We start from the raw sequence: 144,179 nt of genomic DNA on the forward strand, positions 1-144,179 counted from the left end.
AGCCCGGCTTCTGGCTAACTATCAGGGGGCAGCTCCTGCATTGAGTGTCTGCCTCCTGGTGGTCAGTGTGAATCATAGTGATCAGTCATTCTGTTCATTCTGCTGTAACAGTCACTTAGGCTTTTATTTAATAGGCTAGAGGCCCAGTGCACAAATTCGTGCACCAGTGGGGTACCTCAGCCTGGCCTGCAGGATCAGGCTGAAAACGGCTCTCTGACATCTGGGGTCCCAGATTGCAAGAGGGTGCAGGCCAGGCTGAGGGACCCCACCAGTGCACGATCAGGGCCAGGGAGGGACACGGGAGTTTGGCCAGCTGGGGAGGGACCATGGAAGGGCTCTAGGGCATGTCCGGCCCATCTCGCTCAGTTCTGATGGGCTGGAGCATCTACTGGTCAGAGCATCTGTCTCCTGATGGTCAGTGCACATCATAGCAAGTGGTTGAGTGGCCTTAGCATATCATTAGCATATTGCACTTTGACTGGTTGAATGGCCAACAGGTCAACTGGACACTTAACATATTAGGCTTTTATTATATATTGATGTCAACATAAACTATTTGATTTAAATATGCACAATTTATTATATGCCAATTATACCTCAAGAAAGATGTTTAAAAAATGTCAAATGTCATCCCTTAAATCAATAGATATTTACTGAGAAGCTACTATGTGCTATAAATATTCAAGAACTGGCAACAGACTATTAAATCAAACAGAAGTGGTTCTGATTATCACGGAGGTTTAGATCATGTGGAGAATATGGATTCTATGAACTCACTACAGCAAAATATGATACATGTTGTGTTGTAAGTGCAAGTTGTTCTAAGAACAGAAAGACATGACCTTTCATATAGATGATGTGAATGCCATGTCCCAACTCTGTGGGTCAGCAAATGCTCTAGGTCCCCTGTGCATTCGTTAGACAGTTCCTGTACACCCAGGTGGGTTTCTAGGGTTTAGACCTCAAACACCTGCATTTTCTGCCTGAAGGTTTTCCTCTTAGGAGCATGCCAATTAGCACAGGGGTAAAGCCTGAAGTGCCAGTGGGTACTGGAGAGCAGCAAACAAGAAGCCATGACAATTGCTTAATATGTAAATGTTTCAGCTTCCTTGTTCTTATATGGAATAATTCCTAGTTGTGTTGGACATGACTCCTGAGGCTGGCCCAGGGATTGAGACCTAGTTACCTACCATGGTAAACTGTCCATTAATGCAACACTTACAGGTTTTCCTCCCCTCCTACTTTCACTTCCTTGTTTCCTCATCATGCTTTCTGATTTCACCTTTGCTGAGATCTACATGTACACAAATGCTTGTTTTGGGGTCTGGTAAAAACAATAACAGATTAAGGAATCTAGTGAGATTTGCATTTAAAAAAATACACCCCACTTGTTGGTTTGTAGGGAATGTGCCCAATTTCATGTAGACAATTAAGTGATAGGTGGAGACAAATATATATGTATTTTTCGTCTACACAGCTTCCCTGGGACAACACTACTAGACATGTGCTGACCAAATTCACAGAAATCAGTGGACTGTTAGGGAAGCAACACTTGAGCAGCAATAACTAAACTTATGTACATTTATCTTGCTTCTGCCACTAAATAGCTGGGACATCATAGCCAAGGTAATTGCTGTCTCTGGGCATCAGCTTCTCCATCTTTAAAATTAGGATGTTGGTCCAAATAGTCTCCAAATATTATTTACTAGAGGCTTGGCGCACGAATTCATGCACAGGCGAGGTCCCTCGGCCTGGCCAGCAATTGGGGCTGTTTGGGGCCAATCAGGCTGGCCGGCCAGGGGGAAGGACTGCAGGAGGTTGGCTAGTCACGGGAGGTTGGCTGTGGGAGTGCACTGACCACCAGGGGGCAGCTCCTGCATTGAGTGTTTGTCCCCTGGTGGTCAGTGCACATCATAGCTACTGGCTGGTCGTCCAGTTGTCCAATCATAACAGTCACTTAGGCTTTTATATATATATTAGAGGCCCAATGCATGAAATTCATACAAGAGTAGGCCTTCCCTCACCTAGTTGCCGGCACCGGCTTCCCTCTGGCACCTGGGATCTGGGCTGGCTTCCCTCCAGCCCCAGCTATGTCTGGAAGGATGTCCGGAAGGAAGTCCGGCCTAACTAGCATATTACCCTTTTATTATTATGGATATAGATAGATGTTCTAACAGCTTATAATCCTACAAGTCTACAATCCTATAAGAAATAATTTTTCAAAAATTCATAGGTAGGGACTTTTTGGAGATATTTGATTCAGAAAAGATATTAAACAATATTGATTGAACAGTGTGTTTACAACCAGACATGTATTACACACAATTCCCAAATTTAGGTTGTTGTTTATGTGTAGTAATGGGAGATAATTATGATTACAGAGAAATAGACTAGTATAAGTAAAATGAGATGTTTCTTTAGAAACAAAATAGTTTGATCAAACTTAAGCTCTGTCACTTTGTACCTGGGATATAACATGTGTCCTAATATTTTTGTGTATCATTTCCTAAAATTATTAATAGGAATAATAATATTTACCTTTCAGGATTGTGAGGATCAAAAAAATAACTGAAAACTTCTGGAGAATTTCATATACCTGAGTTTTTGTCAAAATGTGCATATAAATTACTTTGATACTTAGGTTATTAATTTTTATGTTATAGAAAAATTAGGAAAGATGAAATATAATGTGTAGTAAAATGATGAATAACTTTTGGCTTAGAAAACTAATACTGAGAACATGAATATTTTACTGTGGGAATTTTGCTGCCCCCATGTTTGAAAACACCAGACTCAAAGTCAAGGTGTCATGGGCATTTTGGAGAAAACAGAAAATTTTTTTAAAAAAATATATTTTATTGATTTTTTACAGAGAGGAAGGGAGAGGGATAGAGTTAGAAACATCGATGAGAGAGAAACATCGATCAGCTGCCTCCTGCACACCCCCTACTGGGGATGTGCCCGCAACCAAGGTACATGCCTTTGACCGAAATCGAACCTGGGACCCTTGAATCCGCAGGCTGACGCTATATCCACTGAGTCAAGCTGGTTAGGGTGAAAATTTTAGTCTTTACCATATTATCCTATATGGACCAAGGCTTGATTTTGAGTTTAGGTCTGGATCTCTCAATTATCTTTGTAAAGGTACGGGGAGAATGACATTGACAAATACTTGTGGTAGAGATGGGACTTACATTTTACTTAATTCTCATAAAGTCATTGTATCATAGATGATATTATGTATTTTGCAGGTGGGGAATCTGAGGATGAGAGAGGAAAAATATTTCATTCAGGATTGACAAAGACTGATTGGAAGTTGAATGGAACATAATCAGGAAAGTCTATCGGAAGAGCCAGAGCTTATGGAAGTTCTCACACTCTAGGTAACTGAGAGAACCCTATAAGAGGAACTTTATGTTTATCATAAAGCTCTTTGGTTCTGCCTTATCCTTCCCTTAACTTCCATTTCCCTTTCATAAATACCAATCCAAGATGGCCAGAGTGTGCATGTGTCTTGCCATGTCTACATGCAGTGGTGACCACCTTTCTTTTTCCCAAATAAATCTTTTTTGATGATAAAACATCTAGTCAATGTTATTTTTCAGTCGACAGAATCAGAGTCTTGCTGGTGGAGCCAAAATTCAAACACAGATCTACTTGATTTATCCTTGCCAATAATTCACCCACTTTCCGATTAAGTTGGAACATTGGATTTTACAATCTTCTCAATGTTAACCAGTCCTTTTACTCCTACAAGTGCTAGGAGGCTATTTTCCTTTTGAAGCCATTGCCCTTTGGGGTTATAAAAGAGGCATCTGCCTGAGGACATGTGAGTGGAAGAATATAGGATGCCCTTGGACAGTTCAATTATTTAGTCCCTTCTCCTGACAGCTGATCATCCCTGATGACCTTGTCCTTTTCTGTTGTTCTTGAGTCAGAATAGGATCAGGAAGAACCTGGGTTTGAAGCCTAGGATGATTTTTATGGAGACCTTAAAAACAAATTTTTTTAGATTCTCTCCACGTATAATGATGATGTCGCTACAGTTTTAGACACAGTATTATTAATCCAAAAAGTTGTTCAAACTTAATCAGAAATTGGGTAGGTCAAGTAAGTTGAGGAGAACTGACCATTGAGTTTAGCAAGGTGGAGGCCACTGGTGACACTGACAAGGGTCATTTTGTTGCTGTTGTTATGGAGTAATAAAAGCTAAATTCTGTTCGGGATGGTGGATTTAGGAGAGAAGAGGAGATGAGGAACTGGAGACAGCCAGTCCAGACTATTCCTTCAGGGAACTCTGCTCTAAAGAGACCAGAGAGTTGGGGCAATACAACGAGGGGAAAAGTAAAATCAGGAGAAGGTCCTTTGTAATAAAATGAGAGAAATAACAGTGTGCATGGTGACAGCATTAACTCAGGAGAGAGAAAAAACTGATACAAGAGAGAGAAAGTAATTAATAGAGCGGCACATGGAAGTAAAAGGGAATGGAATCTAGTTTACAGTGGAAGGGATTGGCCTTAACTAGGGGTATGGACAGCTCACTGATTGTAAAATGGGAGGAAGCAGAGTATGCAGACATTAATAATGCGAAGTGGATAAAAATGAGAGCAGGAGTTTATAGAAGTTTTATTCTAAATTATTCTTTGGGAGTCAGTGGTGTTTTATGGCTCCTTTTGCCCTACAAAGGCCGAATTAAATAGCTATAATAGAGTCCATATGGCCCACAAAGTCTAAAATATTTACTATATGGCCTTTTTTCATAAAAGATAAAAAAGCTTGCCAAAGAGATTGGAGCTTCTGTGTTCCAGCTTAGTCATGTATACAACAGATTTTTAATGTCTACTTTACACCATGTTCTTTGTCAGGAAATGGGACAGAAAGAGCTAGTGCAATTGATTTCATCTCCCATTCTTTCCCTTGCTCACAATGTCTGATTATCCGCAATGCACTGTCAATGCAGCTCCTGCCAAGGTCATCGATGATAACTTAGTGGCACATACATGGGGCAGCCTCTTTCTTACTTGTTCTCTTGGCCAATTTTGAACAAATTAACATATACATAGATTGGATGCACCCATATTCTCAAGACCCTAGAGTGGTCCTTACATTTTTTTCACATGAAAAATTTGAGCTGATCTTTCAAGAAACCGAGGATTATCACAGATGATTTACAAATTACTATCTTGGGAGTTTAGAAGGCATTCTCTAAAATGGAACAATGGAGGAAGTGTTGGATCCATAGGAAGAAGTTTGAAATAGTGATTTAGGCCAGAAAGAAATGCAATTTTTAGAATCATTAGCATATAGATGACAGCTGAACCCATGAGAGTAGAAAAAATAGTAATTTATGGGTTACTCAAGGAAATTAAAAATAATCAGCAGACAGCAGTGTAGTGCAAGTCATTTCAACTCAACTAACTGACCCCCCCACCCCTGCCCTGTGCTCACTATTTGCCAGGATGTAGACGTTGAACAAAATAATATAGTCAAAAATTAAAGAGGTGATAAGGTGAAAAACTCAACCTCAGTCTACATTACTTGGCAAAAAAAATAATTGTAACATGATAATTCATTGAATAAATTTACAAAATGTACTGCATTTAGTCATATTTTGAACCCATTCCTATGACCATAAATTACTTAATGCCTTATCCTTACATTTACACAGCCAAACAACCCAAACAGTATCTTTATATAAATATTATACAATGTATTCAGAACATCACATTTCTTATCTGAATCCACTGCATCGGGAGGTTCCTCAAAAGTGGCATCTCTGCTTCCTTCAGGCCACTGTTGGTATTTTGCCTCTGACTCAGAACATGTCAAGAATGGCTGTATTTGCTGAATGATGGCCTATTTTTTTTTAAAGATTGCTACTTTCCCACTTACTTTTTAGCCTTAAGATACTGTTTCCCATGATACCAGAATCAAAGCAATGTGGCCTGGTGATAATCTTTCCATCTTCTTGTTTCAATCTATAAGGAACAGTAAAACTGTCAACTTCTTAATTCTTCCTCTGCCCACCTCTCTCTTTATGACCCTGAAGTTCATTTATAATGGGGGAAGCTGTTAGGTGCACTGTTGGTGGGCTGGGTTCTCAGAAGTATACAATTTCACAGAGAAAGCAGACGTTGGCTGTTTCTCTCCTTTAATTTGTTAAAAGTTCTCCTTTTAACTAAAGACAAGAGAAGCAGCTAAACATGTGATGGATCTGATTAGAAAATTAGAAATCATGTGACACTGATTCAAAACAATTTTGTAAAATGATTTAAAGTAAAACATCAATGTTTATTTTGATTAATACATTTTTAAACAAGGCTTTTTTAAAAATACATATAAATAACTTTATAATTCATTATTTGAATCTTGGTTTCCCAGTTGCCACAGGGAAGAACAATTGCTGTTTTTACAAAACTGCCATCTCGCTCTAAAATGATATTAGTCTAGATCAGGGTTTCCCAGCCGTGGCACGATGGCCATTTATGGCCAGAGGTGTTTGCTTGCGAGAGACTGACCCGTGTACTAGAGGATGTTTAGCAGCGTCCCGGGCCTCGCCCCACTAAATGCTGGTAATGTACTCCGAACTGTGAGAGTTAAAAATATGTCCTGACTTTTGTGGGTGGCAGAGGAAGACAGATGAGATGGACTAAACTAAATTTAACCAAATGGATTCTATTCAAAAGTAATTATTGAAGGAAGAATTTAGTGAAGAGGTTTTAGAGTTTTGGCTTATTTTAGTTTCATTCTTCTGTTCCTCCCTCCCTCTTCCCTCTTCTCCTTCTCTTTACCCTTCCTTCCTCCTTCCTTCCCTTCCTCTTCCCTCGGTCCCAAACACATCAATCCTAAACTCCCTTCCCTGCCCTGCCTGGCATTGCCTGTGGAATCACCAGGACTGGCTGTGGCCTAGACTTTCCCCTCAATCCTGTCTCCTGCCACCTGACCCAGTCCTGGCACTTCCCCTGTGGCCTGCATGGCATGTTGTGACCCCTCTCTGGGACCTGTATAATGAACATCCCCCTTCCGAGCCTCATCATCATGTCTTCCTGTGGCCACACGGACTTTACCATAAGAGTAAATGTGCCAAATTTTACACGGAAAGCATTAATGTACGAAAGTCTCACAGATGAACTGCTCTCCTGGAAACAGTGTGGTCCTGAGACTTCCTGTAAGAATCTTGTGTTTTATTTCTGTATTTTATGATCTTTCTGAATTATAACCAATATTCCATTCCTAAAACACCCTCTCAGATCTGCCTTCTCCTCCAGTTACCCAGTCCTGTGACCACTGGACAGGTGCTGTCTATACCTTGGCTTCTTAAAGAAGGGATTATCATCCCCAAATTATAGAATTTCAGATATTAAAAGGTTGCCAAAATTTAATTATTTTTCCATTGCAATGTACTTTCTTACATTGAATTTTAAATAAGGGTGAGCCACTATAGTAGGCTTGTGCTATAAATGGTGTGTATGCCTATAGAAAAGATTAAATGTTGCCATCATTTGTTTTATGGATTAGTTTCAATCTCATCCATCTCACTTATCCTTGCTATTAGTTTACTTCCTCACAATTGATTGCATTCAAACTAAAATGCCAATATAAAAGTGCTGCTTTTGCTCAGAATTCCATGACTTTCCATCATTTATCATGCATGAGTTAAGCATCTTGAGGTAACATGTGAGGTCTCTATGACATAACCTCTGCCTACTTCTCCAAGTTTATGATTCTAATAGTATTCAACTGCTCATAACTTTCCCTGTGTCTACTCCCACCTTTACAATGATTGTTTCTGACATAAAGGCTTATGCATCTCTGCTTGGAAGAGACTCTTCCTATTAGCTAATTCCTTTTCATCATTCACAACTCAATTTATAGATTGTCAACCTTGGTAAAATCTTTCTTAACAACCCCACTCCTAACTCTGGGTTATGTGCCCTTTTATTCATAATAGCATTACAATAATCTGTTATCTTTCTATTATTACTCTTAGTACATAGCAATATAATTATTTGTTTTGATGCTTACCTCCTCTAATATCTGATATGTTTTTGAGAACAAGGTTGTGTAATAATTTGTATAATCAATGTCTTAAAAAGAGCTATGAATATAAGAATCATTATATAAATATTTGTTGGGTACGTGAATTAATTTCATCTCCATATCCTCAACTTACAACTAGGTTACATTTTTATAATGATATTTTTAAAATTATCTTTTGAAAATAAGGCAGCCTCCCTAATTTGCCTAAAAAGTTCTACCGAGTGCAAATCTCAAGATAAGAAGGTGTGAAGAGATCTTCAGAAATTCATCCTTTTTTGAAAAACAATTATGGCACATTTTTTCTTTTTGATTTATCATCTTTGAGGATAAAGGATGGCATGTGATATTTCAGAAAATTTTAATAATATTCAAAAATAGCACACGATTCATTGAGCCTTTAAGCGGAAGGAAACAGTTTTAGGTTGATTTCCCATTTAGATAAATATATATGCCACCTGGAAAGCATATGTTTTAAACTCTGACATTAAAGTCCAAGAGTAAAGGGAGGGGAGTCATGAGGGAGTTAATGGTTTGTAAAAAGTATAGATTTAGGTGATCTTGCTGAAGTTGTATTCTTATAAAACCTTAAATGATTAAGTTCACAGTATATAAAAGCTTAGGCAGTCCTTAAATGAAGTTAGTGGTTGAGGGGCGGGGTGGGGGCGGAGGGTTGTAATCAGGTAGGCACAGATTTCAAGGTGATGTTTGTTTGGTAATTTAAGATTGTCCTACTCCAGGTGTTTTGTCCTTTATGAGTCCTTCAGTGACTCCTCTCACCCACGCTTTCATCCCCTAAAACTCTTCTTATTGTGTCTTTCCTCCCCAATATAGTCAGAAGACTGCGCTGGAAGTTCAAAGGCAAATCATGCCTTACCTTAACCAGATAGACTTCTTCCTTCTTCTCTGGAAATGAAACCTAAGCTCTCATTGATTACACCTGTGAATTAAGGCTGACACATCATTCATCAGGGATCAAGGCTAATGATCTGTTCTCAGAAGACACATCTAGGCTAAGATCACTAAAGCCCTGCATGGACCCGACAGTGATGTAATGTGTGAACGATTATACATGAGTCACTATGATTCCCCACCTTTGCAAAAGCATTTCGTTTTGAAAACCGGTGTTTTAAGATTATCTTTGCTTCCTCTGCTCTGGAGCCTCCAGGGCTCTCAGCATTTTACTGCCAATCTTCCTTGAGCTCAAAGTAGATGCCTGAACTTTTCCAGCTGGTCATGTTTGTACTTAAAAGAAGGACACCTCTGCTACAACGGGAGAGTGGGAACTAGCATTTTTTAAATAAGTCCTTGCATCTTTATCATAATACTGTGAGGTAGGTTGATTATACCCATTTTACAAATGACAGGAGCAAGTATCACTACAGTACCATGACAGTCCTTACCTTCTTCTTAGAATATACAACTAGCTAGAAGAAAGGGACACTTCAGGGTTACAGGACAGTTAGGCCTTGTGATTTGGGATACCCAGCCAGGACTGGAAGGGATGCCCAGTGCTCTTGAGGGACTCCCAACATACTCATAAAATTCATTTCCAAGCTCATACAGAATTAATAAAAGAGCTCTTTAATTCCAGACCACTCTGACCATAAAATCTCTGCTTTCTCTGCTTCATCATATTGAATTTATTTCAGACTCTCCAAAGTTCACTCAGACTTGCTTCACTGGATCCCCACTGCAAAGATTTATGATTGATTGTGTATATTCTGTCTTCCTAAATCTGACTCAACAATTCCCATTTTCCTTGTGATTCTAATTACATTTTACATGCTGACTACATTTTTATTAAATGTCCCCCAATAACTGCTTTGCTAATTATATAAAAACTGGACAGATACATGCAAAAAAAAGAAAAGAAACTTGACCACTTTCTTACACCATATGAAAGAATAAACTCAAAATAAATCAAAGACTTAAATGTAGGACCTGAAATCATAAAACACTAGAAGAAAACATAGGCAGTAAACTCTCTGAATTGCTCTTAACAATATTTTTTTTCTGATATATCTCCTCATTTAAATGAAACAAAAGAAACTAATAAACAAATGGAACTACATCAAACTATAAAGTTTTTACACAACAAAATAAACCAACAAAACAAAGAGACAACCTCCTGATTGGGAGAAGATATTTGCCATTGATACATCTGATAAAAGGTTAATATCCAAAATGTATGAAGAACTCAGACAATTTAACACCAAAAAATCAGAGGACCTAAATAGACATTTCTCCAAAGGATATACAAATGGCCAATAGACATATGAAAAGATGCTCAATGTAATTAATCATCAGAGAAATACCAATTAAAAACACAATGAGATATCATGTCACACCTATCAGAATAGGTATCATCAATAAAATCAACAAACAGCAAGTATTGGTGAGGATGTGGAGAAGAGGAAACCTCGTACACTATTGGCGAGATTGCAAATTGGTACAGCCCCTATGGAAAGTTGTATGGAGGTTCCTCAAAAAATAAAAAAAAAACACAGAACTACCTTATGACCCAGCAATTCCACTTCTGGGTATTTATCTGAGGAAATCCAGAACACTAATTTGAAAAGATATATGCACTCCTATATTCTCTGCAGCATTACTTACAATAGCCAAGACAAGGAAGCAACCTATACCCACTGAGAGAAGATTGGATAAAGATATGGTACATATATACAATGGAATATTATTTAGCCATAAAAAGAAAAAAATCACACCATTAGTGACAGCATGGATGGACCTAGAAGATATTATGCTAAGTGAAAAAAGCCATACTGAGAAAGTTAGGTGGAAAGGGTGCTGGGTGGCTGGGTAAAAAACTTAAAGGAATCAAGTACAAATTGGTAGTTACAAAATAGTTAAGGGGATATAGAGTACAACGCAGAGAATATAGTCAGTAATATTGTAATAACTCTGTATGGTGCCTGGTGGGTGTTGGAAACCCAGGGACTATAACTTTGTAAATTATACAAGTGTCTAACCACTAAGCTATACACCTGAAACTAATATAAAATATTATGTCAACTGTAATCGAAAAATACAAAAATAATATAATTTTTAAAATCTTGATGCTTTGGTTTTTGCATTCATAAAACAGGGGTCTAATATGCACACAAGAGTAATTGTGGAGTAACTGAATTAAAATCGACAATTAGAAGAGTGCTTGTCACACAATAGACACTTACTAAGTATTAATGGCTTCGTCAGCATCATCACCACCATCATTATTATATCTATTCTCACCAATATATAAAAGCTGTATTATCAACAATAACTCTTAACTTTTAGAATCAATAAGTATTTATCAACCTTTGTTCCTTCTGATTCACACTTGTAAAATGTGGTCCTGTTGTTCCTTGCTTGCGTCAGTAAGTGTCCAGTGCAGAAGCAGAAACCACTCATATTTCAAGCAGCATGGAATCGAATACTGGGAATTAATTGTGTGATGGCCTGGGGGAGTGCAAGTGAGAAAGGAGAGCACTATACTATTGAATCCAAGAGTATGTCATCATTGATATGACTCAGAGGCCACGATGCTGCTCCTTCCCCTGCCACTTTCATCACTACACATACCACTCCCTCATTAAGCTAGGGTCTGGCTACCAGAAAACCAAACCAATGACTAACCTGTTTGTAAACTCACATTTCATACTGTTACTGTTAAGACAAAGTGCAGCAGGAAGGAGATCAATAGCATATCATCTTTTCAAACCTCAGGCAAAGGAGTTTTGGACATGTAGTTTTCAGCTATTTTTCCTTTTTCTTTTATCCTGAATGTTCTGTCCTGATAACTTCCAATGGTTATTCGAGTATAGCTAACTACCAAATCCCCATTCATAGCTCCGACCTTCTTTCTCTAATGTCAAAAACATCATTCCAGGAAATATTGGAAATTTTCATATGCATATTATATCACTGTCTCAAACTCAATGCATTTAGAGTATAACTAAACAAAACCAAACACAAAATTAAATGGTCTCTTTGTAGGTTAATGATACATTTACCTTTTAGTTAATGATACATTTTCTCTAAAATGTTCATGTACAAAATCAGTTTTTATCACAACCTCAAACCTCAAATTTCTCCTACTCTTGTTTGACAAATGGTTGAGAGTAGAAAATCTAAAGAAAGAAAGAAATAGAATGTACAGTCTCTAAATGATCTTTCATAATATCAAATCTCTTATTTTGGCTTTTCTTAAAAATGATCAGTAGCAGCTGAAATTTATATACCTTACCACAGAGCAAGATATTACAGTGAGTATATTTTAGCTCTGATTACAGTGAATTTTTATGTTTAACCATAAATAATTGGGAATGCTGACGTCCCACTATGGAAATTGAGAAGTCCTACAAAGAGACTCACTGGATGGAGAGATTGTTATAACATATGATATAAAATTACCAGCTAGATAGATAAAATCAGGACTTAAATTTTATCTTTGATATTTACTAGATGTGTGACCTTGGGAAAGTTACTCACAGCCATTAATCCTGGGTTATTTAACCGAAAAATAGAGGTAAAAGTGGAATCCACATCACAGGGAAGTCATTATGAAGATTAAATGTGATAATGCTATAATAAATTATTTAAATACAGTACTAGTCTTTTAGCTAAAAACAACCAATACATTTTGGTTAATATTAATATTATCATTGCTGACATTGATGCTATCACTCATTTCTTTTGAATATGTTTTAGGGCAATGCTGCAGTTGATATAATTCGATAGTGATTATTATGCCTTTTAGATTCACATCTATAAAACTGATTAGAAACCCCTAGGGACCTGGGTACAAGTCAGTGTAGAATCCTAAGGTTTCACATAGGTAACAGATGTACTATGTTGCATAGATTGTAAGATGATAAGAAATAAATAAGTCTGGCTCTAGTCCCCACAATCAATTTATAAATATTGGGAGTTAATGTGTGTATGTGTGTGTTTGGGGGCGGGGGGGACTTAAGTCTTTTTCAGAATTTGAAAACCATGAGGCTAAGTCATCAGTAAAAATGATCTCTTCTACTAAGTAAAATAGTAGATTCTGTTGATACTTACTAAAAAGATGTGCATGTTTTATTTTAAGTTCAGCTATACTCTACAAATATGTTAAACTGAACAACATATAAAGAATCTTACAATACTAGAGAAAATGTTAAACTCTCACTTAAATCTCTAGTTCTCTCTCTCTCTCTTGTAATTTTATTGAAAGTATTACATATGTGCCCCCCCACCCCATTGACCTCTTCTACACCTCTATTTCTCAGTTTGATAGTGTATTTGACTGAATGTTAAACAGGACTGAGAGAGCTCACTATAATAATTTATTATAAATCACCAGGAATTATACAGAGTTGTATTTTGGGTCAGGGATTGTCTTACGGAGATATTGTAAATGATAAGTAAAGGGGAGCAGAATATGCCACCCCAAAATAAGCCACTTTGGCATACAAGTTATTTTGATTTAAAGCTATTTAAGAAACAGCCATTGCAAGAAGCACACTCTGACCCTTTGTCCCAGTGAAAGCAGGGAATAAATCCCCCATGTGAAAGGTATGCTCCCTGAATCAGGAAGGTAGAAAGCATCTTTATCACCAGAGATAAGGAATTTAGGGCCCAGAAAGCTGTATAAATAAATCTTGTTTCTTCTTCACTAATTTACTTCTCTAAACCCAAACCCCTTTGTCTTGTCAAAATGTATTATTTCTTTGTCTAAAAGATGTAAAAGCTGCCTTCTTTGCTCACTTCTTTGACTCTTGTATTTTTGTGGGTTCCCATATGTATGAAATTAAATTTGTTTTTCTCCTGTTAATTTGTCTTATGTCAATTTAATTACTAGGCCAGCCAAAGAACCTAGAAGGAAAGATGGCAAAAGTTTTCCTCCCATACAGAAGATGAGTTCCCGTAACTCTATACATGGAGTTGGCTCAAAAAAACCTCCTTCAATAAGTGAACAAAATTTAATTAATTAGAACTCAATTATCTATTATACTTTTGACCTCCAATTCCAATTATGAAAAAAAATTTACATTTTACATTAAATTTCTAATAACTGAACTTTGTCCAATGTGGGCAAGTTTCCTCCCTGTCTAACTGACCAGCTTTTAGAAGCATTTTTCTTTCTCTCTCAGCAGCTCCTAAGGTCTATAATTCCACGCAAAGTTGGGAGGCAACAGAAGAACAGGGATGAAGTCATCAGAACATCTTATGGAGGAGGAAGTCCTCACCAAAGCATGAGCACATTGTTCCTCGCCAAACTGAGCGCACCCGTCCACAGAGCTCACTCCAGGACATCCCACTGGAGACATGTGTCTGGCTTCATCTGGGAGAAGCAACAGAACGACAGTCTGTTTCCTCATGCAGTGAGATACTTGCTGAAAGCCGATATCATTTGCAGGGCAGGGAGTTGTAGGGAGTTGGGGCTGGGGATGGGGGGAGCTCTGCCTGCTTGGCACAACCAGGTATTTAACGGGAAGGCAGCAAAGTTTTGCAAGGCAAGGGAGCTAGGGGAATGCGCTGAAAACCACACCTCTGCCTTTTGGCACTATAAATCAACTGGAAAACATTCTTTGGGGACTGATTTTGGAAAACATTTATGCTCATGATGAAAGCACACATTCTAACGGAAGGCCTGTAACAGACTAGAGCTTAGGAAGTAAACTGTAAGAGAACATTTTTAAAGAAAAGCCAGCGCTCTCAGGAGACAGCAGCCCACTGGGAACAGATGATGAAGGCTATGTTGGGAATATAAACATGCCATCATGGAGTTTGCAGTAGAGTAGGGAAGTAAAATGCACAGAAATATATATATGGTATATGAAAGCAAGGTATGGATAAATTGGATATGGGGTAAAGAATGAAAGAACATTGCTTACTTTACAGAAGCAATGCATCCTATAGACATTGTAAAACAAAGATGGGGTATTTAAAACACACACACACACACACACACACACACACACACACACACACACTGGAAGGATAAGTTTGAAGCCTTCCCATTTCAAGAAAAACAATTTCTGTGTCATGTTATTTTACCTTTATGAAATTAAAAGTAATTAGAATCTATTCAACTAAACAATTCTATTGGCATTTTCAAGGGGATTATATTACATTTATAAATTAACTTGGAGAGAATGGATATCTTACAAATATTTAGTCTTACTCTAAAGGCTTATCTCACTGAATGAACCCACGCTTTTCTCTATTTGACCAAGAGGAGTGTGCTGGGTTCTTGCTTTCTCATATAATATCCATTTCCATTGTTTCATCGTGTAGTTTGTTTTGTCTTGGTAAGTGTTTGGATTTCTTGTCATTAAAATTGATTGGGATTGGAGTATGGGATATAGTCATAGAATGATCCTGTCCAAAAACAATGTCTGCCTCAGGGGTAAGGGTAATAAAGACTATGTAGCCTCAAGACAGAAAATGTAGTTTCCAGTGAGATTCACTCTTGTTGTGTGTTTTCTTAACCTTTGCCACACACATCTTTCTATATATACTATGCCTTCTCAAGTCTAAAAACAAAAAGGCTAAGACTCCCTGAGTGAGAGTGGATTAAAGGGATAAATTTGTGTTGAGAAATATACTCTCCACTGAGAGAATATGTTTCTACCCACCTTCCGGGGGCCCAACCTTTGAGGCTGGCCATTCCTGTGAGAAATATCAACCACAATCCATTTTTAATTCTCAACAAAAATATGCTAAAGAGATAAGGTTATTTTTCTCTAAACTAATAAACTATGTCTGAATTTAGGCACCAGCACCAAATCGTCATAGTCTTTAGAAAACGAGTCAATGAGTCAACCTCATAGTGCTTAAGTAGTGGATTAATGTAAATATTTTCATAGAAGATTATTAACTGTTTCATAGACATATAAGGAAAATACACACACACACACACACACACACACACACACACACACACACACACGGTTTTTGAGTCAATTTGAGGCATTATACTGAGAGCTAGATGTCTGTTCTTGAACCAAGAATCAATGGATGCAGGTAAAAAAATCATGATCTATATTAAAATTATCTTTAAAGGTATTAGCAGCAGGTACACATGATGGACATATGCTCCAATGTGAGGTGATCATAGTAACTGATGAAACTTAGAGGGGGCCTGGACATAAATAGTACCTATTATAAAGGACTCAGGAGCCCTAGCTGCTTTGGCTTAGTGGATAGAGCATCGCCCTGTAGACTGAAGGGTCCCAAGTTCAATTCAGTGGCACATGCCTGGGTTGTGGGCTCCATCCCCAGTGGGGGCGTGCAGGAGGCAACTGATCAATGATTCTCATCATTGATGTTTCCATTTCTCTCTCTCTCCCTTCCTCTCTGAAATCAATAAAAATATATTTTAAAAAATAAAATAAAATAAAATAAAGGACTCAGAAGATAGTATTCACCCAAATTTCCCCCAAAAAGAAGATTTTTTTTTTATTGATTTCAGAGAGGAAGAGAGAGGGAGTGAGAAAGAGAAACATCAATGATGAGAGAGAATCATTGATCTGCTGCCTTTTGCACGCCCCTATCAGAAGGTGGAGCCCACAGCCTGGGCATGTGCTCTACCCAGGAATTGATCCATTACCTTCTGGTTCATAGGTCGATGCTCAACCACTGAACCACACTGTCCAGGCAAAGAAAGGCTTTTAAACAAGTTATATTCATATGATTTGAAAATAATCACATAAAACAATAACCTATTTTGTCAGACCAGCTATTTTATATCATGTGTTCAAAACCTGGACAGTCACAGACCAATGATAATTTTAACAGAAAATAAAGTTTTATTTTACAAATTCAACAATATTCTTCACTATAGTCATCATCATATCTTGATCAATAGAAGGAAGCTGGGCCCAATGTATAGATGCTTTAAAAGAAGATGATGTGAGTAATTAATTTTGATGACATATTTAAAAAATCCATCTATTTGATATTCAGAAATTTCAAATCACTTTCATCACTACTGTTATAATCAATATGGTATCTTTAAGTGAAAATGATGACATTCCCTAGTGATAAGTGATGGGGGGAATACTTGGACCAGAAAATAAAGCCTCCAAAAGCATACAGTATTAGAAGAGAGATCCAGATGAAAGCTATGGTTTCTTATATGGGGTAAGAGCAATGCTCAGAGAATCACTTTCCAGTCTTTCTCTCACACCCCGAAGGCTAGAGAAAAGTTATTGGGAGCATTTCTTTGGTGGACTGGCCAATTTGCTTCACATTCTACCATCGTGCTTTAGCATGGTGATGAGGTTAAAACAATTTAGGCTGAAAACCTAGCAATCTTGATAATGAAGAGCCCCAGTATTTCTGTCCTGAAAAATAATGAAACTCCTAGAGGAATAGTCATCTGATCCCAATGAAAGAAACTCAGCTTTCATCCAAAACTTTGATCAAATTACAGGAAAAATCAATGAAGTAAAATTAATGCTGGCTCTCACTGAAAGCCAGTGCCCAATTTGCACTGAGACAGGGCCAACATGTAAGAATCCAACACCATGAACAGCACCAAAGGCAGATCCAGGTTTTGTGGGATCTGAAACTTGTATAATCTGTGGATCCCTCTTTTAGAAAACTAATTTTAAGCTCCATACTTTCAAAAATTTACATACACAACCAAGCACACAGCGTTATGGCCACTGTAAGAATCTTGGAAAGAGCCCACATAAGTTACAGGTCTGAAACTTAAGAAGCTTTTTTTGCCTTTGAGACAGATGGGGAAAGAAATACACACATTCAATATCTACTTCGTGCAACTGTTATGGAGCTTGTATGAGATAATATATCCCCTAGAGCAGTGATGGCGAACCTTTTGAGCTCGGTGTGTCAGCATTTTGAAAAACCCTAACTTAACTCTGGTGCCGTGTCACATATGGAAATTTTTTGATATTTGCAACCACAGTAAAACAAAGACTTATATTTTTGATATTTATTTTATATATTTAAATGCCATTTAACAAAGAAAAATCAACCAAAAAAAAATGAGTTCACGTGACACCTCTGACACACATGTCATAGGTTTGCCATCACTGTCCTAGAGTATAATTAGCACACATTTCAATAAATTTTCATTTCTTCTCCTACCCTTCCTTTTCTATTTTACATAGATATCAATAATTGATGTTTCAGAGAGGAAAACTCTATAACATTTTCATATATTTTTTTGAAATAGATATTTTGATATGAGTATGTCAAACTGGGCATTCTCCAGCAGATGGGAGATTGTGACATATTTTTAAAAAGCACTTAAAGATTTATTTACTTATATGTTTGTTTACTTGATGGATGGATGGATGGATGGATGGATGGATGGATGGATGGATGGATGGCTATTATTGCAGACATGGTTCCTGGGGATACAGACTGAGATTAGCATGCAGGAATTTTATTAGAGTGCTCAATGATTAATTAAATCTTGGAAAAGGAAGGTAGCATACACTGGGCAGAGGGAGAGGCTGAGCAATGTTGCAGTCACACTGAAGACCTCAGCCAAGCCCCCAGAGAGCTCTGAAGATAGAATTTTTATTGCTAATCCCCCCAAGTTGGGGTGAGGGTGTTTAAATTCCTACATCCAGCCTTCATGACATGTGGGCTGCCTCTGGGAAGTAGATGGGACCTTGACGAGGTGGGTCTTTCAAGCCAAGGCAACTTCCAGAGAGTTAACAAATTAGGACTGTCAATCAGCTGCCCTCCCAGCATCTGGGGGACAGGTCCTTTCATCCTGCACGCTGGAGCTGGGAAATGTGGCACAGAGTCTGCTATATCCTACTCTTTGCACCATCTAGAGCCACAGTGTTCCTCCAGGATATTGGCAGGTCTCTTGATGGGGATAACGTATTAGGTTAGTAGGGTCAACTACAACTCATCTTTAATATCCTTGTCCACAGAGGCTGGTATCATGATGCTCATTATCTCTTTCCTCTTCCATCAATTATAGATTCATCTTCCCCTCAACTAGTACCTCCACAGGTCAGGGTGGCTTACCTAGTGATGTGACCCTGAAGGGTCACCATGTCATTCCCAGGCTGTAACTACTGGTCTCTTTCAGTTGTCATAAAAACTGGCCAGGGGTGTGACAAGAGACACTGAAGTGGATCACTTCTATGTCAAACATCCTTGCTAGGTGGTGACTTTTCTTGTGTACTATTCTTTTAGGCCAAAGAGCCCCCTAACAACCAGGCAGCAGCTATAGTTTAAATTAAAATAGGATTTTTGCTGTTTCGCTTAATAGACACATTCCTCCTTTAGGAACCAAGACCTCCAAACCCAGATAGCCACAGTGGTGGGTATGAAAATCCTAAATTATTCTTTAAGTATATCATCTGAAGAATGAAAAATGGGTCCATTTTTACATTCACACCTTAGTTTATAGGCTTATGCATTGTATATGTTGGGGACACAGTTACCATAGTTTATGGGATCCTATATTGGTGGTTCAAAGACTGTGCAAGCCTGAAATAATGTTAGTAAAAGCTCTGAGGGTATGACGGTAAACTAAAGGTAGTAAATGCAACTTGCTATCCAAAGTACGTACTTACTTCAGCCAATGAAATGAATCATTGCTCTTTCCATAGTGGAAGAGATCGAATGTAGTCATGTTGGCCTCAATGGGGAATTGGTGTCCTGAAGGCATGGTATATTATTGGAGAGTTTGCATAGGTCTCTGCTGCTGACAGATTGGACATTTGAAAGGAACAGCAGCTAGATCAACCTCTTGTAAGTGGGAGCTTATGCATAACATCCATCCCTGCCTAAATAGCTAGCTACTACTTTCATATTCCCATTATGCCAGCACTAGAGTGGCTGATGACAGAGGATGACAGGTTTAGTCAACAACAGATTCATTAATTATATCTACTTGGTCATTTCTGTTTAATAGTACTTGCTTTTTGGTGGCATTAAGTTGGGATACAAAGACCTCCACACAATGTTACTCCAAATACCTCTTCTGTAGACACCCTTGCTCCTGATCTTCCAATTCTTCTAGGCCGCTTGACAAACTGGCCAAGACATTTGCCATTGCCCATGAATGTATAGAAGCTCTCTTTCTATAAATCTAGTTTTCTCTTTTCCATGTGCTTTGCTGAACTTGGACACCCTGTAGCTCCTTAATTCATGTATTTCACCAAAGTCACATTACCATGGAGACTAATTAAAACTGGATGTCTAGATTTTAAACTCCTAGGGCAGAATTTAATTAATTTAATTCATCTGGAGAAAACTCTGAGCTAAAATCCTTTCAAGCCAGCTTTCCCAAGTTCACACCTAGCCATTAATGACTCTCCTGGTGGATGATCCTCTGACTACTGGCGAAATTAGTAGACAATGATTAGCATGCCCTATTAACAGTGTCATAGGTGAGAATTTTTAACATTCAGCATAATTAGGAGTATGAAACTTAGACTCTAGTGAGTGGTAATTGTTATGAACACAGCTATGCAAAGTTAGTCTCAGAAGAAAAGAGCACTACATGTATTCTCTGGGACCGCTCTCAGCAGCACAAGAAACACTTAGTCTTGCCATATTAATACTGTCGCGCGTGCTCAGTAGTGGTTTCTCTCTCCTAACTGGAAGATTAAAAATGTTCACCATGAGACCCATACCCCACTGAGGTAGCCTCTAACACTCTTCTCTCTGTTAGTTTCTATCAACTACTGAGAGAAGGGGAATTCTGGGATTACTCGCTGGCTAGTGAGTCCCCTTGATGTCCAAAGTATGACGTCGGAGTATAGACCTCTGGCCATCACAGATAATTTGCTTGGATTAACGTGTCCACACCTTGTCTGATTAGCAATAGCCAGAGGGGCAATGTCACTTACTCCAACAACCCTTCAGGATGGCTGTGTTTCTGTGAGAATCAGAGGAGTCACTTCCCAGAAAAGTAGGGCATGGATTAGGAAGACAACCAAAAAGTGTGTCTACTACACATGCAAATAAATCTGTTATTAAACCATAACTATTGAAAATAAATCCCCAGCAGAAATGTTAAGATGTTAAAGTCAACAGCATATAAAATATTGGATCCAAATGGTAGTTGACCTCTGCTAAACTGGACCTTTCTGCCAGAGAACTCCAAGAGCTGGCTTAGAAAAATGTAACTTTCTAGAGTATTGAAAATTTTGAGCAACTAAATTCATATTTTAAAGAAGTATTTATTTCAGATTGAAGTGCTTTACCTTTCAGTTGCATGTATTTTTTTATATACATTTATGAGCATCCAGTAAATTCTAGGCTCTGTGCTGGGGTGGAAGAGATGCAGCAGTAAAAAAATAAGGGTAAATATAATTTTCCTATATCCAAAGGGCAAAATTTAAGATGCTGGCTACCATCACATATTGGCAGGAATCTGGAAAGACAAGTAATCTCTTGCACTGCTGGTAAAATTTAGCAATTAAATCTGTAAGCAGCCTGGCAAAATTTTGTGTAAATCAATATCCATAACCCCTGAAGCCCAGTGATAACACTCCTGATTCCAAGACACAAGTCTTTAAAGGGAAATAGACAAATATGTTTACTGTGGTATTAGTTATATAGTGAGGCCTTGGAGGCAAACTGGGATTGCATTAGTAGGTAAATGTGCAGTGCCTGGAGATACCAGATGTACATACAGTGATAATCTGAAAATGCAAAACTGAGTGGGAAACAAGTGAGAAATGTATACCATAGTATTCTCCATGTGTCTTAAAATATATACATAGAAAATACCAAAAATTATTGTACATGTTTACTTACACACACACACATATATATATATATATACATATGCATGTATAATATACATAATCTATTATATTTACATAATCTATACACGTATATATAGGTATAGGTATAGGTATAGGTATAGGTATAGGTATAGGTATAGGTATAGGTATAGGTATAGGTATAGGTTTAGATATATGTATATGTATATAACATTTGAGTAGTTAGGTCTTATGAGGGAATGGTACTAGGATTGCAGACAAAATAGGAAAACCAAATTAAAACAAGAGTGTCCTGTCCAGGCCCAAAATACCAGAGGCATAGTTGACTTGCTGTACCTGTGCACCTGTATACCTTTCTCCCTTCCACACACACACCAAAGAAATATTTTTCAGTAAGAAAAATAACAATCATGATGTTCCTGGAATTCTCATTCTAGAGAAGTAAATTCAATGACTATTGGGACTGGACAAATAATGTTAACACTGCCAATAGAATGCTTACCATTTTATTTGGATTTTTTAGTTTTAGAAAATCCCAAACTAGAAGAATTAGCTATATTTGCCTGAGTCCTTTATTTTATTTTATTTTAAAAAAATATATTTTTATTGATTTCAGAGGGGAAGGGAGAGGGTGAGATAGAAACATCAATGATGACAGCGAATCATTGATTGGCTGCCTTCTGCACCCGCTACACTGGGCTTTGAGCTCACAATCTGGACATGTGCCCTGACTGGGAATCAGACCATGACCTCCTGGTTCATAGGTTGATGCTCAACCCCTGAGCCATGCCAGCTGGGAGCATTTGCACCTCTGTTGTTGTTGTGTAGGTTAAGAGATGCTGTGTTGCTTTTGCTTTTTTTTTTTTCCCCAAAGTTCTCATCAGTATTTTTTTTTCTTCTGTGGTCTTTCTTCAAACTGTGTGATGTCCTTATACAAGGACAGATAAGGATATTAGATAAACCTAGTTCTCCTTGCCCCAGGAGTACTTGAGTAGAAAGAATTGGAAGCAACTTGGTTTATTTGGTTTGATGACATTACATAGCATATTTTATTGAGAAAAAAGACGTGAACTAGAACTGTTTTGTGGATTGTTAATACATATAAGATGGGCAGGTCAGATGTGCCCCTGCGATAGGTGACAAAATTTTCTCAGCCACTATCCGTTTGCCCTCACACTCGGAGTATCTTCCAGGATATTTTATTGTGGTGACTTCCCAAGAGTCCTTCTAATGCTTGAATATCTGGTAAAAATAACCCAAACTTTAGTTTTAGGTTCTGAGGCAGCTAAGGGGTCTTCTCATGACTTCCACATTTCTTGATGCTTCTTTCAGCTTCAGTGTTCTTACTTCCTTGCTTTGTGTGCTGGTTGAGTCCCAGTTCAGCGATACAAAAACTTGGCTCCTTCACTTCCATCCATTAGAAAGCATACTTGACTTTTCACTAGTTAAGTAACTTTACTGAGAATTTCAGATTAACGGGGCAGGGTCCCAGTAAAAGCCTTTCAATATTTTGTTGACACTTAATTTACCCTTTTCCAGAATCCAAGCTCCTGAAATATCACTGTCACATTGTATGTTCAATTACCTGGAAACCTTATTCCTTTGCTCAAACTGCTTCTTACATATCACTGATAATATAGTCAACAAAATTATTTTTTATCTTATAATTACTCTATTTATTAACATGTTGATCCTCTGCAATGCTAGGGATACCCTGGGAGCAGATATCTTTGCATATTCATCTCTGTAACCTCAAACTAGAACAATAGGTGCCCATAAAAGTTTGTGAGATTAATAAATAAGTGAATCAATGAACAAAGAGTGCTCGCTAAAACAAAAAGGAAACCAAGAACAGTTAAATATCTACAACATGAAGTATTATAGCCACAGACTTGTGGAAAGTCTCTGAATTCAATTGAAAACATTATAAATGAAATGAAAGAAGAGGTGTTTTATCTGTAAGAAGTAGCTTAATAAAATCAAGTGCTATGGGCAGTGTAGTAGCTAGTCTCTGAAGATGTTCCCCCAGTGAAACCTCCCTGATGCATTTACCTCCATGTGTAACCTCCTTCCTTTGAATCTGGACTGGCCCTTTGATTCCCTTTTGACAAATAGAATATAGCGGAGTTGGTGAGGCATGATTTCTGAGACTAGGTCCTATGATGCTGTACATGATACATGTGGATCTCTTAGAACACATTCTCTCAGGGAAACTTCCATCATGTAAGAAGTCTGACTATGCTGAAACTACCATGCACTGAAGAAACCCAAGCTAGCCAAAGGAGAGGCCATGTGGAGAGAAAGGCATGACTTGGCTCCAGCTCACCCCAACTGAGGTGTCAGACATGAATGGAGGAGCTATCTTGGACATATATTCCAGGGCAGACTTCAAGGAACTCTGACTCAGTCCCTGATATTGGAAGATTCTTTGGATGACTGGAATTCTAAATTGAAACATCAGTCATCTTGAAGCAATATTACATTTGGGCAATGAAACTCCTCATAAATTTCCTAATTCTTAACTTGCCTTGTATGTGATTAAATTTATTTTTCTGCCATATACATTATTGTGTTCAGTTTTTCTTTTTCAGTGTAGATCATTAGGAGATTTTCATTTCTAAGGTTGTATTTTTTTGCCTTAATAGTTAAACTTATAATATCATGCTATCTTTATATTTTAAATTAAAATGCACCATAGAGTTCCATTTCAGTAGAATGCATTTTTAAATTCAGTTCTGTCCTCACCAAAGTCACCCTTTAAGTATTTTTTATAACAAATTATAAGTCCCTGTTCACTAAAAACATATTTATCGCATTCCCAGAGCCTGAGAAATAATCACATATATTGTTGGGGGGGAAATTCCTTAACATTAAAAAGATTTTAAATAATCAACATACATGGTAAATAGAATATTTGAAACAATGAAAATCATGGGAAATTACTGATAAACTTAAATTTTGAATACAGTGTTTGCCAGAATCTATTTTCTGTTTAAGCTCTTTGCTAATTTTTCCTGCCTTAGAGAATAATAAACAATTTCATCCATTCCCTAGTTTAGAATACTGAGGTGCTCATGGCTCAATTTTCTGATCAGTAACCTTAATGTGCAAGATTCTGGCTTCAGAATAAGGTGTTTTTTAATTTGGATTCACTAGGCTAGTTTTATTAAAATTAAAGAATTTCCTGACAGCCTACCTTATAACACACATGTACACTTATTTTTCTCTTCAAATAAAGTGCATGATTTAAAAAAATTTTTTTTTCTTGCTGATTCAGGACTTTGGTTATTTTGGCAAAAATTACTGCGATATGATAAGGCTTCCTGGCTAAATTTACTGCAATCAATTCTGAATAAAACAATAAAGAATATGCTGGCAATTGTACAACCCCTGCTTATAAAGCAATGGGAGTTTGACCTATATTGTATATTTCTATTTGTTAATCATTTCTAAAGGAACTAATTCTGCTAGATACATATGTGCTCTGTACTCTAATTCTGGCTCAAGCCCTAAAATTTGATATACTTGGATTTATTTTTCAGAGGCACCTTACCATAAGGGCATGTTGAAAATAATGTTCTTCCCATCTATATCTACCTATTTTATGCTTCCTTTGTATGACACTCAGTTTGGAAAGCAATACTAGTTTAATTTCTATAGTGTTTTAAAGAATATACTATTGATATCTGCTATCTCATTTTTATTTTTCTCACAGGCCTTCATGCTAGAGTTGAGCCTAAGTGATTTATCTAAGCTTTCAGGCCAGTCGACAGCATAATGGGAACGTTTGTTCTAAGTATCATGCTCGATCCAGTAGAATCCTCTTTCTAGCCAAAAATTCACAAAGTAAGATTGCCTACCATATCTCCATTAAGAACACTGCATTGCCTAGGCCTTTTAGAATGAAATGCTCAAGAGAGGTTTCTTCCTTTTGACCTCAATGATTTGTGTGTAATTAATGTATGTGCATAGTCCAAACTTTTCTTTCTCACAAGAACAATAAGATACATGTCCTTCTGCCCTTCACTACTGTCTTCTCTACTTCCCCATTTCTTTCTTTATTTTAGTGTCTGTGTTTCTCTTTTGATCCATTCATAGACTTTCCCCCATGCTTATCTGGAATCATGGCTCCTCTCTTATCGTTGAGGCAGCTTTTTCCAACCAGAAGGTGAGCTCATGCTGCTTCCTGGATACTGAAAATAGCCCCGTGGAACAGTAGGACCACGTCTACTCTGAAGGCGTTCCCAGCTCCTCCACTATGAGTCCTTGGGAAAGGGGGACACTTTGTAAAGACAGGATGATTGAATCCTAGAGTAAACGGAACACAAAGAAATACAAGCCTGCTCGGACTCTTCTATGCTAAGTTCATTTTCCTCCCCTGAGTTCAGGGAGCATGTTCTACCCACATTCATTACATTGTACTTATCACATTGTGACCAAATGCATCTTTTTATCTACTTATGGAACATATTTTTACTGTGTGTCTACCATGTGCCAGGATTAAAACAATAACAACAACAAATCCCAATTCTCAAAGAGCTTCTAATCTAACAAGAAGAAAGAAACAACAAAAAAGATAGAGCATGGAAGGGATCAAACATGCCACATGACATGTGTTTTTGATCAAGAACATTAAGAATCACGGTCCTTTCTGAAAGAGCATGCTTCAGGCCCATCTGGGGCTCAGGAGAAAATTCCCCAGGAATAAAGAATGAGAACTCTAGTGAAGTTATAATCAAGAGCTTCTGTAGAGGAGCTAACAAAGATTATTTCACTTATTTCTTAAAACAATCCTATTACAAGTTTTTAAATAATTCACGTAGCAGAAAATAAATAAGAGGCCTAGAAAGGTAAAGACATAAGGTGAGCTTAAAAATTATTTTGAAAATCAAATATCCAAACACTAGAATTAGTGAAGTGTTCATTCCAAAAAATATATTTAAAAATCAGCTCATTGGTCTATACCAGTGATGGCAAACCTATGACACGCGTGCCAGAGGTGACACGCGAACTCATTTTTTTGGTTGATGTTTCTTTGTTAAATGGCATTTAAATATATAAAATAAATATCAAAAATATAAATCTTTGTTTTACTATGGTTGCAAATATCAAAAAATTTCTATATGTGACACGGCACCAGAGTTAAGTTAGGGTTTTTCAAAATGCTGACACACTGAGCTCAAAAGGTTTGCCATCACTGGTCTATACTATTATCTTTGGATATAGATAGTGCAGTACTATGGGTGATTTCTATTTCATTTGGGATATATAGCCATATTCTTATTGTCTTCCCAAGGAATAGGAAAATCAACTTAAAGAGTTTTCTCTTTTCCTCATGCAAGCAGCCCATCTCATTCACCTTGACCCCCTAACTCTATAAATCCTGGGGAAGAGGCAGAGACAACATAAATGTTAGCATCTTCACTAGGGCAGGTGTCTTTTATACATATATTATTAAGTTTAATGGGATGACATGGGTTAAAATTATGTAGGTTTCCAATGGACAATTTTCCCTCTCCCTCTTTCTGACCCTCTTCTTTTCTCTCTCCACCTGTATATTGCATTGTATTTTTAAAAATATGTTTTTGTTTATTTTAAAGAGAGAGGAAGGGAGAGGGAGAAAGAGAAATATTTTCGAGAGAGAAACATAGATCAGCTGCCTCCAGCATGCCCCCACCCCCAATGGGTTTCCAAGCCCACAACATGTGCCCTGCCTGGGAATTGAACTGGTGATCTTTTGGTGTATGGGGTGATGCCCAACCAAATGAGCCATACTGACCAGGGCTGTATTATATTTTTTAAGTTGGAATAAAATAGAGCAGAAGGTTGTGACTGGGCCTAAGACTGGCTGCTTCTAAGTAACCTACTCTCCCCTCTTCCCCCCCCACCCCCCCCCACACACACACACCATTAATCCCTAGGAAGAAAGAAGGGGGTAGCATTAACCCAAACCAGCCAGGTGCTTGGGCTAAATGGAATGGGAACCTTTCCCTAGGGATGATCTAAGTAAATCATCCAGGTTGTCAGACTCAGGGCATCCTGGTGACACCAAGTAGATTGTGAAGTTTGGGCAAAATTATCTGTGCACATGGAAAGCTGGTAATATTTCTCCTCAGGCCTCAAATTTTCTGCAGCAAATCTCAGCTCAGACAAAAATTCTTGGCTATTTTCCTGCAATGCTGGTAGTTGGCAGAAGCATCCACTACACAAGGTCCAAATGATTATTTTTTGGATGCTGCAGGAGACCAAATATGCCCCACAGAAGGGATATCAGAACACTAGCCTGTGATAAAGATTTCACCAAGAAGCTTACTTTTTTAAAACTTGAAGAATATCATTTCCACCCTAAAATCCTAGCTCATGCACACATCTTGTTGATGCAACCACTTTAAACATACTGTCACCACCAATATAAGCAGGCTCATGCAGAGCCCACTATTCTGTCCCTGTTGCTGGCCTCACTCTTGATTGTCACTCAGAACACTGACTTCTCTCCTACATTGTTATTGGTTTTTGTTTTTGTTTTAATCTCAAAGCCTTAATCGGGAACATTACCCCAAAGAGAAAATTTAGGCAAAAAAACACAACAGAAAAAGAAAATGAGAATCAGCAATAATGAAATCACCCCTATTATCAATTAGAAATACCAGTTATAAATATATTGGTTGACAATGAGACTGTTACTGATGTCCACTGTGGAACCCTGGAGGAAGGTGTGTGTGGTAACCATTTGTCAGCTCTGAATATTGTTTTCTTTACCTTCTCTGAACCAGACTTACATAGGATACTGATGATGGTTTAAGTAATCTTTTCTGGAGGGTGCAGGAGGATAGGGGAAGGAAATAAGACAGTAAGCCTCTGATCTAATTATCTTATTACCTTATACCTAACAAAGTAAAAAGGATCACTGCCTAAACACTTAGAAGAGAAAGGTCCGCATGGGTGCTGCCTTGGCCTTTGTCTCCCTTCACTCATCGTGGCTAACAATCCTCTCATAATATTTCCTTTCTCATGCGGTATTTTTATATTACACTCTCTTCTAGGATGTTCCACATCTTCCACAAAATAGAAACTTCCAGTTCCCTATTTACTATCCATTTTTCAGGTGTTCAATTTCAAAAGCTGTAAGAATTCTCTGAAAGTCAATGCCTTCTGCTGCCCAGTTTCTGCTGGATTGTGAAGGGAATGGGGTCAGTCTGTGTCTAGTGTCCCATCTATTTGGGGAGAGTCAGTGGGGAGTTTCTACTCTAAGAAGGGTTTTGCATTTTCATAAGGTTTGGAAATTATATAACTTATACCATTAGAATTTATTACATTGTATAATGTACCTATCTCCTATGATGCAGTTCATTTCATCTATTGAACACAATCCAATCATATTTTTCTTGCAAAATAACTCTGATTCAGAAAACATTTTCCCCATCTCCCCCACCTACACACACACACACATACACACACACACACACACACACACATACATACACACACTGATATACACACTTCTAAAGGTAATTCATACAGCTCTCTCATTATAAGTAGAATCACTTTCTCATAATTCCTAGGTTTCCCCTTGATCATCCAAGAAGTTTCCAGTTCACCTGCTATTTTCTCCTTTACAAATATTTGTTACAATAATCATTACTGGCTGTTTTATATGCCACAGCATTACTTAACCAGTCTTAAAATTTCAACATTTTGATTGTCTTCTCTCTCTCTCTCTCTCTCTCTCTCTCTCTCTCTCTCTCTCTCTCTCTCTCTCTGTGTGTGTGTATTTTAAACAATCAGGAGGATAGAGGAATGAAATATGAGACATTAAGCCTCTGGTCTAATTATCTTATTACCTTATACCTAACAAAGTAAAAAGGTTCATTGCTATGATCACTCTCCTCAATGCTAAATCTTTTTAACTTCCTTCAGTTTTGGCTGTTGAATGATGTCCTAAAAGTAAAATTGCTACATCAAAGAATATAAACTCTGCAAGAATATTAATCCATATGACCAAATTTGCTTGCTGGCAGACTATGTCAGTATTTACTCCTAACAGCTATCATTTCAAAATACTGGTTTGTTTGTTTTTGACAACATTGGACATTTTGGCTTATTAAAATTTTTGTTTGTTTATAGCATCTAATTGTTACTATCACTCATGCATTTATAAGTAAAAGAAAATAATGAGAATAGCTTTGGGGAAAATAAAATTAAAGTAGGAATCAAGGAGTGATACATATTGTGTTCTTAATTGAAGTAGATGCATAACTTAAATTTTTTGAATTAAAAAAAAACTTCAGAGTCTGAGGCTTAATTTGTTCTCAAGCACGCTGGGGTTTTTTTGTTTGTTTGTTTGTTTGTTTATTTTCAAATCTGCTGGTTTAATCTATAGAAACATACTGTTGCTATCTTAGAAATTCTGGTAAGCAAAACTACACTGTGCATTTCTGTACTTTAGTACATTTCATAGATGTTTCCAGTTGTGCCAAATTTGTTCAGTGGGTGATTTTGCTCTCATTTAAAAACGATGAGGAGGACATTGGGCCCCCAAAGGTTCAGTGACTTCACCACTGTCACATATCTAGTGAGTGCCAGATCCCAGGCAGTATAGGAAAATAAAAGAGTCATTCCTTTTTTTCTTTTTTTTCCCACCTCCTGGGAAATTCCCAAATTAACACTGGCTCAGTGAGTAATGAATAGATCCTTTCAGAAATAGAGTTGTCACAGTCTGATCTAAGTTAGCAAGCTTTCATTTTGCGTAGACAAAGAAAACAAAACGTTAAGCTGGCTTCCCAGCCTGAGGGCCTCGGAGAGGAGGAAGCTGTCTGGAGCGGGCATCCTTTCAGCTACAGTGAGCATGAATTAGCCCACTAGAAAGTACACACTCTGCCTGAATACGGGCACATCCGCATTGTGATTTACCTTCCCTGGAGGGTAGGTAACCTGATGCGACCGCAGATTGCAGATTTTAACAGACAGAGAAGAATGTGGATTTGAAGCTTATAATTGTATAGCATCTTTCAGGCGAGAAGTTCCCAAAAGACTTTGGAGCCAATAGTCAAAATGATGATGAGGCTGTGAAACACTAACTGCCCATCAGTAAACATGCAGGTTATGGGAAACCGGGGGTCCCCTCTTCCCTTTGCAGCTGTAGAGGAAATGTCATGAAACAGGGCTCATAAATAACCACCCATACCTGACCTGGGAGGTAAAAGCTCCTGGAAATTATGCTTAAGGTCTGAGGGCTGTAGTCTAAAGTTTTCTGAAATCTATTTTAGAGGAGAAAAATCTCCGAGGTGGTTCAGTCAGAGTCAGAATCATTTTAGTGTTTTATACACACTAGAGGCCCGATGCACAAAATTTGTGCAAGAGTAGGCCTTCCTTCCCCCAGCTGCCAGAACCTGAGACCCGGGCTTCCCTCGCAGCCCCGGCTTCGTCCAGAAGGTCAGAATGTAGTCCAGTCTAATTAGCATATTATGCTTTTATTATTATAGATTAGAGGCCCACTGCATGAAATTTGTCCATGGGGGGGGAGGGAGTCCTTCAGCACAGCCTGCACCCTCTCACAATCTGGGACTGCTGGCTTCTAACTGCTGGCCCGCCTGCCTGCCTGATCGCCCCAACCCCTCTGCCTCGGACCCTGCTGCTGAGGCTTCATCCAGAAGGACGTCTGGAAGGTTGTTTGGCTGTCCAGTCTAATTAGCATATAATGCTTTTATTATTATAGATGATCACACCTGATGTATATCAAATACAAGCAGTACTTGTAAATACCATTGTCCCTATTTTACAGGTGAGTGATAGGCACATAGTACAATTGGAAAAAATCATTACTGTACTTTCTAAGGGAGATGGACCCTGAGAAAAAGGAGAGTTTTTTTTTCGTTGCCTCCTTGATGGTTTTGAATAAAAGAAGAAGAACACAATAGTGGTTTCCAAAGACTGGAGGTTGGGGAAATGGGGAGTTGTTATTCAATGGGAAGAGTTTCAGTTATACAAGATAAATACATCCTAGAGATCTGCTGTACAACATAGAGCTTATATAGTTAACAAAACAGTATTATGCATTCAATATTTGTTAAGAGATCTCATGTTAAGTGTTCTTGTCTCACACACATACATACACACACACACACACACATAAACAGACACAAAACATTGGAAAGTATTAGACTTGTCTAATACCTTGATTTTGGTGATGGTATTATGGGTGTTTTCACATGTCCATCCCCGTATACATTAAATATATGCAATTACTGTAAAACAATTATACTTCAACAAAACTGTTGAAAAGAGAAAAGAAAATTGGAAAGAATAAGCAGAAGAAAAAGAAGAAAGAAGATTAGGAAGAGGCTTCCACAAATAATCTTTGAAAATTTTTCTTTGGTTGAAGGTACATTGAAGAATAATGCGCAAGTAACATTTATTTGTGTTTTTGTGTTGCTGTGATGTTAAACTATCCTACTCTTTAGGGAACTTGGGAGTTTTTTGAGAGGTTGATTTAGCACTTGTAAATAGAAACCAGGTGATAACCAAGTTAACAATTTTTTTCCTCCATTAAATTCATAGGTACTTTGGGTGAGATTTAGGCTTCATAATATTTTGAACTGGTTGTTCCTAATACTATTATCTATATTTTTAAAGAAAAAAAGACCCAGGCAAACAACTGAGCTACACTAAAAGCTACACTAAAAGCAGTGTGCATGTACACATAAGATGTGTGATGAAAAAGAAAGAGTGAGCTGTGTCTCAGCTTTTCCCATGCCTCTAAATCTAAGGCGCTCATCTGAAGGGAAAATAAAGAATAAAATAAAATTATATATACACACACAAAGTGTGTGTGTGTGTGTGTGTGTTTAATTATATAAGGCTGAATTATCCTAATAAATATAATACAGTAATTAGCACAATGGTTCTGGATGGAATATCAATACTCAAAGATAAACTATAAACCCAATTGATCCTCCACTCACCCACTGCCTATCACCAAGTGACTAGGATTTTATATTTCAAGATTCTCTCTTGCTTAGTCCCAATATCTGAATTATGGTCTATTCCTATCTTTCGAAATTCCAAGTGTTAGAGGCTAAGGAAGGCAACAGAAATAACATTTAAGTTATTTAAGATATATCCTTGAGAAATTGACAATAAAAATTATTTTCAATTTAATTCCCCAAATTTTTTACAAATTTTCCAAGTTTAAAAGGATATGAAGAAGTCAAATGTAACTAAGAAAATTTGCCTCTGAAAGTAGAATAGGTACTAGAGAAGTACAAAAATGGTTTATTTAGTCATTTTTTCCAAAGATATTTATTAGAAACTGGTTATGTATTTGAGCTTTCCCTAGCTTCTGACAATATATGTCAGTAAGACTAAAAAAAAGAAGAATAGACAATATTTGTAAAAATATACTTAAATGCACTAGAAAAGTTTACATACTATCTATAATATGCTAAGAAGAATCCTTCAAGTATAAATAATATGCTATGAGGATCCAAAATAGAGTAAAATCAATAGTCCATATAAGGCTTGGCATTTGGGCAAAGAACATTTGATTTATTTCTTAAGAAATATTGAACTGAAGGGAAACAACTGGAGATGAGGCAATAGCATAGGCAGAAGTATCAAAAACAAGATTTCACCTTGTATCCTCCCGGCTCTACAATCTAATATTATTATTCCTAGTTATACCCATTTTCATGTCTACAAATATTTTTAAGTGCAGTTATATTTGGGGCATTATGCTATGGAACTTTCAATGCATTCAGTTCTTTTCATTTATAAAATATCTGCTCATTCAAATACTGATTGAGAAACTACTTTTTGTTTGAAATTATATTAGGGTGACATAGCGGTGATTAAAATATACATGATCTTTACCTTTATTAGTGGAATCCCCTAAAGGAGCATCTAGCAAGATTAGGTATTAGGGTTATGATAAAAGGCTTTAGGTAGAAACTTATATTTGAGCTGAGCTGTGCATAGTGAGGGAAGAGAAATTGATGAAAGTCATTTTTTGGTAGACCAGTCAGATACTTCGTGTCATACATAAAGCCTGACCTAGATCTGCATTCATATATTAAAGACAGTATAATGTGTCCTGCTGTTGGATTTAGAGTATGCATTTCCAAAAGATACAGTTTCACATCAGAATTTTGTCTGTGTGATGGAAGGGAAAAAGAGGAAGAGGAAGAAACTGAGGAGGAGAAGGAGAAGAAATCGTTGCATTTTATAATGTAGAATCTTGGCTTTTTAAGCCCTGATTTAAGATTACCATCTTTATTTTAATTCTCCCAACAATAAGATGTCACCAAAGAGAATTGGCTGTCAAATTACTTTGCAAATTAAACTGCAGCCTAACATATCTCTCTGGGAACTAAAGAAATGAGAGTCCTAATTTTTTATGACATTAGAGATCATTTCATCCAACTTTCTCATTTTACATATAATGAAACTAGGGCTGAGAGGGTTTAAATGTCAGTTGCCAAATTCCACAGTGGATTTGAAGCGAAGGCTTATTGAAAAATAATAATGGTATTCTGTGGAGATGTAGTGAAATACAATAAGAAATGAACTCTGAGAAACAGAAAATTTGCAAGTATGTCTGCTTCCATTCTCTAATATTTTTTTGTAAACCACAATATCTTTAAAAATTGTAAATGGTCATATGTTTTATAGTGTTTTTCTTTTCTCCCTTTTTATCTGTTGCCCAAAGTAACTTAGAATACCGCTTTCATTCTACACCCCTTCTACCTCTTTCCCATCTTTGATCAATGAACCTCAGTCACCCATAAAATTTAGGTAACTTGCCTTACAAACAATAATGGGGAAACTATTGGATCTTATAAATCACTGAATGTTAGTTGAGATAAAGGACATGAAAACCTCAGTGTATGTGTGTACTTTCTTGGATGTAGTGCCACAGTGACTAAAAAGGAGTAGTTAAAATACAGTAATATTTTAATGATAAAGTATTTCCAACATGTTTTCTCTCTTGAGTAGGTGACAGCATGGGATATTACCCAACTACCAAAAGTAATACCTCCCCCCCACCATACCCACATACACACAAAAACAACCTAAGATTTTTTCACACAAACTAAGTCAATTTTCTCTTTTAAGTTACCCTGGAATTATAAAAGACCATGTTTACTAAGGAAAACAATGAGATACTCATATTAAGGTTTTTAGGGGTTTTATGTTTTGAATGGCTCAGGATTATGCTAATATTTTTACATTGCCTTGTTTTATTTAAGCCTTATAATGACTTTGGGAAGTATTTCCATTTTAAATAAGTGGAAATTGAGGTGCAGAGACAGAACCATCTTACATTAGGTCACCCAGGTTCCTTTAACATGTAAAAATAAATGTCTTTAGGCCCTGGCCCAGTAGCTCAGTTGGTTAGAGAGTTGTCCATATATGCCAAGGTTGCAGGTTCAATCCCTGATCAGGGCACATACAAAAAAACAACCAATGAATGCACAAATAAGTGGAACAATGGATCGGTGTTTCTCTCCTCCCCACCCCCCCACTCTCTGTCATACACACACACATTCTCCCTCTCTGTCTGTCTCTCTCTCTCTCTCTCTCTCTCTCTCTCTCTCTTTCTCTTTCTCTCTCTCTCTCTCTCTCTCTCTCTCTCTCTCTCTCTCTCTCTCTCTCTGCCCTTCCTTCCCTCCCTTCAAAATCAATCAATAAAAAAATTAAAATAAATGAGTTTATCTTGGCTTCTGTGGCCTACACAATTCCAAATAAATCTGGTAGTAACCTCTGTTTCCCATCTCTCTCATATCAGTCTTTTTTTTGTTTGTTTAAATATATATTTTATTGATTTCAGAGAGGAAAGGAGAAAGAGAGAGAGATGGAAACATCAATGATGAAAGAATCATTGAACAGCTGCCTCCTGCATGCCCCCTACTGGGGATCGAGCCCGCAACCCAGGCAGGTTGCCCTTGACCGGAATCGAACCCAGGACCTTTCAGTCTGCAGGCTGATGCTCTATCCACTGAGCCAAACTGGCTAGGGCTCTCTCATACCAGTCTTTACTTCCTATATTTCAGTTGTACTGGCTTTCCAGGTATCAAAAATTTTCCATTTTATGGCCTTTGTGTCCGCTTTCTCCCTTGCCTCTTCTTATAGCAGACTTCTTTGCCTTACTCAGGTTATAGCTTTTGTGTCATCTTTTCAGAAGGCCTTTTCTGAACCTTTCATCTAAAATAGGTTGGAAGAGTTTTCACCACCCCAGCAACCTGATATTTAATACTTATCACAATATATAATTATATAAGTATTCTTTTATTTCACAACCTCTGGGATGTCAAGGGTCTTAAAATCATATCTGGAGCAAACTAGGGACACAGAAAATGTGAATATATAAACATATTAAATTTTTAAAAAATAATAAAAAGAATGGAAACAAGATGTTTCATAGTGCCTGCGTTTCCACCCATTACCCGCTAAGTTGCACCTGTATTTGGATTCCCCCGGATATCTCCTTTCTCTATACTCTATCCTTCTGGAATTTATTATGAATTAATTAGACTTAATCAGTTAATAATTCAAGGGTTTATAGCTTATCTTCCCACCTGGATTGTAACCTCTATAAGCCATAGTTTGTGTCCATCATAGTGTAGGTGATTTCTCACCAGTGATATCCTGATACTTCATTGGCCAGTCCTGGATGCAGGATCCAATGAGACTATCAGAGGGCCAGACTGTGAAACCCACCATCTGTTCAGAAAGGAGGAGAAGCAGAAGAATGTGTGGACACAATGACTCCATGGGAAGAATAAAGGAAAAGAGATAAGAAGAGAAGGAGGGAAGGAAAACAAAAGAAAAAGAAAAAAAGAGCTAGAAGAGAGTGAAATAGTAATTGAGAATTATAATTGTGACAGCTCTTTGGACGTGTCCACGTGGTTGAGCTAGAGTCCCCAGTTATTCAATCAAACGCTAATATAAGTATTGCTGGGAGGAGATTTTGCAGACATAATTAAAGCCCTTAATCAGTTGACTTTAAGGAAGGGAGATTATCCTGGATAATTGGATGGGTCTGACAATCAATTAGGCTTAAATGCAACTCTGAGGCTTCCCCTAATAAAGTCTTAGGAATATTGTGTCAGTTATAACATGGTGAATAAAATAAACTACCTGTCTTCCATGTGGGAGGCACTTTGGACATTTAAAATGAGTGGAAGTTCAAAAATTCAATTAAAACATGGAATATCAATGGGGGAAAAAGAAGACATATGCACTACTATTTGTAATACTTTAAAAAATAAAAATTAAAACAATAATTCTTAACTGCAAAAAGTTGGTGTTAATTGAATACTTGATCACAGTATTTTATAAAATTGGTCAAATACAGTACTAAAAAGAACAACAACTACAAATTAGAAAGAAAGATGTGAGAACCAATCAGGGAAGCTGAGAAAATATTTCTCCCCATTCTCTTAAAAAACAAAAGCAAAGCAAAGGGCAAAACAAACAAACAAAATGCAACATTTTCTCAGGGTGTTCAGTAAAGCACAGGAGGTAAATTACCAAAGTTCCCACCTCCCACCGCCTTTCTTGTAGAGATTTGGCTTTGGAGGACTTTAAACCAAGGAGCTGCCAAATTTTGATTCATTCACTTTGGCAAGTGTCACGGAGACGGGCTTCTAGGATGGCAAACTACTGTTTCAAATCTGAAGTAGACTGTTGTGTTTAAAGGAGACAGCGGGGCCCATTGGTGCATCTTTCCCCGGGGTGTTATAAGATGGGGTCTCAAATGTTCCATGCCTTCTGAAATTCCACTGAATTTCAGTGCCATTATATTACTGCATTTCACATTGCCATGAGAAGGACAAAAGAAATAAGTGCTTGGGGAGAGAGAAAGGATGAAGGGCCAAATTAAGAACAAGAAATGACATCAGAATGTAGGAAATTCTCCTTCCTATGAGCTCATTTGGGAAAGATGGCCAAATTAACTGCCCCAGAGTCCTCATGCTCCCTACTTTTGAGCAGAGAATTCTGAGATGTGCTTTTCTCAGTGACAGCATTTGAATATACATTCTGAACTCTTGTCACCCAGCTTATTTAGCACCAGTCCAAAAATCACATATTCCCTGGACCCTGAGTTGTATGTAGAAGGAAGCTGGGTCTATATGGGTCATATAAGTACAGAGGAAGGCAAAAGATATAGGCCTGGTTTAAAGAGGAAGTGTTTCTTTTTCTATCACCAACCCTTGTAAGAATGAGAGCCCTTAATCAGTTGACTTTAAGGAAGGGAGATTATCCTGGATAATTGGATGGGTCTGACTTAATCAATTAGGCTTAAATGCAACTCTGAGGCTTCTCCTAATAAAGACTTAGGAATATTGTGTTAGTTATAACATGTTGAATAAAATAAAGTACCTCTATAATAAAAGGCTAATATGCAAATTAACCAAAAGGCAGAATGACCGGTCACTATGACACGCACTGACCACTAGGGGGCAGATGCTTAATGCAGGAGTGCACTCCTGGTCAGTGTGCTCCCACAGGGGAAGCACCGCTCAGCCAGAAGCTGGGCTCACAGCTGGCAAGCACAGCAGCAGTGGTGGGAGACTCTCCCACCTCCACAGCAGCGCTAAGGACCCCTAAGCCGGCAGTTGGACATCCCCCAAGGGGTCCCAGACTATGAGAGGGTGCAAGCCGGACTGAGGGACGCCCCCCCCCTCCATCCAGTGCCACAAATGTTGTGCACCAGGCCTCAATTATATATATAATTTTATACAACTATTTTGCAGTTATTGGTGTATTCTCTGAAACACTTATAGTTCATTTAAATACCAATATTTAAAAATTACACTCATTTATTATTTTTCTTGGTTTATAGGAATCAATTTAATTTTTAATACTGCATTTAGCCAGTAATTAACCTCTATAGTTCCAATTATTTATGTAGATTAGTTACCTTTTGTAAGTAGAAAATCATCTCTTTATAAATAATAAGTGCTTTATTTCTTCATTTTTAATCTATTTTAAAATATTTTATTATATTTTATTGAAATTTGTTCATTTCTCTGGTCTGAGATGTTAGAATATTAAAGCAATGGAGAATTGATGTGGTAATAAGCATTTTGATTTTCTTTCTAATTGAAATGTTTTTATTTTTTAAATCTCCACATTTTAAAATTCTTCCAATTTTACATGTGAAAAATAACATATATTCATTCCTTCTGCATTATTTTGTCTAATTATTAACAACTTTGAGTAATTTTTCTATTGTTTATCAGCTCTTAGAATTATCTTCCATGAGGTGCCTATTTTATCCCCCTTGTTTTTTCTTTTTCTTTGCGATTATTTGGTTTAAGTCTACTTGATTTTTATTTTTTCATTTGTTTGCTTTCTGCCTACAAATGTTGCAAACTATGTGATATGATATATAATCAATATTGATGATATAATGACATACACTGTAATGCATAATTTTATGAAGTTTACAGTCTATTGGGGAAATTGCCAATGTCTGTATTTATTGTAAATCATTTCCTCAGTTTGTCTTTTGATATTTTGTATATCTTTTCCTTCATTTCTTCCTTCTACCTGTCCTGTCCTTCTCACTTGCCTTCCTGCCTTGTTTCCTTCCTTCCCTTTCCTTTCTTCTGTCATTATTTCTTTTCTCCCTCTCTTTCTCCATCCCTCCCTCCATCTATTTATTTCACTTATTCCCCCAGATCAGTGGTCAGCAAACTCATTAGTCAACAGAGCCAAATATCAACAGTACAATGATTGAAATTTCTTTTGAGAGCCAAATTTTTTAAACTTAAACTATATAGGTAGGTAAATTGTTATTAACTTAATTATGGTACTCCTAACGCTTAGGAAGAGCCACACTCAAGGGGCCAAAGAGCCGCATTTTGCCGACCACAGCCTCAGATAATAATGCCTGTATGACATGCATTCTTCCTAGAGAAATAAACTTTAAAGTCAGAATTTAAAGATAAAGTTTCAGTATTAAACTATTAACTCACAATAGATACACAGGGAACAAGCAAACAGGATCAAGACAAAGCTTTAATATTAAATCAGAGACAAAAGTACTGCTGATATTGAAAGCACTTCTGTGTGTATAATACAGAATACTATATAAAATAATTTATGTTAATATGTTCAAAAGTTTATACATAATATCTAACGATCCAGAGGCTATCAATAATTGCCTTTTTTTTAAATTAACAAAAAATCAAAGTTTTAAAACAAAAAGAATTAAAATTAGAAATTTAATAACTATATTAAACATCAATTTACACAAAGTCAAAAAGTGGGTAATTTGAAGATAGATTCAAGAAATAATGCAGCACAGAGAGACTAAATGACAGAAACCATGAAAGAAATACTAAGCCAGACAATAAAGTAATGGGTATTTTTGAAAACATCTGTTTCATTGGAATTCCAGAGGAGCCAGAATAATGAGAGCAAGCACATTTAAAATACAGTAAAACATTTTCACTCATGAACAAAGACAGGAATCATTATATTCAGGAAGCTCAATTATTACAAACATTAACAACTCAAACTATTAGAGTAAAACCAAATAAGGATGCCATTAAAGACAAACAAAAAGCAGTCAAAAATAAAAAAAAAAACAAATACCAATGAGACAGATGATTTTTGCAACAGTTAAAAGAAAAGCCTTAAAAAAGTGTCACATATGAGACAAGAAAACAACCCTCAATTATGAGACATTTCAAGAACAAATTAAGAATTCAGACACAAAAGTTAGAAAGGTTTACTATAAAATTATTCAAATATAATCAAGGAAGATAATATACTTTTAAAACTATTATTAAAAATATACTCAAGGAAAAATAATGTCAGAATAAAGATGAGATGAAAAAAGGAAGAATAATGAGAGAGAAAAAAGTAAACATATGGCTAAGTCAAGGAAAATTAAGTTATTAAACAAAACAATTGTAAATATCATAAGAATATCTAATTTTTGGATTTACAGTTTACAAGATGGATCATAACCACTCAATTACAATAGCATGCCATTCAGAAGAAAATATAACTAACACTATTCTAATATCCTTGTGTTGTTTGAAAAAATGATATAACTATTTTCTTAAACTATACACAAATTTTGTTAAGCTAAATATTAATTTAAGTATAACTAGTACCAAAAAGGATTAGGTGAACTTTCAAACGAAGAGAAAAATAATGAAATGAAAAAAAAATTCTACATCTAAAGAAATGTGTATTTGAGGACAATAGGACATCATTTTCTCAAATGTTTCTGTTGGGCTCCTTCCCTGGCTGATAGACTTCCTCTTGGTTTGCTCTGTTTCCTTTGACATTTTCAGCCTAAATTAGAGTCTACAGGCTGTAGCCTTCGAGACCCCACCCATGGAGCTGGTTTGCTCATAAGCTTGAGTTTTCTTCCAATTCTCTGTCCAGCTCTTGAGTGAAGCTTAAATCACTAACGTTTAAATCACTTGGCTTGGGTGTCACCACATACGAGATACCAGACAGGCCTGGAAATGTAAAACCCTTTTATCTCTCTCTTTGAAACACACAGTCTCAACCACAGAATGAGTCCTACTGTAAAACCTTTGAAAAACTTGCCCACGAGGAAATGACGCCTGGATCTTTGAGGTAACATTCCAAGAAAGTGACACTAGCACCACCCTGAGAAAAGTGACCCTTAGGTAGGACCGTTTGGCAAGTACCAACTGTGCCTGAATGTGTTGATGAGCCACGTCTTTGCAACAGAAGAAAGATCCCTGCAGGGTCGCATGGAGTTTTGCGTCTTCCACAAGCAAGAAGAAAAACAAACTCCATGGAAACTCACTAAAAGTCAAGCCCAGTTTCCCAAGTTTGTTTATTTTCTTGGCTCTGCTGACTTTTAATATAACACAGTCAGTCATCCAAGAATTCGTGCACCAAATTGTCTTTGCTTCCACTATTTTCCTATCTAGATTTCTGACCAAGTGACTTCTCTAAGAACAGGTTCTAAAATCTAAGCTTTATTTCTTTGACTGTCTACCTTGTTGTTTTAGCCCTCCTATTCAGCTCTGGCCTTTCCCAGCCCAGCAGTGGTATCAGTAAAGTGGGAATGAGTTCTGGAGACAGAGCCAAACTGCTTGGATTTAGACATGATCTTTGTAATAAACTAGCTGTGTGTATAATATTAGGGAAATCACTGAAGCTCTTAAATGTCTGTTTTCTCATCAGAACAACAGAGAAAAATAATCTGAACCAGAAAAACAATCAGAAATAGGAAAATGCTGTAAGCATGAAGTTCATAGAAGAAAAACTGCAAATGCTCAAATATATGTATAAATTAGAAAAAGATGAATTTTTTGAGAGATGTAATTTCCTCCTATAACATTGTTAGAAATGAGAGATATTGGTGTTACCTCATGTGAGGGAACAAGAACTTCAAAAAATACGTGGGAAGAATGAAAAATAATTCTGATTTTTTAAAATAATACTCTCCTGCCAAACCGGTTTGGCTCAGTGGATACAGCGTCGGCCTGCGGACTCAAGGGTCCGGGGTTCGATTCCGGTCAAGGGCATGTAGGTTGGTTGCGGGCACATCCCCAGTGGGGGGTGTGCAGGAGGCAGCTGATCAATCTCTCTCATCAATGTTTCTGACTTTCTATCCCTCTCCCTTCTTCTCTGTGAAAAATCAATAAAATATATTTTTAAAAAAATAAAAATAAATAAAAATAAAATAAAATCATATCTCCAAAGAGATATTTCTAAAATATACTTTATAGAAATATTTGTACATTTGCAATGCATATGTAATAGGATATTGATTGAAAACTTCAATATAGTAACAAAAATTTGAGAACATCCTAAATGTATTGATAGTGGAAGAATGAATATAATTATGATATAGTAATAACAAATGTAATCATACTATATATATTAAAATATGTTCATAATATACAATAAAGTAGAAAATCAGCTTACAGAACAATATATAACTTCCATACAGACATCATATAAGAACAATGTATGAACAAGCAGAACTCATATTTAGTCGTTCTCAGTGGTATGGTTAAGCTGCAGTGATTGGTAAATAGCCTCTCCCCTTGGCTATGGGGGTCAAAGAAGGGTGGGGTACTGGCTCACTTATTTAAGTCAAGCTTCAACTGATTAGAAATCTCACAAGATAAATGGAGATTGACAGAGTTGTCAAAATGTATTTTGCCAATAACTACGTACCTATCAATAATCACTTTAAATGTAAATGGTTTAAATGTTCCAATCAGCCCTAGCTGGTTTGGCTCAGTGGATAGAGCGTCAGCCTGCAGACTGGAGGGTCCCAGGTTCGATTCCTGTCAAGGGCATGTACCTTGGTTGGGGGCACATCCCCAGTAGGGGGTGTGCAGGAGGCAGCTGATCGATGTTTCTCATCGATGTTTCTAACTCTCTATCCCTCTCCCTTCCTCTCTGTAAAAAAATCAATAAATATTTTAAAAAAAAATGTTCCAATCAAAAGGCGTAGGGTAGCTGAATGGATAAAAAAACAAGAAATACTTCAGCTAAAAACACACACAGAGAGACTGAAAGTGAAGGAATGAAAAAACATATTTCATGCAAATGGAAAAGTTGGGGTGGCAATACTTATATCAGGCAAGACGGACTTTAAAACAAAGGCCACATAATAAGAGACCAAGAGGACATTACATAATGATAAAGGGATCAATCAATCCAACAAGAGAACATAATCCTTACAAACATTTATGCACCCAACATAGAAACCCCTAAATATATGAAGCAAATATTGGTGGGCATCAGGGAGGGATTGACAGTAATACAGTGCTTGTTAGGGGAGTGTAACATCCCATTGACATCACTGGGTAGACCTTCCGGAAACAGCAGCCTTAAAAAACACATCAGACCAGATGGATTTAAATGATGTTTTGAGAGAATTTCACCCCAAACCAGCAGAATATACATTCTTTTCAAGTGCACATGGGACATTTTCCAGGATAGACCACATGTTAGGACACAAAACAAGCTGGAAAAAACTAACAACTTTCAGGACAAATTAACCATTTTATCCTAGTTTTGTTTTGTTTTGTTTTGTTTTTTTGGGGGGGGGGTTGTTTTCTGTTCTACTAGCAGACTTTTGAAATTCTGTAACAGAGTTACAGCTTGTCATTTATGAAATACTGATTTAGATAGTTCTTTTCTATTTATGTATATTCCCAATAAATAGAAAGAAAAAAAGCATTTATGCACCTGACGCAAGGGTAAGCTGAAAACCACATCTCAACTAGGATAGAAATGTAAGCAAAGCTTAATGGAAAAGGTGAGTTTTAATCTTAGAACCCAAAATTGCATCTCCAATAATCCATGCCAGTAATTCTCCACTCAGGCTGTCCACGGGAATTACCTTGACAGTTTTAAAAGAAATCTGATACACTAATCCGATCCCTAGAGGTTCTGATACAATAGGTTTGGTGTGGGGCCCAAGCTTAGGCACTTTCTAAAGCACTTCTCATGTGACTTAAATAAACAGCTAGAGTTGAGAGTTGCTGGTCAAACTCTTTTTTAATAATAGGAAAGAGTCAATAGTAAAGTGAATTATAAGTATTTGTTTTGAGGAACATGTTTTTTTAAAAAAATAAATATTAAAAATTAAAACTCATGTTTTTCAGTAATAATATTCAAATACCTTATTTTGTCCTAGTATACTGGGGGTCAGATATTTTAAATGACTTACTCCAAGTCAAAGCTACATCAAAATACTGGTGTCAATGTAAAATATACACATAAAATTGCTCCTCGCCTTTTCTGATGGCTAGCATTTTTTTCCAAACATTATGACTATAACTATGATATAATTAAACATAAATATAAAGCTAATTATAAATATTGTGATTATAATTTCTTGATATTAATACGGTGATCTCACATACTAGTTGGTCTCACATGGAAAAAAATCAGTTTCCTTTTAAAAATACCAATTCCTCACGGAGGAGATACATTAATGGAGGTTAGGGGTATATTTTCTTAATGGTTAGAATTTGGGACAAGTCTAAGACTGTCTTGTGAACACAGAAAGCACAGGTGGGGGTTGAATCTCTCTTTGAACAAAACAATCCAATTAGTTCTAGAGCAACTATTTCTCAAAGCACGTTACTATAAATTATACTGTACTAGAGGCCCAGTGCATGAAATTCGTGTGTGTGGGGGGGAGGGGGGGTCCCCTCAGCCCAGCCTGCACCCTCTCCAATCCGGAACCCCTCGGGGGATGTCCGACTGCCGGTGTAGGCCCAATCCTGGGAATTGGGCCTACACCGGCAGTCGGACATCCCTCTCACAATCCTGAACTGCTGGCTCCTAATCACTCACCTGCCTGCCTGCCTGCCTGGTTGCCCCTAACTGCCCCCCCTCCAGTGGCCTGATTGCCCCTCACTGCCTCTGCGTGGCGGCCTGATCGCTCCTCACAACCCTCCCGCCGGCCTGGTCGCCCCACGCAGCCTGATGCTCAGTTGTTTGGCCGTCCCTCACTAACCCCCCTGCCAGCCTCGTCATAGGCAGCCATCTTGTGAGGGTGTGAGGGTTCATTTGCATATTACCACTTTATTACATAGGACTAGCACCATTGGATAGTAAAAAATGCAGACCCATTGTCTAGAGAAGGTCTAGAACAGTACCTATGTTAAAGACCCCTTTATGTTTCTTTTATTTTTCAATCAAAAAATTTATTGTGGTAAAACATACAACATGTAAAATTTACCATTAAGTATACAGTTCATTACTGCCATCCATCTTGAACTTTTTCATCTTCCCAAACAGAAACTCTGTACCCATTCCCCTCTCCCCCAGACCCTGGCAATCACCATTCTACTCTCTGTCTCTATAAATTTGACTACTCTAGGTATCTCATATAAGTGGACTCCTTCAGTATTTTGTCTTTTATAACAGCCTTATTTCACTTAGTATAATGCTCTCTGTACTGCGCATTTGAGACTAAATTTTAAAAATGTTAACTATCAACGGTAATTGAAAAATAAAATAAAATTTTTAAAAAGAATTCAACTGACTCAAACAGATATTTGCACACCCATGTTCCCAGCAGCATATACCCGAATGTCCATCAACAGCTGAATGGATAAACACACACACATACACACAATGGAATATTATTCAGCTGTAAAAAGGAAGGAAATTCTGACACATGCTACAACACGGATGAACCTTGAGGACATTATGCTAAGTGAAATAAGTTCCTTCACATTTCTTAGTCAAACAAAAATTTAAGAACCATTGTTCTAGGTGTGAATCAGGTAGTCTACATGAGGCTCTAAAGCACAGCTTTTTATGATACATTTTTTATTTTTGGTTTATTTGTTACAAATAATGTATTGTGTTCATATAGGAGTTTGATGAAATATTCAGCACATTTCTGAGCAGGGTTTTAGCTAAGCCCCTACAGTGTGATTCATATTCAGAAGCGATGCCTTAGAAATCTCAGTTCCACTACATAAGGTAGCTGGTGTTTTCTGAGTAGGGAGATTAATAGAAGAAAACACCATCTTTTAATCTTTTCTAGACATTCAGACTCCTACCACCCAGAACTCCGCCTCTCCTGCCAAAATAGAGATAAAGAAGCTTAATTGATGCACAGTTCTATTTCTAAATTTCCCATGGCTTTTAAAATTTGTATTAGCACTTGGTCCATGAGTTCTCTAATCTTGTGGCTGCAATATTTCTATGTGGATAGTAAGAAATTTATAAAGTTGCAAGATTCTTGCATAAACAGTTGTATAAAAAGTGGGACATTATTAATCTAAGAAGGCATAGTTATAATGGAATGAGCAAGATAAATTTGATTCTAATTTTGCTTAAAATTTGTAGAATAACTTTGTATCTGTAATCTGTGACAATTTGGATTCTGTTACCAATATCTGTGTCCAATATAACTTGTTATCAGGCTAATGGCAATTTTGCTTTTGCCAAAATTGGGCATTTGTCCTGATCCAACTTTTTAGTTGGAAGCAAAAAATTCCTGAAAAGAAAACATGTCTCTGATGAGGCTCAGAAATAAAATGTGTTGAATAATTTATGGTTTTAGCTAAGTTTCTACCATTTATTCTCCATTACAAAATGGCCGCATGCTTGTGCACCATAGTTAATTGCACCTGCCTTCACAAGTTTCGCACAGCAGAACCCTACATGGATCCCATCATTAGCCATACACAACATGAGTTCACAATATTGAATGTCCCCATGGAAAAAGCAGATGAAGATTAACAGTACATTTGAAGCATAATTTCTCTCTGAAGTTTGCAATGAGTCAACAGAAAAATCATCAGAGGAATGAGTATACTTTGAAATCACTGGTAGGATCACTTTTACCATTAAGTAAATTATTATAATAATTATCAATACATAGATCAAGCCCTGACTGGTTTGGCTCAGTGGATATAGCGTCAGCCTGCGGACTCAAGGGTCCTGGGTTCAATTCCAGCCAAGGGCATGTACGTTGGTTGCGGGAATATCCCCAGTTGGGGGTATGCAAGAGGCAGCTGATCGATGTTTCTCTCTCATCGATGTTTCTAACTCTCTATCCCTCTCCCTTCCTCTCTGTAAAAAATCAATAAAATATATTTTAAAAAAATACACAGATCAATACATAGATCATTTTGAATGTCTTCATTGAACAGAGTACTGAGAGAAAGGAGAAAAATACAGACATTCAAGACCAGTGTGAGAGGCAGTCTCTGACTCTATGGATATTTCAATCTATTGGTAACTCAGTACCTACAGTAACCCCCTCACTTCTCATTCATTCTTCAATATCTGCTATCCAGTGTTGGTCCCCATGTCATGGTAAACACTGCTACATCTGTTTTGCCCCTTTCCTCAATATTGCTAGAACTTTAAATTTTACCTGGCTTATCACCCTCCCTCCCCCTAAAAATAAGGTATATTCCTAGGATGACTGGGATAGGAACAATAAGAGATTCTTTAAAATTTGATAGATTTTCTTTTTTTAATATGTTTTTATTGACGAGAGAGAGAGAGAGAGAGAGAGAGAGAGAGAGAGAGAGAGAGAGAGAGAGAGAGAGAAATAGAAACATCAATTGGCTGCCTCCTGCACATCTCTGACTGGAAATCAATCCCATGACTTTTTGGTTCATGGGTCGACCCTCAACCACTGAACCACACTGGCCAGGCTAAGATTTTGTAGATTTTCTTTCAAGAGTAGATAGCTGAACTGTAGGCTAAAGTAGGTGGTGCACTTTGTCATTTGATATGAAGGACACCTCTGAAATGGCACCCTTACCCCAAATTCCTTTTGCGGTTTCCAGTCATTATGTCACACTCAGTAAAATGTTACTACTATTGATATATTCCATTGACTATACAATAAAATGTACACCCACTGTTCTAATTCAAATAAATACGGGTTTATTATTTTTCACTTTTATCAGCAATGACATACAGTGTCTTATTAATAGAATGGAAGAAATAAATCTTATAGTAGAATGAAAGAAAATTAGAGCTATTCTAAGCATTTCTAACCTCACTGGACAAATTAAGAAAATAAGATAAAAATATTTCATAACCTTCTTCCTGAATTGGAAATATAAGGTCTTGGTATGGTCATGAACTAAGAAAAATTCTAAAACTGGAATAAAATAATTCTTTTCAAAAATAAAATGCTTTTGTGTATATGCTTTGGGGACTAGAGATATTAAGAAGAGTGAACAGGAAGAATGGGGTCTTAAAAGGAACAATAAACAATATTTTAGCCTAAGAATCCAGAATCCAGGACAAGAATGCCTACTGAGGAACCTATTTGCAGTATAATCTTTTAGAATAGGAGGATGAGCACAATGGTAGAATGAAATCCTTTCTATTTTAGAGATAGGATTTCTTTTCATCACATTAAAGTGCCCCAGTGCACTGATTTGTGCACATTAAAAGGAAGTTGATTAGAAGGTATCTGGGGGGGTGGGGCTGGGCTAGATAGGCCAAACACGCCCTGGAGCCAACCTCCCACGGTCCCTCCCCAGCTGGCCACACCTGGGGTGGCGCAGTGGCTCAAAGGGCATCTGTGGAATAAGTGGGGTCCCTCCAGCAGGTGAAGTCCCTTGGCCTGGCCTGCGGGGATCGAGCCGAAACCGGCTCTCCGACATCCCCTGAGGGGTCCCAGATTGTGAGAGGGTGGTTCTTGAACCCTGAGAACTGCGCTAAGTCACTGCAGCTCAGCAGCTCCTGTGTTGAGCATCTGCCCCCTGGTGGTCAGTGCACATCATACCTACCAGACGGTCACTTAGCCTTTTATATATATAGATATTTAGAGAAAGAATTAATAAAGGTGTCTTATGCTAATAATTTTAGGGCCTAAAAAGAATAAAGTCATGAATTTACTGATTCCTATTGAAATAGGGATAAAACTTACACTTGAAAGAATGAGTGATCAGTAAAAGATGATGCCTATTATGAGCTAAGTGGGCCTCTTTTAGGCAAATACAAGATTAAATAAAGCCAGGCTCCTCTGTCCTCAAAGATTTTAGACTTGTTTAACTTGAGATAGATGTTTTGAGTATATTTTTTTCCATCTATCAATCTCTTTCATGATCTATCAGAATCTCCAATGGACATATCCAACCATCTAGTTGTTATTCATTAGTATGTACTTTACCCTCAATAATTCAATGTTCATATTTTTCTCTGGCAGAAAATGATCATCTAAGCCAGCCGTGGGCAAACTACGGCCTGCGGGCCAGATCCGGCCTGTTTGAAATGAATAAAACTGAAAAAAAAAAAAAAAAAAAGACCGTACCCTTTTATGTAATGATGTTTACTTTGAATTTATATTAGTTCACAGAAACACTCCATCCATGCTTTTGTTCCGGCCCTCTGGTCCAGTTTAAGAACCCATTGTGGCCCTTGAGTCAAAAAATTTGCCCACCCCTGATCTAAGCCCTGGCTGAGTAGCTCAGTTGGTTAGAGCATTGTCCCTGTACCCAAGGTTGCGGGTTCTACACCCATCAGAGCACATATAAGAATCAACCAATGAATGCATAACTAAGTAGACTACAAATCTCTTCCCCACACCTTCCTCTCTCTCTGTGTAAAAAAAATCAATAAATAAAAAATAAAATAAAATGTCATCTGAAAAAATCACAGATTCTGGAGTGGGAACAGACCTTTGATCACATTTGTGTTTCTGAGTTTGAAGTCTGTAAAAACAATGAAAATGATTTCCTTTGGAAGTCTGAAGAAACTATGGGCCCCTTGTTCTGATAAAAACATGCAGCTGTGTGCACACGCATATACCCATTACAACTACTTTGTTCACAAATTCCCTGAAAGTCTCCTACAAACTCCTTGGATTGCCTGTTTCTAAGAGCACAACTCTAATTTTAGGGATTTTCCATCCTTTCAATGCCTTCCATTATCATTTGATGTCTGGATAGTCTCAATCAAGCTGTTCTTTATTTCTGCAATTTGAATCTTACATTATAGAAATTTAAAATTGTCCCTTAGAAACTGAACTTAATTTTTCCCTGGCCTTTAAAAACAGTTTTTTCTTGTTGCTGTATTTTTTAATTTTATTTTTATTTGGCTGTTATGTCATAGTAATAACTACTGCAAGTGGTAATTTTTTATTTATTAATTTTAGAAAAAAACCTGTCAACCATATTAAATTAGAGAAAGAATAAAATTTAAAATAAGAACCAATTCACAAATTTTAGAGTTTGATAACTGAAGAAAATAATATAATACAAAGGAATGATCAGCGGTCAGAAAATCAAAATATTAATCTTAATTATACTGACAACACACTAGCCAAGTCTGTCTAGAAAACCTAAGAGTTGGAAATACCTCTCTCTCTCTCTCTCTCTCTCCCTTCTCTTTCCCTTTCTTTCCTTCCCTTCTCTCTCTATCTTCCTGCCTATCTTCTTTCTGTCTTGTTTCTTTTCCATTTTTTTCTTTCTACTTTTGTTCAGCCTGTGAGAGTAGCATTAAATATTATACAGAAACGCAAGATAAGATGACATTTTATTAGTATAACTTTATTCTGTATGTACTAAAACCATCACTATTTTAGAACAGTTTCTTTTTAATATAAATATTTGAACTATAGAATTATGGAAAGAGTTGTAGGTTTATTGAACCTTAGAAGTGATGCCATTTGAGTAGAAGGTTGGCAGATTTTCTGAAACAGGTGGTAGACTGAGAAAAAGAAATGTCCACTTTGTCAAATCTTTTACATTACAGTGAAAACGGGGCAGTTAAATCAAATTGAGCTAAATCCCAATGTGGCTTTGCCATTTGTGAGCCATATGATAGCCAAACTTCCTAATTTTTCATTTTGTGTCTTTCAAACTAAGAAAACAATGTTAACTTCTAGGACGACGTTAATGCTAAGCAAATGTTAAAAGTTATCAATTCAATATTTAACACATACAGAGGCAAAAAAAATAACACTTCCTTTTCTCTCTGAAACAGTCACTTATATTCTCTAGGTTTAAATTTCACAAAACGTGAAATGAATGTGTTGCACTACTAGACTAAGTCACCTAAACAAACTCAGAATTCTACAACTAGTTGACTCCACAGCTAATGTGGGCTTTTGTATCTGGCCTGCATTGCTCGCATATGTGTTACTTCCTTTAGCATACCAATATCACCAGAGACAGAGAAGAAGTCAAGTTCCCATGCATTTTATCAGAGTCTGTAAGTGGCAGGAAGAACTGCGGAAACTGATACTAAAAACTGGACAAAGCTTTGGTTTCTGTAACTATCTATGTAAAGGAAGAGGTCACTGCAGAATCAGGATTAAACACTTTCCATGAATTTCTCTCTCTCCATTATTTCAACAACATCCCAGGAACACACACAATCACTTCCTACCAGGACTCAGTTCCCTGAGGCTGGAATGTGTTCCTGGACTAATTTTTTTGTGCTGAAAGATACAATATTTTAAATGCTGAAAATTAGTTCTGATCTTTAATGGCGCCAACCATGATTCAGATATCAGTCTGTCCTTTAGAGAGTCTAGAAAGAATAGTTGCCCAATCCTGGAAACCAGAGAGGAGATCATTCCGCTCTGCCTAAGACATGGTGAGAAATCCTATGGTGAAACCTCTGCGGGCTGGAAACAGAGACTTTCATGAGTCTTACACTGCACTTTCCCTGCTGGTTCTTTTGGGAACTCTACATGACTCATGGCCCTGATACGGCATTTTAAGCACTTACCAAATAGTTGGTACATAATGATATAATGATAAAATAAACTTAAGCATTATTGCCTGATTTTAAGGTGAAGAAGATGTAATGGGGATATTGTATAGAATAGGAGAGGGGTAGTTTTGTATGACAACATCCAAAACTCCACTGGAATAGAGCATTTGTGGAATCCAGACCAATGTACCATTAGCAGAGTTGCTCTGGATTTTAGGTTACGTATGGAAGATGAGAAGGGATGTACCGAGAAAATATTGACATCCTAGATCAGTGGTTGGCAAACTCATTAGTCAACAGAGCCAAATATCAACAGTACAACGATTGAAATTTATTTTGAGAGCCACATTTTTTTAAACTTAAACTATATAGGTAGGTACATTGTTACTAACTTAATTAGGGTACTCTTAAGCTGGCCTTTGTTAAAAGCGTCCTCAATCTGATTGAGGTACGTTACCTGAGGTTGACCCCTTCCAACTTTCCCATCCACACTCTTCTTGTATACTTGTTTCGTCTATCTCCTTTTGTTCATCCTCTCTATATGTCCAAACCATCTCAATATACCTTTCTCAATCCTCGACACTACATCTTCTTTCACTACACAACGTTCCCTAAAATTAACTTAATAAACTTTACTTCAAGTTCGAAGTCCACTTAGCACTGCATGTGCGCGCCCGCACGTGGTATTTTGTGGAAAAGCCACTCAAGGGGCCAAAGAGCCGCATGTGGCTCGTGAGCCGCGGTTTGCCGACCACTGTCCTAGATGAAGAGACAGAGGATGAGAGGGAAATGGAGAAGAAATTAACAGTAGAAACTTAGTCTTGCCATGGCCTTGGGTAGGTCCGCCACCTTGAAATGCAATCGTTATTAATTTATTGCTAATCTATAGAGTAACTTTCATATATGCCCCATGAGTACTGTTTCTGTTTTCTCATTTTTCTCAATTTCACCTTATTTTCAAGCTCTATTTTTATTCCTTTCTTTTATCTGAAAATTAACTTCTTTTATACATGGTGGGGCAAAACTAGAGTTACAATTGTATGCAACACAGAGTTTATTCTTGTATTATTATTTATTAATTGTTGTTTGTCTGGAAAACAATACAACTGTTAACCTGTTGTTGCCCGACCCTGTACTTTGTGGCTTTGAGGAGCAACATGCTATAAAGAGTGGTAGATTGTAATTAGGAGACATTATTGTCTCTTCCTCGGGTTGGCCATCAGCACATACATCCTGTACCCAAGCGGGCTCTAGTTTTCAACACTCTAAAAACTAATTTATCAAAGCATCATTTTGTTGACTATCCAACAAGGAATCTACCAAGATCTTATTGATGATAATAAGTATTCTCATAGATGAAAAATCTCATTCTGAAAGGAATGTTATTAAATACATTTAATAAATATCCGCTTGTAAGCTCCACTTTAAAAAAGGATGTTCAATATATATCTAACCTGAAGATTACTTAGTTTTTCTCTCACATTTTGTCTTTATGACTACACATTTCATTTTATGGGATACAAATTTTATATTGATTTGTTTTTCATCTTTTTCACGCCCCCCCCCATTTTTCCTACATGTTAGTACTTTTCAAAATTCTTTTTAAATTCTGTTGATTGAAAAAATTTTCGTATTTTTACATTTACTTGCAAATATAAACTTGTCCGTTTTGACTGTTTAAGCATTTATAATGCTTAGTGTTAATCTAGATGTGTTTAACTGTGTCTGGAGATTTCGGCAGAGGGTCATTAGGCCAGTTTTTATTTTGCTATCATCACAGCTAATTAAGAAACATTCACTAGACTCTGCCTGCTCCCTGATACTAGATCTGGAAAGCTGGTGCAGAGCGAGGGGCCCCTCTGCTGGCAGAAAGACAGAGGAGATTGGATGCAAAACACTGTCTCTCTTGTCAATACCAGCAGTGCTTCGGTTCAGATCTGGCTGGGGAGAAGGAAGGGAGGCTAGTGAGAGGAGGATGTTTTGAAGATGTTCATGCCCTCAGATCAAAGCTCTATTATACCCCTCACCTTAGCTTTGCCAATCCATCCCACCTGAATGGCTGCAGACTTTAGAAGTAGATCAAAGTATAAGTTGGGGTAAACTTGATCAATTAAATGAACCTTGTTTGGCTAAATGACCCTCTGGGCCTCTCAGCAAATCAGTGTCAGCATTAATATTAGTCACAAAATGAAAAGCTCTCTAATATTTTTAATATATATATTTTATTGATTTTTTTTTACAGAGAGGAAGGGTGAGGGATAAAGAGTTAGAAACATCGATGAGAGAGAAACATCAATCAGCTGCCTCCTGCACACCCCCTATTGGAGATGTGCCCGCAAGCAAGGTCCATGCCCCCGACCGGAATCAAACCTGAGACCCTTCAGTCCGCTGGCCAACATTCTCTCCACTGAGGCCAACCAGTTAGGGCTCTAATATTTTTTTTTACATTTTATGACTCAAATCAGCATTCTTCTAATAACCCATTTCATATTTGCTAAAATAGTAATTTCATCACCTGTCCTAATTCACTCATTTATGCAGTGAGAAAATTCTTCCTGAGTACCCATCGTGCGCCAAGTATTATTTGGGGTGATGAAATGAATTTTGTTAAGATACTGACAAAGGCATTTCAATATTAGATGGAATAATGACAAATCTGCATAAAGTGCAGAAAGAGGAGAAAAGATGGTATTAGCTGATTCCACTGTAGCAGTAGAAGTGGAAATTAAAGAAGGTGGGATGGTGTTAAGGAAAAGGCACCTTTTGACATGATTCTTGCCAGTTGAACCTAGAAAAGTGGGTTTAAGAGGAAAGAGCATTAAGGATAAAGGAAGAGGCCAACATGCAATCAGTGTGATTAAAGGGCAGAGGGCAGGGTACATGTCCTGAGAAAATGGGCTGACTGAAGTCAGTAGCCCAATTAGGAAAAATCATGAGCAAGAATGCAAGAGCCTAGATGGAAGAGAACTAATAAGCGACCCTGATAACAGGGATGAAATATTTTTTAGAACTGTGGTAGATGCTTGGATTGGGCCGGAGTAAGATTCTAGGCAAAGACCAGTAGAAATACTACTGCAATAGTTCATCAGGGATGCATTCATGTGATAGTTTTCAGGTGGGCATAAAAATAGTTGTAATGTTGCCATTTGGTGAGAAATACATTTAGGAAGTATTCAAAGATGGTTTATAAGATGGTTTATGACACCACCAAGAAAGGAATATAACAACAAGAGTGAGTTTCATGGGGAAGGAAGTCTTTCTAATTTGGATATACTGATATGATATAGTGACAAAGCCCATGGTTAGTGACCTCACTAAAGGACTGTCTCAGACATTCAGGTAAGTATGTGCATTACATACTTACTCACTTGTATTGCTTATTTTTATTCCTGCCTCTTATCTGCCCTTGATAAGAAAAGGGAGCGGGAGAAGGAAGAGCCTCCTTGGAAGATAAATCCTTCCAATATTAGAAATTTGGAGGATGTTTCTTGAATTATGCTAACAGAGGGGAAGAATATTGGTAGCTAAACTCAGTGGTGTGAACCCCCTAGGTTTATCAGATGTATTATTTCTGGTCTAAAGAGAATCTTTACTTCCAGCAGATCCCAAGATATTACAATAGATCAAACCATTGGTTTGAGCAGAGCTCTCACCTTTTTCTCAAACTCTTTGTAGTCATGGTTTTTGTCAGTCACCACAAAGGGTATTTAGCTGGGTCTCTCTCCATCCCATTCTAAACACTCATTCCACACACATTTCTATGTCATCAACACCAATCATTTCACTATTTGAGAGTTCTACTAATTTAGTCAGTAGTCTGGTGACCTTTTACAGGGAGACTCATTAAAGTACTGAGAGAGAAGAATACCAGTTAGTGTACAGGGTATGGTGCTTTAAATAAAAAAGACACTAACATAATTACTCAAATAAAATGGAGGTTTTATTTATCTCTCATGTTGACAGTCCAAAATTGCCAGGGATCCACAGTGGGGAGGCAACTCTGCCCTACAAAGTTATCCAGGGTTCTGAGTTCATTCTATGTTGCTCCCTCTCTTATTATGTTTTTTGTCTTATCTGCACAATTATCAGTAGAATGTTAAATGTCCAGTGCTATGCTATGAAACTAAAAGAAAGCCCAAAGCCAGTAATGTAAAGAGGTGACCAGGAAGTTGTACACATCACTTTTGCTCACATCCTATGATTCAAACTTAGTCATGTGCCCCGCCTAGCTGCAATGGATCCTGGGATATGTTTTCATCTGACCTGTTATATATCCTGCTAAAATCAGAGAAATTATATTATTAAAAATAAGAGAGGAATGCCTGGCCGCCATGGCTCAGTAGTTAAGCATTGACCTATGAACCAGGTGGTCATGGTTCCATTTCTGGTCAGGGCATACTAGTATGCCCAGGTTCAGGCTCAGTGTGGGGCATGCAGGAGGCAGCAGATCAATGATTCTCTCTCATCACTGATGTTTCTTTCTCTCTCTCTCTCTCTCTCTCTCTCTCTCTCTCTCTCTCTCTCTCTCTCTCTTCCTTCCTCACTAAAATCAATAAAAATATATTTAAAAAACAAATAAATATAAAATAAAAAGAGGGGAAGAAAATATAAAATAAAAAGAGAGGAAGAGAGACATGGGATGAAGTGAAAAAGGATAATATTTATGAAACTGTATAAATAGAACTAGCTACTGGCCACTATCTCACAACAGTTTTTAAAAATTATATCTGATCTCTTCATGTAATATTACTTAAGTTTCAAAATAAACAAATTATTATAACCAGACAATGCCCAAAAAAATAGGAAAACATTTGCCTTATTTTCAAATGACTACCCTACTGTGAGATTGTGATAGATTTCTGTCCTGAATTGATCTAAACATTAACAAATTATGATATGTGTACAGGCTACACACAGTACCAGAAAAGAGATCTGGTCCAGAAATATATAATATGTTATATATATACACAAGTATGCATGTATTTCTGTGTGTATATATATGCACAAATATATGTCTATATAACCATACATAATATAAATAGAAACACACACACGCACACACAGTGTCCCCAAAACATGTATATACACTTTAACAGCTGATAGCTCAATTGATGTTTCTTTCTTTCAGCTAGACTAAGCTTTAATAAAAGAAAATCCATCCTAAAATGCTACTATAAGTTTGAAAACACAGTTGAAGTATAAATACTGACTTTATAATCATTCAAAGTATATATCTAGTACACATTTTGGGGGGACAAACCTTAACAATTGATAACTCAATTTTCACTTTTTTTTCAGGTTTAACTGATCGGAAATAATGGGTGAAGCCAGACTAAACTTTGAACAAAGAAAATTGATCCACTAAACTTTTTAAGGGGATACATAAAATATAGTTTATGGTACAAAATTGTCAACAGTTGATGAACTGATAGCGCAAAAATATGGAACAAAATGATTCCTGATGTTTGCGATTTCATTGCTTTGAGTTATTAGTAGTGCCTGGACCAGAATGGCGGTCATCAGTTTGAAAACAGGCATTGACAAAAAAATTATTCATTTCTGTAGATTATTTTAAATTTTGAAATTCAACTGCATGTTAATAAACACTGACTTTATAATGATTCAAGGTGTGTATACATTATGGGGGACACCCTATATATATAAAAGCATAAGTGAAACTGTATGACTAATTACAGTAATAAACTTTTCTATGGAGATTATATAGAGTGAAAAGTGAAGAATGTCTAGTACAGATTTAAAAGAGTTTAGCTCTCAGAAGAGTGAATCTAGAAGAAGGTGAGAAAAAAAAAAACAAATGGAAAACAAATTTTGGTTCATGGAAATAGAAAAAAGAAGTTATAAGAAGTTCTGGATGCCATGATGAAGCCAAATAAAATGACTGCAAGGGATCTGCCATATTGACCAGTTAAGTAATTATTAGATATCTTGGTAAAGGTTGAGTCAGTGGGATGTGGAACTGTAATTTAAAATTTTAAAGAGTGAATGTAATGTGCTTACATTGGACCAAGCCTGTGTAAGGAGAGCTAGGGATTAAATAAAATCAAAGGGATAAAGCTCAATTAAATATACCAAGATGTGGAGGCTGTATTTTTTATTTGTAGTGCATAGAACCGTGACTGATTTATCTTGCTTGCTAGTTTTACTACATTCTGGCATCAACTTATTCTGATGAATTTTAATTTTATATTTGAGAAAAGATTTGGAGAAGTTTTCTGGTGAACTTGGGCCTTTCGTCACACCTAACTGAGTTAGAAATGATTTTACAATATACAGATGATATAATATAAATTGAATACTTGAAACTTATATAATGTTATTAACCAATGTTACCCCAGGAAACTTAAAACATAGCCCATTCAGTCTGCCTTTCTGGATCCTGGCTATCCTGTGAAGACTGAGTTAACAGTTAATTGAGGGTAAACTTCATGGGCCTTGCTTAAAAGTCAAGGAAAGATATAATATAATAAAACAAGAAACATAAAGTGTCATGGGAGATTGTTTTTAATTATTATTACTTTAGAATAACAGCGTGTTTACTCCCCATGGGAAAAGAATCAGTAAAAGACATATTGAAATAAAGTGAAAGAGGAAAAGGGAGAGAGAACAAGGGAAGAATCAAGGTTCTGAAGGGAATTCTTGGAGTGTTGAGCTGAAAATTCTAGTAAAGTGGAAAGGCTTAACAGTTCTAAAAAAGGAAAGAAAATGTTCTCTCTCTATAATTATATGGATTTTCCACTCAAGACTATCCCACCATTCACCTCAGCTCCTTCCTTCCCAGGTGAGAAAGCTGATACTCAGATAGATGGAGCCACCAGTCAACATCTGAGAGAGACCCTTTTAGGCATTTTTTAGTAATTTGTATGTTTTTAATCATTTGGCCATTTTTTTGTCGAGTTCTATTCAGGTCTTCCTTGCCCTACTTAAATATTTGTGTCTTGAGTCAGTTATGAGTTTCTAATTGAACTAATTCATAAAATGCTAGGGGACTGAGGGAAAACGCTCCTTTTAACATATTTCTTGGTCACTTTTTTTTCTTTATTAATGATGTTCTCTCATAACCTACTAAATTTGTAAATCAGATAAGAACTATCTCTCAACCTCTAACTCTCTTCCTATTATCAAACAATAGTGTTTGGACACTGCCGAGGCTAAGAAGCTCTGTGTGTTGCCTACATACAGCAGCACCTAAGCTAAATACGTGTATTATCATTCTAATCAAAATAGTGGAAACAAATAAAACAATGTTGTCTGCATGATCAAATCAAATTTTGCTTTTAAGTACCATGAAAGGTTATTTTTTCCTTTTTCCAAAAAGGAAATTCTAGCCCATTTTATGAAGCTCCATTCCAGTGACTCAGTTTTTTTACGGGCTTGCTCATCAGTTCTCTGTTGTTCCCCATTCCCCAACATCTGATACAACATTTACTCTGCCCTGAGGGACATCTTGGGAAATATCAGGCAGCAGCATATGGGAGCTATTGGGATCCAACCCAGACTCTGCTTGTCTAGAACACTGCTCATAAAAGCTTGAGTGTCATGAAGACAGCAGAGGTCTCTTACATTTTTCTCAATGAATAAAGAGAAAACCACCAATATTCTTCTCAATTGAGAAGAGTATTGACCACAGAATATACCCCAGTAGCCAGGATTGATACACCATTTAAAGACACTAATGTGTTACCAGGATAAAATGTATAACCGCTTTCCATCAGCATCTAACATCTTTATAATGCTTGACTTTCATCTCTCAGCCAAGGGTTGGGTTTGGCTTCATGTGCAATCAGTTGGACTGTTATTCTTGGGGAATCTAGGCATGACTTCTACAGCATGCAATTTGTACCTGAAGGAGGCTCATATAAGAACGTCAATAAATGACCCAGAAAAATACACAATCTCTTCTACCATTTCTCAGCACTCCTGGCAGCACGTCAGTACAGATCACCTGTTATCCTTTCTGCCAGAGAAGAGCCCCAGATGGACTAGGGAGCTTAACTCTATGCTGGCAGCTCATCCAACCAAGGAACTCACACTATTATCAGGGGAAGGCAAGTAGCATCTGGAATTTTCTATACAAACACGTTCACTATATTTTCTTTGCCTGCCCTTGGAGTTTTAATGGTATTCTCCCTGGACTCTCTTTTGGAAGGCTTTTAGGAGACTCTATGTTTTATTTAACCGTAGGCTGCAGGATAATCAGGAGCTATATTTGATCTACCGGAGAGTTATGAAAATTGCCTCAAAATTCTTTACGTAGAGCTGAAGGCAGATATTAAATGTGATTCTAGATTGTCTTTTTAAGAGAGGGGAGAACAGTAATATGTCTCTGTGTGTAAATGATTGTATATATAATTGTTAATTTCATGTGCCAACTTTGGTTGGCTACAGTGTCCAGTTTTGTCAAAAACTAGTCCAGATATTGCTATAAAGATACTTTTGGATGTGATTAACATTTACAACCAGTAGATATGATTAACATTCACAATCAGTTGACTTTAAATAAAGGGGATTGACTTCCATATTATGTTGGGGCCTTATCCAATCCATTGAAGGACTTAAGAGCAAAGAACAAGGTTTCCTGAAGATGGAATTCTACCTCACAATTTCAATATAAAAACCCTGTCTCAGTTTTCAGGGTTCTGGCCTGTCCTACAGATCTCAGAGCTCAGGCTTGCCAGCCCCCACAAGAGCCATCTGCTTAAAATATTTCTCTCTCAACCTGTCTATACTGTCTATATAAAACTATTGTTTTACAAAGTATTTGTATAATATATATATATATCATATACTTTGTAAAACAATTTGGTAGTTTCCTCAATGACAATGTGCAGCTACCATATGATCCAGCCATTCCATTCTTGATATTTACTCAAGAGAAAGGAGAGAATGTGGATCCAAAGACTTGTGCATGAATATTTATAGTAGCTTAATCTGTACTATCCAAAAATTAGAGGGAGAAACTAAGATGGCGGCATAGGGAAACACTGAAATTGCTGCCTCCTACAACAACTTCAAAACAGAATAAACAGACAAAATGGACATCATCCAGAACTACAGGAAGGCTGGCGGAGTGGAAATTCTACAACTAGAAGGAAGGAGAAAAGCACATTGAGGGTCAGGAGCTGCGGAAGTAAAGTGCAAAGGTACGGAGGCTCCTGCACGGAAAGGGGCTGGTACCTGAGGACACAGCTGTCTTTTTGAATCTGGAGGGAGTCACAAGCTCCCAACTGCTCTGAACTCCGGTTCCGGGAAGTCTCTGGGGACCCAGGACTCATACGGGGAGAAACTGGACTGTCTGGCAGCGGGCAGAACTCGGAACTCAAGGGCGGCTTTCCCTCAGAGGTCCTTGCAGCAATTCGATTGTCAGGACACTGAGACGCGCGAGGCCCCTTAGGGCAGGGCTGAGAATCCGCCATAGTTCCTTGCTCTGCCCTTTGATTCCCTGAGACCCCGCCCCACCCAGGCTGCAGCAGAGGCTTTTGCATATGAATGCCCTGGCCCTTTGCAACCTGAAAATTACCTAACAAATTGCAGCTGGGCCACAGACCCAGAAACTCCAAGAGAAGGCCCAAGGCCCCACAGCAGCTTGCATTGCTTCACAGCTGGGCCTCATCAGGGTACCTCCAAACTCCAAAAAAGGAAGGGGAATCTGCAGTTCTCTTCATAGCTCCTGCTGGGTAACCACCAAGAGCCAGTGTACGCAGTGGTCAGAGGGGGACCATCCGGATTACAACTCCTCAGATCCATAAGGGGCACACCCAGGGGGCAGACTCAGTGAGCACCAAAGACCCACTGAAGCAAGTCTTGCCCCAGAAGGGTGTCTTCAGCACAGAAGTTCTCCCACTGCAGACACAGCCGATTATCACTGCCAATTGGCCTGGAGGTCAATTCCTCCCAGTGATCCTACAACAATCAAGGCTTAACTACAACAAGACTGTGCACAAAGCCCACAAGGGGGTGCACCAAGAGTGTCCACCTCAGGTAACTGGGGAGGCTGAGCCACTGGGCCCTACAGGACACCTAGCACACAAAACCACTCTACCAACACAGGGAAGCATAAAAAATGCGGAGACAAAGAAACAGGTCACAAATGACAGAAATGGAGGAAAGCAAACGACTGGATATAGAGTTCAAAACCACGTTTATAAGGTTTTTCAAGAATTTTATGGAAACCGCCAATAAATTTAGTGAGACCCTCAAGAAATCTAGTGAGACCCTCGAGGATATGAAAAAGGACCAACTAGAAATTAAGAATACACTGACTGAAATAAAGAATAATATAGAGATATATTCTCTAAGAATCAAGTCAAAGATTTGAAATACAAAGAAACAAAAAATACCCAACCGAAAAAGAAAAAAGAAAAAAGATTCCAAAAATATGAAGATAGTGTAAGGAGCCTCTGGGACAACTTCAAGCAAACCAACATCAGAATTATAGGGATACCAGAAGAAGAGAGAGGGCAAGATATTGAAAACCTATTTGAAGAAATAATGACAGAAAACTTCCCATACCTGGTGAAAGAAATAGACTTACAAGTCCAGGAAGCGCAGAGAACCCCAAACAAAAGGAACCCAAAGAGGACCACACCAAGACACATCATAATTAAAATGCCAAGAGCAAAAGACAAAGAGAGAATCTTAAAAGCAGCAAGAGAAAGAAAGTCAGTTACCTACAAGGGAGTACCCATACGACTGTCAGCTGATTTCTCAACAGAAACCATGCAGGCCAGAAGAGAGTGGCAAGAAATATTCAAAGTGATGAATACCAAGAACCTACAACCAAGATTACTTTATCCAGCAAAGCTATCATTCAGAATAGAAGGTCAGATAAAGAGCTTCACAGATAAGAAAAAGCTAAAGGAGTTCATTACCACCAAACCAGCATTATATGAAATGCTGAAAGGTATTCTTTAAGAAGAGGAAGTAGAAAAACGAACTCTTACCATTTGCCACAGCATGGATGGAACTGGAGAGCGGATAAATACCACAGGATCTCACTCATTTGTGGAATATAATGAACAACATAAACTGATGAACAAGGACTGATCCAGAGATGGAGAGGCATTGATTGGACTGTCGGGCCTTGGAGGGAAGGTAGGGGAGGGTGGGGGTAAGGGGGAAAGATCAACCAAAGGACTTATATGCAAGCATATAGGCCTAACCAATGGACATGGACAACGGGGGGGGGGGGGGTGAGGGCATGAGTGGGGGGGGGGGGGAAGTAGGGAGTAACATGGGGATAAGGACACATATGTAATATCTTAATCAATAAAAAATATATTTAAAAAAAAATTATAAACAACCTAAATGTCTTTCAACAGGTAAATGAATAAGCGAATTGTGGTAAAGATTATATAATGGAATATACTCAGCAACCAAAAATGAAAGGAACTATTGATACATGGAACTAATGGATTAATCTCAAAATAATTATCCTACATGAAAGATTCCACACTAAAGGGGTATACACTGTGCAATACACTTTTTATACAAGTCTAATATCTCTATATATGTGAGTTTGCATTTCCTAGACTTGTATATAAAGGGTACCACACAGCATATACTTTTCAAATTACAATAGTTGGTTCATAAATGTGCCTCTCCATGTCTTAATTTTGAATCACTTTGGGGAAGTGAAAAAGAAATCCATATTTCTATTCCTTGTTTATTTTATTTTACTGGATATGTAAATATTGGCTGCATTATTCATTTCCTATAAAAGGTAGTATATTCCAAATTTTTAAGAATAATTCACCTACTGCCTTTTTAAATAGAATACAAACTCTATTCCATTTAACTACTATTCTAATTAAGGCTAAAATTCAAGAAAATCACACACACTGTGCTACTAGGAAATGAGAGGCTCTTATGGGCAAATTGGGGATGGGAGTTGGTCTCACTGGAACATTTCCATTCATTCCTCAATTCATTCAAATATTGAATTCAAAACTTTTGTTTTTTTCCTCTCCCCTCATAGGAACAACCAGATGACAATGTTGGCTGTCTTCACTGGTGCCCATAGAGACGCTCCAAGATTCCCCGACACTACGCAATCCTCAACTCATGCAGGCTGCTGATGCAAATGCCAAGTATTGTTTGTGAGACAGGGGTAGGATTGTGGATGCCACAGACCCATCTGTGGCTTTAGAATGACTGTTGTTTTAAGAATTGGCCTTCACTGTGACCTGCCTGCTATTTAAAGAGTTGGTATGTCAGTCACCATCAAGCAAACTTGGCATTAACATAAAGATCAAACAGTGGAGTCAGGGGGAGCATTACTGGAAACTAGGAAGCACTGTGGTGAAGTGTTCCCCACTCCAGGGAAAAGGAGCTTTCAAAGTAGACTGTGCAATTTGCAAATCTTGGTCGAGAATGTGCCCTTTGAGATTCTTTTTGAGCTGAATTTTACGACATGCTGAAAACAGAACCCTGAATAATACTTGTGGTGATCTCAATAACTTTTTCCCTCTAATTGCATGAATCCAGTTCTTAACGCCATCAAATCCACTCATCTCCCAAGATGCCCTGGGTTTGTCATATTGAACATAGTCATGCCAGGTTGGTTCTTCTTCTATTTTTTGGTATTTGGGACACTTAAAAATAAAGTTAATAGTAACAAGATCAAGTTGGCAGCACTGTACTAATAAAAATTAATTTGTATTTTTACAGTGTCATCTCTTTAAGGAAACAGAAATTCAAATACTGAGGCCTTCATTCATACTGAAGATGAATATCTTAAAAAAGAAAGATATTGTGCAAGCCATCTTTCTGGGAAACATCCTAAATACATGTAATGACTTACAGCTTATAATCAACTATGTGCCAACTGAAATACAAACACGCTTAATATAGGAAGCTTTAACATAGCAAAGACAGATGGTCAGGTAAATACATGATTGCTATGGTACGTTCACAGTCCCATTATCTTGTAGAAATCCCTATATAGAGGTTCTCAACTCTTCTCTGTCTCTAACACACCTGAAGAATAAGATACAATTTCATCAATAAAAGTTGATCCTAAGGACAAAATGAGGAGAGACGGAAGTAAAGAGAACAATGTCCACAAACACAGCAAGATACACAGGAACAACTAAGTCTCACTCATGTGGCTGGAACACAGAAGATAGGACATGAAGAAGGGGGTGTTAACTGTGTGGAGAAGACGCAGTCAGACACAAATTCTGAAGCGCCTTGTATGCCACAGTAAAGTCTGTGCTTAACAAAAGTAAAGGAGAACCACAGAAGGATTTTACATGAAAGTAAGATGATATTATTTAGAAATTTCTACTGGGGAGAGGTGTAGAGAATATTTTTAAGAAGGGCAGCTGCAGCTGGGACATGAACAAAGCTAACTATAATTGCAAACGCATGACACCCATATAAATTTAATGCCGCCCTTGCTTCCTGTAGGCAATGGCCCTGAGAGCAATTGTGTTCCTAGTCACGACCAAACTCTTCTTTGCAGTTAAGCTGGGGAAAGATTGGGCCTTTTCCACCAGTTGTGTTTTTATAGAGAAAACCCTGAAAATTCCCTTTCTGTAGTTTCCAGCATGTCTAAAAATAATATTAGAGTCATTTATCCACTCCGTGTGTGACAGGGTTGGAGAATTCAGTTACTCCCATTTTGCTGAGAGGTGAAGGTAATAAGGAATCATCATCATTTATTCTAGAACTTTCAGAAGGACACTTTGCCTCCCAAGGTGTACAGAATGTGAACTCTATCAATAGAGATTCATAGTGTCTGGCAGTTCCTTGCCTGGAAAATGGGACAATAACTTATACTTTGTGAGACCATTATAAAAAGTATAAAAAAATTCATTCAAAGGACACAGGATAATGCCACTTTTACAGTGGGTGTAATAAATTATAAATCGTTATTTGTACAAACTAGTCTTTAAATTCTCTAAATTATTCTTCTAAGTGGCCACGAAGCGCAGGAACACCTGGGATAGAGATATATGGAAGTCTGAAGAGGAAAAGGATGTGAGCAAGGAGGATTCAATTATGTTACTCACAATATTTCATAACATTTGACAGAACTTCCTGACACTCTGAAACATATGGTTTTTGAAAACATTCAGTAGCAAAAGATAGGGCAGGAGGAGCTGGGGCAGATAAGAGTTTGTGTAGAGAGCTGTGATGTCTGTCAGGATGGTAGCTATCAGAAGAGATTAGTGGGCATCTCAGGAAGATAGCCAGGGCTGACAGCACCAACAGAGGGAAGACAAATGTCAATAAGCTTAGAAATGAAAGGTAAAATCCAATGTTATCTTATCACTAGAGTTGCTGAAAGACAGCCACAGTGTTCCTATAAAGAAGCTTCCGGAACTGAAGTAGCCAAAGGAGGTATGCAAGGAAGTCTGGGAAATCCTGTATAGTAGCAGAAGTTGAAGAAATCCACCTTAGGTATCCCCTTGGACAGATGAACTAAATGCAAGTCAGAACACAGGCTTGCAAGTTGCAGCCCACCACTAGTCATTCCCAAACTTCCAAGTTCGGCATAAGAAGCTTGAAGCTCTGCCGTGCTTATACGCAGATTTTCTCCCTTTTCATATCTGAGATTTCTCTACACAAAGTCAATCTTTTCACCACCGTGGGGTCAATATCTTTATATAGAAAATAAACATCTACTACTTCCTTGAAAACTCTGAATTTAAATTCAGGAAGAGCATTCACTCACTCATTCATCCATTCAGCCAGTGGGGTAGGCTCTGTGATGGTTTCTAGGGGTAACACAATGAAAAAGACAGTCATGGTATCTATCCTTATGGCTCACTGCATTCTATCAAAAGAGACTAATATTAAACAACTAATTACATAAATACTTAATGATCATTATTCAATGTGGGGATACTATGAGTCTATATTATCATGCTCACTATTACTTTTTATTTTATAATCAATGAAAAGCCATTGCATGATTGATTAAAGATAGGGCCTGCCACAATATTATAGAGGGAGGCAGAGGGAGAGAAAGAGAAACATTGATGAGAGAGAAACATTGATGAGAGGAAAACATCGGTCGACTGCCTCCTGCACACCCCCAACTGGGGACTGAGCCTGCAATCTGGCCATGTGTCCTGACCAGGAATCAAACTGGTGACCTCTTAGTGCATGGGATGATGCTCAACCAACTCAGCCACAATGGCTGGGCAATAATTGCTTTTCTAAAAAGATCACCTGGAAATCTACATAGTGAAATCCACATCTGAGTAAAATTTAAAGTGCTGGTACAGGAAGATCTCCAAAATACATTGTTAAATGAAAGAGTACAGAACAGTGTGGATACTATTATATAGGGAAAAAAAATGATGTAAAAATTAAAAAAAAGAATAAGCTTTCAGAACTGTTTTCATATTTACAGATTGAAACTCACTTTAATTGGCAGCTGCCAATGTCCTTTATTAGAATACCGTTCACCTGGGAGTCATAGGTGTTTCTGCTGCTTCCCTGGAACCATGACTCTCCACTATTGTCACCTCCCTTCCCCAACCCCATCTCCTTTGCTCCAACCATGTGTCTAGGGTTGGAGTGAAATGGAGAATGGCTTTTTCAGCAATCCTGTGACTCACTCACTTTGGCATATGCTTTGATCCCATAAACCCTCCTTTTTCTTTATGAACAAAACCTGACCAGAAGACAAGAGCAGGATAGATGGCTCATCATGCCTCCATTCTTTCTGATCTGTGTACCACAAACCCGTGAAAACACACACACACACACACACACACACACACACACACCCCATACTGTTGGTTTATAGTTAAAAAATATATATCTTTCATGCATATCTCACTTCCCTTCAACTATAAAAAATTTCTATTTACTCCTTTAGAAATCTATGGAACTATCCCCTCAATTTAAGAGTTGCATTTACTAATTCTATTCTAGGTAACGTAATGAATTTATAGTTTCTCTATGATAGGAACTTAATATACCAATGAATAAGAGGTTTTACAATGGAGGACAGAGCATCCTGCCTTATTTGAATTTAGAGCCTGCCACTATTCTTATATAAGCAACACATTAAAAGGTGCTTTCCTAAAGAAATATTATAGAATTAAGTATATTAGATAAGAGGTAAATATATAATTATTTTCCCCATATCACTTGCAGCTATCTGAAATGATACACACATATATTATCTATCTACCAATCCCCAGCTAGCATTTATTTATCATTTACCTATAGATTTATTTCATTTAGTGTTATTCTATAAATTGTAAATGTTACATATCAATCTTCCTTTATTTCAAAATATTTTTATATCTTTCTGTGATTAGCTATTTGGTCCATGGTTTATTTTTGCGTGTCAAGTGTAATTCTCAGGTATTTGGTCATTTCCATACATTTTTGTGTTTATGATCTAGTTCACTTTCACTCTGGTCACAGGACATACTTCAATCCTCTTTACTTTATACAGACTTTTTATGGCCTAGGACATGATATACTTTGTTGATTCTACCATAAACAGTCAAAAACAATGTGTGTGTATATATAAATGTATATATTTTATATACATTAGGTCAAATTGATTGATTGCGATATTTGTGTCTTTTAGACAGTGATTTTATATTTGTACTATTTTACAAAACTAGTGTTGTAATCTTCATGTATAATTGTGGATTGATTTATTTCTTTTAAAAAAGTACTAACAGTATTTACCTAGTATACTTTGAAATTCTTTTATTAGGTACATAGCTATGAACTGACCCTTTTATCATCATATTATGTCCTTATTTATCCCTCTTTATTGCTGATAATATCCCCTCCTCTGGCCTAATTTCTCTGAAACAACATCACTAGAAATATTTTTAAGTTTTTATTGTGTTTAACGTTCTTTTTCAATTATTTTACTTTTAACATCTTTATAATTTTGTATTTATAGTGGCTTTCCTCTAGGCAGCTTATAGTTAGTTCTTGCATTTTTATCCAAATTAATAATCTCTTGTTTTTCTCATTGATGTGCTTAGAACAGATGTGGGTAAGTTCTTTTCCAAAAGGCCAGATCATAAATATTTTCATGTCTTCGGGCTTTTAGGTCTCTGTCATAACTAATCAACTCTGTCAGGATAGTGTACAAGCAGCCATAATCAATACCCAAATAAATGGGCATGGCTGATAGAGGCCTTGGATGCAGTGTGTGGCCCTGGTTTAGATCATCAAGATTTAATGTGATTATTATGGGGTTGGATTCAAATCTTCCCAGCTGTTTTCTATTCATTTCATCTGTTCTATGTTTCTTTGATTTCTTTCTGCTTCTTTTGGAATGCATATTCTTTTATTGTTTCATTTTATATTTACAATTAGCTTATTCATCAGAACTTTTATAATTAATATGCCCCCCCAGCAGAGGTTTTGGGATTTACAATAAATGTACTTAATTGTGCCAAATAATATTATACCATTTTAGTTGTATTCTAAGGACCTCAAGCAATATATGTCAACAGCATCTGTCTTATCCACTGAACTAATTTTGTATTACATTTGATTTTCCATATGCTACATATAGACAAATGTTGTTATTTTCTAGAAAGCCGTATTTAAGAGCAATTAAATAGAGGGAAATTATTTTATCAACTTTTTATTTGTGCCATTTCCAACAAATTTTATTTCTTTGTGCAGATTTGTTAGTCAGGTATCGTGTTTTGTTTTTTGGTTTTTTTTTTTGTAAGAATAACTTGTTTTAACATTCATTATAGTATGGACCTGCTGGTAATAATTTCCATCAACTTTTTTTAAAATCTTGAAAATTATTGAAATTTCACATTTGAAAAATAGTTTTGCTTTTTCAAAAGTTTGGTTCAGCAGATGTGCTCATCGCCAGAATATTAAGAATCCAATCCATTTTCTTCTGACATGCATAGCTTCTAATGAAAAGTTTGCCCATTATTTTTATTAATTTTACATTTCAATTGAAGTTTACGTTCAATATTATTTTGCATTGGTTTCAGGTGTACAGCATAGTGGTTAGGCAATCCTATACTTTACAAAGTGTTTCCCCCCAATATTTCAAGTACCCGCCTGGTACCATACATCGTTATTACAATGTTATTGTTGTGTTTTAGAACATAGGTGGGTAAACTTTTGTCACTACCTAATTATTTGTACTTCATAATCCCTTCACCTTTTCTACCAAGTCCCCCAACTGTCCCCTCTGGCAACTCTCAGTATGTTCTCTGCATCTATAAGTCTGTTTTAATTTTGTTTATTTTGTTCTTTAGATTCCACAAACAAGTAAAATCATTCCACATACTTGTCTTTCTCTGACTTATTTCACTTAGCATAATACCCTCTAGTTCTATCCATTTTGTTACATATGGTACAATTTCATTTTTTTCTTTTTTTAATTTATCTTTATTGTTGAAAGTATTACAGGTGTCCCCCTTTTGATCCCCATTGACTTCCTCCACCCACCCCATTCCCTCCATGCCTTCACCACACTGTTGTCTGTGTTGATGGGCTGTGCATATATGCATATAAATTCTTTGATTAATCCCTCCCCACCCACCCACTACCACCTTTCCTATGAGATCCAAAGAAAGACAAGTGTCACATGATCTCACTCACATGTGGAATCTAATGAACAAAATAGATCCAGAGACATAGAAGTATGGAACAGACAGAAGATTTCATTCCTTTTTATGGTCGAGTAATGGAAAGTCTGACCATTCTTATCTTAGTTCATATCTCTGTATAAGTGTCTACCTTTTTTTTCTGTTTTCTAGGTTCTTCCCTTTGTCTTTTGTTTTTAGCAGTTAACACATAATTTATCCAGATAGTATTTTGTTTGAATTGAGGCATTTCTCCTGTTTGATGTTCCCTGAGCTTTTAGGTCTTGTTCATGGTCTTTCATTACTTTTGGAAAACTCTACAGTTCCCTTTTCCATTATATTTCCATTGATTGTTCTCTCTCACTTCTTCTTCTGGATATTGATTACATGTAGGTCAAAAAGTTTGATATTTTCTGGTACATTTAGATTCAATATTATATTTTGTTGCCATCTTAGTTCTATTTATAGTTCAGTTTGGGTAATTTCTATTCACCAGTCTTTAAATTTCCTGACTCTATCTTCAGTAGTCTAAAGTATACTGATTGCCTATTTTTATAAAGACACACACACACACACGGATAGCTGGGCCTGGTTGTATCTCATCTGTTGTACAAACTTTAGTGTGTAGACTGTGAGTCAGTCAAGACAGGAGTCTCAGTTTGAGAATTATAGTTCTGTTGTTACTATGGCTGTTCTCAATGCATCAACATTTTTGGATTTTTCTATTATGATTCTAATATTATTTTGTGTTTAGAATGAGACATGGTTTTTCTCAATGTTGGCTTTAACTTCAGTTTTAGTTCTTATCTTTGAGACTGTCTTACACAAGGTCTCCATTCACATTTTTCATACTTTCCCATGCATAGACTGCTGTTTTTGCTACTTGATACATGCTAGCTGAGATAGTGGGGCAGGGGGCCACTACAGTGGGGCCTTGACTTACGAGTTTAATTCGTTCCAAGACAGAGCTCGTTAAGGAGCTCGTTAAAGAGCTCGTTAACTCAAATTACTCTATCAACTCAATGCAAAAAATCAGCTGAGAGACAGCTGGTATCTCAAAAAACGCGTTAGTCGGGACACTCGTAAGTCAAGGCCCCACTGTATCTTGATTAGGCACTCTCTTTTTTTCCTGTATTAGTCAGATCCAGTCAGTACACGGAGACCTAAGAGTAATATGAAATAGGAATTTTTAATATAAAGAATGATTAACTATGGACAGGGAATTAAATATTACTAGGAGATGAAAGAGAACTCAAAAGAATATCCTCGTGTTGAGGGGGACTATAAAAGAGTGAAATAAATATTGAAGCATAGGCTCTTCCCAAGGCTGAAATTGATTCATCATTGGAGTGGTTGTGATTGCAGCTCACTAGATAGTGGAGAAATCTCCCGGATTATTCCCAGGCAAGAGATTTCCCACAATTGGTACCAGAGTGCTTGTAGGATGAGGTGGGTGGGCTAAAAAGTATGAACTGGGAATGGAATGTAGGAAATTCCTACTAGAATGCCAGAAAGCCACATTTAAAGGGCAGGAAACCACTTTCTAGGGTACTTAAGAAATGTGTTGTGAATCTGCCCTTGGGGGTGGTTTAGAACTTGCTAGAGAGGTAGATAGTGCACAAGTTGGATTCAATAGAAAGTCCCTGGGAAGCAGTGAGCTGAGGAGGAGAGGGATAGATTCATTTCTCTGGGAAGCTGGCTGGGGAGCTTGCAGAACCAGGAAACTGACCATGAGAGACACTACTATGCATGGAGGAGCCAGCTGGCCCACCCATGGAATTGCATGGGAATCTGTCCACATGGGTGGCTGCTCGACGTGCCAGGAAATTGGATGAGGAACTTGTACAACTCTCCCAGTCATTGCTCTTGGGGAGAACCACTGGACTTGCCTGAGGGGAGTCAGTGAGGCACCTGTGGAACTCTCCTTTGTATCTGGGAGAAAATGCTAAACAACAAGGAAGCCAGGCAGGGCTGCAGATGTTGAGAAACTGTACATGGTGCTGCTGAACTGTCCAGAGGACCAACTGGGCTATAACACCAACAGAGAGTGCTGGTGAAATAATTCATTGAGCTCTCCTGGTGTCATGCATACCTGCCCACCTTCACAGCAACAGGAGAATATAAAGCACTTCAGAACCAGGATGAAAAACCCCATTCTAGAGTGTCCCCCCAGTGCCCTCTACTGTCAACCCTTTTTTTTCTTTTCAGTATCACAGAGCAATTTGGTGAATTTGGAGCTGAAAGGTAAGAAATTAATAAATGCTTCATGTATGCATTGGCTCAATCCTAAGAGCGGGATCCAATCAATCCATCATGTATATCTATCTCCTGGGACACTTACAGAGTCAATTTAATATCATTCAAGGTCCAGTCAGGAGATGGAAAACACACCATAATCTGAAAGGATTATGAACTATGTCCAAATAATTGACTCCTAAGAGGGAAAAAAGATTTCATTGGAGTGTATGAGAGTCTAGCACATGTTTGCTGAATTGTATTTGGTCAGAGCTGATCTACAGTCACGGGGCTGAAGCAGGTGGGTTGAAATTAGAAGCTGGGGCTAGCAAGTTAAACACCTCCCCCTGGGGCACTAGTGATCTGAGAATGGTGGGCAGAGAATCACGGATCAGGAGAGGCAGCCAATGATTTTTCCCTCCAAAACCATTATCAGCAGACTGAGGTGAGTGAACAAGAATCACCAGGAAGTTGGCAGGCTATCAGCAGGGTGTGTTGTCGAACTTTCAGGGAACCTGGCTGGACACCAGCTGGACTCACCAAAAAATCATTGGGAAGATGCTAGCAGAGGGGAATGGACTGTGAAACTGGGAAGCTGTCTGGAGTCCCGCAGAAGAATCAAAAAAGGTGCCTTTGGGGCCACCTCTCAGTGAAGATACCTGCAGAATGCCACTGACACTCACTGTGGTGAATGCCATCAGGTGTCCTTGCACCAGCCCCTCCACTGGAGCAAGAAGAAGTAATGCATTCCCAAACCAGGCATCAATGTTCTTTTAAGGGAAAAAAGGTGTTTTCATATCACTCAGGATGGGGAAGAATGACTATGGAGTAGGGAAGCCATGGATCAATGACTGGAACGTTGGAGGTCTGTGTGAGGTCCCCTCAGTGATTTCTCCCAATAGTGACCCGGGCCCTCACTCTGCTCTAGGCATAGGTTTTCTCCTCCCTTCTGTTAGCTGTAGTGGGTCTTCATCTTTATCCTGAGGGTTAGAGGGGAGTAGCTGCTCATCCTCCAACTGCCTCAGGATGATAGAGGGTTTGTGCTTCCTACAGCAGCCCATCTTCCTGTCCAACAGGCCTGTCTCAACGGGAGGCTTTCTCAGCTCTCTGGCCTTGCCTCCAATTTTTCTTGCAGACACTCAGTGACATACATGCAAAATAGTCTGTGAATGGGCGGGGATCACCCCTGTGTCTGTTCAGCTCAGGCTTCCCATATTCTCACACTAGTCCCCAGTCAGTCATTAATATTCTCTTGACAATTTTAGCTCAGTTCTTCCTACTGTCTGGAATGTCCTCCAGAAGATAACAATTGTTCTAGGTGCACAAGTGCTGTTGTCCAACTCCATCTTTGGCACCTAGCTGCCCTTTGATTTGGGATTATAGATGGTTTCACTTTTACCTCAGCTCTCTGATGACTTCAAGAGAAATTGTGATGTTACAAATTTTCCGGTATAAGTTAAGTTAGAAGCCATGCTCTTTCTTGTTTTTTACATTGTAAGGGGAAGTAGAAAAACCTTCCCATAAATGTACAGACTTAGGCAAAAGGTTTATAGCTGTGAGTACACAAAACACAGAGTTTATTCTTGTATTATTTATTAATTATTGTATTATTTTCCATATGAACAACTGCAAACCTATTTTTGCATCACCCTGTGTGTTTGAAGACAACAGAAAGAATTAGCACAGATAATGCTTAAAACAAACAAAAAACTAAACAAAAACACTAAACCATTTCTTACTCCCCCAAACTGGAAGTTTTTTTGGATCACCATGATTTGCTTCATCTGAGCATGGACTAGTTATCTAATATCACCATTAAGATGTACTCTTTTAAGTTTAATGCAGTAGGTTCATGTTTAATACCAACAGGTTTGACTAAGCCAGAACCATGAGCCTCATATTTAAATCTCCCTTCAGGATACCTTGTTTGAATCAAGCATCTATATCGTAACATTGTATTTAATTTTTGTTTCATTTCTTTATTATTAATGACTTTGTTTATATATTTGCTTATTTATACATCCATGTGCCTTATACTGCATAATAACAATATTAAATATTGGACAAATAAGAACAAAAACACGAAATAAGCATATAAAAGTACCTATTCCATGTCACAACTTAGAAGCCTGAAGACCCTTAAAATATATTTTTTCATATGATCTTTCTCTTTTGTCTTGGTTCTCAAGCTATCTTCTGCTCAGTGCTGGGTTCTTTATATTCATCAAACACTTGGCAAGCAGTTTGTACTTTCAAAATGTAATAAACCTTGCTTTTCCTTTTTTTGTAACCCAATATGGTTTAAATTATTCTACAATTTACCATTGTAATAAATGGATAACCATAAATGTTTGATCTCCATTGTGTTAAATACAGTCAGATCTTCCAACATCCCTCACCTTAAATAATGTCATTTAACTGGTCCCCATCATCCATTGTTATCTCTCTAACCAATTTCTTCCACTGTGTTCTATCTGATCCTATATAATAAAAGCATAGTATGCAAATTGTCCCCTCGACCTGGAGGCAGACAGGGAGTTCAGCCAGGGGGCGGGGCCAGCCAGGGGAAGGGAGGGAGGCCCCAGCCAGCGGTGGCAGGAGGCCAGGGGAAGGGAGGGAGTACCTGGACGGCAGCAGCTCGGGACCCTACCAGTGCACAAATTTCATGGACTAGGCCTTTAGTCTATATATAAAAAGCCTAAGTGATCAGCCGGTAGCTATGACATGCACTGACCACCAGGGGGCAGACACTCCACACAGGAGCGGAAACCACAGGCATGAAAACATGGATCAGACTGATGAATCTCAGAGGGAAGGGGAGAGGGGGGGAGGCGGGAAGAGATCCAAAGATCTTATATGCATTCTAGAGGCCCAGTGCATGGATTCATGCACCAGTGGGGTCCCTCGGCCTGGCCTGTGCCCTCTCACAATCTGGGACCCCTTGGGGGATGTTGGACTGGCAGTTTTGGCTCGATCACCACAGGCCAGGCCGAGGGACCCCACTGGTGCATGAATTCATGCACCAGGCCTCTAGTAATTCTATAAAGGAAATGCAAACTTCAAAGTTTTGCATAGTAATTAACATAAAGTCCAAAGTCTAGAAGTAGTCTGTAATGATCTGGTTCTTACATTACACATTTATCCTTATTCTTCCCATACACTGACACTCTTCATATATATATATGGTTTTAAAGTGGTGTTAGTCTTCCTGCTTCAGATTTATGTGAAAGCTGCACTTTCTAGTAATAATGCTTTCTCCCAGCCAACAATCAATGCTTTCCCCAGTTTCCCCCTAATCATCTTTCTCTTCTAAATAACATGTTCTGCCTGACCCCAACTGGCATAGCTCAGTGGTTGAGCATTCACCTATGAATTGGGAGGTCATGGTTCAATTCCCAGTCAGGGCATATGCCAGGGCTGTGGGCTCCATTTCCAGTAGGGGATGTGCAGGAGGCATCCAATCAATGATTCTCTCTCATCAGTGATGTTTCTATCTCTCTCCCTCTCCCTTTCTCTCTAAAATTACTCCCAGAGTACTACACAATCATTCCTAGGGCTCTTCATACTAGTGAGTATTTGTGCATTACTGTCATCCTTACTAGATTCTAAGCAAAGTGAGTGCAGAGACGGTGTCTAGGTGTCTAGCTCTGGTACTGCCAAATCTTAAATTACTCCAATCTGGTATGGGGAAGGTGATCAAAATTTTAAAATATGTTATAATGTTTAAAATAATAAAACAAACTGTTATCCAAATATGTTTTTGCCCTTCCTTTTCTAATTGGCTGAGTTTTAAAATCTATTTTTAGTATTTTAGGTCTTTTGTAATCCTGTTGTTCCTTATTATTTCTTTATAGTGTGACTTAGCCTGTAATTCTCAGTTGTTCAAGTTATTGCCTCAGGCAACAATTATGTATGGTCCATTATGGACTATAATGGGCTATTTTTCTGACAGGTGAGTGTCACATTTGGAAATTAAATATACACAAATATATATTTAAGTAAAAATAACTATGTTGAAACATAGAAAGCACAAAAGAGATTTATTGAGAAAATAGAATGTTTCCATATCTGTCAACAAGTGAGAAAGTATTAAATTAATAGTGGTGTAGAAAAACAGTTTCCCCCCTTAGGAAGAAGGGTGTAGACTCCTGTGGCGAAGGTTTTCCAAAGAACATAAGGGAAAGAGAAGTCTAGAGTCTACTTAATCTCAGGCAGCAGGAAAAGTCTCCATAAAGGTGTATAAACCAGTGTGCCCCAGATAGAAAAAAAGAAAAAGTAATATAAGATCAGAACCAGAGGTGTTTATGAGTTTATGACCGAAGCTTAATTTTAATAGGCAAGATATTACCAAGTTTTGAATTTTAAGGTAAGGTGTTTGATTTTAATTCTATAGCAAAAATGCACAATAGAAAAGAACTCTTTCTGTGTGGCATAAAACAAATTGAGGTTGAATAATAATGCTAGATTCAAGCCACCAAGGAAAATGGGAGGTGCATGAAGTAATAGAGCTCAAATAGAACATGTAACATATAGAGGAGAGAGTTAGAAATCCTTGTGGACTATACTGAGCTTCAGGGTGACTATGGTGAGGGTAGAGAAAATAGAACAGAGGTAGGAGAAGTTTGAGTCTGAGGAGGAAGTAGATTATATTTGCCATCTGGGTGTGATGCAGGGTGATATTGGTAACATTTTGAAAGTGAGAAGGCATTGAACAGTTGCTCATTGATGAATTAAAACACAGAGTGAAGCCAAAAATAACGTGTTCAACAACATAAGACTAAAGATTTTTTCTTCAATAAAATGGTACAACAAATATTTTTCAATATCTTTGATATACACGACAGTAGGCTAGGTACTAAAAATACAAAGTAAAGTTTCCTGACTATAAGTAGATCACTTTAGTGAAGCAAAGGGACACTTATTAGGATATTTTCTTTTTATATAAGGCGATACATTTCATTACATTCCTGTGTGGACAACTCCTCTGGTCTGGATGTTTGTGGCCCCAAGCCCTCAAGGTGATGATATTAGGAGATAAGGCTTTTGGGGGGGTTATTAGGTCATAAGGATGAAGTCCTTATGAATGGGGTGAGTGCCATTCTTAAAAAATAAATAAATAAAATAAAAAGCTCCTAAGAGATCGCAGCCTTTTGAAGAAGCTATAGGAGAAGTCTGCGACCCAAAAGAGGGACCTTAGCCAACCATGCTGGCACCCGCTTATTTTCTCCCCATAATAAATCAAGAGTTGAGGAAAGTATCTCCGTACTTCCAATGAATTCCCCTACTAACATTGAATGACTGTGTTAACTAGTCTGGTTCAAAATGTTAAACTGTATGTTTATCTTTTAAAGCAAAGTGGAGACTTATTACTTGAGGTGTGGGGTAGCTGATAGATGAATAAGCCCATATAAAGAAATAGAAAAGTTGCATAAAAATACTACAGCAATATGCTTAGAGAAAGCACAGAATTGCTGAAAAGAAGAGAAAGGGACTAAAGAGACCAAAGGACATCAGATAGGAGAGTTAATTTCTACATCATCTAGAGCAGTGATGGCGAACCTTTTGAGCTCGGCGTGTCAGCATTTTGAAAAACCCTAACTTAACTCTGGTGCCGTGTCACATATAGAAATTTTTTTATATTTGCAACCATAGCAAAAAAAAAGATTTATATTTTTGATATTTATTTTATATACTTAATGCCATTTATCAAAGAAAAATCAACCAAAAAAAATGAGTTCACGTGTCACCTCTGACACATGTGTCATAGGTTCGCCATCACTGCTCTAGAGAAACTAGAGACCCTAGAAAATTATTTCACTTATAAGCTCTTTAGTTTCCAATTGAGTAAAAGTACCAGAGCATTCACCAGGCTAGGGAATATTCAAGCATCCGACAGTTTTTCACCCTCAGTATATTTGGCACATGACAGGAGAAGTTAAAAAGAAAGCATAAAACATTTGAAGAGAAAAGCATAATTATCTCCAGAAACCAAATTAGAAGTTAAGGACACAACAGGGAGAGATGTGATGCAGACTACATAAGGTCCTAGTTAATAACAATAAAGCACCAGGCATAAGCCTCAGGAAAATGGCATAGGGTGGCTGAGACACCATGGTTGCAATGCAGACGGAACTCACCGCGTCCTATTTGGATCAGACTGAACAGTCAGTCACCACTCTACCTGCCCTGCAGAGGGGGGAGAAGACCCTTTAAGAGGCTGATGAAGTTATACAGAGCCTGTTCAATTTTTATGCACAATGTCCAAATTTTGATTTTTAAAATGTACCAGGCATGTAGAAAAAATGGGCAAACATGACTGAAAATAAGAATAAATCTAAACATTAAACACTAAATCAGGTTTAATTTAGATATTGGAGTTAGCTCACTGGGACTAGAAAATCACTATGATAATATGATACATAATAAACAGAAAAAGGGGGGGGGATAAATAAATGAAAGGTTGGAGAAGTCACTAAATAATAAGAATATATAAAAATAATCAAACATTAAGAAACAAACAAAGTGTTATTTTACTTTATTTATATTTTATTTTTAACATTATTTTTATTATTTTTTAGAGAGAGTAGAAGGGAGGGGGAGAGACACACAGAAACATCAGTGTGAGAGAGACACATCAATTGCCTCCTGCACCTGCCCTGACCTGGGTCAGGGATCAAGCCTGCAGCCTGCAACCAAGGTACTTGCCCTTGACCAGGAAGCAAACTGGTGACCCTTCAGTCCATGGGCTGATGCTCTAACTGTTGAGTAAACTGGTGATGGTGTTAAAAGTGATATATATTTTGAACAATGTAGGGGATTTCAAAAATACAAATCACATTAAAGGGTAAAAGAGAAAAATCATTTGATGATAATGATAGATATAAAAAATGATAAATAAAAATCCTTTCACAATAAAAAAATCTTAATAATAGAAGGGAATTCCCTCATTTGCTAAAATATCTAAATATCTTTTTAAAAATTTTTTATAAAACGTATTTTTTATTGATTTCAGAGAGGAAGGGAGAGGGAGAGAGAGAAATAGAAACATCAATGATGAGAGAGAATCATTGATCAGCTGCCTCCTGCATGCCTCCTCCTGGGGATCAAGCCTGCAACCCAGGCTTATGCCCTTGACCGGAATTAAACCCACAACCCTTCAGTCCACAGGCCGATGCTCTATCCACTGAGCCAAGCCGGCCAGAGCTCTAAATATATTTTAAAATAAACCTACAGTAAATATCTTACCCAAAAGTAAACTAACTGTTGAATAGGGAAAAGATGCTAAAATATTATGACCAACATGAAAAAAAAAATTTTTTTAATCAAAAGAAAGAGGTATAAAGATCAGAAAGGAAGACATTAGTATCACATTGACAAATGAGTTTACTGTATACCTTAGAAATCACAAAGCTAATTTATCATCTTTTTTGTCTTTTTAATTCATAACTCATGCTGTGATCAAATAAAAAATTTTTTAAAAATATATTTTATTGATTTTTTACAGAGGGGAAGGGAGAGAGATAGTTAGAAACATCGATGAGAGAGAAACATTGATCAGCTGCCTCCTGCACATCTCCTACTAAGGATGTGCCCACAACCAAGGTACATGCCCTTGACCAGAATCGAACCTGGGACCTTTCAGTGCACAGGTCGACGCTCTATCCACTGAGCCAAACCAGTTTCGGCCAATCAAATAAAATTAATCTACCATAAGTTTGGAAATATTTTCTCCTGTAAGCTCTTCAATTTTTCCCCATTATTCAAATGGTTTCTTATTCCTTTCTTATTAATACTGTGTATGGCTTGAGATAAGAAGTTCCTTTTTTTTCCCCTCCAGGATATTCATTTCTTAGAGAACCAGTGGTTAAAATGAATATTTTTACGTTTGATGTTTTATGTAAAAAGGCTATTATATCTCTATTTTTCTATTTTCTAATTTTTTCTAAAATCAGTTTTCATGTATGTACAAAGATGTTTTGAATTCTATCCTGCTACATTGATTCATGTCTATCATTAATACTATCATACTCTATCAGTATAGCCCTATACATCTTCTAAATATTTTCTTTTACAAATTTTTTGTATTCTGAAAACTATATATTTCCATAAAAAGTTAGGATGAGCTTGTAAATTTCTATAAAAATCCTCCCGTCATACTGATTGAGTTATGTTGCATCTACACAGAAATTTGTGAATTAACATCTGAAGAATATTGTCCTTTAATAAATGAATAGAATATGAGCATATCCTTATACCTAGACCTCTTTAATTTCTCTCAGTATAGTTTTTGTGTGTATATACATATACACAGGCACACACATGCACATATATGTGTATAATTTTTGATGCTACTTTAGGTGGTAGTTTTATTTGAAATTTGGAAATTAAATTTTTAAATATATAAATACATATTCTAATATTATTTTTCCTCATCAGTTTTAATAGTTTTGTCTTTAGAAGACTATTTCATCTAAGTTTTAAAATTTATTGACATAGAGCTGTTCATAATGTTTTATCTCCTTGAACATGTTGATTTGCATGGGCCTTAAAAGTCAGTGACACACACAAAAAAAAGGTCTTTATAAATAGCAGGATATAAACTTAATATTTGATGGGTAAGATCAAATTTTACCTCAGTGCTGGTCTAGAGACATTAATTCAGTGTCCTCATAATGAAAATAAAAGAAATTATTCATGAAACTCATATGTAGAACTTGAGCAGCTGCCAAGGACAAACGTATGTTTTGTATGTCCATCTTTAAAACTCAAATAAAACCATTTATTTTAAGAGTCCTGGGTAAAGAACTAGCCAAGACATAGACCTCCAAGATGTCATAAAGCATGATGAAATCCTTAAAGGCTGCCGTGGTGTGCAGGAGGTCTGGCACCAATCACTTGCTCATTTGCTCTCAGACCCATTCTCCACTCTTGTTCAAAGGCTAGTTCCCCAGATGCCTTCACAGCTGGCTTCTGAATAGATCCCCCCAGTGTGAATAAAGCACCCAAGGGAGGTGCTAGCATCAAAGTAAAGAGAAGATTCTTTTTTTTCAATCTTTCTGTTTCTTTTGCGATTTTCCAGTAGGACTCTCTTCCCCTTTGTGGAGAAAATAAAATAGGCTGAGCTGTTGTTTTCTGATAACATCAACCCTTCCCTCTGTCCTTCTAATCCTATGGCCCAGCGGTTCTCAACCTGTGGGTCGCCAACCTATGGGTCGTGACCCCTTTGGGGGTCGAAAGACCCTTTCACAGGGGTCACCTAAGACCATTGGAAAACACATATATAATTACATATTGTTTTTGTGATTAATCACTATGCGTTAATTATGTTCAATTTGTAACAATGAAAATATATCCTGCGTATCAGATATTTACATTATGATTCATAACAGTAGCAACGAAAATAATTTTATGGTTGGGGGTCACCACAACATGAGGAACTGTATTAAAGGGTTGCGGCATTAAGACGGTTGAGAACCACTGTTTATATATGTGTTTTCCGACTGCTAGTATGGCCAGTAGTAGCTTTTCTCATTGTGAATCTCTGGGTTGTCTCAACAACCCATTTATTTTTTAGCACTTTCAACCCATTTGACTTCCCTATATAAAACTCTTTCTGAACTACTCTATGTGTGCTCTGTTCTCCTGACTGCAATCTAACTGATTGAAATAAAAAACGGCAGGTGAATGAAAATGGTAAAGAGATTAAGCTATAGTTCTGTGATGGCGAACCTATGACACGCGTGTCAGAGGTGACACGTGAACTCATTTTTTTGGTTGATTTTTCTTTGTTAAATGGCATTTAAATATATAAAATAAATACCAAAAATATAAGTCTTTGTTTTACTATGGTTGCAAATATCAAAAAATTTCTATACGTGACACAGCACCAGAGTTAAGTTAGGGTTTTTCAAAATGCTGACACGCCGAGCTTGGGAGGTTCGCCATCACTGCATAGTTCAAGCACTCCATGGGCATATGTTATTAGTGGGTACTATAATGGTCTCTATAGCTCTAACGTGTAAAGAGTCACAGAAGGCCCAAGAGTAATGTCAATATGCATTTAGAGAGAAAATCATAGTAGAGTTGGTCCTTAAATAGAGATGCGAAATGATGTAGAGAGATTAAAAAATGATCATAGTTAATTAACTCAGCATAGTCTCCCCCCCCCCTTTTTTAAAATCATTCTTGGCCCAAACCTAAATGTAGTATCATAAGTGTGCTTCTATTTCTTTTCTCTTTGAAGATGATGCAATCCATAATGAAGAAGAATTTACTTATCTTACGGTTCCAAGGAAATGGAGATCATTGCCAACGTTAACATGTGCAAGATAATCCATTGCCTGTGTTTTCTGAGGTTTGTTATCTCTCTTAATTCTTTAACTTTCAGAGAACTCTACCAACACTATGAACCTAGACTTTTGTTCTAAGATGAAGCAGATGTGCAATTAAAAATAATAATAAAATCAAGAGTTAGTATTTGAGAGGATATCTGTTTTGTAGACATTTGAGGAAGGTAGAGCTCAAAAATTATTAATAGAGACCAGGGAGTTTAATGGAAGATTTGGGAGCAATGTTTTAATAAAGTGAGAGCTGATGGTAGCACATTTCAGACAGGAAGTTTAACTCTAATTACATTAAGAAGTAATATTTTATTGTGGCTAGGAGTACCATGTTTCAAAGCACAAGACTATATTAGAATTTCAGCTAAGTTATTCCCTAATGCTGTGACATTGGGTGAGTTGCTTAGCCTCTCCAATTGTAGAAAATATGAAAATAATATATACCTCAAAAAAGTTGCTTTCAGCCTCCAATAAATTTTTAACACTTCTGTCCACTACTCTTCTAGGCAATATAAATCCCGAAGTGAACAACATAGATAAAGTCCCTCTTCCCAGGAGCATACCTTCTAGAAAGAGAAGGAAGATAATATTTCTATAACATTTCAGGGGGAAATGTCATGATAAAAAATAAAGACTACTAAGGAAGTAAAGAAAGAGAAAGAAGTCTGGAGTGACAATAGACAAGATGGTCAGGAAATGCCTCTCTGTAAAGACAGAAAGATTGAGGACAGGCCATTGTGATATGAGTGACAACTGGTATTAGTGCCTTGAATTTCATGTCCTGGAAAGACATTCCCTGCAGGTGAACATTGGTTCTACCACTTAATGGCTATGCAGACGGAGGGAGATTCTAACTTCTTCCTGTTTTCATTTCCTGTCTAAGAAATACAGATAATAATTTTGTCTCTCTTCTTATCTTGTTCTGAGGATTAAATGTTTGATTATGAGAAGATCACTCAGAAAAGATCTCTCAGAGTAATAGCTCACAAAGGATATTATATAAATGAAATCATACCATATGTAACCTTTGGAACTTGCCTCTTTTCTATTCAGCATAGTGTTCATGAGACCAATTCAAGTTGTCAAATATGTCAGTACTTTGTCCCTTTCAAGTCAGGGTAGTATTTCATTGTATGTATGTACACAATTTTTTTCTAGCTTTTTTGAGGTATAGTTGACAAATAAATACTGTACACATTTAAGGTATATGACATGATCTTTATAAAAATTGTGAAATGATTACCATAATCAAACTAATTCATGTATCCATTACCTCAGATAGTTTCTGTGTGTAAACATTGGAGATATTCTCTCAGCAAGTTTCAAGTAAAAAAAAAAAACACACAGTATGATCAGCTCTAGTTACCATGCTCTACGTGAGATTTCCAGAATAGACTCATCCCTCATAACTGAATCTTTGAACATTTTCACCAACATTTACCATTTCCTTCAGCCTCCAGCCACTGGTAACCACCAGTAGACTCTCTAGTTCTGTGAGTATGACATTTTTAGATTCCACATATAAATGAGATCATGCAGTGTGTGTCTTTTAGTGTCTGGCTTATTTCACTTAGCATAATGTCCTCCAGATTTATCCATGTTGTCACAAATGACAGGATTTCCTTTCTTTTAAAGGCAGAATACATTCCATTTTGTGTGTGTATCTAATATATACATAATATATGTTATATAAAATATCTTCTTTATCCATTCATCTTCAACAGACACTTGGATTATCTTGATATTTTGACTATTGTGAATAATGTTGCAATGAACACTGGAGTACAGATACCTCTGTGAACCACTGACTTCATTTTCTCTGGATATGTATCCAGGAACAGGATTCCTGGATCATATAGAAGTTGTTTGGTTTTTTGTTTTTGAGTAACCTCCATACTGTTTTCCATAGTAGCTGCACCAACAGTACACAAGGGTTGCCTTTCCCCACATCTTCACCAAATTTATCTTTTTGATAATCCTATATAATAAAAGGTTAATATGCAAATTGTCCCCATGGGTGGGAGTTCGGCCAACTGGGAGTTAGATGTGCACTGACCACCAGGGGGTGGCATGGAACATGGTGGGCATTGGCGATGCGGCGCTGGCAGTAGGCGGCAGTGGAGGCACTGCCGGCCCCAATGGGCCCCGAGGAGAGCGGGACCACGGTGGGATGGTGGAGCAGGTGAGTGGGCGGCACCAGGCCAAGGTGGGTGCAGCAGGGGTCCCAGTCACCCCCCAGTCCTCCACAGATGGCAACCAGCGGCAGGTGGTGGGGCTGGTGAGCAGGCGGCAGCCAGGCCTAGGGAACCTTACCCATGCATGGATTTCATGCACCAGGCCTCTAGTAGAGTAATAAGTATAAGGTGATATCTCACTGAGGTTCTGACTTGCATTTTCCTGTTGATTACTGTACAGAGTCTTTTTATCCATTCACCATTTGAAGGACATTTATATTGTTTCCAGGTTTTGACTATAAAAAACAAAGGTGCTATTAAGTACTCTTGTATGAGTATTGGTGTGAAGGAGTTTTCATTTCTCTAAAATAAATATCCAGGAAAATTTCTGAGCCAATAGTTAAGCCAGTGTTTAACTTTATAAAAAGTGCCAAACTGTTTCCAGATTGGTTGTAACTGTTTTGCATTCCCACCAGTAATGTATGAGAGACCCAGTTGCCCTGCATCCTTTTCACAACTTAGGATTGTCTATATATTTTTCATGTTTTCCATTAGGTTTGGGGAGGTATCTCCTGATGGCTTTATCTACATTTTCATAATGACTAATGATGTTAATCATTGTTATATGGGCTTTGTGCCATTCATTTATCTCCTTTGGTGAAGTGTCATCTTTGTTTGAATAATCAGCTGGTTTGTTCATGGGTTGAGAGTTTTCATCAGATACTCTGGATGCAAATCTTTTGAGAGATATACAATTGGAAAACAGTTTCTTCTAGCTGGGCTTGCATTTTAATCCTCTTCATAGAAACATTTACAGAGCAAGAGTTTTTTATTGTAATGAAATTTTGTTTATTGTGTATGTTTTTTGCTTTTTTTTGGCTATGCCTCTGTTATTTTGTTTAAAATGCTTTTGCCCGAGTCTAGATGAAAAATATTTTATACTAACGATGAAAAATATTTTATACTAACATTTATATGGACATGTTTCATTATATCCCAAAACAATTACAACAGTGACATCAAAGGTCACTGATCACAGATTATCATAACAAAGATAATAATAATTAAAATGTCTGAAATATTGTGAGAATTACCAAAATATGACATAGAGACATGAAGTGAGCAAATGCTCTTGGGACAATGATACTGGTGAACCTGCTTCATAGAGTTGCCACAAACCTTCAATTTGTTAGGGGGTAAAAAAAGCAATACCTCAAAAAGCAAAGCACACGGTAATTAGCCATAGGACATAAGGGAAAACAAAACAGAGTGACAGAGCAGTTTTTAAAGTTGAGAGAGAGACAAAAAGACAACCTGGAATGATGAAGCCAGTCTGTGCCAGTGACCCCGTGATTGCTCCTGAGCTACCAATGTACCCAGCATTGTACTCTGATGCTTGGTACCCCTCTTCCTTTCTAGCCTACAGGGTAAGTTCTGTTAGTAAAGAATGCTAGAGGGACACAAGAGGACGAAGGCGTGTCTTCCTCTGTGTCTGGCGTACTTTCCTTTCTTCATCTACCTCTTGCCTCCTTGTGCGACATCCAGTGGAGTTCACCCTCGAAGAGTTTCAGCAGCATTCACTCAGGTCGCTTGGCAGGAGGTTCCAATGTTTCTCCAAGTAAGGTGGTCCTCTGCATCCCCTGTGCGTGTTTTTCCAGGAAGTCACTGCCAACCAGAAGGATTCTTGAAAATGAATTCAGTGGCACACTCCATGAGTGAGTTTTCAGTAAGTTCCCTGGTAAACACTGCTAGTTTTCTGGGGAATTCACTAGCATGCTGTCACAGGCAATATTTTGAGGAGTCCTGCATGTTCAGTTATCTTCCTGGAAAGTTGAGCAGCACAAACTAAAGTTGGCTTCTTGGTGAATCTGGAGGTGGTTCATGCACCTTCCTATAAACTGTAACCACACAAGGCAAGGGTGGTTTTTTGTGTGTGTGTGTTTTTTTTTATTAAATGTGATTTTATTGATTTTTTACAGAGAGGAAGGGAGAGAGATAGAGAGCTAGAAACATCGATGAGAGAGAAACATCGATCAGCTGCCTCCTGCACATCTCCCACTGGGGATGTGCCCGCAACCCAGGTACATGCCCTTGACCGGAATCGAACCTGGGACCCTCAGTCCGCAGGCCGACGCTCTATCCACTGAGCCAAACCGGTTCCGGCAAGGGAGGTTTTTTGTCAGTACACCAGCACGTGGTCTCCTGCCAAGCTTTGAGAAAACCTTTAGCCTGTCAATCTGACTCAAGATTCTCTATCCACCAGCTTTGATCCACCAACTTTGGACGAGCAGTAGCCTAGGAAACTTCAAGCGAACTTCTCTGCCATCCATTGAGCCGAAAACACATCCTCTCCAATGAGGTCTGAATTCCAACTTAGCGGAATATCCCTATTTTAATATATTTTTTATTGATTTTTTCCAGAGAGGAAGGGAGAGGGATAGAGAGTTAGAAACATTGATAAGAGACAAACATCGATCAGCTGCCTCCTGCACACTCCCCATTGGGGATGCGCCCGCAACCAAGGTACATGCCCTTGACTGGAATTGAACCTGGGACCCTTCAGTCCGCAGGCCAATGCTCTATCCACTGAGCCAAACCAGTTAGGGCGGAATATCCCTATTTTAACTTGTTCTTCCTCCTTTTACAACTCTACTGAGCCCTATGATATGCCTTAGAGTTTCATTTATTCACTCTTAGTTTATAAATTTCTGTAGATAGTTAATAATTATTTATATCTTAGCTCCCCTGTTCAAATTATTGTGTCCTTTGTATATCTTGACTGGACCCTGACAATAGACAATAGGTAGAATCAATGGTTCTACAATAAATTCCTGAAAATAATTGTGTTGGAGATGGTTCAGTCATCTCTTTGGTTGGGTTTTTTGCCAACGAGAAATAAAAAGCTGATCATCTATGGCATGCAGCAGTATCAATTAATTAGGCTACCCCCCATTGTTGATTGTAATAAAGTGTCAACCAAAACAGGTGTCCTAACTATCTTAGTGGCTGCTTAATGTCATTGTTAGGGCAATAAGGCTGAGTACAAAGACTCCAGTGTAAGTTGGATTCTGATGAATACACTGTAGTACTTTCACAGAAAATGTAATCTCAAGCTCATTAACTCTTAATATGAGTCACAGCCTTTAAATCAGAAATTGACCATGACAACCCTAAAATAATATTTGGTTGCATATAGCCACAGAATTGATATTGTGGGGCGGGGGGATAGACATAAAATTTAATCATGTAGGTAGTTGAATACATCTCAATTAAACTGATGGTCTCACCAAAATTCACTGGTTGGGTCAGAATGGGATCCTGAAATTTGGAATGGGGACATCTGGTGAACACATATGAAACTGATAATTTCTTAACTTTCAGGTCACTTTTGTTATAAAAATCATATATATTTAATTTAAAAAGGGGCTTAGGTACTAATTACAGTTGAAAACTACTCATTTCTCTGATGAATACACTGAAGTCCAGAGAGCTTAGCTGTCTTTTCCATGGTTACACAGAGAATTAGAAGAAAAATCCTGATGTCCTCTGGCAAATAAATCATTATAAAACATTCAAGTCACTCTGAGCCACTTCTGCCAGTGGAAGCTTGCACTGGGCATCTGAGGGAACTAGTCTTACATTGTTTGAAAATATTGTAAAGTCATTACTAAAGTACATGCCATAAAATAGGAATGAACAATCTCCTCGAACAACAACTATAGAGCCATTTCTTTTTCCCACTAGACCCATAACTAGAATCAAAATTCAGTATGCTTCCAGTATAACCCCATACAAAATCACTTCCCCAGCAGAAGAATTGCAACACTTTGCTAATAAATAGCTGCAGAAACCACAAGAATATGTGTGGGGTGGATTCTAAGGCTGGAAGACCAGTGAGGGCAAAATATAACACACAATTGGATCAAATTCCATTTAATCCCTCACCTTAATAGAGATTTCAGATTTTATGAATTGGCTCAGCAGCTGGAGGTGGCTCTAAATTTTAATTGTTGATTAACCGCAACTTAGAGATGTAAATGTCTTAGGTATGTAAATGTCTAATCACAATGCTGTACACCTGCAACTACTATAACATTGTATGTCAATTAAAATTGAAAAATAAAATTTAAAATGTCTGGGAATGCACAACACACTTCCTTAAAAACTTCTGTCTGCTCTGCTTTGCAGGGCATTTATGACTATAGGAGATGACACCACTGAGTGGGAGTTTCTGATTTTCAATAGGGTGATAGGACTGCAGCCTAGCAGAAGCCAAGTGTTAGCACTTGATCACCAAAAATTAACTTGGCAAATTTACCAAAAAGGAAGCAGGGACGCATTGGGAATGTAATGTCTTGACTCATAGAGACCTTTGCAGGGCTGAATTAATACTGTGTCCTTAAGGAAGTACATGAGTACTTTCTTGTGCATAATTCCTTTGTTATTTTTTTTTAGTTGAAGTATAATTGACATTGTACTATATTTGTTTCCAATGTACAACATAATGATTCAATACTTATGTTCATTACAAAATGATCACAATAAGTCTTCTTACCTTCTGTCACCAAAGTTATTAAAATATTGACTCTATTCCCTATGGTGTACATTGATTGCATTCCCTTGACTTATATATTTTATAACTGGAAGTATATAACTCTTAATCCCTTCCCTTATTTTGCCCATCCCCCAAACACCCTCCACTCTTGGGAACCACCAGTTTGTTCTCTATATCTCTGAGTCTATTCCTGTTTTGTTTGTTAATTTGTTTCATATTTTTTATTTTTTAAAAAATATATTTTTATTGATTTCAGAGAGGAAGGGAGAGGGAGAGAGAGATAGAAACATGATGAGAGAATCATTGATCGCCTGCCTCTTGCACACCCCCTATTGGGGATCCAGCCTGCAACCTGGGCATATGCCCTTGACCAAAATCAAGCCCAGGATCCTTCAGTCCACAGGCTGACACTCTATCCACTGAGCCAAACCAGCTAGGGAAATTTGTTTTGTGTTTTAGATTCCATATATAAGTGAAATGAGATGGTGTTAGTTTTTCTTTGTCTGATGTATTTTACTCAGCATCAAATGCTCTTAGTCAATCCATGTTGTTGCAAATAGATTACATTCTGTTTTACTGATGAGTAATATTGTGTGTGTGTGTGTGTACATATATATTTATCTATTAATGGACATGCAAGTTGCTTTCATACCATGGCTATTATAATAATACTGCAATAAACATAAGGGTGAATATGTCTTGGAATTATTGTTTTCAAATCTAAATCTAGTGAAGTTGCTGGATTCTATGGTCATTCTATTTTTAATCTTTTTGAGAAACATCCATACTGTTTTCCACAGTAGCTGCACCAATTTATATTCTCAAACACGGTGCACAGGCTTTGCTTTTCTCCACATGCCTTGCTGTTTGTTTTGGAACACATCCCTTTGTCTCCTCATATTGCCTGTCTCTGTTTTTCTATATGTATTTGGCAAAACTGGGACCTCCACCAGTCATGAAGGAGTGGTTTTGTTTTTTGTTTTGTTTTATTTTAGTTAGAAAATGAAGACTTTTATTCTGTACATCTCATTTCCACTTTGGTCATTTTACTCCCACCTTGGGATCTTGAGAGTTCGCTTTTTTAAAAAATAAATGCTTTACTGTTTAAAGTATTACATATAGTACTACATATGTCTCCTTTTTCCCCCATTAACCTCTCCCTGGCCACCCTCAACCCCCAGCACATATCTGTGTCCATTGGTTATGCTTATATGCATTCATACAAGTCCTTCAGTTGATCTCCTACCCCCACTTCCCTCCCCTGCATTCCCAATGAAGTTTGACAGTCTGTTCCATGCGTATAGAACAGAGCAGAGAACACAGAAAGCAACCCAAGCCATTATGCTCAATTTATATTTGACAACGGAGGCAAGAGCATACAATGGAGTTAAGACAGTCTCTTCAATACATGGTGCTAGAAAATTTGGTCAGATACATGCAAAAAAAAAAAAATGAAACTAGATCACCAACTTACAACATACACAAAAACAAACTCAAAATGGCTAAAGGACTTAAATGTAAGACAGGAAACCATAAAGATCTTAAAAGACTCCATAGGCAGCAAAATAGCAGAGATATGTATACCAATATCTTTATCGATACAGCTCCTAGGGCAGTGATGGTGAACCTTTTGAGCTTGGCGTGTCAGCATTTTGAAAAACGCTAATTTAACTCTGGTGCCATGTTACATATAGAAATTTTTTGGCCGAAACCGGTTTGGCTCAGTGGATAGAGCGTCGGCCTGCGGACTGAAGGGTCCCAGGTTCGATTCCGGTCAGGGGCATGTACCTGGGTTGTGGGCACATCCCCAGTGGGGGATGTGCAGGAGGCGGCTGATCGATGTTTCTCTCTCATCGATGTTTCTGACTCTCTATCTCTCTCCCTTCTTCTCTGTAAAAAATCAATAAAATATATTTAAAAAAAAAAAAAAAGAAAGAAATTTTTTGATATTTGCAACCATAGTAAAACAAAGATTTATATTTTTGATATTTATTTTATATATTTAAATGCCATTTAACAAAGAAAACTAAGGAGAAAATAAGCAAATGGGATTACATCAAAATAAAAAGCTTCTGCACAGCAAAAGAAACCATCAACAAAACAACAAGAGCCCACCGCATGGGAGAACATATTTGCCAATGTTATCACTAATAAGGGTTTAATCTCCAACATTTACAGGGAACTCATACAACTTAACAAAAGGAAGATAAACAATCCAATCAAAAAATGGGCAAAGAAATTAAATAGACACTTTTCGAAAGAAGACAGAAGGAAGGCCAAGAGACATATGAAAACATGCTCAAAGTCACTAATCATCCGAAAGATGCAAATCAAAACAATGAGATACCATCTCACACCTGTCAGAATGGCTATCATCAACAAATCAACAAACAACAAGTTCTGGTGAGGATGTGGGAATGCAGACTGCTAGTGGGAATGCAGACTGGTGGAAAACAGTATGGAGATTCCTCAGAAAATTAAAAATGGAACTGCCATTTGACCCAGTAACCCCACTTCTAGGAATATATCCCAAGAAATCAGAAAGAATATATGTACCCTTATGTTCATAGCAGCCCAATTTACAATAGCTAAGATTTTGGAACAGCCTAAGTGCCCATCAGTAGATGACTGGATTAAAAAACTGTGGTACATCTACACAATGTAATACTCTTCTGCTGCTGCAAAAAAGAAAGAACTCTTACCATTTGCAACAGCATGGATGGACATGGAGAGCATTATGCTAAGCGAAATAAGCCAGTTGGAGATAAATATCACATGATCTCACTCATCTGCAACAGCATGGATGGACATGGAGAGCATTATGCTAAGCGAAATAAGCCAGTTGGAGATAAATATCACATGATCTCACTCATCTGTGGAATATAATGCACAACATAAACTGATGAAGGAGTAGTCTTATGTGGGAGATGTACCATGTGGCCCAGAAGCACAACCCCCTTGCGCTTCCAGAGCCAGGAGTCTAAGGTTCTGAATATTCTGTTTCTTTCTCTTCTCTCCTTTCAGCACCTCTGTTACATTGGTATATTTAATAATGTCTCCCATTTCTTAGGTTGTGTGTATTTTTCTTCAGTCTTTTTTCTGTTATTTGTATTAGGTAATCCTATCTAATAATAGACAAACATGGTAATTGACTGTACCTTTGCTATGCTTCCCATTGGCTAATCAGCACGATATGCAAATTAACCACCAACAAAAAATGCTACTTTGCACTTTTCTATTTCCTTCACTAAGAGTCACCAATTGCTAACAGTTACATTTCCTTCCTTCCTTCCTCCCTCCCTCCCTCCCTTCCTTCCTTCCTTCCTTCCTTCCTTCCTTCCTTCCTTCCTTCCTTCCTTCCTATTTTGCTGCTCTAACTGGGCATTTTCTGCTCCCTTATCTTCAAAATCACTGATTTGATTGTCTGCTTCATGTCATATGCTATTGATTTCTTCTAGTGAAGTCTTCATTTCAGCTATGTATTCTTCATTTTTGACTAGTTCTTTTTTATGATTTCTATGTGCTGTTTTATTTTTACTATCTCTTTGTTTATGTCCTTACTGAGTTTATCCATTCTTATCCTAAGTTCCTTGAGCATTCTTATAACCATTGTTTTGAACTCTGTAGCTAGTAGATGGTGTGCCTCCCTTTCATTTAGTTCTTTTTCTGGGGATTTCTCCTGTTCTTTCATTTGGGATGTGTTTCTTTGTCTCCCAATTTTGGCAACCATTTTGTGTCTCCACCTTTCCTACCAGTCTCAATGTGTCTTCTGTAAATCCTTGGTTTTAAGCCTTCTATTAACCTAGCATTCAGTTGACTATTCAGATAATTGTTCTAAAATTTAGTTGTAATTCTGATTTGGTCCTAGGAGGAGGTGAGTGTGGTTTCCACCTACTCCACTGCCACCTTGGATCTACTCATTATTTCTTTCATATTTTAATTCAAAATTTAAGATTTCTAGTATAAGAAATCAGTGAGGCTACTTGAAATATAAAATAACCTACTGTAAATATCCATTTGAATGCCTTAAAAACACCTTGATCTAATGTATTTTCCCACTAGAATTTGCTACTCAATGTTGCACCTCTCAGAAATGTAAATTTTAAACATTACTTATTCAGATCACATATCTGGGGCCATAATTAATTTTTTCTTCCCTTCATCTTTTTAATCAAAATTTTAATCATCTTATTATAAAACTTATATGTGTGTCTAAATTGATATTTCCACTTCTAAATGCTATCAAACCAGTCAAATCACAAACAACTGTATCCCCATTATTTGAATAGCCTTTTACTTTTACTCCCCTACATATTTATTCTCCTCTGATATGTTTTAAACACTATCACAAAATTTATTTTCCTAAACAGAAATCCAATCATGCTACAGTACTTAAATACATCAAATTATTTGTCTTAGTTCATTATCTGTATTCCAGTAAATAATTTGAATGATCTGAAATATAAGATCTCTCCATTTTAATATCATCTTACAGTTATTTGCTCTCCAGAAATTCTCCCTGTAACTACTGGCAACTCTTGTGAATGGAATGAAATTCAATGGCATAAAACAGAGTTGACTCCTTTTAGCCTAAAGAACACTTATGATGCTCACCCTTTCCTCACAGTCTTTCCATCCCTTTCATACTGGCATCAAGTTACAGATTTATTACACTTTTTCACAGAAAAAATTTCTGTCCTTTTAGATTATTTTAGTTCCTCTATTAACATATCACCTTAACATTTCGCTTTTATTCCCATCTCCATTAATCCCAGAAGTATGTGTTCCATATCTCTTTGCCTTCCATAGTTTCTCAAATCTTTAACAAAGCATGTATTAGCTTCTCATAGTACTTAGAACAAAATGAGCATTTATGACATGTACTTATATTATAAATACTTTGAAACCTTTAAATATATTTTAAGCATACATCTCCCATTTTTCAATTACAGATCATCAAAATGATTTGTTATCTCATACTAAATAATTTTATAACTTGCATGTTCAGTTTCATATTGTTTGTGACATTTGATCTATCTCATTCTCTTTTTTTCAGTGGAATTTAGTATGTAAATCAAAGTCACTCAAATTTTGGTCACAGTCCATATTTATGGCAGGATACATGTTGGGATCTCTTCTAGGTGGCTATATTTCTGACAAGTAAGTCTCATATTTTGATTCATAAGCGACCCCAAAATACATAATGCATATATTCTCTAAGATTACAACATTTAAGGCTGAAGACCTAGAAAGTGACAAAAGCAGTCTTATTAAGAAAGTAGATATTCTACATTGTTGCAGCCGGGATTCAGGCTAAATGCCAAACGGTGTTGAAGGAGAGACCTTCATCATTTGAAAGGGAAGTCTTCAGATTTAGTTTGGGTTGCTTTTGAATCAAATTCTAGGATGATTTGTGTGCAAGGTTTTATTTGGGATGGGATCCGAGGAGGCATGGAGAGGTAAGTGGGGAGGGGAAGGAAAGTGACATAATATTACTAAGCAGGTTACCATATGGGAACCTGAGGATCAATCCCTTTGTGGTCTTCTGGGAAACGGCTAGCATGCCTCAGAGACATGCACCTATAAAGTAAAGAAGATATCCTGGCACTTAGAATCTTCCTTGTGCCAAACAACTTCATTACTGTGGTCAGAGGAAGCTCTCTGGCATTGGAAACGGCTGCTTGGCCTAAGAAGAAATTTAAAGGTGTGAGAACATTGAGTAATAAGGATTGGCAAGGCACCAGTATCATCTGCTACAATATCACAAAGACTATGACAGTTACATTTAGGCTTATATATTAGCTAATAAATCAAGAAGTAAAATTAATGGTGCAAGGCTAAAAATAACAAAGAAGTTTTAGAGGAAGATTCACTGCAAATAGAATAGAAAAATAATTGGGTAAAGTACAAGGAGCAAAATTTCATACAAAAATCAAGATTTTGAAATGATTTTAGCTCCATGTTAAGGAATATAGATAGTATCTTTTATAAAGCAAAACATACTTGAGTTATTGATATTTTAGACATAATAAAAATATTTAGAAAAACACTGTGCAAATATATTAACTGGTTAGTCAGAACGTGATAAATGAATATATATAGAAACCCTTATCAATGAATAAATAGAGGATTTATGGAGGATGGTGAAGGAAATATGATGACCTGATAAAGTTATTCAGAAGGTAGGGGAAACTTTATGAATCAGATTTGTTTGAGAAGAGTCAGTCCAATGAACCATCACTAAAAGCTATTATTTTCCATACATAACTAAATACTGATAGTTCTATGATGTGTAAAAACTATTCTGGTCACACAGAACTTATTCTTTCGGGAAAGGGGTCTATTTATTAGAATTTCGCCATACAATGGGATACCTGTCATGAGAAAAAAAGAACACAGAAGAGCTGTCACGTCCCAAGCTGGAAATTCTCAGAATAATTCATGCAATTGCACAATGGTATATAGACTTATTTTTTTAGATTGTTTGCTCAGTCTATTGGTTTCCTCTTAGATTTGGCCGGAAACCTGTGTTGTTGGCTTCTTCCCTGTTGTCTGCACTACTGGGCACTGGTTCAATTTTTGCCCCAACCTTCCCAATTTACTGTACAATTTGATTTCTTTTGGCAATGTCAATGGGAACCATATTCACCAATACTCTTGTACTCCGTAAGTTTGGCATTTTTGTCTCTCTTACCTAATTTTGTCATATTTTTATCTCACTGTTTATTAGATTTATGTCAATGCATTTTCTTCAAGTTATAGAATGGCTGCCATCTAATGTCACACCCATGATCATAACAATAAGGTCTCTGGTTCTAAACACTGGACAGACGGTACTGCCTGGACTGGCTTACGTCTTCCGTGACTGGCGCATGCTACAATTGTCCATTTCTGTGCCTTACTTTGTCTTTTTCCTGTCCCTATGGTATGTAGACTTTGTTTCCTTTGTGAAGATCGGGCACGAAAGCTTTTAAATAAATATGGACTGCTGGTCACTCTGCATCTCTTTATGGGAATAACAAAAAAATGCAGAAAAGGACTCAATAGAGAAATCTTAAAAGCTCAAGGAATACATTAAATTAATTAATGTGAGCAATTTAAAATATAATTTTTCTTGGGTTCATACACACACATTACTATCACTGTCAAGGAAATAATGAATAGGGAGTACGTTTGTTAGAGAAAAACAAAACTCGAAGTAATTAATGACAATAATATGGAGAAACTAAAGCTTGCAAGAGACATGATGGAACCCCATTAAGGTTGAGGTAGGGGGATCTTTACTGTCTGAAGCTGGCAGTAGTTCCCGTGATTTGAAAAAAAGAAAATGGTGACAATAGCTTATGGGGCATCAGTGACATCTATCTCTCTTTTGAAAATTAAAAAGTCCAAAAATCAGAAATGCTGTTTTTAAATCTAAAAGTAATATAAATATAAAATATCAAAGATAAAATTTAAAAAAATAAATTAACAATAAGTTAAATGTTGAAAAACGAAAATAACCTGAGTCCCTTCCAAATTGGAGAGGCATCATGTTCTCATGAATCCCACCACAACTGAATGGAATCTAGGTATTTCTGAAGTCTTATCTTATTTTGGATTGACCTCCTCTCCCATTTCAATGTCTGCCTTACTTCACAAAGGTGGACATCAGAGTCTGTCCGTTGGTTGATTGTATCTGGCAAGCTGGGAAAAGCACTAAAAGTAATGAAGAAAGTAGCCCATACAAATGGGAAAAAAGATGTTGAAGAGACTCTGAATATTGAGGTAAGGAAAAATATAATAGGAATGTCTTAAGTTTCTTCTTTATCGAGGCAAACTCAATATAAATAAACTGTACCACCACAATGAAAGCAAAAACAAACAAATCACAGTAACCGAAAATGAACGTAAATATAGACAAAGATATTGAGCTCTTTTTGACCATGCAATTAATCCTATCAGAAAAGAACAACGAAAAAAGTCACTGCTAGAGATAGCCTGTCTGATAGGATATTGTATGTGACAAGAAGATAACGCTATATAGACTTATGAAAAATGAACGTATGGAAGTTATTGAGTTCAGAAAAGCTCCCTTAGAAATTAGATGATGGAAGTGGTATTAACCCCAATACCTTTCATTAGTCCTTGTTAGATTTTAGAGGACCTTTCCTCTCAAATGTCTTTATGCACCATGGTTTTGATTTAAAGAGACAAATTAGAAAAACCCAGCAAAGATACTAAAAGAAGATTCTTTACTAAAGGAAAAGCTCCATTAATAATTTTTCAGCATGGATTATAACTGATTATAAGACTAGCAGTCTATGATGATTAAATAATATGATTCTAAATAGCAATAGCCTATATTTTAATATCATAGTGAATATATTAAATGCAGAGTGTAATGCAAATGGATAAGCCATAGGCAATCTTCATGAGAAGGATTACGTGTTGTTGTTTTCACAATTGGACTTGATTCCAACACATAAAGTTATTGTACCACAAAAGGTAAAAACTTGAAGAAATCCACTGTTTTCTTCCCTCTCCTCATAGTAGTATTGATGTATGACACTTTCTGGATATTTATGGAAAAATATATTACAACTGCATCAATGAACTAAGACTTGGAAGTATTCCTAATTCATAAAGAAATAGCCCTGGAATATACACTTGACTAATTCTGCTCAAAGACTCACAAATACATGAAATACTGTAATACACAGTGATAAAATGAATATATTAACAGGAGCCATTTAAGGATGTATAAGGTTCAACATGCTTTGTTACTTTACCTCATTCAGTCTTACTCCTCCCCCCTTAGAGCGGGAGTAATATTAATAATTGCTTAACTTTCACACAGGATTTGTACATTTTCAAGTGACATAAAAAGTTCAAAATAATTTATAATGTATAAGAGAGCAATGCACAATTTCAAGTGTTAAGAACACATTTCTTTAGTAAAGAAATTACATTTATTTTGTTCTCGAGTAGGATTATAAAATAATGTGGAGGAGAATATAAACTATATCATGAAGGCTTGCTGCAATTCCCTTTTTTTTTTCTTTTTCCATTAATGCTTTTCAATATATTTCAAATTCCTTTCACGTTGAAGGTTTTACAATCTGCAATGAAAGAAGAACTCACTTTCCTCAAACATAGTTCCACGGAAATAAAGGTCATGGCAAGTCCCATCATGTGCAAGACACTCTTCCTGCTGTTTTTCCTGAGGTTTGTCTTTTCTCTTCATTCTATGACTTTCAGATAACAACCTCTAGAACTATGCCTTCTACCTAGTGTATTGGTCAGATCCCTGTGGTATCGGGCCTAAACCGGCAGTTGGACATCCCTCTTGCAATCTGGGACCGCTGGCTCCTAACCGCTCAACTGCCTGCCTGCCTGCCCAATCGCCCCTAACCACTCTGCCTGCAGGCCTGCTCAGCCCCAACTGCCCCCCCACCTCCCCCGCTGGCCTGATTGCCCTCAACTGCCCTCCCCTGCAGGCCTCATGGCCCCCAACTGTCCTGGCCAGTCTCCCGGTCTAATTAATATATTACCCTTTTATTAGTATAGATGACAAGGTGTAGCAAACATCATACTTTAAAAAAAAAGCTTGGCAGAGCTATAGAGAAGGAAAACAGAGCAGTGGTTGTCAGGAGTTTGAAGAGGAGAGGAGGGAGGTTAACTAGGCAAAGCATTGGCTTTTTAGAACCGTGAAATTGTTCTGAACTGTGTATTGCTATGGTGTTAGATAAATGCCCCCCTCCCCCCATGCATTTTTAAAACCTATGTAACTTTACAGTACATGCAGAATTTTAATTAACATGAAAATTTTCAAGAAGTCTATTAGGAGGTTGGGGAACTTACGATAGATGCAGACTACTAAAGAATCAAAGTGTTACCACAACTCTATGACAATCTCTGGAAGGGGGTGGGGAAAAAGATGTAGACCTAAGTAATTTCAGAAATGAGTAGAAACTGAAAGCCTAAGGACAAAAGGAACTGCACACAAGCACTATCTGTACTCCAGTTAGTAAAGTTGTTTCTCATAGGCAGACAGGTTAACAAGTCTGAAACTTCTGAACTTACTAGGATTGAACAAGTAAGTCAATGGCTTGTGGAGAATGAGAGCCAGGTTTCTCATTGTGAGAGAAGGATGCTACAGATAAGCAAGAGATGATAATGAGAATGAACCACCTCGTATTAGATTAGAGTTGGAGATACCCAAATGAACTCATGTTTAGACTAATATATGTAGATACAAACAGATATAGAAATAGTTAGAGGTAAGTGTATAGACTTGGTAGGTGTATACACGCATGTATTTCCTTGCTCGATCAGAAGAGAACCTACCCACAATGACATTCCAGTAACCATGAGTACCTACTGCCCAGTTCTTAATTTGTAACATCATTCTCTTATAAATTAAACACACACACACACACACACACACACACACACACACACACACAACAGGGTCACTTGGAGAAATGGCTAATTCTAGGGCTGGAGCACAGAACATACCTTAGCCTAGACAAACTTGTACTATCAGAAAAAGGAAGATCTGGGGGGAAAAAATTGCATACACACAGTGACTATCATATATCATATCAAATGGAGCAGGAGCCAATTTAGTGTGCCTAATGGCCAAAGGTAAAATAATTTGAGCAACAAAATTAAAAAAGGAGTATTGGATTAACCCCCCCTCAATAAATAAATATCTGTGTCCATATTGATATAAATAAATGACTGGATAAATGTATATGTGGAGAAAAAAATAAAAATATCCTGTACAAAAAATATAAACAAATTATGTCTAAAGACCTCTGTGGTCTTAACATGATATCAACATGCTGAACATTTAATTATCATTATGGTTTTTATATTATGCAATCAAAATGAATATACTTTAATTGATATTACCAGTTATTGTAATATGTTAATTTAAAATTGATACAAGTTCTCCAACCTAAAATTTATTTTATTTAAAGTAAGTCCCCTAATCCTGAGAGAGAACTTTTAGTTTCTGAGCAAAGACCAAAATACATAAATATAACTCTTCTATTTATGAATCAATTATTACTACTCTTCATTGAATTTTTTTCCTTCTTCATCTGGTGTTCCTTATTACTTCCTGTAAAAAGATACTAAAATCAATTAGTTTGGTGCCTTTTATTCTAAGAATTGGAAACTTGTGTCTAAATCAGTGGTTCCCAACCTTTTTTTGGCTATGCCCCACCTAAGTATCTCTAAAATCTGATGACCCTCCTGTGACATATAATCCTTATTATTCAAAAAGTGACCTCCTATTCATGTGGAGGAAGCCTAAAAGGCCATTAACATTGTCCTAACCAAGCTTCCAAAGAACATGGTATCCATGTAAAAGAAAAAATAACGAAACGTCAGTTGAAGTAGTGAGAAAGAAATCACTAAAAAATTGTTAAAATAATAATAATAATATGAAGTGATATGAAAAAATAGCAAATAAAGTTTCAAATATAATAGAGAATACATAAATATGTCAAAATATATATTTATATACTGTATATGAGGCCCCTAGAACCATAAGAAATATAAAAAACTCATTCTCAAATTGCCCACCTTAAAAATCAAATTGGCCGAAACCGGTTTGTCTCAGTGGATAGAGCGTCAGCCTGCAGACTGAGAGGTCCCGGGTTCGATTCCGGTCAAGGGCATGTACCTGGGTTGCGGGCACATCCCCGGTGGGGGATGTGCAAGAGGCAGCTGATCGATGTTTCTCTCTCATCGATGTTTCTAACTCTATCTCTCTTCCTTCCTCTCTGTGAAAAATCAATAAAATATATTTAAAAAAAATCAAATTGCCTCCCAGTGGGGCACGTGCCCCACGTTGGGAACCATTGATTGAAATACTTTATTATCTATGTCAATTATGTTATGTGGTATTGTATTGCTTAGTTCAAAATAATTACTAAATTATATTAAGATTTCCTCCTGACTGGCTTATTGAAAACTATGTTTTGAATTTTTAAAAATAGAAATTTATTATACTTGTTAAAAGGGGGGCCATTACAAATAATTGACGGTAGATGAGGTTATAAATGCCAGGTAATTTATGTGCTTCATCATATTGACTTAGGCACACTAACTATATTCATTTAACCTCACAGACATGCCTTACATACGCCTTGGACTTGCTATGTTGGGAAAAGGATTGATGGCAATGTACTTCTGCATGAATATGATCTATAATCATGAACTCATACCCCCAGGGCTCAGGTAAGCCACTGAACTCTCCTTACTAAGACTGAAATTGAGAGTTTCCTGGAATTAGCTAGATACTTAAATAAGTCTAAGTCAGTGGTCGGCAAACCGCGGCTCCCGAGACACATGCGGCTCTTTGGTCCCTTGAGTGTGGCTCTTCCACATAATACCATGTGCGGGCGCCCACGTACAGTGCGATTGAAACTTCGTGGCCCATGCACAGAAGTTGGTTTTTGGCCTGGGCGAGTCTATTTTGAAGAAGTGGCCTTAGAAGAAGTGGAGGGTGTCAGTCGGTTGGGCTATGGCAGACACGGTGCAGGCGGGCCGTGGGATACACAGCACGGGGGAGGTAGTACATTGTTTTGAGGTATGTTCCCTGAGGTGGACCCCTTCCAACTCTCCCATCCACACTTGTCTATCTGAAACAAGTATACAAGGATCTTGGGTTTGATTCCAGGTCAAGGGCACGTACTTGGGTTGCAGGTTTGATCCCCAGCCAGTCAGGGCTCCTGCAGGAGGCAACCAGTTGATGTGTCTTCTCTTCTCTTCTCTTCTCTTCTCTTCTCTTCTCTTCTCTTCTCTTCTCTTCTCTCTTTCTCTCTCTCTCTCCCCGCCACCCCTTCCCTCCCTTCCATTCTCTCTAAAAAGCAACAGGGGAAAAAACTTCCTCAGGTGAGGGTTAAAAAAAAAGTAAAAACCATCCTTGGCAAAAATTATGATTACCCAGTCAGTCTAGAATATTTTCCCAAAATTCTGTTTTTTAAAGTAATTATAACTACTTGTCCCCAGAGATTTTCCATTGAATCCCTCTCACCTCCACAAACACATTCATCAAAAACCTATTAAGCTTTCTTTCTAAAATCACGCTATGATTTTATTCACTAGATGATTACAATTCCATCCTGCCTTTATCTTACACAGCTAAATTTTTTCTGTTAGTGCTCAATCCCACAGACACAAATATTTTCAAATTCTGGCTCAGAATTTAAACTACAACATGATTTAAACTGAATCATTACTAGGAAACTATATCTGGTCATTTTAACATCCTAATCAAATCGCTAAAAAGGTTTCACAATATATCATAAACCAAAGCAATGCAAGTTTTATGGGACTTCAGACTCAATGTCATACTTAATCACCATGTAAAACCTCTACCCATTTTTTGTTTGTTACTCCTCACTGGAGGATAATTTTTCCACTGATTTTTAGAGAGAGTGGAATGGAGGGCAGGAGGGGAGACAGAGAGAGAGAGAGAAACATTGATGTATGAGAGACACAACCTGCAACCCAGGTATGTGCCCTTAAGTGGGATCCTTTGTTACATGGGCCGACACTCTAACTACTGAGCAACACAGGCCAGGACTCTACCCATTTTTTTATTGTTGGAGATCTATCTAATCTTTTATAAAAGTGAATGTGAATACACTAAATATTTAGTGGACTCTGTATGAAACTCATGATAATCTCTTAACAGAACTGAGTAAATTCATAGATAAAAGGAATAATATTCTCTTGAGATAACAAATATTCCAAAGTGGAAGCATTTCAAAATCATTGAGAAAAACAGGGTTCCAAAGTAATTTATCTGCAGTAATAAAAGGCACATCATTACATATATATGTGTAGTAATAAAAGGCACATAATTATATATGTGATATGATTAACATTTTAGTGCACATACTCTCAAAAGTCATATCGTTCATTAAATAAAACACATTTCTACACACGAGGAGGAGGAGAAGGAAGAAAAAAAAGAAAACAAGAAATGGAGAGAATGGGAGAGCAAGAGGAGGAAGAGGAATAAACAGATGAGAATAAGAAGACTTAAGAAACTTCCATGAACTAGACATAAATATGGGCCCTTGACAATAAGTCCATTAACACAAAAAACAGGGCTTTCCTCCATAGACCTATTTTATTAGTAGTCAGTGACAATAAATGAGAAAATATAAATAACAAAGAAATGCCACCTTTACATACATGGTCTAAAGGAAATTAATAGTGTTTTTCGTTAGACCAAGAATGAGGGATGTGTGAATCAGCAAGAGTAGGCCTCAGTCTTTCTGGATAATCATTCAAATTGTGATCCAAGAGCCAGCATGTAGAGTTAGCTAAAATAAACAAACAAACAAACTTCTACCACATGTTTCTAGAAACTTAAAAGGCCAGTGTAAATGAAATTTAACATTTAAGGGGAGAAACACTATCATGAGCACCAAAGTTGGCAACAAAGTAATGACCGCAGTAAGGCATTTAGATTTCATTTTCAGCCCAAGGTAGAATCCCTGAAGCACTATAAAGTAGAAAACAAAAACAACTGCAAATTATAACTATTATATCTTGTCTTTATTTACAAGATACCATACACATATTTTAAACCAATAGAACCCAATGAGAGAAAGATGACCTTGTATTAAGGTTGTCAAGAAAGGCTTCACAAACAAGTCTCCAAGAGAAGACAAAGATTTATTTAAACAATGTTTTCTTATTCTCAAGGTCCAGAGCGGAGGGTGGAATTATATTCATGTCTGGTCTGGCCTCATCTCTGAGCAGTCTAACATTAATCACAAGGCAGTATTTTGAACACTTGCCAACAATCCTGTTTGGAACTTTCCCCATCGTGGCTGCCATCTGTGTCTACTTCCTACCAGAGACTTTAAACCTTCCACTTCCAGACACTATACAGGATGTAGAAAGAAGGTAAGAAATAGGGCGTGGTTTTTTTGGTTTGTTTGTTTGTTAGCTTTTCTTTGATAAATCATTTTTTTAAATCATGTGATGAACTTGAAAAGAATAACTTATTTTTCTACATGGTTGAAAAATCCCAATATAAGTGATGATATGATGAATACTGATTTTAGTAGTCGAATATTTGACATTGAACCTGGTTGGTCCTGTGACTCATCGTAACCATTTGAATGTGCTAGAGGTAAAGTTGTATTGGCTGTAGGTCTGAATCTTAAAGAAGCTGAGAGTTGGATTTTCAGTCAGAATTCCTGGAAATTTGCCCTAGCCGGTTTGGCTCAGTGGATAAAGCGAAGGATCCCGGGTTCGATTCCGGTCAAGGGTCCATACCTCGGTTGCAGGCTCCTCCCTGTCCCAGGCCTTGCTTGGGTCTTGTGCAGGAGGCAACCAATCGATGTGCTTCTCTCACATTGATATTTCTCTCTGTCTTTCCCTCTCTCTTCTACTCTCTCTAAAATCAATGGAAAAATATCCTTGGGTAAGAATTAAAAAAAGAATCCCTGGAAATTTGACACATGGGTTTTGGCTCCAGAGTCTCTTCTGGCAATTGCATTATTTTTTTCTTTAAAATTAGGACCCCGATGCAAGGAATCATGACACTATTCTTGGATGTACACCTGTGCCATTTACTTAGATTTTTTTTCAGCTTCTCATCACTTATCAGTGGTGAGAATAATTTGGCAAGCCACCTCAACAGATTGCTGTGAGAAGATGATGAGGGTGACTTCTAACTGCCCAAGGAAGTACAAATAAGTTGTATTGTTACTTATTTGCCACCATATCCAACACTTAAACGAATTCTGCCAGCCCTGTTCCTTTCATTTCAGATACAAAAACTGTAAGAAAACAAGTACCAACGAAGAAGAGAGCAATGATCTCCAAGACAGTACAGAGTGTTAACACTGTCCTTGGACTGCGTCCATGGGATACAAAGCTTGTTCACATTCATCCGCTTTAGAGCAAACACTGAGATGTGTCCTCATTATGTCAGTTCCTGACCCGCTCTGTATGGCTTGGAAGAGCAGTTAGGATTTCCTCAGGTGCACAGAAGGAAAGCCTCTGGATTCAAAACCAGGGAACACTGGTTCCAATTCATGGTCAGTACCTTACTAATCGTTAAACACTGAGCAAGTGTGTGTCTCCTCAAGGCTTCTTGCTTCCCTTGAAGTGGGATAGTGAGATCTGCCCTTGTTACCTTAGAGCCGTGGTCGGCAAACTGCGGCTCGCGAGCCACAGGCGGCTCGTTGGCCCCTTCAGTGTGACTCTTCCTAAGCCTCAGGAGCACCCTAATGAAGTTAATAACAATGTACCTACCTGTATAGTTGAAGTTTAAAAAATTTGGCTCTCAAAGGAAATTTCAATCATTGTACTGTTGATATTTGGCTCTGTTGACTAATGAGTTTGTCGACCACTGAGGGTTATTGTGATGACAGTGTGAATAAAGCACATAAATAATTTTGAAATATAAAAATTAGAAAATGGTACTGTAAAGAATAAAATGTTTGTCACCTCAAACTGGTTTTTTTTTGACATTTTGTTTGAGAGTTGTTGTTTTTTATAGAACCATCTACGACTTCTTGTCATGCAGACCAAATTTCATACATTGGCTACATTTCCCTGTCTGCAAATCAAAATTTACTTCTGAAAGCACTAAATGAGCACCATGTATGTGTAAATAATGTAACTGACACAAAGAAAAAAATGCCAAATACAACATCTCTGTCTTCAATTTACATTCAATAGTTCCTATATAAAATAAATTCTGAATAATTTATCAAAAAATACTTGAATTTGTATTCTTAGACTATGCATTGAAGACTATTTGGTTCTTGATGAGCAACCAAAAGTAGTAATAAAATGCAGTCATTTTAAATTTGCTATATGACTATTTACTATTACATATTACAGCTTATTTATATAGAAATAAGGTAGGACCATAGTCAGTGGAGGAAAAGTTAAAGAAAACGTGGATAAAGGGTAGAAGAAGAGCATAAGAAAGGCTAAAATTTTTTAATAAACATAAAAGTATATATTCTTAATTTTAAAAAGCTCATTGAAATATAATTGTTTGGAGCCACAAGAGTAATAATTTGTTTTGGTGTTTATAATAAATATATACAGAAGTTATATGCAACAATAGTAAAGTGGACACACAAGGAGAAAAATATAGTGATATAAAATTCCTATGTGTAATATAAGTGATATATTATTTAAAAGTTAGCCATGAAAAGTTTAAAGCCATATTTTAAACCAAGAAAACACTAAAACAACATAAAAATATATAAAGATATCAACTATGGTGGAGATAAAAAAGAAATTATAAAATAAATGCCCAAACAATAAAAAAGAAAGCAAGAAAAAATGAAGAGAAAAAGTAACAAAAAACAAATGAGACAAATAGAAAATAAACAGGAAGATGGTAGATTTAAACCAAATTATACTGATTATTAAATATAAATGGTATAAAGACTCAAATTATACAACAGAATTTAAAAGATCCAAATATATGTATATATGGTGTGTAAAATTGTAAACACTAATAATGTTAAAAAGGCAATATCATTACTAATGTAAGTATGCTATAAATAATTATAACAGATATAAAAAGATAATACCACAATAATAAAGAAATCAATTAAGAAAGCATAATAACCCTAAGTATAAGGAGAAAACTAAATTTCAAAAATAAAATCTGAAAGAAAAGATAAATATACTGTTACATTATAATTGTATATATCACATTTTACTGTTTAAATGATAGAACAAAGAGAAAGAATATCAATACAATTAAAATTTGGTAAGCATTATAATCAACTTAAGCCAATTAACTTTTATAGAATACTCCACTCAACAACTGAACAATAAACATATTTTTCAAGGACACATTAATATCCACCAAACTGAACATATCTGGGACCTGAACAAATTACACTAAATTAAAACATACTGAACTCATATTGACTAGGTCCTCTGACCACAATGAAATTACATTAAAAACACGCAACAAAACTAATAATAATAATAACAAAAACATTTGTGAACTGTTTCTAGATACCTGTATATTGATTTCAAATAATCCAAATAATCTGAGTAGGAGCAATACATCAGAAATTTTTTAATGTATTGAACTGAATGATAATGAAAATAGAACCTAAGTTTATGAGATTCAGCTGAAGTAAACTTAGAGTGAAACGTATAGCCTTAAAAGCTTTTATTGCTTATAATTGAAAAGAAGAATTATATATAATTAAAGCTAAGTTTTCACATTATTGGATTTGAAAATAAAGTAAATAAAACCAAAGTGAGTAGAATCAAAGGAAAAAATAAAGGAAAACAATCTATTAAATAGAAAATGAATAAACAATAAGTAATAGTTTAAAATTAATTACCTAAATATCAGCCCTAAGAGGCTAGAAAAGAACAATGCACCCAAGGTAATATACAGAAGAAAATGATAATAAGTGCATAAAACAATGAAATAGAAAAACAGACAATCAATAAAACTATAATCTTGCTTAAGATTAATAAAGCCTATAAGTAGGTAGGTAAGTAAAAAGAGAGGGAGAGAGGAAGGGAAAGAGGAGACACAGAAATACTTTCTGAAAGGCCATAAACCTTGAAGAAGAGAAACACCATCAGTCTACGAAATATAATTGGGATCAAAGTATTAATGGAATACAATATTTGTAACTTAGCTATTATATGTATGCAAAATAAAATAGTACAGTTTAGCAATATTAAGAACATTGAAGTGTTAATCTTTCTCATTAATGGGCCTGCCTCTTTAAAAAGGGAATGATGTCATTAAGAGTATTTGAAGTATAGACATTGGCCTAAATGATGTGCAGAAACACATAAAAACTCAGCTAAATACCAATTTGGCCAAGTGATGGGAACCTTAGTAGCCATATAGCATTAGGAACAGACAGAAAGCTAAGCCATAATAATATTAGTAATCTTTTAAAAGTCATGATTTTAAAGCTGGAGAATAAGACCATAATATAGTGATTTAGGTCCATTGACAAAATATGTAAATCCTCCACAGGTATAAAATAGAAAAAAAATAATTCTTATAGATTGGATAGTAAAGAAAAGTCAGGTATTGATTTCCTAATATCACGTCATCAAGACTTGGATGTCCAAAACCTTAAAAAAAAAAGATAAATACAAAAATATATATATAAGTAAAGTGTGAGTAAAGGCCTGGGTTTTAATGGCAAGGCTATGATAGATAATAATAAGATAATTAGCTGAAATAGGTAAGAGGATAAATAGCTTGTTAAAGATAATCTAAATATTCTTAGATAACTAGAGAAATGTTGCAGACAAAGTAATTACGTACTTCATAGATAAAGAATATTATGTGAAGATACAATATCTCCTAGAGAGAAATGGAATGAATTAGTTAAAGCAATGGCTAAAAGAAATGACCCATGTATAGAAAATCTCAAATGGATTCAGATAAATGATACTATTTGAAATACTACCTGTATTTAAAAAATAAGAATAAAATATTAATACAATTTTCTGCTAATTTCACAACTTGTCTAAATGAAAATTTTCTGTCAAAGACACAAACTATTACAGTTAACATAAAAAGAATCATAATGAGAATATAATCCTATACCTATTAAAGAAACTTTATCTCTAATTAAAATACCTTCCTACACAGAAATAGCCAGCACAAGAAAAAATGACTTTGATGAAGAAATCTAAATAAAAAACCCACCAAAACAATAACAAAAATCTGACCAAATAATACAAAATCTTCCAGAAAAAAAAATGAAGAGGACAAACAATTCCAAACTCACATTATAAGGCTATGTATGATTAACCTCATACCCAAACTATATGACATTAACAAAGAAAATATACACAGAATTTTACACTTTTTTTGGTAAAATATACCTATCTGTCAAATGCTACTGTGAATGAAATGGTTTTCTTCCTTCTTTTTGTGTGTGTTAATATGTTTTTATTGATTTCAGAGAGGAAGGGAGAGTGGGATAGAAACATCAATGATGAGAGAGAATAACTGATAAGCTACCTCCTGAATGCCTCCTAGTGGGGAAAAAGGTGAAACCCGGGCATGTGCCCTGGCTGGGAATCAAACCATAACCTCCTGGTTCATAAGTTGATGCTCAGCCACTGAGCCACACAGGCTGGGCTGGAATTGTTTTCTTAATTTCATTTTTGGAATATTCATTGCTAAAATATAGAAACACAACTGATCTTTTTATGTTGATCTTGTTAAAAAATAGAAAAAATATGCATGTACACAGTGCAAAAAGCATATCATAGAGGGGAAGGCAAATTGAAACCTTCTGTATCAGTTAGCTAGGGCTGCAAAAAAGTTTTTCCCTAAACTCAAAATGTACCTCATGCATGTGTTAGTTGATTTGATGGAGGGAATTTTTCACCATGTATTTGTCGATAAATCGTCACAGTGTACACTTTAAATATCTTACAATTTTATTTGTTAATTTACTTTAACAAAACTAGAAAAACAATATTCTTAACGTAAATCTGCCTTATTCATTAACACAGTATAAGTTGGCACATCAAATTACTATCTTTGTGTCTGAGGAAGCCTGGTTTTAAAAGATTCTACCACCAGTAAAGTGGGAGTCCACTAAGCTGGTATTAAGATAATCAAAATTTGCATCTGTAAAATTTATCAAACTACAGTGGGAAGGCCGGGGAGGGTTGAGGGTAAGAAATCAACTGAAGGACTTGTATGCATGCATATAAGCATAACCAATGGACACAAGACACTGGGGGGTAGGGGAGGCTGGGGGAAAGATCAAGGCGGAAAAAAGGAGACATATGTAATACTCTCTGTAATACTTTAAGCAATAAAACAAAATTTTAAAAAATTGACCTATAGCATTAGTAATAGCACAACTCCATGGCTGCCTGACTCTGCTGTATATTTGGCTCTTACTTAATTTTCACAAACTAAGTTTTTACAAATAGTTTTCACAAACTATTTGCGTTCCCCAGTCTTTTATCCACCTTTATTTCCTTGATTTGTCTATTTCCATTGTTCTGACCTATAACTTCACCTTTCTGCTCAAATTCACCACTTCTTTCACCAAGCTAATCTCTTAGACACTCACTACTCTACACTTTCTTGCTTGACAATACAATTCCTCCTCCTCCTCCATCTCCAGTGTCACTCATCGGCAGTTCTGTTTAGCCTGGGCTGGCACTCTGATATTTTGTACTTGGATCATTAGCAATAGAACACAGCATTCCAGTGTACAGAGGTAAGTGGATTAGAATGCAGGATGATATGAACCTGTGTGTACAGTAGGATGAGGAAATGGCCTTTTGTAAACAGAAGGTACCTTTAGGGATATGAGTTCTTCTGTGAGAAAAGCAGAAGGATTCTGAAGAAGCAATACGGATCATTTCTCAACTTTGTCCCACAGTTCTATAGTGAAATGTTGGTTCAAAAATAGCCACTAGACATTGAGGAAAAGCAGAAAAGGTATGAATGTTATGTTTACAAGGGTAGGGATCAAAGAGCTGGAGTCTCAGCCGTGGCACCATTCTCACCATTTCATCAACACCCTTCACTCCATGTCCTTTCCATATTCTGCATTCTGAACTTATCTGGTAAACTTGCTTGATGCCTAATTTGATCATTCCCACCTGATCATATTTTGCAAAGCTTTATTTGAAGACCAGCAAACAAATAATGTTTCTTCACCACCTTTTATGTGCCAGGCAGTCTAAGTCATTTCTAGGCACAATTGCATTTAACATTTCAATAATCCTCTAAGGGAGATCATTCTTTTTTTTTTTTTTTAAATATATTTTATTGATTTTTTTTTTTTTTTTTACAGAGAGGAAGGGAGAGGGATAGAGAGTTAGAAACATTGATGAGAGAGAAACATCGATCAGTCGCCTCCCGCACAGCCTCCACTGGGCATTTGCCCGCAACCAAGGCACATACCCCCGTCTGGAACCGAACCTGGGACCCCCGAGTCCACAGGCCAACGCTCCATCCACTGAACCAAACTGGTCAGGGCAGGGAGGTCATTCTTATGTCTACTTTACAATTAATGAAACCGATGCACAAAGAGAAAAAGCAACTTTTTTCAGGTCACACAAGTATACACAATGATAGACATCTTCCTTCAGGCCCCTAAGTTTTTGATGCTATCTCCTGTTTTTTCCCCCCTTCCTTCCTTCCTTCTTCCCTCTCGGCTTCTGTTCCGTCATCCTTTATTTCAAGTTATTTCCTTTAGAAAGATTTTTTTTTAATATATTTTATTGATTTTTTACAGAGAGGTAGAGAGAGAGATAGAAAGTTAGAAACATCGATGAGAGAGAAACATCGATCAGCTGCCTCCTGCACATCCCCTACTGGGGATGTGTCCGCAACCCAGGTACATGCCCTTGACCGGAATTGAACCTGGGACCTTTCAGTCCACAGGCCGACACTCTATCCATTGAGCCAAACCGGTTTTGGCTAGAAAGATTTTCTTAACTTACTGACCCGCCCTCCCCCTTTAAACTCTGATTCACACACATCTCTTTTTTTTTTTAACCTCATTTACTTATTTGCAGTAAAGGAGTTTGTGCTCAAACATTGTTTGAAAGATGTCCTAATTGCTTAGGTGCTCTTAAAGAAGATTGATATTTGGTAAAATTCTGAAGGCATTATTTTACTGAATGAAAGAACAATCTGTCACATGACTTTTATCTATGGCTATGAGCAGCACTAAGGACTCTGGAGGGCTATAGTTAGGATTTAATATGTTAAAAAATATACATTTAAGAAATAGTTGCTGTTATTTATTATAAAGAAAAATACTTTTCCCCAGAATCCCATTGTTATATGCCATATAGCAAAATATCTCCATCTCTCAAGAAAAGTTCCACTGGTATTTAGTATTAACATTCACTTGTTCACTTGTCTCCTCAACCTGTTCTTATTAGTGCCAGTGATCTTTTCTTGTGTTTATATAGAGAATGCATGCCAAGCTGCAGAGTTTGTTGAAAAAAGAGCCAAATAATCAATAAACACAGTTTTTAAAAATCCAAACCATTATTTAACAGCAGTTGGCTGACTGATTTTCCCAGTAATGTTTAAGCTCCTAAAAACTAAGACACTTCATAGAATTGGGAACCACAGATTTCATAGAATTGCGATGAAGCCTGTAGGTGGCCTAGAGTTTTAATTACATGAGCCCCAAGGAGATCCACTGAGATATTCCAGGGATTGCTCCTGAGGTGACAGCAGTGACAAGCAGCCACCATGTTGAACAAAGCAGTTCCACTTTAATAATTTTTATTAATGTTCCCTTAAGATTTCACTTTAAGAAAGCATAGCACAGCCTTAACAAAGTTTGAAAAATCAGTGGTTGTCATTCTCTTTCAATTTATAAATGAGATAACAGGAAGAAATGTCACATACCTTTTCCAATGTCACATACCTAATTATAATTACTGGCAAAATTTTACTCTCACTCCCTGGTGTGGGTTCTTCTTACTATTCAACATCAACAGCTCCATCAACACAGCTCCATATTTTTCCATGTAGAGTAACTATTGAGTGGTGCATGGATGGCAATAGTGACAGAATCCCTGAATTGAGCCCTTAGACATGTATAGCATCCAGGTCTTTAAACAGAAAGAGTTGAAATCTATGATCAGGAACCAAATACAAGAAGAAGAAAGTTCCAATGAGCAACAGAGAAGATCAGAGACTGGGCTTAAGAATTTCTGTCTAAACAAGCAGAACTAAAGAAACATAAAATGATGGTGGAAGACGAAAAGAGAAAGTGATTCAAGAGACAGAGCCAAGCTTAATTTCAAGAGAGTCATTTTGTGATATGATGAAAGGATAGGATGCAAAATCCAATAAGGAACCTGGAATTAGTACCCAAAATCCAACCACAAAAAAAAAAAGTGGGGGGAAGGCAGTCTGGAAAGGAAATCATAATAATGAACAATGCAACACCAGCAACACAGGCATGCTTCATCTGTGAGCTCAGAATCAAAGTCAGTTTCTCTCTGTGCTTATTTTATTTAGAAACCCAGAGACAGAGCCTATTCCTCTGTTAGGTAGAAAGCCAGAGAGACAGGATTCACCCCTGGATTGCCAGGTGGTCGGTCTTGGAGTAAAGATCTGGCTTGTGATGGATATGATAATGAGTCATGATAGTAGGTAATGTCCTGATTCCAATAAGAGCAGAGAAATCCATGGGGAATAATAAGTGCCTTCATTAAATCAAAACATAATAGTTTTTATTTCTACATCTTGGCTCCAATAAGTGATTTTCTTACTTATGCTGAGACAGGTCAATGATCTCAATATCAATTCTGAAAGGCTGAGAAGCCAATTAAATGCTCATAGCTCAGGGCCACTTTAGGCTATAGCAGCTTATCTATTTTTGACCAAGGACAGTGAATAGCAGAGAATATATGCCCACTATGGACAAGAAATGTAATTTACCTGTAGCTAAGTTTTATTCTGCAACAATTTGGCAAGGTCATTTTCTTAAGGTGGACGAATTTCCTCCATTTTGCTTGCCTTTTATTGCCTTCTCAAAATTCGGACACATAATATCAAACAGATGGCTTGAACCAGTGAATAAATAGGTCATAAAAGAGTTTTGTATACTTCATTGTTCTGGTGTATGGCTAAACACAGCAATCAAGCTCTGTTGAAACCTGGATAAAATTGCTAGTTTCACTTTGTTTGAGTTCCAGATGATCTGGAAGAAATAAAACTTCTCCAGGAGCAAGTGTTCTTGGAATCCCTCCTTTACATAATTTGTCCAAGAAATCAATATGACCTCTCTGAAGTTTTCCAAGCTATAGTTTTATATATATATATAAAAAAAGACCTAGGAGAATCATGTCTTTATTATTATTCATCCATAGAAAACATGCTAATTATTAGTTAGACACCACAATGTTCAATGGAGAGAATTATTATGATGGAGTAGGAAGTAAAGGCATAAAAACTATGGAAGGTTGTGTGGACAATACAAATGCAGAGCTCAAATCAATGAAAACATACATTGAACACCTACCAGTCCAAGTTCAGTCTTCCCAGATGGCACTAGACCACATTCAAGTAACCTTCAGTAAAGGATTATATTTTATTATCTCTCAACTCTGAGAACTAGATTCTGTATTTAAAATGTCAATCATATAGATACAGAGACAGAGCAGCATCGAACAGACTGTCAAACTACAGCGGGAAGGCCAGGGAGGGTTGCAGGGGTGGGTTAAGAGATCAACCAAAGGACTTGTATGCACGCATATAAGCATAACCAATGGACACAAGACACTGGGGAGTAGGGGAGGCTGGGGGAAAGTCAAGGGGAAAAAAAAGGAGACATATGCAATACTCTTTGTAATACCTTAAGCAATAAAACAAAATTTTAAAAAAAAAATGTCAATCATGTTTTCTTCTTATGTCTAATGAACTGAAGAGGTTCTTTACCAGGTTTTATGAGAACCAAAGAGGACTGAGAAACAAACCTATACTATATACCAGTGATGGCGAACCTTTTGAGCTCGGCGTGTCAGCATTTTGAAAAACCCTAACTTAACTCTGGTGCTGTGTCACATATAGAAATTTTTTGATCTTTGCAACCACAGTAAAACAAAGATTTATATTTTTGATATTTATGTTATATATCTAAATGCCATTTAACAAAGAAAAATCAACCAAAAAAATGAGTTCGCGTGTCACCTCTGACACACGTGTCATAGGTTCGCCATCACTGCTATATACTAAGCTATCTGAAACAGAACAGTTATAAGATATTAGGGAAATGTGATGACAGTGGCAACCAGGAAAGTTAATGTTCCATCTAAAGCCAGATGCTGCTCACCTCCAGTCAATGATGGCATGCATGCTTTGTCAGACCTTCTAGTTTTTCAAGAGAAACTGAATTGACTACCCCTTAGTTTTAAGTTAAGTTGCCCAATATGCAATCTGGTTATCTGAAACCTAGGACATATGAACCCCAAATCGCTGAGTGAGCTCTGCGAAGAGCACTGAACCAAGGAGTATCCAAATCTAAAGGAACCTTAGTGACTTGCTAATATAGGAATTCAATTATGATGCAATAGCCCTACCTAACAAGTAAATTGATTGCTCAACCATTGCTTATATACCCCCAAGGAAATTTACCGTTGGATATATTAAAAGCTTAGATTTATACTCAAGATATTTCCACTGAGGCAACATGGACCACTATAAAGATTTCTATTCTGCTCAGACCTAATGAGCTGAAACCAGAAATTGATGGATTCTGCATTTGTGTGCTCCATGGAAAGATCTTTCTACCAGAAAAATGCTCACTAAAAGGAGTTTACATTGAGAGCCATAATAAATAAGCTATAGTTTGTATAGTACACAGCATTATGTATGTAATAAGTACTAATATTTATTTAATGCAATGTGGTAGCTTGCATTGTATCCCAAAGAACATGAACTTTATAGTGAATTTCTCTCTTCCCTAAATGACATCACCCTTTCTCATTTCCAAAATAGAAGCAGCTTTTAGGTAATGTGTCTCTATTGTGTGAAACTGATAGATAAAAATAGATCACAAAAAAATTGATTTGTGTTCTTTGATGTCCAACTATTTTATATCATTGTACACTATTCAGAGACTTAAGCATACATTATCATAATAACATTAGAGGCCCAGTGCATGAAATTCACTGGGGGGGGGGAGGAGGTGTCCTTCAGCCCGACCTGCACCCTCTCCAATCTGGGAGCCCTCAGGGGATATCCTACTGACTGCTTAGTCCCGCTCCCCATGGTTCTCTGTTCTCTGCAGGGCCTGCCTGCTCCACACCATAGAGACTGCCAAGCAGGCTGTGCTGGGAGCTGCCTGCATCCACACTTGCCTGCTCCAAGGTCCCCATGGCAATGGCCAAACAGGCTGTGCTGGGAGCGGCCTCCTACCTGCTGTCAGTCTCCACAGAGGTGATGAGGTTAATTTGCATACCTGTTCCTGATTGGCTGGTGAGCATAGTGGAGGGACAGTCAATTTACATCTTTCTCTTTTATTATATAGGATGAGCACCTCAGCAGAAAGAAAAATGGAATGAGCTGTGAAATCAAACTAGACTTGTTCACTAATGTCCTAAGCAGGGTCATAGTATGACCCAATGTGTCATTAAGGTCATTAGGATCTTAATGATCATTATGTTCACTTTTGACATAATCATCAGAAGAATTTAGGTTTTCTGATCACATTCATAGTACATGCAAAACAGTTTCAACCAATTTAATTGATTCTTCTCAAAATCAAAATTGCTTCTTTTTAAAAAAAACTACCTTGGCTCTTGATTATGAATGGGTCATCTAAGCCTCTGTTAACTCCCTGCTAGCTGGAAGTCATAGGACTCACACTTCTTAGTGACAAACCCAATCAGAAAGTACAAGGCCAGACATGAAAGGATCTATACAAATATGTTGGTCTCCTGAGATTCTCATCCTTGATGCACAATGGAAAACCAACTAGGTTTTACATTGTAAAATATAGAGTCAAAATAATGAATCAGCACCAAATAGACAATACTGGTAGCTATGATGGACAGAGGAAAAATGAAAGGGGCATATGCATGTCCATCACCAAACCAATAGAGATTTGAGTGTCTACCACATGCCTAACACTATGTCAAATGGATTAGAGAACAAAGAAATACATAAGCTATTTAAACAGGCAAGACCTACATTCATCAAATTATAAAGAAATAGATGTAGTTTAGAGAGAGATGAACAAATATGCAGTGGTCACAGATATGATAGTTGGGAGAATTCAAATAACAAAAAGTTGAGAGTTAAAACAATAATTTTAAAATAGCCACCACTTACTGAGCATTTACTACATGCCACATACTATTCTATATAATTTAAACCCACTGTTCAATTTAATTTTTGTAATAATCCATTTGTAAGGTTATTCCTATTCTCATTTTACAAGTGAGCAACCCCAAATTTTCACCACTAGTATGTGGTAAAGTCAAGATATATAATTGTTCCACTTGTCTCAAAAGACAATACCTTTAAGTATTACAATTTTTAGAATTAGGTAGTACATTAAAAGAAGTTACAAAATAGAGGAATACATTTGAAATGGAATTCTGACATTATGTATGCTGCATTTGTACATGTGTACATGTAGGTGCACACATGCAGGGTGACTTGTCATCACATATTATGGTTAGATGGCAAAAATCAGTGATTGCCTTAATGTTCTCTCATCTCCAAAGCACCAAAAAGCTCCTCTATCAAGAATCTTGGGGACACTAGTTCCAAGAAATTTTAAAATGTATGTGTTTAGTGTTTCCCAACATTCAGAGTCTTGATGCACAGATCCATGTTAACCCCTATAGCTCTGTCCCAAGCCCCAGGGACAACAAAACCTCAAAACATCTCTGGGTCATTCCTACTGTCCAGTTAGCATATTTTTACTCACAACTGATTCAATACTAAAGAATTTTTGCTGGGATTTATTTGCTGCTTTAACCATCTAGTTCAAAGAAGGAAAGAGACGAAAGAAGTCTCCTTGATCTTCTGCAGTATTCTACTGATCCATATAAAGTATGTCTGTCTGGGTGAGCTATCCATTATTTACATTTTCTTCTACCCAAGCCCTGAATCCTTATTGTCCTGTTCACCTTGCTCTGGTGAATGACTGTCATCTGCTTACCCCACAGATGTAAAGACCCAAAGGTTGTCAAAGAGTTGCCAATCATTATTCAAATGCTAGATTATTATCATTCACATAAATAATTGTAGCCAATAAAAATGAAAATAATATTCTATTCAAAATAAGTACAGAAGACCAAAATGACTACATTTATGAGTACAGTAGACCAGGCTTTGGGCTTGATACATGGTATACTGGTACATTATTTGTCATCTTCATAACCTGCTTGATTCTTCATCACAGTGTATTTAATACCAAATACATGTGAGATTTAGGACTGGAAAGAAAGAGGGAAGTCCTAGGACTTTTCCTTTTGACAATGGTAAAGAGAGATTGTCCATCTGTCTTTCCTTTACATGGCTAGTGTGAAGTATTAACATTTTTTTTTAGTGGAAACAAAGTAACCCAGTCATCATACTTAAGAAATGAGGCTATAACAGATGGCAAATGTGGTGTTGTTATCCTCACCTGAGGATATTGTTCCATTGATTTTTAGAGAGTGGAAGGGAGGGGGAGAGACAAAGGGAGAGAAACATCAACATGAGAGAGACACATCGATTGGCTGCCTCCTGCACATACCCCCCAGGGCCAGGGATCAAGCATGCAATCGAAGTACATGCCCTAGACTGGAATCAAACCCAGGACATTCAGTCTGCAGGCTAACGCTCTATCCACTGAGCCAAACCGGCCAGGGCAATGCTCATATCTTGACAGGTGTGTTGGTTGTAGGTACACATTTATCAAAACTCATCTAACTGTGCTCTCAAGTTCTCTGCATTTCACTGTGTGCAAATTATACCTTCCAAAAATTATAATAAGAGTAACAGGGACATGAAGTGGTCATGTAAATTAAATTGGTACTGAAGAAGTACAGTGTTTTGATTACTTCTGAGCAATATATATATTACTGAGGAATTCTTAAGTTCCCCCATTTGATAAAAGAAATGAGTCTAATTCCAAACTGAATATATTGGTAGGTGGGGCTTGCCTTTGAAGTAATTGTGTAGTTTCTGCACAGATGAGGAGCAGGGTGTGCAGGGAAGTGAAGTACTAGCTTTGGAATCCCCATCTGCTCCCCACTTGGTGTCTGCAGAAGCATAACAGGATTTGGCATGAGATTGACACACAGATGGGAGGGAAGCCCTGTGAACACTCTGAGGGGAAATAACCCGGGTGAGGCTTCTCAGTGCTACATACAAGATTCCTGTGATAACCCACAATCTCTTCAGCCAAGTTTCCCCTTTACAGGCTTCTCTTGTACACTCAATCCTATACGTTATGATTCATGATGTCCTCAATCCCTGATACTATCCTTCATACTGATCTCAACCTCATAACTGGGTTATTGCCCTAATGGGCCAGATTCTCATGCTCTATAAAAACTCTACGGGAATCCAGGATGGCCTGGAGCCCATGTTAGCGGTGCTGATTGCTGCAAATCTTTGTCCAAATGCCTGTGTCAATTTTAGGACTCCCACATAATGTGGGTGGCCAGAAATACATTCCTCTGTGGCTACTAAGCCAACTAACTGCATGATTTCCCATTAAAAAGCATTCCCTTAGGGACCCTGAATTGGACACATCTAGACTAAGCTACTGTAAATAAGTGTCGCTGGGCCTGTCTACTGGTGACATATGGCTATGATGTCTACAGAAATTTTGTAGGATAGGGGTTACTTGCCAGCTCTGATCAACTGACCACAGCTTCCTGGTTGTATTATCGACCATACTTGCAAAGCATGCCCAGGCTTACAGGAAAAGAGATTGAGTCACAGTGATTTCCATCAGGGAAAATGGTGAAGAGAATGACAGTGCACCACGCTACCTATTTGCCACTTCCAGTACTACTAAGGGAGCACACAGGACGTGGCCGTGCAAAGACCTGAATTCTAGAGCTGCATCTAACACTAACTAGCTCTGGGACATGAGGAGTACAGCATCACTGTGGATCTGATTTTACTCTCAGGAGTAACAAAGGGATCAAATAATAGTTGACCTCTAAACACCACTTCACCTATATTATTCTGTGAATCACCTATATTATTCTGTGAATCACCTATATTATTCTGTGAATCATCAGATCAGCACCCCTCTCCTAGAGAGGCTCATGCCTTCCTGCTTTTTCTCTCATCCCATAATAGTAAGTGTATATAGGAACAAACTCAATAAAAATATTAGACTTTATCAATTGCCATATCATTGTATTCACTCAAACATGTAATGTTTGCTTTCTTTTTAATCAATTATTTATCTGACCCATAAAGTGGTTGTAGGTTGTAGATTAATGTTTATCAAGAATTTCCACCTGCCTATCTATCATGTTTGTTTTCTGAATGAGCATATAATGAATGTTCTATCATAATACTGTCATATACTTTCTAGTTTGCAAACAGTTTTGACCTTAGTTCTACTTGAATCATACAAGTCCGTGGAGTTGTATGGTAGATTATTATCGTATTTCGTTCTCTAGGTGAATAAACCAAGGTTTGGAGTAATGAAACCACTTAACGTCACTTGCTTTGGCTGGTTCATTCAACTGCCAGGTGGCATCTCTGGGACTAGAACACAGATCTTCTGCTGACCAATCTAAACGTGCTTTGCTCTGTGAGATAGGATTTCAAGTCTTCTAACTTCAAGGCCAGTGGTGTTCCTATCCCTTCAACTGCATTAATTGGATGAAAACCTAAAACAATTGGCCATATGTCCTAGGTCAGTGGTCGGCAAACTGTGGCTTGCGAGCCACATGCGGCTCTTTGGCCCCTTGAGTGTGGCCATGAAGTTTCAATCGCACTGTACGCACACACCCACACGTGGTATTTTGTGGAAGAGCCACACTCAAGGGGCCGCAGTTTGCTGACCACTGTCCTAAGTGATCAGAAGCCAAGGAACCACTCGGTAGAGCTTTGGTAAAGGGAATTCAAGCACTGAAAGAAGGGTCAGAATAAGTTATCTTTAAGGCATATTCAGAACTTGAAAAGCTATTTTCAGGGTGATTTTTTAAAAAGTTTTGCAGCCCTTTACTTTTTTTCTTAAGTATGTTTTTATTGATTTTAGAGAAAGAGGAAGGGAGAGAGAGCAAGTGAAACACCAATAAAAGAGAGAAACATCCATCTGTTGCCTCCTGCACACCCCCTACTGGGGATCAAGCCTGCAATTAGGGCATGTGCCTGACCAGGAATCAAACTGGTGACTTCTCAGTGCATGGGATGACACTCAACCAATTGAGCCACACCAGCCAGGGCCACAGTTCTTTACTTTTATTCTTTCTCTGCATTTGATTTTCCTATAAGTCAGAGAAAATTAAGCTCAGGAACTCACAGGTGAAAAAGCTCGGATTATTATAGCAATGTCACTGGTATTTACCATTCCCCCCCCCCCCCAAAAAAAAAAAATGGATCCACAAAGAAATTAGGAAGATTTTGGGACCATCACCTGTTGTTCACTGCTATCATCTGCCTCAGGACTCCTCCCCCCTGGGCACAGAAGCAATAACCTCATAGAAAGATTTGTGTCTATATCACTGAAGGATAGAGAAGGGTCATTTAAAAGTGCTTATTGTTACAAGGCAGCAAAAGAGACAAGAGGGAGTGATCGTAGAAGAGCAATAATTAACCTATTTATATTTAGCATTGTTTGTATTACTGTGACCAATTGCATTTTGCAGAAAGACTGGTATTCTAGCATTGTCTAAATGATACCATTTTCCTGAACAAAAATGGAAGATAGCCGAGACATTAGAAGACATTTCAGTAGCAGCTACAAATTTGTGTTTATGTGTGTATGCTTGTGGGTGGACAGGGAGTATGTCTATGGCCATATGGTTACTGTGCAGTTTTTTTCTTCAGAGAAATAAATTATCAGATGGAAGCATTAATGGATTTAAAGAGATACAAACCAACTCTCTAAATGTTGCCGTTCTTCAAATGTCTGCTAAGATAGCAAGATAAAACAAAAACGCAAACTATGAAGATTAAGAATGTTAGGTCTGAAAAAGAAAATTTCCTAAATCTTGGAAAGGCACTTTCAAGAAAAGATCACTCTGCACAGGAAGAGAAGAAACAATCCCTTCCAGCAAAATACAAGAATGACAAATCAGGATGCCAACAAAGACTATTCTAGAAAGACAACGAACGTGTCCAGCTCTGTTAAGGAGATCAGTTATCATTAAGATCTAAGGTTGGAGGAGGTCACATGTGCAAAAATATTTATTTATTCATTTATTTATTTATTCATGTATTCATTCATTTTTTCCAGGTATAAATAAAGTGCATGTCTAGATAACCTCTGCATTGAAAGCTGACTTCTATTTTAACATGATTGTAAATACTATCATCATGTAGGCTGGTTTTCATGGGCAAAGCCAGCCTTAAATATTATGTCATGCTTAATGAGCCATTACACAAATGTCATTATTTCAGCAAGATGTAATTGATCGAAGGAATACCGAAAAACCTTTAAACGGAAATAAAGCTAAATCAAAGAAATAACCTAAAAATTGAGAAACATAACATTAAAAACACTCCATTATCCATAAACATATGTTCACAATGAAATGCACATATAGCTTTAGTGTATATGGCTCTAATTATAAGTGTTTCACAGGTAGTACTTTTCAAATCACAAAATCTGAGCCACGCTAAGTATAAATATCTTCACAATGGTAAGTAACTTTCATAATTGGCTTAAGTGAAATTTTAACACTGGAGACTTTTTAACGGTGCTATTTTATTTGGTTTAGCTTCAGTTAAAAATCCTAAAAATATGGTTTAAATTATTTCACTAGAAACTCTCATTTTATAGCCCATGGGAGTACAAAAAGCAAGAAAAGAGATGTATCATCAGTAAGGCTTTTCAAATGCATTTTACTTCTTCAAAGAAATATGGAAGTCCACAGGGAACAGTTTTGCACTTAGCGTTGCAATGGAATGGACATTGCTTAGCGTGGGAAAATAGCACCTCACATAATCACAGACATGCAGTTATCTGTCAGCTCTACAGTATCCAGAACTCCAAGAACAGTTATTTCTAAAAGATTATCTCTTTAAAAAATAGAGCCTAATGCATGGTTTGAATATTATTATTTGAAAACTCAATGAGCTTCATACCTTTGATTGCATCTTGGTAGAAAAATTGGTGAGTGAAAGGAGAGGGACCTAGAGTCATAGAATGGAGAATTTTAAATACCATATAAAGAAATGTGTACTTACTACTTCTGTTCATTAAAAGATTTATTGAGCATCTACTATGTGGCAAGCACTGTGCTAGCATGCTGGGGTTGTAGCAGTGAACATGTTCCACTCAGTTTCTGCCCTCAAGAAACTTGCATTCCAGTAATGACACTCCCAGTGGATTAAAGACAAAATACTACGTTTGAAAGTAGTGAATATAGATAACTCTTACAGTCATAAACATGTTTCAGTATAAAAACAGAAAAGGAACCATCTAAGAGTTTGGAAGTGACTATCATAACTTCCTCCCCCCCCCCCCCCCCCACACACACACACAAAGTCAGAAAGAGCTGACACGTGTCAGACAACAGAAGTAAAATTGCAAAATTTCAGCTTCATTGCTGATAAATCTGCACTGAAAAAGCAGTTTACCTGGGCCTGTTACTGGACTCCTCAGATGCCAGCAACATCAAGTTTGGACTTGAGATAACCCACTCACAAGGGAGCTTGGCTTTGTGGAATCAGTTCTTGTCAAATCAATGCCTCGCCTCAAGCACTTCAAGCTTCAGTGGTGAGGGACAGGGAGAAATAACCTCTAGGTCTGTAGTTCTAGAAAGCCGACCACTGACTTTTCCCTGGTAGGTTTACCTGGGAAAGGCAGGAGGAGGGGCTGCCTCTATGAGGAGGCAAATAAGAAATGAGATAGGACCTTAAAGAGGCAGAGACCTTTTCCAATCTCACCTATCAAATAGCACTGTTCTTCCCTTGGTAAGGAGAGAATTGGACAGAGAGACTAAAAAGTTTCCTATACTAGAAGTCCCTACATAGAAAAAAAGAGAGAGGATTATGGTCTCATCTCCCTAAAACAACTATTAAGCTAACCATGGAGCATGTGATTAAATTTAATGTGAAAAACAATTGTATAAAAAAGGCATTTTTTTAAAAGTTCCATACATGAGAAGCCCAGAAAAGTTATCCAAGTTCACTGGCATGGAACTGGTCTCCAAACCCAAGCTGGCTGATCCTGGTACCTAACGTCTTTACTCTACACCCGTGTTACTACTGTTACCTCCAAGCATTCATGGATGTCTGCACTGTCACCAAAAGACAAAATCATCTACCATTAAATTGCTAACTTGAAAGTTATTGGTTTTATAACTGTAAGTTTATAAATTTGATTTTGATTTTATAGATATATAGAAGCTATAAGCATAAGGTGCTTATAGATTTGTGTTGCTTATATTCATATAATATTAAAGTAAAAAAAAATCTCATCAATGTAGATTTATGAGAATATTTCTTTTGTCATTGTTAATCTTCATCCAAGGATTTTTTTTCATTTATTTATTTTTTTATTTTTATTTTTTTTCAGAGAGAGAGAGAGAGAGTAGATTAGTTGCCTCCTGCACCAGGGATGGAACCTGAAACCCAGGTATGTGCCCTTGACTGAGAATGGAAACCACAATCCTTTGGTGCATGGGCTGACTCTCTAACCACTGAGGACCACTGTCCAAGGCAAGAAAATATTTTGGTATTTTAAATTGGCAGTACAGAGGACTCATATTTGAAGACTATTAGCTCAACCCTTAATACCTCCCAAAAAAATGGTATTTGCCTTCAATTAAAAATTCTGAAAGGAGTAGCTCTCTGGAGAAGAGACTAATAAAGTAAAAAGATTCTTTTGGGTATTATTTTAATAATAATATAAGAAATGTGAAACAACAGTATTAAACAATTATATATTAGTTACTGGTGGCCAGATGCCCTGGTCAAGGCTAACATAAAAATCTATCACAACAAGGGCATTAAATATATTGGATTCTCATAGATCGCCCAGTCAGATACACACTTTTACACAAGAGCATCAAGATATCAAGGGGAAAAAAGCAATTATCAATCATTTTAATATTTATTAAATTGCTTGTAAAACAACTGAATAGGCTTCTGTGGTTTCTCCCAAGAATTAAATCACCATATAGAAACAACTAAAAAAATACATGTAGTTATTTTAAAAATTATGTTCAGTGCCTTGAAACTAATTTATGTGTAAATTAGTTTGTTCATACATAAACACATATATATCATGTGAATATAACATATATATCATATGAATGAGCAAGAGAAAAATGAAGGCAAAACTTCTCTGAATCTCACCGTTCTCAGAATGCGCTTTTGGTAGATGGGTTTACAGCCTGTCCCTGGATTGCTGGAGTTCTGTAGATACAGAGTGAACTTATAAAATCTAAAAACCTTTCAAAATGAAACGCTGGTGTCAACATCAAGTAGTTCTGTATCTGAATAGCGAGTTAATCACTGTTTCCTGCTTTAGAGCAACCATTAGCAGATAAGGTAAACAGCTGAGTTGAGGGGTGGAGGAAGGAAAAGTCTGTAATGTTTCCCTCAAGTGACAATTTCTGCTCTCTATTAATAAATCCAGAGACATAGAAGCATGGAACAGACCGTCAAACTTCAGAGGGGAGGCAAGAAATGGGGGGACGGGTAAGAGATCAACCAAAGGACTTGTACGCATGCATATAAGCATAACCAGTGGACACAGATAGTAGAGGGGTGAGGGCCTGTGCTGGCGGGTGGAAGCGGGTGGGGAGAGGTCAATGGGGGAAAAAGAAGACCTATGTAATACTTTCAGCAATAAAGAATTTTTTTTAAATAATAAAGTTTTAAATAAATAAATTGATACCACTCAGTTTTCCAGTTATGATAATTGGTAACTTGAAATCTAAAATAAATGGATAATTAATAATCTAGCATGTGCCAAATTTATAGCAACTGCAAAATGACAAAATTCTAAGACTGTTATATAATGGACCAAAAAATACTCAAAAGAGACATGATCAGATTTCTAGCTTTGAAAAAATCTATTCACCCAGTTTTCAACATCTGATATGATGAAATGGTTAAAAGAGTGATATTAAACATTAATTGTCCCAGGATGCAATACTAACAAGCAAATTTACAGATCCAAAGAGAGTAAGGATGCTCCATTCTTTAGCAAAATAGGAACATGCTACTAATAATCAGCACTTTTGGTGGGACTGATTGGATGGTCTTACCAAGGACACTACTCTCAGCTCAACTTTTGGTTTGATGGGTTTTACTTTTGTATGAGAGGTTAGTTTCTACCTGTAGTCCTGAAGTCTCAGCATCCAAACCGATTGATACATTCGCTCAAAAATGAGCGGCCCCAATACTGAATGTGATACTCCAGATGAGATTGTGGGTAATGGCCATTTTCCAAAATCCCAGAATCTGATGTCAGCCACTGAAGCATTCATGGGGATTTCCAAATTTGGTAGCTACCCACAGGAAGCTCTTGTATACAAGGCACCAGGCACCTTAGGGAATCAGTAAGTCTTTGTGTATTTTAAGAATGAAGACCTCACACCTCAGGCTCATACATGCTTGAGTTTGACACCTGGTATGCTCTAAACATAGCTATATGCACTTAAATAAGGCACTTTAAATCTCTCAGCATCAGTATCTTCAACTTTAAAATAAGAATAATGCCTACCTTGCAGGTCTGATACAAGATTTAAGTTACCTAATGGAAAGTACTTAGAACAATACTTGGCACAATGTTCTGTGTCACATGACTCTTTTTGGAACCAGCAGGCAGGGCTGGAGCTGGCCTCCAATAGCCCTCTGTCCTACAAACAACCTACAGCAGAACTTTATCACCTAAGGTCTTCCACTTACACCAAAATGAAATTCAAATATATGAAGTAGATGGAAAATTTCCAATGATAAAAAGTAACAGGAATTTTAGGTGGATAAATATGCAATCTCTAGATGGTGGTGAGATTATGGGAAAGGAGTTCTTTTATATTATATTATATTTAATAAACAGACTAATATATATTTTATATTTCCTATATTTCAATATTTTTATAGTGCATTTCTTATATTTTTCAAATTGAAAAATGTAATAAAAAACAAAATCACTACTAAAAACACACTACCTAGTTTATGGAAGGATAATAATATTTGTATAGTATTCTCTGGCTCTTTATTTTCTTTTCTTCTTTCTTTTTTCCTATTTTTCTCACCTGAGAGAAGTCCAATATGCATTTCCCTATTACCTGACAGAAGTTGGGCATATTTTTTTGACATTCTAGGTCTATTTCTTCTCTGATCCTCTGCAAAGTAATGATTACCTTCTTCTGTTCATTTCCTAGATAGGCAAGAGAATGTATATTTTACTCTAAACATTGAGCCTCCTGGCATGATTGACCAAGATGAAATGCCAATTATAGCATCTTTCTTCTAGTGCCCTCTAGTTATCCAGATCTGGTCTGATATCTAAACTTCAACACGAGTGAATTCTGCTTTCAACTACAATAGTACTCTACTTGGACATACCTCTAGCTATCTGGGTTACTTATGGGTAAAAGGAGAAGTTAAAGCAAGGCAGAAAGGCCTTTTACAGCTCTAATATCTTGTGATTCAGTAGCATACTTACTTTTTAAGTGACACATAAGCAAGAGTTAAAATTAAAATGTCATGTTTGATTCATAGACTCATGGAATGATAATTGGAAGAGACCTCAAAGATTATCTAGGGATCATAAAAATCTAACCTTGGCATTGGAAGATGACATATTTGTTTTAAAAAGTAAATGTTGTACAATAAATAAATGTGGCCAAAGAATCTTAAATAAAAAGCATGTGAAAAGAATAGTTTTCTTCTCCACTATTTTGCTTTTGAAAAATATCAAAACGGGGTAAAATCATGTCTTGTCCATCATTTCACAAAGAGAACTACCATTTTGATGCATAGGGTGGTGCTCAACCAACTAAGCCACACTGACCAGGCTACATTTTAATGTGTTCTTTTGTCAGCATCAGTTCCTCTGGGATATCTTTTGTCACACAACTGTCCTCATTTATGTTGGCAAGTTCATCTTCACTTAAGCGCCTCTAGCATTCTATCAATAGTTTCAAACAATAGCACAATCAACATTATTACAGGCAACTATTTCTTCTATCATTCCATTTATATTAGTTTCAAATTTCACTTGCAGCCTTGGAGAGAGAGAGAGAGAGAGAGAGAGAGAGAGAGAGAGAGAGAGAGAGAGAGAGAGAGAGAGTGTGTGTGTGTGTGTGTGTGTGTGTGTGTGTGTGTGTGTTGGACTTCCATCTTGTTTGGCCAATTCTCTCTTTGAGTTTTCCATTTTTGTAAAATGCTGCATGAGAATATCACTGAGAAACAAGAAGGAACACAACTATAGGATAGGCTTTGCTCTTTGCAAATGAACTAAACAAGAAGAGGTGATGTGGCTGGTCACTGACTGCAAGTAGCATGTGTTGTTTACAAAGTCATTTGTGAAGTGAAGAGCTAGCAGCAAAGTTTGTATTTTATGCAACTATTCAGTCAATTTAACACAGTAATTGAAATGTGAACTGTGATGATGGGAGACTGGTATTATTTAAACTGTGATAACTAAAATTTATGGATATCAGAAACATGAAAAGTGAGGACTGCCTGTATATGATAGTACATACTGTCCTGTGTGATTTTCTATATCTTATCCAATAAATATTTGTTACTTTTGTGATAAGTAAAACAATTTTCAGGCCAACAAAAACTGACAGTATTTACCACTCATCAATTACTTTTCTTTTAGAAAAGTAATTCTAAAGGATTGTGCTTCCGGCAGAAAGAAAATGATTGCAAGAGGAAGGTCTGAGATGCCAAATGGAAAGAGAAAAAAAAAATTGGTAAATATATGTGTATATCTTTTTAAATGACTTTACTAAAATGTATAATGTGGAAGAACAGGACAGAATTAAAATACTTGACAAAACATTTCCTTAATTTAAAAGGGTTGTGATCAGAGGTAAATTGTCTTAATATCTATTTATTTACAAAATAAAAATATTGATTGCTTTCTTAAATATTGTTAAAAGAGCTGGGGTAAGCACTATAAGAACAGATATAGATCATGTACATTCCAAAAAATAGAGGAGAGAAAATAAGTGAAGAAAAATTAGAAACAATCCAAAGAAAGCAAGAAGGGAGGGGATAAATATAAACCAAAAAGAGAAAAAAATAAAGAAAAAAAAAAGGCAGGAAAATGAAACTAAAACTATCTCTTTTACAGTGCATGAAGACTAATGTAATATGTACAAAAGAAACAATTGCATTCCAGATCTTTATCAAGTGCTTAATAAATTTAATTTGAATTTGAATCAGAAGTTCATCGTGCACATGCACTAGGACAAGGATCTCTCCACTTCCATATGCCTGAGATAGATCTTGGACCCAGATCAGACTTGATGATAAGTAAATACAACATTTGTTCTACAACATTAAAATGTGTGAATGCTTGTCTGACAAGTAGGAGCTCTGTTCTATGCAGAGTTTGCCTAAATAGTGTAATTATTGTACATTGATCAACTTTGGGTCTACCAACAGAACCCCTTAATGCTCCAAGTGGCTGGCCATGATTATAATATTAAATTCTTCAAGTACACAGGACCCTGACTCTAAAAGTCACCACTAAAACTTCTCACTAGGTTGTGTGCATATTCAGTGGGGAAATGTATATACAGTGTCTATCTGTTCTTTCTTAGAAATCCAAGGTTTGCGGTAAAGTTTTGGTTCCCTTTTGGTGATGACTAGGAATTTTCACCTTCAGGTACACAAAATGGCTTTAGATCTGGTAACAAGACTGAGTTCAGAGAAGTTTTTAATAATCACTCAACAAAGCAGACTGGGTTGGAATGGACAACTGGAATAAGGCCCAGAGAAAGTTAAAATTATTGCCATTGGGAAAAATAGCTGCCATAAGAAAGACAAAATAACTTTGTTTGCTTATCCTAGGAAAAGAAGAATCAGCATGGAATGTGAGAAATTTAATAAAGATTCTCCACCCCACAGAAAACTGTTGGTTGTTATTAAACAGCTTTGCAGTTTTCATTTGAGAATTTGCATGGCAGTGATTTTCATAAGGCACTCGACATAGAGTCCTCCATGTAAAAGTGAGTAAAAATGCCCTTACCACGAAAGAACATAAAACTCCTTTCTCTGAAAACTTCTAAGAAAAAGAAAAGAGAACCACTTTTCCTTGAGTACCTATTTATTATGTGGCAAACTTTGCCATAGAAGGTAGAGATATAGATAAAGATGAGAGATGAGAGATGAGATAGATGATGATAGATAGATAGATAGATAGATAGATAGATAGATAGATAGATATAGATATAAGACAGGGACATCTCTATCACTACCTATTTTTATCTCTGTATAGTTTTATCTATCACTATCTATATAGTTGTATATATAAATTTAAGCATCAAAACAACCCTTTGAAAATGAAGAATTATCTATTTCATTTTACAATAGAGGAAACTGAGAACCAGAGATTTAGCACTTAACACTTTGCCTAAATCAACACTACTGAACACTGAAGAATCCAAATTCAAGCTTTTGTTTCTCAGGTGCTGGTTCCTCTGCCTTTTACACCCTATCCGGCAGGTCTGTTTGGGTTCATTTTACTGATTTCTCACCTCCAAGTGACAGGCAGAGTGGTGAACAACCTAAACATTTCTAAACTTAACAACTATGCTGCTGTTGTTTCATGAAAACAGTCATACAATCATAAATGAATGAGCATGGCTGTGTCTCAAAACATTATATAAAGACAATGAAATTTGATTTCATATCATTCCCAGGCATCATGAAATGGTATTCTTGTTTTGATTTTTCCCCCAACTATCTACAATTGTACAACAAGCCCTGGCCTGTGTGGTTCAATTGGTTGGGCATTGTCCCACGCACCGAGAAGTTGCCTGTTTGATTCCTGGTTAGGGTGCATGCCCAAGTTGTGGGCTCGGTCCCTTGTGGGGGACACGCAGGAGGCAGCGCATCAATGTTTCGCTCTCATACCGATATGATGTTTCTCGCTTTCTCTCTCTCCCCTCTCCCTTCCTCTCTCTCTAAAAATAAAAATCTTTTTAAAAAATGTTCAACAAGGTTTTAGTTCATTAGCCATACAAAAAAAGGCAGTGGGTCACATTCGGCTCATGGGCCACAGTTTTCCAACCCCGCTCTAGAAAATAACCTACAGGAAGACACTGGCCTTTGCTGTTTTTATTGTCCAGTTTGTGGAAAATCAAAATAATCTTCTGGTAAGATACTTGAGAGGAATCTGGACTAGAGCCTGTTGGAAAGTAAACCATCTTCATGAATAGCCTCCCTTTGTCTGTATCTGGCAAGACTGTGTGCAGTCAGCCATGTTCCTTGAATTAAATGTAGCAGTTGAAGAATAAACATACTAGGCATTGGTTCATTAGCTTTACAATGAGACTCTCTTGGAATCAATGACTTAACGGTCTGAAATGGCCTCTGCTAGAAAGAATGAACTTAGTCTTTAATCCTAAATTCTTCTGAAAAACCAAAATGTCTAAGTAAATATACGTGAGAAACTCAGTTGTCAGAGAGAAATGGTGCCTGAGTCATTATGAAATTCATGAAAATGAAAGTTGGACAAGTCTTAGCATAGCTTGCTTGAGCTTCTGGGAATTTAAAAGGAGATAGACCGTTTTTCTTAGAAAGTTCGGAGATTAGGGAGAAGCACGTCACCGTCAGAATCCAAGTCCTCTGTGGCTTTCCGGATGTTCAGTTCTAACTCAAACAAAATTCAAGACTAACGATTCAAGCCCTCTGGGGTTTACAGCAGGAAAGGAGTCATTATAATTTTAGGTTTACCAGTTTGTTCACATCACACAAGTTCTGGCATGAAATTATTGTATAAATCCCCAACTCCTATTTAAGCCTCCACCTGCCAAATAAAATCATCTTCAAAAAGCTTGAGATTTGCTGCTTCCTCTATAATCAGAGTCCTGAGCCCAAATCAGTTTTTGTTCAACCAGCTACTAACATTAGCAACCCTGCTGACTAGGACTGAGGGCTATCTACTGCTCATGTCTCTGAAAAGAGGCACCAGGCCATTATTGGTCTTCAATATCCCTACTATCCATTCAATCAACATTTGTTGAATTTCTATTGCACTAGTTCAAACATATGAACAGATAATATACTTTATCAATAATACACAAATAATTCATTTTCTTGCATTCAGCAGGTACTTAACATATTGTCTAAATGAATGACTTGATGGAGTGAATTAGTGACTTCCCAAGAAAAAGGACTTTGTTTCCGAAGTTGGGTCTTTGGCAAGGGGTACTATTAGTACTGGCAAAGCTCCTCTTCTTATAGGAATTCTTATTCTCATAAATTGCCAGCAACTATTGAGCACCTCTTTTGTGCCAGGAACTCATTATCCCTGTGTGAGAAGTGCTAATCTGATTCTGGTTTTATAGACAGGCAATTAAAATTGAGAAGATAAGCAAAGAAGCTAAGTAAATTGGCGTAGATTACACAGAAGGGACCAAATAAAGACTCCAAATTCATTTCTGTTTGAGTCAAAACTCTAGGGACTACTCTTAGTCCACAAGCTTGCTAATTTTCTCCATTGGAGAGCTGACAAGAAAATGATCACTTAGACCTGTACATGGATTCCTGCACAAAGCCCTTTTACTCACATTCACCTTCAGGCCATTTCTGTGGAAAACAGATGATTCTCAGAGATACACTCAAATCCAAATCCAGGAGAAAAAATGTAACTGAATCAGCCTCCAGGTAAACAAGTCGCCATAATGCCTCCCTTCACTTCTATTTTTCTCTTCCATAATATATAAAGCTATATTTACTTAATCAGATATAGATACACACACACACACACACACACACACTCTTACTATATTACTATAGATAGGCTCCATTTTCTAATTTCTAATCCCATCCTGTCCTTACAGTTCTTTCCAAACATGACTTTTGCTGCTTTGTTGGAGTTGAGCAGATGCAGTTTTCTACCTTAAAACATTCCTTTGGGGATATGGATTCTCATTATTTTTGAGGAAAGAAAAACTGTGAGCCAATTCCTTAAATATGTATGTATTCCTATTGGTTGTCTCAGAAGAAGCCTACTTCCAATGGTGATGAGAATGGGCTCTGAATTTGGACCTGGTTTCAAGTCCTGGCCCTGCCACCTAGTAGCTATGAGAGGCAAGGCTAAGTCCCTGACCTCCTTGAATGTCTGCTTTCTTATCTGTACAACGGGAATGATGATAGTGCCTCACAGGTGAAGCAGGGAGCCTGGACCACGAAGTCCTCAGTAAATGTCAACTGTGGCCAACAGGGCTGGATGGAGGAACCTGGGGCTCAAAGAAGGAGAACAACTTCCTCAAAGTCACATATTAGCAGGTGGCCACCCCAGGTCTCAAAGCCCAGCAGCCTGACTCTAAAGTGCTTTGCTCTTCACCATGACCTGATAGGTTGCCAACTCGGATCATAGAGGGATGGAACTGAGTAAGTCGAATGGGACATAGTGGCCTGAGCCCACACTCTGTTGCTATGTGGAAACAGGAGTCCTTCCAATTTTCCAAGAGAGTTCAGAAATCTAGAGGGTGGTGGGGGAAGGAAAGGAAAACTCAGGAAAACCTTTGAGTTTTCCCCTAACTGCCTAAAAGAGTTTAGATAGAGGATTTATTGCAAGAAGGGAACTAGCATCATAGATAACTATAGTTTAATCTGAACAAAGTGCGATAGACAGGGAGGAACCTCACAAGGCCCATTGGATCAAAGTCTTCTCTGTGTCCCATTATTAAAAATGGTCCAGGGAACATTTGTTTACCACACATTTGCTTTCCATCTCCATGTGAATTGTCCTCTTGCCCTCTGATGTCCTGAACCATAACCTCCCAGCCCCTTCTCCTTAGCTCAAGATGACATATAAGCCTTAACTGACCAATGTGTCCTTGGCTTGGGTCTCATATTTTTATGGAACTCCTATGTGTACATACATAATAAATTTAGTCATTTTTCCCATTAATCTGTTTTATGTTAATATGATTATTAGTACAGCCAGAGAATTTAGAAGAAGGAAAATCATTTTTTTCTCCCCCATACAGTTCAAGTCTTTCTTTGGGTAGTAAAGGGACAGTGACAGAAAATAAAAAGGAACAATGACTCATTAAGTACTTAGACAAGACCTAGCCAAGACTAGAATCAAAGATATAAACTAGTGGATTATTCAAACCTGCAATACATTTTGGAAGAACTATTTTTTTATGTTGAGGGTGGAGTATATAAAAGGCAGTAAATGTCTCCTCTGTTCCTAACGCATTTTTTTCCAGAAATAAGCTCATTCTTCCATAGAGAATGATTTGATAAACAGGTGGGGTCAACACACCCAAATAAAGATACATTAGGCACCAAAGAGTATATAGCGTTTGCCAAATACAACATTCAATAGAGATTTTTAATAAAAATTGAATTAAAAAATATTGCTCCCTATTTCAGGCTATTATGTCCTCTGAATATTTTTTCTTTGAAGTATCTGTTTCATAGAACCTATGTGATTGTTTTTGTATGTTCTATGTGTTTGAACAAAATGTTTCAGGAAAGAAAAACAGTCTTCTTCAAGAAAGTTGATAATAGTACAATTATTCCCCATGTAGATAATGCAATTATTAGGTGAACCAGAAATCACAAATGGGTAGCCCATGGCCTTTTTTTATAACTATGGACATGTTTTTTAAAGGACACATTATATGTTTATTTTTAATCTGAGTTTCTAATATTTTAATCTGAGTTTCTAATATTTAAAAATTCAGGCTCCAAAAAATCTTTCAAATGATGATTGCTGTATGGCAACAGTCAGCTGAGCTGAATAGAGGCTGCCCAAGAAGATAGAGTGTGTACTGTCCAGTTCAGCATTATGCGCAGCCAGGTGCACACATGTGCATGATATGCCACACCCCTGAAGAGTTTGAGTTTATACTTCTGATACCAAAAATATACAGATTTTTCATTAAATTATACCCAGTGTGTGGGGGGGGGAGGAGGGAGAGAGAAATCATTGGAATTTTAGAATAACTTGAGGAAATTTTACAACATAAGAGATTTTCCTCCCCATCATTATCCTTGCCATATTAACTCCCTCCTATGTTGGAATTACTTCCATAAAGTGGGTCATATCCTTCAGGTTGGTGGGAAAAGACTGAAAACATCTTTAGATACCCAAGTAGACAGAGAAATATTCTGTTCTTTGATCAGAATATTTACCTCAAAGACTATTGAATAAATTTTAGTTTGTGCTATTGGTTTACATTGGCAGAGATGAGTTACCATGATTGCCGGGCATCTTTGGGCTGATCATAATGCTGGGAAACTTCTTTATAATAAAACAGTGAGTCAGAACAGTTGTTTGGAAACTTTTCTAACACAGGGAATGTTTTTCTCTTACAGGTTCTCATGTAGTCCAAAGGGTAACACAAATAAACACAAATCTGCTATGGTTGAACATGAGGGATTCCCCACCTCTTTTGGAACACCTGCACAACTCTTAAGCTCAACAAATAAGAGTTTGAGAACCATGGGGAAAAAATTTACATTATACTTTTAGGTCACTTTCAGCTCGAAATCTATAATTCATTAACACTGGAATAACATCTGTTTTTCTTAAAGTCTTCTGTCAATGTAAGAAACGTCCAAACCTTCAGAGAATTTTTATAAGAGTTTATTTGAGCCAAACTGATGACATATGCCAGAGAACAAGATCTCAAATGCTCCCAAGAACAACAATTTTTCATCTTCTTTTGTGCATTTGAAATTAAGGAGAGAAGTAAGGAAGATTACCTGGAAGTGGGAAAAAAACAAAACAGGGACTGGATTACAGGATAGTGAGCTTACTTTCCATAGAAAACCCTTTTTTTGTTCATACCTCTTACTACCTATGTCATTTTAGGCAGGTAACAATGTCAAAGCATCTTCTTTTTATAAAATAAGGATAATAGTAAAACCTGACTGTAATGCATTCATACACACACACACACACACACACAGAGTGTCTGTGGGTGTTGTCTATTTTGAGTCCATTCTTTCCCTACTATTGGCCTAATAGATTCAGATAAAGTTGACTACATGCCCTGATTACAAAGGTGTCACCAAGATGAAGCTAGGACATTGCACCCAAAAGCTATAAGTAAAATGCTGTCTTTTCTGGGGGTTGCCGAGTTAACAGAATGCAGAAGAAATGGAATTATTTGCAGGCATCTTTGCCACCGTGTGATGAAAGGTGCCTGGGAATGATGGCAACAGAGATCTAAGAAGAACAAAACTGCCCAGATTCTATTGCTTGAGTATCTGGACCCAGGCATGCTCAGATTATCTCAGACTCTGTTAATTTAAATGAGCCAACGTATTCTCAAGTCTTCCAAGCTAATCCATTATGAGTTTTCTGTCATTTGCAACTGTAATGGCATTTCTCCTCTACCCTTCTGGGTTTGGCTGAGATATCCCTGGAATAAATGATGGATTAACAGGAGAAAACAAAGGAAAGTTTAATACCATGTATACATCCTGAACACTTGGGAGGGACTCAGGAAAACTGAGTAACCGGCCAAAATGACTGAAGCCACAATTAAATATCATCATTAACTGAAGACAAAAGAAGATGTTTGGGGTGGAGTGTCCATTAAGGGAGGTTACCAGGAAAAGAACAGTAAACAAGGTTGTTACACAGACTTAAATCCTCGCCTTCTCCACTGGTAATTTTTAGAGATAAGCACAGAGAGGGAGACACTTTGACAAATGAAGATTTTCCCTTACATCTGTAAATGTCCTTTTCAAAAGGTAACCATTTTTTTAAAGAATGTTTACAAGAGTTTATTTGAGCCAAACTGATGGCATATGCTGAGAGCAAGATCTCAAATGCTTCTACAAAGGTTAACTTCTTGGTTTGCAGGGCTTCTCCTGTAGCTGCTATTCCTTTTCTTCTTTTTTTTAAAAAAAGATGTTTTAATGCTTAAAGTATTACAAAGAGTATTACATATGTCTCCTTTTTTCCCCCCTTGACTTTTCTCCGGCCTCCCCTACCCCCCAGAGTCTTATGTCCATTGGTTATGCTTATATGCATGCATACAAGTCCTTCTGTTAATCTCTTACCACCACCACCCCCCACCCCCCACCAATCCTCCCCGGCCTTCCCACTGTAATTTGACAGTCTGTTCAATGCTGCTCTGCCTTTGTATCTATTTTTGTTCATCAGTTTATAATGGTCTTTATTATCCATGAATGAGTGAGATCATGTGGTATTTTTCTTTCATTGACTGGTTTATTTCACTTAGCATAATGCTCTCCAGTTCCATCGATGCTGTTGCAAAAGGCAAGAGTTCCTTCTTTTTTACCGCAGCATAGTATTCCATTGTGTAGATGTACCACAGTTTTCTAATCCATTCATCTGCTGATGGGCACTTAGGCTGTTTCCCAATCTTAGCTATGGTGAATTGTGCTGCTACGAACATAAGGGTGCATATATGATTGGTGTTTCTGATTGGTGTTTCTGTTTCCTTGGGATATATTCCTAGAAGTGGGATTACTGGGTCAAATGGGAGTTCCATTTTTAACTTTTTGAGGAAACTCCATGCTGTTCTCCACAGTGGAGCAATGGAGCCTGGTGGATGAAAGCAGAGCACCTCTTGCAGGACATTCATAACATCAAAACTGGAGACAGAGTGAGACTGACTTGGGTTCCAGTCTATCCTCATGGGTTCTGGCTTATCCCCGCTCTCCCACTTTCCATATGCCTTTCCTTCCTGACGTCCTGCCCTGCAGACTCCGAGCTCCAGCATCAGAAGCAAAGACAATGGTCTTTCATAGACTGTTTAACCAGCTCTTACAAATGCATAATTATGTAAGGGCAATTCCATGTAACAAATCTCTTAATTGAAAAAATAATGTGCGAATGTGTAGGTGTATATGCATATCCTAATGGTCTGCTTCTCTGGTTGAGCTGTTTATTATTGATATATGATTGATATATAGCACTATATACGTTTAAGATATACAATGTGTTGATTTGATAATATTTGTATATTAATGTGATTACCACCATAGTTAGCAAACACCTCTATCATGTCCAAAAAAGGGGGGGTGGATGGGATTTCAGGCTAAGTCCGAGCCTCAGCTGAGCATTTTTAGCCCCACACCAGTCAGTCATTGGTCTAAACCACTGATGATAGGCAGGCAGGCAGGAGGTAAATTTCCAGTTGGAACTGGGAGATGGTTGACTCCAAAAACTCAAGCATAATCCTCTAAAGGAAGTTGAAGGTTCTATATTAGCAGTAAGGCACACAGAAGTGGGATGATAATGGATGCAGAGAACCAATATAACGGATCAAGGGGGATGTAGAAAGAATACCAATATTACTCATACTTTAAGCTAGCTACTTTATACTGGTTCTTCTACCCTCATTCTACCAGAGAAGGTAGAAAGCCAAAAAATGTATTTCCTAGACTTCCTTGCAGCTAAGGTTCTGTATTGGAAATAGGTTCTGTGAGATTTAGAAAGTGGAAATGAGGTGAGAAATCTTCCTTCAGCTTTTGGCTGTCATTGCTATCTAGCAGGGTCATAAATCTATTAGTATTCCCTGAGCAGCAATGTGAACTACATTGTCCAGCTTTGTACGGGTCAGAAAGCAGTGGCAGAGAATCAAAACTTTAAAAACAGGAATAAACTTAACCAAGGACGTGGAAGACTTGTACACTGAAAACTACAAAACATTGATTTTAAAATAAATTAAAGACACAAAACATTTTTATTTCACAGATTGGCAGACTTAATATTATTGAAATACCCATACTACCCAGAGAAATCTGTAGATTCATTGCAATCCCTGTCAAAAAATTTTTTCAGAAATTGGAAAAAAAATCCTAAAATTCATAAGGCATCTCGAAGGACCTTGAATATTCAAAATTATCTTGAGAAAGAAAAACTAAGCTGGAGGCTTCACAATTCCTGATTTTAAAACATTGCAAAGCTATATTAATCAAAATACTATGGTACTGGCAGAAAGATTGAACTACATATGGATTCACGGGTCAGAATAGAGAGCCCAGAAGTAAACCTTCACATACATGATCAAATAACCATCGACAGGATGCCAAGAATACACAATGTAGAAAGGATGGTTTCTAACAAATGTTATGGGGAAAACTGAATATCCACATGCAAAAGAATGAATTGGAACCCATACTTCACACTATAAACAAAAATTAACTCAAGATGTATTAAAGATCTAAAGGTAACACCTAAAACTGTAAAATCCCTAGAAGAAAACATAGGGGGAAAGCTTCATTTAGCAATGATTTCTTAGATATAACAGCAAAAGCACAGGCAGCAAAAGTGAAAATAGATAAATGGGACTAACATCAAACTTCTACACAACAAAGGAAACAAGCAACAGAGTGAAAAGACAACTTATGGAAGGGGAGAAAATATTTGCAAACCATATATCTGATAAGGGGTTAATATCCAGAATATTAAAGAACTCTACAATGAAATAACAACAACAAAAATAACAATCTGATTTAAAATATCAGCAAAGGACTTTAATAGACCAAAGAAGATATACAAAAACAATATTAAAAGAGGCTTAACATCACTAATCACCAAGGAAGTATACATGAAAATCACAATGAGATATCACCTAATACAATGTTCATTATCAAAAGAACAGAAAATAACAACTGTTGGAGAGAATGTGAGGAAATTAGAAGCCTTGTGTAGTGTTGGTAGAAGTGTAAAATGGTGTAACTGCTATGGAAAACAGTATGGAGATTTTTCAAAATATTAAAAATAGAATTATCATGTGATCTAGCAGTCCTACTTCTAGATATATACTAAAATAATTTAAAATGGGATCTTCAAAAGAAACAACCTAAATGTCTATCAGGGGATCAATGGATAAAGTAAATGTGGTACATACATACCATGGAATATTATGCAGCCTTAAAGGAAAAGGAAATCCTGCCATATGCTACAACATTAATAAATCTTGATTACATTATGCTAATTGAAATAAACCAATCACAAAAAGGCAAATACTGAATGATTTCACTAACATCAAGTATGTAAAGTTGTCAAATTTTAGAACCGTACTGTAGAATGGGGGACAGGATGAAAAGGAGTTAGTTGTTCAATGGATATAAAATTTCAGTTTTGCAAGATGAAAAATTTATAAAGCTCTGTTGAACAACAATGTACATATAGTTAACCTTACTGCACTGTATACTTAGAAATGGTCGAATGGTCAAGATCATCAATTTTATGTTTTGTATTTCCTACCATAATAAACAACCACCACCACCAGCGGCAGTGTTAGAGTCTATTGGTGCTGACTTCCTATTCCTGGATGGCACTTTTGGGTGCCCATTCTCCAGGTCCAGCAGTGAAGGGAAGTTATGGCTACTGGGCATCAGAGGCAGCATAGCTTTAGTTGCAGTCTCAGAAATGCTCCTCTGGAGTAGCGGTTCTCATACTTTAATGTGAAGCACACAATTCACCGGGAAAGTTCATTAACATCAGATTCTGGTTTAGTTAGTCTGGGCTAGGGCCTGAGACAAACAAGCTTCCAGGTGATGTGATTCATTGTTGCTGGTCCTCAGACCAATTTTACTTTTATTATTATTTTTTTAAATTTGGGGGTAACTTTGATTAATAAAATTACATAGGTTTCAAGTGTACAATTCTATAATAAATCATTTGTATACTGCATTGTGTGCTCACCACCCAAAGTCAAGTCTTCCTCCGTCACTATATACCTGACCCCCTGAACCCTCTTCTAACTCCCCTGCCAACCCCCTTTTCTTCCGGCAACCACCACATTGTTGTGTCTATGAGATTTTATTTGTATATTTGTCTGATTTGTTTGACCAACTTTGAGGATCAAGACTCTAAGATCAGCTCTGTGTGGTTCTGAAAGCCCACAACCTGTTTTTGTGAGACTTGCAATTATTTTATGAGCATTTGATTACCTATATTAAATTCCTTCCTGTTTACAATACCCAAAGTGATTTCTATTTTCTGACTGAATCTTGAATGAACCTGAACAATAATTCATTTAACATATTACCGGAAATGTACTATATGCCAAACTCTATTGCTAGAGTTAATGCTAGAGTGGTAAACAAGACAAGGCAAGATCTGTGTCTTCTTTTTAAATTTACATAATATCAGTGAGGTACCATCAACAAATAAATAAATGGATCAGGTAGCACAAAGTGCTCTTAGGCAAGAGGTTGACAGGCTGATCTGGGACACGGGCTTAATCAATCTCTCAACCTGATGCACACATGGAATGATGCCTGGGTCTTAGAGAAGGAGCAAAGTGAGACTATTAAGAGTTCTATGCTGGGAATGTCAATCTTCCATGTGCATAAAAGACCTAAGCTTGAGAAATCAGTAGCGGAAGGCCAAGTAGGTATCTCCTTCACCCTAAAGGTATTGGTCAGGGGAACTCAATGAAGCAAGAAATAAGGGTGAAACGTTAGAAGGGAATGAAGGAGGGAAGAGTAGGAGTTTGAAAAATAAAGATTCAGAAGTAAATGGGTAAAGGGAAGAAAATGGTTGTCTGGAAGTCACAAAGCGCCACCTGCTGATGAGGAAAGGTTTTACATTAAGTATCTATAGAACCATTTATAGAACCTCTCTTCCAGAAGGTAAAAAAAATGACCCAACAAAATAAATTGGACTTGGGGGCAGGGTCCCCATCTTTCACTCGTAAGTGTGAAGCCTCAGGAAAGCTACAACTTGGATGAGCCATGACAGCAGAACCAATGTAGCCGATGCCTCATGGAGAGGATTTCAGAAAGTACTTACTGAAGTGGCAAGTGTGGAACCCACAGCAAAGAAGAGGGCTCACTAGGATTTACACGCTACTCATTTGTGATGAGTTATGGTGGTAAATCAGCTTTGGGGGATGCAACTATATTCACTTAGTAAATATTCATCAAACATCTGCTATGTTCTAGGCACCAGACTAATCTCTGGGGATAGAAAGACATAGAATGCCTCCTCTCTACCCCAGAGAATGCTCTGAACAATTTAGTTTGCTAGGTCTGCTTTCACTTCTTAGTACAAATTTAGTACCTTGTCATTCTGAATGACTCCTAGGGACTGTACCACAGTTTCTGATAAACCAAATACACCTCAAAATGAAACAACCTAAGAAGTACTGTTTCCCTGCTTTATGTCTATGTGCTTACCATGACGTATTAGAAAGAACTGGGACCGCAGCCAATGGATCCACTGAGGTAAACACTGGCCCAGTGAACCTGGAATTTACCTGGAACTTACATACTTAGCCTGGGAAGCATGTGAGTAACACTCAACAGGTGAACCAATTTCAAACAGAAACCCCCTGACAGGACAGCCCTGAGGGTTGTGCAGTCTGTGCATTCTCCGCCTGCTGAAATGCAGCCCGCCCCCGGCTCTGGACCAGGACTGCAGCTGGACAGAGAGCAGCCTGTTGGGGTATGTTGGGGTGTGTGTGTGTGTGTGTGTGTGTGTGTGTGTGTGTGTGTGTGTTTCAATTCATCTAATTCACACCAGGGCTCAGTTTGTTGTCAGCAGTTGCTAGACTCTGGTTTAAGGTGATGTGTTGTAACAAAGGTCATCTAAACATGTTCCCTGTAAATATGAAACAGTGTAGAACAGACACTTAAGCAGCACATCTTGCCTACATTAGAGAGACATGTGAACTCTACACCTTATCCTATGGAGATTAAGTTAAAGGCTATTTAGGAGAAACTAAGAAGAAGAAGAATTCTAAGACTTGCAAACATCATTAACACAAAAAAAAATCTTTAAAATTAAATAGGTATATCTAAAATTGCACAACAACGATTGCATTCATTCACTCATAATTTGCCTCTCAAATGTCTCATGGTTGGGTTGAAAAAGTTCTTGGGAAGAATCTCTAGCTTCTTGACACCCTGTAGAAGCCTTTGCTTTTTAAAAATATATTTTTGCTGATGTCAGAGAGGAAGGGAAAGGGAGAGACAGAAACACCAATGATGAGAGAGAATCAATTGGCTTCCTCCTGCACATTGCATACTGAGGATCAAGCCCACAACCTGGGCATGTGACTTGACAGGGAATCAAACTATGACCTCCTGGTTCATAGGTCAACTCTCAACCACTGAGCCACGCCAGCCCGACAAGCTTATACTATTTAACTGTACTCCTGTGCTACAGTGGTTTGGTCATTCATTCATTTAATTATTTTCATTTCTTGTTGAATATATTCCAGGCATGAAATCCATGAGGGAAAGAAATATTTTAAAAATCTACTCTTGGACACAGGCAAAACAAATAAAACAGGAAAATATATAATATTGAATTACAATATATACTACAAAGGATACAGGGCATACTACAGAGAATGATACAAGTTAAGACCTTAAAGGAATCTAAAGAAGATCTTCATGCAAAGACCAAGGCTGAGATGAAGACATGGGGCAGTGTTCAAGCAGAAAACTAGCTTATGCAAAGTTTCTGCATCAGGAAGAAACCTCTGGTATTTAAGGAACTGGTTGGAATGGAGTAATCCAGGGAAAATTAATATCAAATGATGTTGGAGAGATCATGTAGGGCTTTATAAAA

Source organism: Myotis myotis, unplaced genomic scaffold (assembly GCF_014108235.1).
Source record: "Myotis myotis isolate mMyoMyo1 unplaced genomic scaffold, mMyoMyo1.p scaffold_m19_p_16, whole genome shotgun sequence".
NCBI lineage: Eukaryota > Metazoa > Chordata > Mammalia > Chiroptera > Vespertilionidae > Myotis > Myotis myotis.